The 144,179-nt window shown below is 39.5% G+C and overlaps 1 protein-coding gene across 1 annotated transcript; it reads left to right on the top strand.

Moving 5' to 3' along the window:
* Positions 1 to 85,533: 85,533 nt before the first annotated feature.
* Positions 85,534 to 143,729, top strand: HTR2A (5-hydroxytryptamine receptor 2A). The gene is made up of 4 exons (XM_057708000.1): positions 85,534 to 85,725; positions 86,166 to 86,897; positions 89,930 to 90,130; positions 142,582 to 143,729. Exons 2-4 carry the CDS (start codon positions 86,486 to 86,488, stop codon positions 143,379 to 143,381), a joined length of 1,413 nt encoding a protein of 470 aa, XP_057563983.1. The 5' UTR covers positions 85,534 to 85,725; positions 86,166 to 86,485; the 3' UTR covers positions 143,382 to 143,729.
* The last annotated feature ends 450 nt before the right edge of the window (positions 143,730 to 144,179 follow it).

The following is a 144,179-nucleotide window of genomic DNA, read 5'->3' as shown; positions in this document are numbered from 1 at the left end:
TTAAGCTTTGGACCGCAGGAAGAAGCAGCCAGCCCACTGGCCAGTATTCCTGTGCATCAGGACTGCACTGTGAAAGATGCCTCCAAGTCTGCCCAAGCAACTCTTCATAAGCACCTCCCTCCAGGTAACCATAGGTGATCATTTAAATTAACCACGGCAACCCTGGATACCTGTGTCTCCCAATCGATACCGCAGGACCTTCACCACCTTCAAACACGTGAGATCATCAATCACGTATTTCCAATTAATAATCGTTGTCCCAATGACTAAATTAACCCCTAGATTTGGACATACTGGTTCTTCCACATCCCAGCTCCATTAACTGGTGCAGGTTCTTCAACAGTAAAATGGGAAGAGCACAGTACCATTTTTTGAGGATTAAAACATATGTGAAAATTCCTAGCATAGTGACTTAGTAGCTTAATATATGTGAAATGAAATTTATCTGATGGGTGGCATCAAAACAGTCGTTTGTGGTGGAGAGTACATAGAATGGAAGGGCAACCAGGAACCCCCTTGGACTGGGGTACAAGGAATGCAATAGTAGAGGTTAAAAGAGCATCATCCTGAGGGAGAACACCTTAGCCAGTTCGAGCTGCTATAACAAAAATATCACAGACTGACTGGGATAAACAACAGACATTTCTCACAGTTCTGGGGCTAAAAAGTCCAAGATCAAGGTGCTGGCAGATTTGGTTCCTTTTGAGAAGCCTCTTCCTGGCTTGCAGACAGCCACCTTCTGGCTATACCCTCACATGACCAAAAGGGATAGCCCTTAGGACTCTTCCTCTTTTTATAGGGCACTAATCCCATCATGCAGGCTCTACCCTCATAACCTCATCTAAACCTAACTACCTTCCAAAGACCCCCACCTCCTAATACCATTCCATTGTGGTTAGGGCTTCGGTATATGAATTTTGAGAGGACAAACATGCAGTGCATAACGTGGGAATATGAGAAATATGAGAAACCTCATGTGGAACAGCACAGCTGTTCAGGGAATGAAATAAAAAATAAGCCAGCCTCACACATTGCAGGAGCCCTTGAGAGAATCCATTTTACAGAACAGCACAATGACTGCAGTCAGAGCACCCTGGAGGCGTTGCCACATAGCGGAAACAGGCTGACCCCCTGGAGTCAGATAGAAACGCAAACCCCAGCTCTGCAAGTCACTAGCTTTATGATCATGAGTGATACAGTCTCCTCATCAGCAAATTAGACATTTTAGCAAAGCTGCAAGAGAATTATAAGAGATAATGTATATAAAACATAATGCCTGTCACGGGGCAGATGCTCGATATTTTATTAATATCATAGTTGCGCTTCAGGCACCATGTTAAGTTCTTTACATGCCTTATCCGAGTCTAGGGCAATCCTGTGATGGTTTATTGTCATTGTCATGCCCGTTTTACAGATGAGGAAACTTAGGCTTAGGAGAGTTAAGTGACTTGCCCAAGACATCAGCTGATAAGTGGCTGAATCAGGATTCACACACAGGCAATCTTGCTCTAGAGCTCGCACTAATTAATCTCTATGTCTTCCGTAAAAGGGCAGATATAAGAACCAGAATATATTATCTTGACCTATCAGTTATAACCTGAAATATCAAAAAATGCTTATTCTCTAACCAGTAAAGATGAAAGTATATAAAGCATTTTCAAAAACTTTCTGTCAATACCACATACAATGTAAATATCTCCGGCCCAAAAGGTAGAACCCTCACTTACCTGGGGGACAAAAGGCACTAATCCAAGATGCTTAATGATTGAGGAAGACTAAGAAATACATAAAGAAAAAAGACAATTTTGAGGCACAAGATGACCTCAGAACAGTCCCATAGGGGACAAGCAGACACCTCTGAGCACAGTAAAATTCAATATAGGGGTTTTCTAAACCTAGAGATTTGGCAGAGGATAAAAATGATGCTCCCCAGAGTTTATGACAATTTAAGAACTAGAGTGAATAGGAGCAGACAGATGGGCTGTTTGGAAGCCCAGAGAGGTAGAGCAAACTGTACCAGAATCCCCTCACAGCAAATCAAGCCATTCCTAGGATACAATACTCAGCACAAGGACTGGCTGTCACTTTCACGGCAACTCTCTCTGCCTCCGAGGAGCAATGAGGCTGAGGCTTGCGATGGAACTGCCCTAGGACGAGGAGTAGGTAAATCTCATTCCCAATGGCAACTCTCAGACCAACTAGCGGTGCAACACTGAGCAAGTGGCTATATGTCTTTGCCTTCATGGCCTTGGCAACCTCCAGAGTAGATGATCTCAAGCAGAAGAAAATGTGTGATAATTCAGGTCAGGGTGATTAGCCTGGGTGAATGCATGCTAAAGGCAGGAGCAGCAAAGCAGTGAAATTGAAGCTGTCCCTTTAAACCAGGCTGCGGAAAAATCCTGATAAACTACAAATATTCTAAGGAGGATGACCTTCTTCTGGCTTATGCCTGGAATTAATTTGGAGACTGTAAGACTTTAAATCAATTTTAAATACGTTATGAATTGTCAGATTGGAGGGAAAAAATCAAATGTTTTTGTATGAAAGTTTATTTTAGATCAAGGGGCAGACACTAAGAATATGGGGGTTGAGGGAAACCCTGGAGAAAAAAAGATGCCTTTACCAAAGATACTGGTCTGGGGAAGAAGAGTTGACTGTATGTTATCTCTCTTATTATTTTATTCTTCAGGCAAAGTTCTCCAGGCAAAATTCTCCAATGTACTTGGCAGTATTTTCTATCTCTGACTTTGATGCCTTAATCCCCGGGTTCCTGGTAGTAAGAAGAAGCAAACACTGAACTTGGACTCAGAAAGTTTGTTTCCAATGATGGCTCTACCACATATTAGCCCAGTGAGGTGGACACAGAGATGAGCTTCCCAGCTCGTCAAGGAAGACCTTGAACCCCAGCTGCTGGGAGTAGTGGCAGCAAAGAACCATCAGCTATTAACAGAAGAAATTCACCTCATGGCTCATTTCTGCTAAAACCTTATAATTAATTCCAGTTTATATTGAGATGAAGACAAAGTTCATTTCCAGACCGTAACGTTCCTTACAAGATATGCTGTGTACCCATCCCTTCAGCTGTATCACTAATGATACTATAGCTAACCATCTTCACCTCATGCCTATCTAATGCTCCCTTCTGTCCCAGGACCTTTGCATATGTTGTTCCTTCTTCCTGAAAACTCTTACCACTCTAAGTGGTTTACTATGACTCATCCTTTAGACTTCAGTTGAAGCATTACTTCCTTAAGGATTTTTTTTTTTTTACCTCCCTGACTAGGTCAAATCACTTCATTATAAATATTAGAGTTCTTTGTATCCCTTCCTCATAGCAATCATCATAGTTGCAATTTTACATTTTACGATTTGATACATGTTCTCCACTAGGCTATAAATTCCTTAAGAAAAGAGAAAGAGTTCAATTTTACTTACCATTTATCCCCAGCACCTATTGTAGTGTAGGTATGTAATAAGGACTTGATAAATATTGAATTAATGAACGAATTGAAACACTAGAAATTCCTACACCAACATTTTGGGGATATTTTGATGGTACCTATCAGTGTTACACTAACATCTTGTTCTTTGCCTCTGAGCACACAAAAGATCTAATTTTCCATTCCCCTTTTAGCTGGGTGGTAACATGTAACTAGTTCTGATTAATACGTTATAAATGAGGGATGCATTTAATTGTCAGTGGGTGACCTTTAAGTATTCTTTTCCTTTTGATTTCTGTAGTGATCCTGAAATCACACTTAAATGAACTTTCCTTCGGTCGGGATCCCTGAACGGGAACTGCAGAGAGCAGAGCCTGCTGGTCAGCCTGTGACAGGTGTGTAGCACAAGGGAGGATAAATCATTATTATCTGAGCTGAGACTTCAGGGTTGTTTGTTACAGCAGCATAAACTACCCTGAATGAAAGCAGAAACTGGTACCAGGAATTTGGTGATCCACATTATTCAGTGATAACATTTGACAAAATGATTATCTTTGATAGTTTGGAAAGCTGATAAATATACTTCCTGAACATGTATCTCCAAACTGGTTAGGAATCTGAACAGTAGAACGTGTTCTTAACATCACTGGCTTCCTTTACAGGATGTGTTAGTTTGCCAGGGCTGCCACAACAAACTATCACAAACTGTGTGGCTTAAAAAATAGAAAGATATTGTCTCACTTATGGAGGCTAGAAGTCCAGGATCAAGGTATGACAGGGTTTGTTCCTCCTGAGTATTGAGAGGGAGGATCCTTTTCATGCCTCTGTGCTAGTTTCCGGTGTCTTGTCAAGGAACACCAAAGATTGTCCACTTGTACGTACATTACTCTGAGCTCTGCCTTCATCTTCATGTAGTCTCTATGTCTAAATTTTCCCTTTTTATAAGGACACATGTTGTAGTGTGTTAGAGGTCATCCTAATGAGTTTAACTTGATTACCTCTGTAAAGATGCTATTTCCAAATAAGGTACATTGTGGGGGTGCGGGTACGAGGGGCTCAGGACTTCAGTGTATCCTTTGGGGAGAATACAATTCAACCCTTTACATAGCTGTTACAAGAAAGAGATGAAATCAGGAAATAAGCCACATTGAAAGCAAAAATATTAGGGAATAGAGAGAATTCACAAATGCAGAAACTTCTAAGTTTGGAAGAGACAACCACTTCTCAAGCCTAATGAGTAAGGGAAAAATTTGATAAATGTCTTTAGTAATAAGTGCCAACTAGAACTCCGCACCGTAGCAAGAATTAAACTGAGCTTAGCTGTCTCACCCATAGTTAAAAATCTCTGAACAGACTTAGGTGGCCTCCAGTAAATTGTGAAAGTTGAGAAAAAACGGCTCAGCAAAAAGTAGACTAAAGGAATGTTTCTGTCAAAGAAGCCCAGTAGGTTCATGGAATTCACGATTACACTAAGAGGCATAGGAGTAAGAAACCAGAGCTATATAGCAAATCCAGGAAAAATACCTAGAAAACAATCATCAGTGTGGCTATTAGCACATTTTGGTGATTGGATTAAAATAAGAAAAATCTAAGCTATTGACAGAACTGGATTGCCAAAACAAACCAAGACTATGAAACCTAAAAAGACTCGGGGTTTCAAACATCTACAGCAAAAAAAAAAAAAAAGGGGGGGGGGAGGGGCTGAGAAGGCTCTTCATAGCACAAGAGGATATAACAGCCAATCCCTACTTCCTATGTGAGCAGAAGGGATTATTAGAACAACAAACATCCCCCAGAGGGTGAAGCCAAGGGCTATGGAGGGCAGAAGAGTGGGAGCCCCATCCAGCAAGCCTAGTGAGTAACAGTCTCCATCCCCAAATCTCCACCCAGAGATGATGGCCGTATCCCCACCTCCTGGTGTGGGGACTGCTACGCGTAATTCAGAGATCCTGAGCTTTGAGTTTGATGCCATGAATAAATGGGACTTTGGGGTTGTGATCCTCAGAGAAGGCTGAGTGTACCTGGTATGTGCTTAGAAGAGTAAACCAAATAGTTGATGAACATATGGGCAGCATGTAGCAGTTATCACTGCTGCTCCCTGAAATAGTTATCCGAATAGTCAGTTATTTTTTGGGAAATTGGAAAACTGAATTTCCTGGCTCCCTTTTGTGGAGGTGGGCCATGACACCAATGAGCAAAGATGATGTGGATCATTTCCAGGTTAGAGTATTGAATTGCTAGCATAAGACCCTCTCAAGTTCCTTCCCTGTTTCTTCTGCTGTGCTGATCATGGAAACCCAATGAGTGCTGAGAGGTGCTTTTGAGCCTGAGTTCCTGAATGAGAAGAACAGAGCGGAGCCCCCAATCTAATTAAAGATGAACATGTAGTTTGAGCAAAAACTGTTTTTTTTTTTTGCTCTGAAATGTTAAAATTTGACCATATGATCCAGCAATCATGCTCCTTGATATTTACCCGAATGAGTTGAAAACATACATCCACACAAAAACCTGAACATGAATGTTTGTAACATCTTTAGTCATAACTGCCTAATCTTGGAAGCAACCAATATGTTCTTCAGTAGGTGAATGGATAAACTGTGGTACATTTGGACAATGAAATATTATTCAGCGCTAAAAAGAAATGAGCTAGTAAGCCATGAAAAGACATAAAGGAACCTTAAATGCCCACTGCTAAGTGAAAGAAGCCAATTTGAAAAGGCTACAAACAACTTGACGTTCTGGAAAAGGCAAAACTATGGAGACAGTAATAGATCGGTGGTTGTCAGGCATTTTTGAGGAGGGGGAGGAATGAATAAGTGAGAACCCTGAGTTTTCAGGCAGTTGAAACTACTCTGTATGATACTGTAATGATGGATACATGTCATTATGCACTTGTCAAAACCCACAGGATGTACAACACAAAGAGTGAACCCTAATGGAAACTATGGATTTCAGGTAATAATAAGGCATCAATACTGGCTCATCAGAAAATATTAGAAGTTTATTGTTACTAAAGTCTAACTTTCCCTATCCTAAATATACAGAGTTAATAAAATTGATTAAATAATCTAACAACAACAAAAAGATAATGTATGTGAATTCAGAATAGTCAAAATTCACATATGTAGCATTAGATATTTACTTCAGAAGTGACAGCACTTGAGTAAAAGAAAATAGTAATAAGTAAATCAGTGTAAAATCGATCAGCCTTCCAAAGGTAAAAAGCCTCTCAAAAGCAATATCATCCACATTTAAATAAACTCAAATTAACTGGTCTTAATATATCACAAAAGATGGGCTTAATTAGACCTGATAATTAGAACCTGCTTTCAATAAATTGCAGTGAATCATTTCAACCCTAAACATTTTAATACTCTAGGCCAGCATAGAAGCAAAGTGGACCAACTCTTTAGGAAAAATTTAAAACACTCATTTAAAATGCAGATATCAAAGCTCCATCCTAGACTGATTGAGAATTATTGATTCAGAATCTTTAAGAGGCTTAGGAATCCAAAGTATGCCATGCTGCTCAGGTTTGAGAATCAGTGACCCAGGTCGTGTATAAAATTATAAGCCTCTGTAACAGAAACCCTTCATTTCTAAAGATGCTTAATGAGCACACCGTTGCTTTCACTATTGATCTTAGGCAGATGTGATAACCAGAGTAAAAAGTATACACCTTTTCTAAGGCTCCTTGCTTTCTATAGCCATTGAGCTATAGGGAGAAGCATGATAGCTGTGAAATATACCGGCTCAAAGTAGGACTTCCTAACAGAATGGAGTTCAAACAAAAAGAGAGCTTAAAAATGAATCCCCATTTTTCCTAATGCAAACTTGTGCTAATTCTGAGTCTGAATTCCCCTCCTGCTGCACACATTTCCCATGTGGGATAAATGGTATAACTTGACGTAATGAGCCTTTGCAGTTAGGAAACTGATAGAAAACATAACAAATTGCAATATCTTCCAGTGGTTCTTTTGGGAGAATCCAGCATCATGGTGGAGGCAAAATAGAAACAAAATAGTATAAAGCAAGCCAAACAATTCATGTTTTTTTTTTTCCCTAAGAGTGAAAGAATTTATTTTTCTCAGTGTTTCTTCTGGCTATGATTTTATTCCATAATTGCATGTCTCTGGCTTATAAAATTGAGTGAATCAATCAAAGGTGATTAGATACAGGCATGTTCTGTATCTGGAGAGAGCAAACAACCTCTGCCATTCTTACAAATCTCGGATTCGTGCGCTAGGATAATAGTTGCATGGTCTGAGTCTAGGGAAGTTCAACTCACACGTGTTTTACAAAGCCAACCCAAGGCAGGAGTAGGCTGATTCTCATTTAATGGGATTTGTTCAACCTCTACTGACCTTCCTCTGCTCTATGATATTTAGATTCTCATTCAATATCACTTAATCATTCTCTAGCAGTTCCGTATGTTAGTTTTTCTCACCCAAGTTATTTAATGTAAGCTTTTTGAGAACAGAAACCATATCTAAATGAGGTTAGAGCTCTGAAAACACTTCGTGACTATAAAAAGCAACATAATAACTGCTAGGTATTATCATTTGTACCTTATTCTAAAACAGCATGGAAAATATAATCATTCAAGCTCTATTTAACAAATGATTACATTTCTCACAAGTCTATCAGAAGACTAAAATTAATTTCATACTAATTAAATCCAATCCACAAACTCAATCTCAGTTTCCACCTTTAATCTAGGCTTCACATTTATGATCACCAAGAAAAATGCCATGGGTTACAGAAATGTCATGATTTCACAGTTTCCAAGGGGGAAAAATTAAGATATGACATGATGATAAACTCACTGACAGGTTTCTAAGTTAGCTCTTCGATGTCATTGCTATTCTTTCAAGGGAGAGTAGACTGTGTCAAGATTTTTAAAAATATGAATATTTAATCTAAAATGGTATTACAATGACAATAATCTCAGCACCTGAGAACATCCTCAGTAAATAAACACATTCCAGCTGATTAATAGGTGTGAGGTCAACAGCATGCTCCTTAGCAGGACTTTTCTGACATGGAAGGCACCACCCACAATAGAAAGTTCCTATTACTACACTTGCAGGGTTCTCAAGCCTGAAGACCTTCTTGGGGGTAAATGCACTTGTGTGTCAAACCATCAAATAAAACTGAAAATGCAGAAAAGGTCCCATAGATGTCTTTGGGGTAGAAGTAATGCAGAGGTGTTGTGAGGAGGAGGCTATGAGTCAGGACCTGGATGATGGAAACAAGGTGGACAGAATCTGCCGTAGATCAGCACATTCAAATGGTAGGCAAAACCTGCGGTAGAAACGAGAACTGAACATGCAAGCAAGGAGTGACTATAAGGGAGGGCATCTTGCACAACGCCTAGTGTACAGTATGTGATTGGCGTTTGTTTTTTTTTTTTTTAATGGTGGGTGATCTTACAGTGCATGGGCTCAGAGGCCTTGAATTTCTGCCAAATTCCATGCACGGTCCTTCTGCCCTTGCCCATCACTGTAAGGCACATTCTGACATGCGCTGGTGTGGTAACCCGCAGATGATCAACAATGGATACGAACAAATCACACCCCGAAGAAAATTCAGCACAAGTGAGGGGTTAGATGGCAGCATCCTCTCCTCCAAGGATTCATTTGGTATTCTCTGCAAAAGACCATTCCTGTCGCCAGCACTCACCCAGTGTCACCCAGAGACACAGCCTGATACCCAAGTGCAGTGATACGGCTAAAAGCAGCTCATCACAGCTCTGTTCCCTCCTTCCTTCTGGCCAAATCTGTATCTCAGAGACCACAGAGAGAAGAAAGAGTTTCCTGGGTTTTACAGAAGTGACAAAAAGATCAAAACTTCAGTCTGGGAACAGACCTAAGAAGTTTGGCAACCATATTTACTAAGTCAAAATCAGGGTACAATCTGAAAGGGGAGAAACATATCTGAAACGGACACTGCAATGAAAAGACAAGGAAATCAATCTAGAAGTCAGATAGATTAATTTCCTCATTTTACAGTTGAGGAATCCAGGTTTGGGAACTGCTCCCATGTGTCTTAGCTGGCCGATAGCAGAGCGTGGGACAAGAGTCATATTTCCTGGTACCCAGAGCCAACATCTGTCCGGCCACGCCGCCACTCCTCTGGACAAGGGGTGGTGAACACGCCTGGCCAGGAATGCTCAGGGACCAGGCACACTCTGGTGACACTTCTCCTGTACCTCTCCGTCCCATCTCAAAACCAATCATCCTTCCTCCGTCCCCATCAAAGCAAAGGGAAGAGTGCTTACTTCTAATTTCAGACAGACTCAGCTCCCTTACCTATTTTCCTTACTTATCCGTCCTTACTGTCCCCAAGAAGATATCTTCTATGTTATATAGAAGTGTGTATTTATATGTAAAAATATATTCTACACAGAAAATACATCATGTATGTTATACATAAATATTGTACATAAAGTATATACTGGCAAGTGAAATACACACCCTTGTACACTTCTAATAATGTAAATTTTATCTTTTGCAAAAAATAAAGTATAAAAATAAAGTATAAGTACCTTATGTAAATATAAAGTATATACTGCTGTATATTGTGTATAAAACTCCATATTATATTTCTGTATATAATGTTGTATATTAAAATTCTACGTATTTTAAAAAGCAAAGACTGTTCTAAAACTGAAATCACTAACAACATGAACACCAGTATCACAAGTTATTAAGCTTATCACAGGTTTTCCTAAACCAGGGACATCAAGAAACCTGGTCATATCCAATGTATCAATCTTCAGGCCCCAAACTGAACATGTTTTCATTTTCTTTCCTTTGTTTTCTGGTTTTCCCAGAAACCTGGTACAGACAAGGTAGGAGGAGTGACAGAGATGATCGCTCTTTGATGTTGTGTTCTCACCATATTTTATTGTGGTAAAAAACACAACCTGAAATCTACCCTATTACAATTTAACTGTGTAGCACAGTCTTGTTAACTACACACACATTGTTGTACTACAGATCTCCAGAACTACTTCTTCTTGTGTGACTGAAAGTACATCCACTGAACCCACTGCCCCTCGAACTCCACCCTCACCTCCAGCCCCTGGCATCCACCATTCTACTTTATGGTTCTACAAGTTTGACTCATGTACTTTAGATGCCTCATGTAAGTGGAATCATGTAGTATTTGTCCTTCTGTGACTGTCTTATTTCACTTAGTGTAATGTCCTCAAGGTTCATTCACATTGTGGCACATGATGGGATTTCTTTTGTTTTTAAAAGTTGAATACTACTATTCCATTGTGTATATATGCCAATTTTTTTTTTTTTTTTTACCCACTCACCTATTGACGAACATTTAGGTTGTTTCCACTTCTTGGCTATAATGAACAATGCTGAAATAAACACGGGTGTGTAAATATCTTTTCAAGAGCCTGTTTTCAATTATTTTGGATAAATACCCAGAAGTGGACTGCTGGATCATATGGTAGTTCTAATTTTAATTACTTTTTTTAAGTTTTTGTAAATTAATTTTATTTATTGGCTGTGTTGGATCTTTATGGCTGCGTGCAGGCTTTCTCTAGTTGTGGCAAGTGGGGGCTACTCTTCATTGCAGTGCATGGGCTTCTCGTTGCGGTGGCTTCTCTTGTTGCGGGGCACAGGCTCGAGGCACGTGGGCTTCAGTAGATGTGGCTCAAGGGCTCTAGAGCGCAGGCTCAGTAGTTGTGGCGCATGGGCTTAGTTGCTTCACAGCATGTGGGATCTTCCTGGACCAGGGGTTCAACCTGTCCCCTGCATTGGCAGGTGGATTCTTAACCACTGCACCACCAGGGAAGCCCCCTAATTTTTTGAGGAATCACCATATTGTTTTCCATAGAATCTTCACAATTTTTAATTTCCAAGAACAAGATTGCTCTGCATCCTCTCCAACACTTAGTCTTTTAATGTATGAGAACCATCCTAACAGGCGTGAAGTGGTATCTTGTGGCTTTCATTAGCATTCCCCTGATGATTAGTGATGTGGAGCACCTTTTCACAAACCTTTTGGCCATTCACATGTCTCCTTTGAAGTATCTATTCCGTTTCTTTCTCCATTTTAAAGTTAGGTTATTTGTTTTTTTGCTATTGAGTTATATGAGTTCCTTATTTTGTATATTACCCCTTATGAGATGAGTTGCAAATATTTTCTCCCATTCCACTTGTTGCCTCTTCACTCTTGAACATTTCCTTTGCTGTGTGGAAGCTTTTTAGTTTGATGTACTCCCACTTGTCTATTTTTGCTTTTGTTGCCTGTGCCTTAGGTGTTATTTCTAAGAAATCATTGCAAAGACAATGTTATCAAGATTTTACACCGTTTTCTTGTAGGAGTTTCATAGTTTCAGGACTTATGTTTAAGTCATGTAATTTTTATCCTTCCTTCTCTTTATGTGGTTTATCATGCTGATTTTTTTACGTTGAAAAATTCTTATATTCCAAGGATAAATCCCACTAGTCTTGGTGTATGATCCACTTAATGTACTGTTAAATTTGGTTTGCTAGTATTTTGTTGAGAACTGTTACATCTATGCTCATCTGAGATATTGTCCTGTAGCGTTGAATTTTTGTAGTGTCTTTGTCGCGCTTTGGCGTCAGGGTCATGCTGGCCTCAAAAAGTTAGTTTGGAAGTGTTTCCTCCTCTTCAATTTTTTTGGAAGAGTTTGAGAAGAACTGGCATTAATTATTCTTTAAATTTTTGGAAGAATTCTCCAGTGAAGCCATCTGGTTCTAGGCCTTCCTCATTGGGAGGTGTTTGATTACTGATTCAATCTCTCTGCTAGTTATCCATCTGTTCAGATTTCCCATTTCTTCACGATTCAGTCTTGGTAGGTTGTTTCTAGGAATTTATCCATTTCTTACAGGTTCCATTTGTTGTGGTATAATTGTTTATAGTAGTCTCACAATCCATTTTATTTCCATGACATCAGTTGTGTGTCTCCTCTTTCATCTCTGATTTTATTCATTTGAGTCTTTTTTCTTGGTTAGTCTAGCTAATGGTTTGTCAATTTGTTTATCTTTTTACAAAACCAAGTGTTAAGTTTCACTAATCTTTTCTATTGTTTTTCTATTCTTTTTTTTTTTTTTTCATTTATTTCTGCTCCTATCTTTATCACTTCCTTCCTTCTGCTAAGTTTGGACTTAGTTTGTTGTTTTTCTAGTTCCCTGAAGTGTAAAGTTACGATGTTTGAGATCCACCTTCTGTTTTTAAGGTAGGCATTTATCACTATAAACTTCCCTCTTGTACTGCTTTTGCCACATTCCGCATGCTTTGGTACATTGTGTTTCTGTTCTCCTTTGTCTCAAGATATTTCCTAATTTCCCTTTTGATATTTTATTTGACTCATTAGTTGTCCAAGAGCATACCGTTTAATTTCCACGTATTTGTGAATATTCCAGTTTTCCTCCTGTTATTGATTTCTAGTTTCATTTCATTGTGGTAGGCAAATATACTTGGTATGATTTTAATCTTCTTAAATTTCTTGAGACTTTTTTGACCATATGATCTATCCTGGTGAATGTTCTGTGTGTTTTTAAGAAGGTGTATTCTGTTGCTATTGGGTGGAATGTTATATACGTGTCTGTCTGGCCCATTTGGTGTATAGCATTATTCAAGTCCTCTGTTTCCTTTTTCATCTTCTTCTGGATGTTCTTTCTATTCATTCTTGAAAGTGGGATGTTGAAATTTTTTACTAGTACTATGTCAGTCTCTTTCTCCCTTTAGTTCTGTACGTATTTGCTGTACGTATTTGCGTGCTCTAATGTTGAGTGAATACATACTTATTATACTTGTTATAGCTTTCTGGTGGGTTGACTTATTATGTAAAGTACTTATTTGTCTCTTGTGACAGTTTTGACTTAAAATCTATTTTATCTGATACAGCTATGACGACTACTGCCCTCTTTTGGTTACCATTTGCATGAAATTTTTCTTCCATCCTTTCACGTCTAGCCTATCTATGTATATCCTTAAATCTAAAGTGATTTAGCCCCCACTTTATGCACCCCAATATTCATAGCAGCACTATTTACAATATCCAAGACATGGAAACAACCCGAGTGCGCATCCACAGACTATTGGCTTAAGAAGATGTGAGATATATATATACACACACACATATATATACATATTTATATATATATGTACACGTACACACAATCAAGTATTACTCAGCCATAAAAAAAAATGAAACATTGCCATTTGCAGCAATATGAATGGACCTAGAGAATATTTAGTGAAGTCAAAAACAAATATTATATGATACCACTTATACATGGAATCTAAAAATACTAATGAATCTATATACAAAACAAAGACAGACAGACATAGAAAAGTTATTTATGATTGTCAAAGGGGAAGGCAGGAAGGGAGGGACAAATTAGGAGTAAGGGATTAACAGACAAACACTATCCATAAAATAGATCAGCAACAAGGATTTACTGTATAACACAGGGAATTATATATCTTGTAAAAACCTACAATGTAATATAACCTGAAAAAATAAATGAATCACTTTTTTGTACATCGGAAACTAACACAATATTGTAAATCAACTATACTTCAATTAAAAATATAAATAAAATTTAAAATTAAGTGATTTAGCATACAGTTAAATTTTTTTTGTCTATTCAGTCACTCTCTCTCAATTACAGAATTTATTTACATTTAAAGTAATTACTGATAGGGAGGGTATACTATTGTCATTTTGATAATTGTTTTCTGTCTTTTTGTGTGTGTGTGTTCCCCTTTATCTCTCTTGCTGTCTTCCCTGGTTCTTCACTGATATTTTGGAATGTTGTGCTTTGATCCATTCTTATTTTCTTTTTTGAATATTCTACATTTTCTTTGTGGTTACAATAGGACCTACAATAAAACATCTTTTAGCTATCACAGTCTATTTTAAATTAATTATAAATTAACATCAATCACATACAAAATTATTACTTTTATTCTTCCCAAAACACTTTATGATATTGATGTCACAAATTACATTTTTTATATTATATCCATTAACATATTTTGTAGTGATTTATTTCTATACTTTTGTTTTAACTTCTATGCCAGAAATAAACATGATTTATGCACCACCATTACACAGTATTACAATATTCTGTATTTGCCTATATATTTACTTTTACCAGTGAGCTTTACACTTTTATATGCTCTCATGTTGCTGTCTAGCACTCATTACAACTTGAAGGACTCCCTTTAGCATTTCTTGTAAGACAGGTCTATTGGTGATAAATTCCATCAAGTTTGTTTATCTGCAAAATTATGTCTCCATTTTTGAAAGACGGTTTTAACAAATATAGTATTCTTGGTTGGCATTTTTTTCTCTGTAGCACTCTGAATATGTCATCCCACTCCCTTCTGGCCTGCAAAGCTTCTGCTGAGCAATCTGCATATAGACATATGTGGGCTCCTTTGTAGGTGATGTGTCACTTTTTAAATTGTTTCTTTCAAAATTCTTTGCCTTTGACAATTTAATTACAATGTATCTCACTATGAACTTTTCCGTCTCATTGTAGTTGGGGGTCTGTGGATTTTTTCAATTTGGATATTTATTCCCTTCCCCAGATTTGGACAGTTTTCAGCCATTATTTCTTCTAATAAGCTTTCTGCTCCCCCTCTCTCTTCTCCTTCTGTGATGCTAGAATTTGTGTATTGGTCTGCTTGATAGTGTTCTTAAGTTCCTTAGGCTTCCTTCAATCTTTTAAATTCTTTCTTTTTTGTTCCTGACTGGATAGCTTAAAATGACCTGTCTTGTAGTTTGCTGATTCTTTCTTCTGCTTGATCAAGGCTGTTGTTGAACACCTCTAGTGAATTTTTTTTTAATTCAGCTATTTGTTTCTGCAGCTCTCAAAGTTGTTTTTTTTGTTTTTTAAATATTTTCTGTCTCTTGGCTGATAGTCTTATCTTGTTCATGCCTCATTCTCCAGAGATTATTAAGCATCTTTATGACACTACTTTGTGTTCTGTCAGGAAATTCATATACCTCCATTTCTTTAGAGTTGGTTTCTGGAGATTTATCTTGTCCTTTTGATTTAACCATGTTTTCATCTTTCTTCAGGTACCTTGAAGTTGGGTTGTGATCCACAGATTTGAGGGAAAGAAAGCCAGTTATTATGGACTGGCTTCCTACAGAGAAAGATCTTCACCAAGAAGCCCAGTTAAAGATTTTGGGGGACTCTCAAACCTTTTCTGTGGATGTGTCTTTTACAAAGTTACACATGTAAGTTATGAATTAGAGTGATTTTTCAATTTTTTTTTTTTAGGAGATCATAATCTCTTCCTCTTTCTGGCATCTGTCTGTGGAACTCCAAGTTCTCTGAGGCTGCCACAAGCCACCCAGCTCTCATTTCTCATTCCCCAGGCTTCTATATTATGCCAAGTTCCCATCAGTGCTCCAAGTCAAACAAGACTAAAATCAGTCCCTTAGGCAACCTCTTGAAAATTAAAACACTGGATACATGCTCTACTCTTCTCATTTGCTCCCCCCATTCCCACCAAGGAAGAGTCCAACCAAACCATGTTAGCATCTGTCTGCTGCACCACAGGTCATCTGGAGCAATAGCAAGCTCCCCATCTCTCTTTTGGTCTTAGCGGCCCCCAGGTATCTAAAGTATGCTAGGCCCTATAATGGCTGCTAGACAAATGAGACAGAAACCAGTCCCTCAAGCAGCCCCTAAAATGCTGAAATGTTGAACATATGCTCTATCTCATTTCCTCACCAGGAAGAGTCAGGAAGTTCCAAGTTTTCTCCCATTATTCTGCACTGAGCCAGAGGGAGGGGCTCTGAAAGTGAGTGGATGTCTGCCAAAATATGTGCCTTTGTTCTCAGTGGCCCCCAACCTGGTGCTCTTTCCTTTCAGTGCTTAGAGTCAGGCAACACAGAAACCGGTTCCCCCGGCAGCTTCCCCACCCCCACAACCAAGAGTCTGAACACTGCATGTACACTCCTTTTTCTTTCCCTGCTCCAGGGAAAAGCCAGGTGCTGGGAATTTTCTCTTGATCACACCATGCTGAGTTGAAGGAGGTAGTATAATGAGTGTGTGTAGCTGATTTGATGTTCACCTGGTGTGAAGGAGCCTCTTAACAGGTTTCTGGATTCCTTACAAACAGGAATTGGTCCAACTGGTGTCTGGGGGTAGGGGAGAAAGGTTTGGGGGCTTCCTATTCTACCATCTTTCTAATGTCACTCCTAAATTATGTTCTCCTGATATGTTAAATGACCCTACATCCTTCTCAAACAGTAATTTCTTCACCTCTGAAATGAGAGCCTGTGGAATGATTGTAATGTTCTACAAAACTCCAACATCCTATAAATTTTGAGATTAATGATATAAAAGGAAATTAAGAAGCAGAGGCAAAAAGGAGACAATGAAGAAAGCAGATGGTCTGTTGCAGCATACATTGACAAATATATGTGAGATTTCTAAGTATGACGAACTCACAATATCCAATAAGTCTGCTTAGGATTAAGTGTGCCTCCCCTTTTAAAGTTCCTTTTCAGCTTTTACAAATTTAAATGTCTATTTTGTATTTCAAAACATTAAAAATTAAAAGATGACTTATGGTAAAATAAAATTATTCTCACCTGAAATCTAGCAATCATATGATTAGTAGTAAAAATACTAGTGACAGCTACAATGCTGACCAGCACGATCAGTGCGACAATGGTATGTGTATTTAAATTGAAAATAAGCAATCACAGATGCAAAGTTGTAAATGTTTTCATTATCTTTGGTCCCATTTCTACCGTGCTCACCATTCTAGCAGCTTCTCAGATGGGAGAGCATGTATCTCAAGCTTTCTCTGCTGGAAGCTCAGCAATATGAAACTTCCAGCAGCTACACACATTTCTTCCTCTTTTGTCTTTCCTATTACACACACAGTTGGACCCCTTTTGAAATGACTTAAATAAAGTCCTGCAGTAAATGAATGTTTGTTGACAAATGCAACTATAATACTCAGAGGACTGTTTTTCCTACCATCTAACTGTTCTCAAAGGGAGAAGCCACAGAAGTAATTTATCAGAAAAAAATACACATATCAAGCCAATGAGGAGGAAGTTTGTTCATGCTATCTCTTCAATTTCTTCCTGTATTAGTAGATATGCATAGTAGATATTTCATAACATAGGTATTTCATAACATTTGCAAAATGTGAAGTCTTACATATAAAATGCCTGCAAGTTTTAACAAATGTAGAAATATGAACTAACTTGGCTAAGACCTGAATGGAATGACAAGGAGGAGTCTGTGGCTGAAGGTTCTGGGGGCAAAGCTTTCAGATAGAAAAAGTAGTCTGGGCACACATCTGGAGGCAGGATGAGCTTGATGTGCTTTAAGGAAGGAAACCAGAGAGAGTGGCTGAAGGGGTATCACACGTGAAGGGAGAATGGGAAAAGATGAGATTGTAGGTGTAGACAAGGGCCAGGTCAGGCAGGAGACAGACTTTGGCAAGGAATCTGAATTTTATTCTAAGAGAAGTAGAGAGCCACTTGACCATTTTAAGCAGGTGAGTGATGAAATCTGGTTGGCATGCCAGAAGGCTCACCCCAGCTGTCATGTAGAAAATAGCTTGTGGGCACTGGACATGGGGTGGAGGTGGAAGCTGGTAGACTATCACAGGCATCGAGACAGGAGGTGGGGGCAGCTTAGAACAGGATGGTGGTAGTGGAAGCTGGGAGAGAGGGCAGATTCAGGATAGATTTTGAAGGTGCTGCTGATAGAGACTTGATGCATTAGATCAGGAGATGAAGGGAAGAGAGCAAACAAGAATGGTTCCTAGGCTTTTGGCTTTGGTGGCAAAATACCTATGCTAATAGAATATGGATGTCTGGAACACTGGGTTCAAACTGGAACCGTGGGCTCAAACTTGCAAGACAAACTCTCATAAAGGTCAATTTAAAATTCTGTCGTCCTTAAATTATTATTTTGTCACCCACTGCACGAGGTTGAGAATATTTGATTTAACGCAAGTGTATGTGAAAAAGGTTTTGGAGTTTCCATTGAGTCCACACTTAATAGAACCCCAGACAGCAAGTAACAGAAAACAAGGTTGCTACTATATCCATATGTATGTTTTAAAAGTGTTATAACTCAACAATGTATTATAGGCATTTTGTATGTTATCATCAAGCTTTCATAACCATCATTTTAAAAGTTGCATAATATACTATTGATTAAATACATCAAACCTTATAGCCCCCTATGGAATACACAGGTTATTCCCAGTTGTCCTATCATCTATGAATTATAGTATCACCACGCACATAGTATTTTCAATATTTGGGCTCACTTCCCCTGAGAAAAATCCTGGAGACAGAATTTTTGAGTTATAACCAATTAATAACCAACCACTACACAGTAGTGTAGCCACATTGGTCTATAACATACTGAAATATGTCCACATAAGTTAGGATATAGCCACTGCCCAGCACTTTGAGTGACCCCCTTTCCCCATCATTAGCGCCTCCCTTAGACATATGTACCTTGACATCTCCAGGATCCCAAAATGAAAGGGTCAACACCCGGCTGCATATAGGGGCTCCAGCACTGTGACCAAGGTCCTGATGGGTCACTGGCCACGCATGCATGATTAATTGTTAAATATTGTGACACCCCAGGGTCAGGGGTATTTAAGTCATAACATTTATATAAATTAGCTCAACTTTAACAAGTTAACTAACTTTTATTAATAAATTGGTGCTATAACATTCAAGGAGGAATAACTATTTTACTCAATTCATTCATTGTTCTAGACTCTTCTGGGGCTAAAATTGCCACATGAAGTTGCCCTGGGTATTCCCCAGCCCCCACCCCACCTGTTCTCTCTATGCCACACAGGTGCCCTTTCTTCTTCCCTGAGACATTACAAAACGGTAGAGTCTGTTTCTCTTTTGCCCCTCCTCTCCTCGCCTCCACTTCAGTAATCTTGGTCCCCACAAATAGGTTTTCTTTCCTCTCTCCTGTGTAAGAAAAGATCTATAAATTTTTTATTTGTTGATGGCGCAGTCTATATTTTTATATTTTTGATTTGTGGGTGGTACACAGTCTATATTTTTACTGTTGTCCTAAAGACATTAGGACTTTGAAAGATCATAAAAATAGCACTTTCAGGGCTGGTAAGGGATCAGACAACTCTGAACTCCATGAATAAGCTATTTTTCTCTCTGAAATAAATATTTGAGGATACTTGATCTTGACAAAATAATCATTGTCTTTAGTTTTTTTTAAAATGCATGTAAGCAACTTATGCTGAACATGTTTTTCTAAAAATGTTGAGCCAAAGCAATCCATCAGACAGGGATTATTGCAAACTATGTTAGTCACTACTCAGGTGGCTATAGCAATATACATTCTAAATTTAATGTGCATCCAAGTCGGTTTTGGAGTTTTTCCCACAGCTCCTCTCCTTTCCTTTTAGTTCTACCAGTTAGTTTTGAGAGTCACTCCTAAAGTAACACAGTAAGTATAACACATCATGCAAGTAGACCAGTAAGGGAACAGGTGGACCCGGTTCAGAATAAGTGGGTATTTACTCTTCAGAGAAAACATGTGGAGAAAATCTGAGCTGCTATGAGAAGACTACGCTAGGAAGAATTGTCTTGAAATCCACTAAGGGAAAGTGTCAAAAAAAAAAAAAAAAAGTGAGGGAATGAAAGATGATGCTCTTAGACGGTGAATGGCAGCACCTGGGCCAGCTCCCACTCAACACAATGCTTCCAACTGCGCATCCAATTTAGTTGAGACAGTGCTCCGTAATCAGGCCTCCTGCTTTGGATTTCTATTCTAATGACTATGTCCCGGCCTGCCCAGGAAGACTTCTCCAAACCAATAAAACTCAAAGTGTCTCTATAAGACCAGATTCTTCCATAAAGACCTACTGGAAGAAGTAAGAATCTGGGTGGCATTCTTAGAATGAAATATTCCTTCAGTACTTCCGCTGCCTGACCCAGCACATTGGTATCCTGATTTGACACTTTTAAAGAAAAGGAGGACTTGAGGTGCGTCCAAGTTCTCCCTGTACCTAGGAGGACCCTAAGTCTTATGTCCCAGGCAAGGTACATAGCCTAAATCTCCTGCCTGTTTCTGGCACATTCAGTCCATTGATCCTCTTGCTGCTCTCTCATTGCTACCACTGGGGTCTAAAGGCCATTGATAGGTACTTCAGCTACAGCCACACCACAGCAGCATTCAAAACTAACATATGGCATGTTTCTGTATACCAGGCTATTTCAACGTATGATAGTGGCATCCCACTAGTGGCAAAAGGAACCCAACAGTGGACAAGTGGGCATGGCATTTGATAGACATTTCACACCCTTATTCTAAGAATATTGGCATAACCACCCTGGGGAATGGACATCTAAATACCTGGCTGGAAAAGATTTCTGGACAGAACATGTCAGCATTGTGAATGAACATCTTAGGCAGTAAGGGCATTCAATCCAGCTGTTTCCGACAAGCAAACACGCCCTTCGGAATAACTGCTTGGGTAAGCTCAGAAGGGGAGATGGGGAATGGAATGGAGAGACCAGATCTGTTTATCTGTGATCCCAACAATCTGACAATACCCAGCCACCCCTCTTCTTTTTTCTTTTCCCCTGCTGGCTCTACATCTGGAGGCCTGACTAATTTCGTCTTAGGGTGGCAATTAGATAACAGGGTTTGGGCGACTCCGATGTACTGCTTGAACTCTACCTGGTTTCAGTTATTCAGTAGGACAGATCACAGACCATAAGCAAATTAAGAAGCTGGTTGAATTAGTAAACTCTAAAGCCTCCTTTCTAGTAGCCCACTTGGGAAGTGATGGGGGCACCTTGGGTCATTACAAGTTCTACCGTTGTGCCCCAGGCCCCTTGACGCCTGACCCATCAGGCTGAGCAAAGGGAAGGAGAAGTGGCTTCTAGATGAGGACAAACTCTGTGGCTTTGGAGGGAGAAAAACAACTCTGTCACCTAAGAAAGGAAGACCTTCGATCCTGAGAAGTGTGGGGAGGGAAAAGTGATTAATCCTCTCCTTGTCCTCTAGACCTAGCACCACAACTTGGCAAAGCAATCCTGTGGTTTACCTGAGTCAAGCGGCATCTAAGCCGGCAAGCCAGTCCTCTGCTGGGTTTATGGTCCTTGTACACATGCTGTGGGAACAGGAAAACTCATGCGGGCAAGACCATCCACGAGTTATTTTTCTGTGCTCCACACTATTGTCATGGGCTCCCAGTGTAGACCTCCCTCCCCCATTTATGACAACACATGGACTGTCACAACCTCCTGCAATGTGACTAAGAACAAACGCCTATGTGTCTTCTCAAGCCCAAACAACCTTGAGTTGTGTCACGTATGACAATCAAGTCTGTGACTACTTGCGGACACAGGGCTTAACCAAACGCATGTAATGGTAATCCAAATCAAGTTCAATGACAGATCGTGAACTGGAGTAACCTGTGCCTTCTGGGTGGTATGTTTACACGTGAAGGAGTGGGGGCCATGCAATGTCTGCTATTGGGATGGAGGTTGGTTTTCGGCCCATCTGTCGCCCACTGTAATGACTGGCACTGACATCAGCTTGTTTTCTGTTTGCTATAAAAGATGCTATGCCCTTGGCCCTGTGTCCCTCTCCTGTGGCACAAGCCACTGCACGCTGGGTTCACTGCATTGCCTGTGAGGCTTGGGGGCAAGGAAATTAGTGCTCCTGTGTTGCTACTCTCGCTGTTTGCTGTGCTTTGAATAATAATAATAAATAATGGTCTCATTCAGATCACTGTCTACTTTGATATTATGTAGTTGTTGAAGTTTACTCCATGCTGTTCATTACGGGCCTGGGGCTCTTCCCTGACAATAAATAAATCATTGAATAGAACATAATTATAATAAGCCAATAATGAATGCTACAGAAAACATGAGCCTAATTAAAGAAAATATGAACTACATACTTGACAAGTTTCAAGCAAAGAGAAAACAAGTGAAGCAGGAAAAGAGTGGCAAAGGCCATCCAGGTTGACTAATAAACTTTAGAAAAAGTGGTAAAAATCCCAGTCCTTAAAAGGAAGTTTTTACACCTACATACTTGAAGCAGAAAAAGAGTGGCAAAGGCCATCCAGGTTGACTAACAAATTTTAGAAAAAGTGGTAAAAATCAATAATTGAGAATAATTTGCTTATAAATAAATCCTAACAAACAATAGTAATGAAACCAGTGGTTAAACCGAAAACAGGGCTCTTGGTGAATGTTTTGACTTTAATTTATTCTCATAAAATATCAGCTCAATATGAAGATACCTCATGGACTAATGCAATTTAAGTATTCTGGAAAGATTTTTAAGTATCAGATCAAAAATCGTTCAATTTACAAGAAAACGAAATGAGATGGAAAAACAATAGGTCCACATATTCTATACATTAAAAAGTCCAAGAGTTTGGAACAGCAGTATTGCTATAAATTTAACCAGTTTCACAGAAAAGAAAACTCATCTGTAGTGCTTGCCTATTTCCATGGTGTAAATATCACTGCCATGGCCAATTTCAAGCTATTGACGCACGTCACTGATCAGATTTGGAAAGAGATGGGCACGATTTTCTCCTGTGAACTGGTACAAGCTATCTCTGGCACACGACTGAGTTAGGGGGCAAAGGACAACAGATCATATGAGTTTCAGCCATAAAAATAGCCCCATTAAGCATTTATTGTCTGTGGAAACAGTATAGCTTCGTGGCAAAAAGCTAGACTTTGGTGTTGGATATATTTGGGGAATGAACACTCAGCATTTACTACCGTGTGGTTATATGCACACAAGCTACAGTAGTCCCCCTCATCCACAGTTTTGTTTTTCACAGTTTCCCAGTTACCCAGGGTCAACAACAGTGGGAAAATATTAAATGGAACATTTCAGAAATAAATAATTCATAAGATTGAAATTGTGCACTGTTTGAAGTAGCATGATGAAATCTTGCACTGTCCTGCTCGGTCCCGCTGCGGATGTGAATCATCTGTTTGTCCTCCTTATCCCGCCCATTAGTCACTCGGTAGCCATCTGGTTCTCAGATGGACTGTCTAGGTATCACAGCTCTTGTGCTCAAGTAACAATTATTTTACTTGATAATTGTCTCAAAGCCCGAGAACAGTGAAGCTGGCCACCCACATACGCCAAAGAGAATCTAAGTGCTTCCTATAAGCCAAAATGTGAAAGTTCTCGACTTGAAAAAAAATCCTCTGCCGAGGTTGCTAAGATCAATGGTAAGAACGAATATTCTGTGAAATAGTGAAGAAGGAAAAAAAACTCATGCTGGTTTTGCTGACACACCTCAAACTGCAAAAGTTACGCATCCAGTATGTGACAAGTGCTTAGTTGAGATGGAAAATGCATTAAATTTGTACAATAAGATATTCTGAGAGAAAGATAAAGGCCACATTCACATAACTTATAACAATATATTATAATAAAATTGTTCTATTTTATAATTACTGTTGTTAATCTTACTGGGCCAAATTTAGAAATTAAAATTTATCACAGGTATGTACATAAAGAAACATAGTGTGTGTATATATACACACATGCACACATAAATACACATATATGTACAGATATGTGTACGTATACACACACACGTGTGTACATATATACATGTGTATACACACGTGTGTGTGTGTGTATATAGGGTTCAGTGGTATCTGTGGTTTCAGGCATCCACTGTGGGGAGTCTTAGAATGTACCCCCTGTGGATAAAGGGGGACTATTTTATTTCAATGTATTGATACTTAGATTTACTTTTATACATACACAGTGGGAATAAGAAGACTATCCACTCTATATTATGATAAGAATATAATAATGCATGTAATCACTTGGCACAGGGCCTCGCACACAGTATGAAGAAAAAACTTTACATGCTCATCTATGGTTAAAATACAGCCCAGCTCCTTAATATAATCCACATGGTTCTTTCCAATCCAACTGGAGAACCACAGCCCCCAGCTTTCTTCCCCTTACACTCCCTTATATCCAGTGACCAGCTATAGTTCCCTGAACAGGCTAAGCAAATCCAGACTTTACCTTGGTTTCTGTTATTCCCTCTGCCACTTTCCTCCCTAGTAAGTATTTTCTCATCCTTTAAGTTCCTGCTAAAATCTTTGACTCTTCTGTGAAGCTTTTCTTGACCAGTTCCTCAATCTTCCCTCCTGCAAAATTAATCACTCCTTCCTTCTAATCACTCAATCACTTCCTCATCTTTTTGTTCATACCTTTCATACTTATCACATTGTATCTTAATCATTTGTTTACATATTGAATATCTGTCAACCCAACAATACCTTGCATATCATAATTACTTTGTACATGATTGGCTAGTCCCTTGGAAGTAGGTGAGCAGACTAATCTTTACGTCCCAAGCCCCTAATGTACTGCTTGGCCTAGTGCCTCACAGATTTTTGATGATTTATTGAATGAGTCCAAACAACAACTGTGAAGGTCTGGAATAAGGGAAGAAATCCAAATTGAGTTCCCTTAAGCAAAACTAGTATTTATTAGAGTAATAAATTCACACAGCTCACTATATCCATTGGGGTCTAATGAGAAGATAGAAATCATACCAGTAATTTGAATAAGGACAATATTAATACCAAGAATTGTTAACTGGGTAAAAGGTAGTTAATTACTGAAAGATGTACAAGAAAACTTTAAGGTGTAATAGGGTAGCAACTTCAGAAAGCTTTTGCCACTGTTAGGCTCAAAGAAGTGAATAAGGAACTTAGAAACTTAAAGGAGGGGTCTTCCCCCTGCAAGAGGGAGATTCTGACATTTGAGAAGGAATTGGCTGCTGCAGAAACATGTAGCCACTGATCAAGGTGAAGAAGAAACGGGCTCCAGGCTACTTGCCAGAACCATGGGAGTCAACCCACTGAGCCCTGATCTGCATACCATCATCTTCTTCCTTCTCTCATCTTGCTGCCCTTCCACAGCACCACCTATTGGCAGAGCTTAACATCAAGCCAGTCGGTAAAGGATACATGCAGTCTGCGAAGTCCAGAGCCATTACCAAACAGTGGGACAGAAAAGAATAGGTTTAGGGAAATGAGAAGTAACCAACAGCCAGCACACTCCCCCCAACTGGAGTACGTGCTAATAAAACCAGGACAGCGCCTCAGATCTCAGGTCCTGGGAGCAGAGACTCAACACCATCAGCATCTTGCCTCTCCAGCTCCCATCTTGCTCTTTAAGCTTCCCCCTCATTCCCCCTTTCAGCCATGGATGGACTCTTTCATGAGTCGGATCATGGACACTGCCACCAGCCAGGGCCATACTTTGCAAATCAAGACCCAAGTGGAGACTGAGCATTGGGAGGAAGCCCTCTCTTCAGCTTCATCATAAATAAATTCTGAAGGCGTTTTGACTCGTGGTCCCCCACCCCTGCTGCCTTCTTTAATGAGACTCTGTGACCAAGAGTGTATACAACTCTTGTGCCTTATGTGACACAAGCTCATATCTGTAGGGAGGAAATAATGGGCTATAATTGTAGCTGCCACCAGAAGCACGTGGGGGAAATGAAAGAAGAGCTCCCCCAAAAAATATCCATGACAAATACATCAACAGTACCATTCTTGGCCTCATTTTTCTCTCCTTCAGGCCCTTATTTAAGACCCTGTTACAAAGCCCAGTCTGCAAAGCTACTACCCAGTAAGACGATTTTGCTTCTACACAGCCAACATGCTCACTGTGCCTGATCTCTCCTGCTTCCATTTCAGCATTGACAGAAATAGATGACCAAGGGCTGGTGGTGGACACCATGATCGATCACTATGCGGTTAGTCATAATGCTGGTGTAGTTTCATCACTGCAGCTTCTTTCCTTTTTTAATTGGAGTATAATTGCTTTACAATGTTGTGTTAGTTTCTGCTGTACATGAAGTGAATCAGCTATATGTATACATACAACCCCTCCTTCTTGGACCTCTCTTCCCCATCCCCATCCCACCCATCTAGGTCATCACAGAGCACCTAGCCGAGCTCCCTGTGCTGTACTAGCTATTTTACACACGGTAGTGTATTTATGTCAAACCTCATCTCCCAATTCATCCCAGCCTCCCCTTCCCCCACTATAACCACACATCCGTTCTCTACATCTGCCTTTCTATTCCTGCCTGCTGCAGCTTCTTAATGCAGAGGGAAAAGAATTTGGAAGGCAAGTTAAAGTTTTACATATGTGAGAAGATTGGTTTTAAATTAAAAACCTCCTTTATAGAGAACCAATAATGATTATGACCAAGGGGTTTTTATTCAAGGAGAGGAATATACACTGATATTACCATTACTTCATTTAGTGAGTCCAGTTTATTAATCTCACATCTGATTTAAAAACTTTCAAAATCGTTTTACTGAGCACTGGACATCATAGAAATGTGATTAATTAAATTCCCTTAAACTGTAATTATAGATTTAGTATGGTTGATTCCTTTGAATGTATTAGGCATCTAAAACAGCAAATAATAAAAGTATGATTGCAAAATTATACAACCTTTACATTAAAGCTAGTTATCAAAATGCTAAAAATAAATGTTTAACTTTGTTTCTTATTCTTACCCTTGCTTTGACACACTGCAAGTGCTATTTTTAGATGCTCTTAAGGGCTTTGTTAATCTTACCAGACACAAAGGAAAAAGATCACAGTCACACAAATCAAGTTTGCAGATTCTAGTTGTTGACTAGGAAACTCTGGCTTGGGAACTTCGGTGTGATTGCAATCGCCACAGTGATTCAAACAAGTGACACTGAGCATCATAAACTGAGTCCTTTTATATAACAAATGTTTTAAGGCTCATTTTTTTTAAGTTGGTGCCTCTTCTGAAAACGATGTACTCATAAGCTTTTGGATTTCTTGGTCCCTAATTTTTGGCCTGTCACTTGGATATGTGAACCTAGTCTATCGACATTTTTTAAAGTATATGTTTTCACTAAATTTCTAAAAATTTTAATTACTAGGGCCATCTAGGGTTTAATCTCTATGAATACCTCACCTCTTGAGCTATTAGGCTCAAGAGATTAGGCTATTAGAGATTAGGCTACTTTACCAGAAACAAATTTTCAAAAACTCCATCTTCTTGGCCAACAGGTCTGATTAACTTTTATACATAAGTTGCTGGTTATTTCATATGACTACAAATGCTGATTACTACTTCGTGTTCTTGGTAGAGCTTCTACTTTACACAGCACTTTTCTCCTGCTTACACCGATAGAAATACGTGTGTATGTACATGCATGTCCACACATATTTAGTAGAAGCAAAATACCACACATAGTAATACCCCCTACTGTAAAAAAAATTAAAAATTTTAAAACTATCCAAGTATAGCTGTGCTCCTTTTATATGATAACTAATCCCTGCACACTTAATATTAACCTTTTTTACTTGGGGTATTATAAATTCATGGCTTTTTACAGGTGCTAATTTCTAAGTATTATTGTTATTATTATTTGATGCAAATTTCTAAGTATTATTATTGTTGTTATTATTTGAGTCCTCTTAAGCAGATCTAATCACTATTCTACTGCCCCTTATCTCTTTGAAAGCATTCTTGCTTTCTGACAACAGGACATTCCATATATATCCCAATTTTTTTCCTGCCTTGAAGCAGGAAATCAAATACCTCCAGTAAGACCTAGCCCCTTTTATGTAGAGAACAAAACTGGAAATCAAACAAAATCTGGATATTAAAGGTACACTATAGAAACAATGATGGGCAAAAGATATAAAATGCTGTTGGACATCTTTTTGAAGTGTCTGAACTAGGAAAATGTTTATTTTAAAGTCTGACTTCACATTAATTTTTCTAATGTATTATGTTTTTGTTCCCATTTTTCCTTATTTATTTCATCAGCCACTAGGATTTGCTTCTATACTGACCTAATATTTCAATCGTTCAACAACAATAACAAAAAAACCTTCAAAAGAGTACAAGTTTAAGAGTCTGCATTGCTTATACATCCAGAGAATATTTACATGTAACAAACTAAAAGTAGAGCCTTAAGAGTTTTTTAAGCAAAATATAACTCAGAAGTGAAGAGAATTAGGAAATTGAGTATGTTCATGATTTTGGAAAGTAGGATTACTATAATAGTGGGAAATCCATGTCTTTGGTCCTAGATAGAGAATTACCACTCTTATTCTTTCTTCTTTGAAAAAATGTAGGGTAGTAGAGGTCAGAGGACTAACTGCAGAGAAAAACATGAAATGTTAGCAGAAAACTCAGCCAGTTTCTTGAGTCCATGGCTAATGGTGGTAGATAAACCATTCTTATTCAAAGGAAATTTCTATGTGCTTATACCACAGAAATATTTATTTCAAAACCATCTGTTTGTTGAAAGTAATTCCATGAATGATAATGTAATATTTCATTTTGTATTCTTGAACATAATAAAATTTGATTCAGCGAAGATGGTGTCAATGGCAGCTTAGGCTTTCAATCTTCTTAAATTCTACCATATAAAGCAGACAAGCAGCTAGAAAAGCAAAGAGATGATCAACATCTCTAACAAACTTAGACGACAAAGTATCTTCATACACCTCATAGTATGGGCAGGTATAAACAAACTTTGAATAGCTACAAGACATGCACAACATCTGCACCAGAGGAAGCGTAAGAAAGAACTGGAAATTTCAATGGAAATTTCAGAGGGCCAATCTGAGAACACCAGCTGGAACTGGGTGCATTTTGCATGATCTAGTAGTAGGTAAGGGCGAGGGCCCTTGCAGAAAGTTCTAAAGAGACTGGAGCAGTCTGTGCCGCATGGAATCAAAGCTCCCTCGTAGGACAAAGCCTCACACTGAACATCAAGTGCTAGGAACAAAATCCAATTGAGCAAAACAAGGACAATGGACAAAAAGGAAAGAGGAGGCTCACATAAAAGTTGGACCTGAGAACAGAGCCAGGAGATCTCAGAAAGAAAACCACCATACTTTTGAACACTACACAAAAGAGTAGAAGAGTTAGCTGTAGAGTATACAGTTAGAAAAGTTATCTTGAACAACTCCTTCTAAAAGTTTAACAAAACTAATCTCATATAAAAATAAGCAACAGAAAAGGAGTGAGGTTGATATAAGAAAAAGAAAAAAAGGAAAAAGGAAAAACTAAACAACATAATCTGTAGAACTGAGGTCAACATGATTATACACCAGGAAGCATTTTCTGAGGAATTTCCTAGTGACCGGAAGGGTATGTTGATAATATGGAAGACAATGGGTTTGTAGACTTTTAAAAAATTATATACTTAAAAATAATAAAATAGAGGGATTTGCGCTTCTACATAATTTTAAAGTTCTATCCAGTATTTGGTATTAGTCAGAAAAAAAGAACATTTTCCTTATTTTCTAACCGGAAACACTGAGGCTCACAGAGAATGGACTTTATTGGGATCACACTGCTGAGCTATCAGAATAAAAACATGCCATAATGGCATCCTCGAAAAATATCTGAAAATTATGTTTTTCAAGATGAGCCAAAAACTTTTTAAAATGATAAGACACAATAGATCAACATAAATCTGAAGTAGAGAAACTCAGAAATCAGGTGATGGGGAGAAAAGAATACTAAACTAGAAGGAATAAACATGTAAAAAGAAGTGGACATTAAAGACAGACGGTAAAAGGGAGAAAATTTTTAAAAATCAAAAGGAAGTTAAAGTAACAATGAGAAACAACTACACACCTATTAGAAGGACGAAAATCCCACAGACACCACCAGGTGCTGGTGAGGATGTGGGGCAACAGGAACCCTGACTCACTGTTGGTAGGAATACAAAATGGTACAGCCACTTTGGAAGAGATTTTTACAAAACTAAACATTTCTTACCATATGATTGCAGCAGTTGAACTCTTTAGTATTTACTCAAATGAGTTAAAACCTTAAGTTCATACAAAAATCTGCATGTGGATGTTTACAGCAGCTTTATTCCCAATTGTCTAAACTTGGAAGCAACCTAGATGTGGGTAAGGCAAGTAGATACATCAACTGTGATATACCCAGACAATGACATGTAATTCATCACTAAAAAGAAATGGGCTATAAAGCCACGAAAAGACAGGTAAGAATCTTATAGGCATATTGCTAAGTGCAGTAAGCCAATCTGAAAAGGCTACATACTGTGTAATTGCAACTATATAACAATCTGGCAAAGGCAAAAACACTGAGATGATACAAAGATGGGTGGTTTCTGGGGGTTATGGGGGGAAAAGGCTTGAATACAACACAGAGGATTTTTAGGGCAGTCTCCACTGCCCTAAAAGTGTATTCTGTATGATACGACCCAAGTGGATACATGTCATGGTACATTTGTCAAAACCCATAGAATGTACAACACTGGAGTGAACCATAATGTAAAATTATGGACTTTGGGTGATAATGGTGTGTCAATGTAGGTTTACCGATTGTAACAAATGCATCACTCTGGAGTCCGGTTTTGATGAGGGGGAGAATGTGGGTGGGTGGGGGCGGAGCTGTATGGAACTCTGTCCTTTCTGCTCAGTTTTGCTGTGAACCTAACATTATTCTAAAAAATAAAGTCTATTAAAAAGAGGTATGAAGAAATAGACAAAGGATTTGAGAGAAAGTGACAAATACTGAAAGTAAGCAGAGAAGATTCAATGCAAATGTAAGTGCTCAAAGAAGAAAATCACACTGAGGGAACACAATACAAAAATGTGATTTAATAAAATCAATTTCTTTGATTAAAGATATTTTTCCTTTAATTAAAAACATTAAAACCACATATTGAAACCAAATATGAAAACAAAAGGTGTATCTGAGAAAGTAGAAATTACCAACACCAAGAAAAATTCTAGTAAATTAAGGAAATTTGAGGGAAAAAAAACCCTATTCCAAGCAAAAAGACCATTTTATTTATAAAGGAAAGAAAGCAGATTTTTATCAGACTCTTCCAATAGCAGTGCTTTGTGTTGAAGGAAAATGGGGTAACATTTAAGACATCAAGGAAAGCAAAAGCTAGTCAAGGATTTTATATCCAGTCTAACTTGCAAATATAATGACCACATCAAACTAATATCAGCACTCGAGAGTTCAGTATTTTTCTCATGATCTTCCTGATAAATCTACTAGAGAACAAGTTTCAGATAACTAAATATAACCAGAGAAACACCATCACAAAGATGAGGGGTGAGCATTAAATATACACTTAGCCATAGAACTAGGACTTGATGATGGTTAAAAGAGTGATAATACAGTATTTTATGGCTGTATTCTGACAAAAATATCATGCACCTATTTTTAATGGGGAAGAATAAGCAGATGTACCTAAAAAAATGTTACCTGTTTTTGTACTGGTGATGGTAATACCAGTGTGTACTTCTGAGCCTGTTGTGTAACTAAAGTGAAATAAAGTAAATAAGCAATTATGTGATCTTGTAATTCAATCATCCCATGGCCGTGAGAACCAGAATTCTCGGAAGGAAGAAGGGTCAGATATAAGATAGAAACTATTAAATAGAAACTCCGCAGTCACAAATTTGACTTAAAAGTATCATTTCTCAGCATAGAAATATTTTTATATGTTTTTATTGATGTAGCTTTTTATCCTAACTCCACTGAAAAGGCCTAGAAACAGTGACCAACCCAGCAGCAGTGAGTACCCCTCACACCAGGTTATGGGCTTGAAAAACCATCTTCCACTAAAAGATACCAGGGACTCTTGGGGAATGGCTAATTAGAGGTTTGGAACAGAAAATGCACAAGATGGGCCACAACACATCACCCTACCAGAGAGCAAAGAAGCTGTCAAAGACTGCTAGGGACATATGCAAAGGACTCAGGCGTCAACCTGAGGAGGCCTCCACAGACAAAGAGGACCAATTTGAGATCTAATAAGGATTATAACTACCATGGACTGAAACACAAATGTATTTAAACCCATAAATTCACAATGATATTTGTTAAAGGGGGTAGCCTAATTGTTCAGCCTTGTAAAATCATAGTGAACCAACTCATTACTTCGAAAGTTGTTAACTACTGGGAAAGAAGTACATTTATCCTGTGTAAGTCTAGTTATACTTAAGAATAATCAAATAGTAGACGAGGGTAAGTTTCTTCCTATAGAAGGTTTCAACAGATGGAAAAAGAATGATAGAAGACTGCATCACTTTGCAATCTCAGTGAAGGACTGGATCTGAGCGGTGTGCAGCAATGACATCAACAGCAAAATCACATGCCACCATGAAATAGTCGTGCCAAAAAATTCATATCCAATTAAGCTTCCAGATCCAGATATCAACATACAGGAAACAAAAAGCACAGAGGAATGTGCAAAGCCACATGTTGGGGGTGCAATTAGCGTAACTCAGAGTGAGACTCTACAGATCAAAGATCTGAGTTTGTTCAACACGTTGCAAGGGAAAGGGGTGGCAGCGATAGAAGGAAAACCTGTACATTTAGGAGACCATCAAGGGACTATACTGTATTACATAGGCACTATATATAAAAGAAGGAAGAGAGGGAGGGAGGATGGGAGGGTTCCAGGTGGTACACTTTTGGTGATAAAACAATAAAGCAAAAAAAAAAAAAAAAAAGTGTTTTAAAAGTCAGGACAGTGGTTACTTTTAGAAAAAATGGAAGGGGCTATGAATGGAATGAGGAGTTGCAAACATAAAGGTGCAGGAAGCTTTTAAGGTAACCAACAAAGCTCTATTTCTTCACATGGGTAACTTATAAAAATAGTTGCTTTGATTCATTGTTATACATGTGTTTTATGCAATTCTTTAATTTTACAATAGAGATGGTTTTTAAAAAGTTAAAAAATATTTAAAATACTTTACGTTTCAAGCCTGCCTTTGTTTATTAATATGAATTAATGAGCATGCTTTTAAAATAAGAACTCCTCTTTCTGGAGTTACCATTTTATTGGAAAAGTATATTTACAGCTATATCCATTCTTAGAACAGTGCATAGAGCAGGGACTCAGGAAGTGGTTACAAAGCAAAGTAAAATGTGCCCCCATTAGAATAAGAGATCCGGAAGTTGAAGAGCAAACCAGATATCCATGGAAAGGTAGATAGATCAAACCAATTTTGATTTTGTACAGACCTAAAGAATTTGTGGTATTTTTCTCCACAGAATTGGAAATGCTCGTACGACGGAAGTCAGAGGCAGAGCAGCCATCCTAGCAATACAGATACAACCATGCCAAAAATGGACAATATCCCACAATCAGCCCAAGAATGTACAGTATCTTCCACAGCAGCTGCACAGGGAGTAATTTATATTTTTGAAATGAAGAGTAGCTTTACACTTGGCACAGAAATCCATCGTATTAGCTTTGATTACAAGAAAGCTAACCACTATAGATTAAGAGACTTCCTTCCAAGGAGACATACTATGAGACTTGAGTATGAGCAGGTTTACAGTTATTTCAAGAGATCTGTGAATCCACGTTAGTAAGCAATGCCTATCAGCTGGAAGAATATGTCATCCATAGAAAATGTTCTGACTCTTCAAATGTAAGTAGTTGACTTTATATTTAATAAAATTCAAATCACTTCAAGCACATTATTAAACTGAACTGTAACCTCACATTTAGGAGATTTTCATATATGTTTGATTCAATAAGCTGATTTTCCAACTTTTTATTTTGAAAAGTTTCAAAGCTACAGAGAAGTTGGAAGAACAGCACATGAAGAACCACATGCCCTTTATCTAGATTCACCAATTTGTAACATGACTGGCAATATATTCCCCTTCTCTCTCACTCTCTTGTGTGCTCACCTGTGATGTTTTTTCTATTTTCCTGATCTATGTGTAAGTGAGCTGCAGACTTCACCTCCTCATACCTAAAAACTTCAACATCATCTCCTAAGATTAAAATTAAGGACATTCTCCTATACAACCACAGTGTGACTCTCACATCTTAGCAAGGATTTGCCTTAGGTATGAGAGTATTTGCCTTAGCAAGGATTACTTGGAAAAGACACCAAAAGCACAAGCAAAAAAATTAAAATAAGTGGGACTAGATTTCACTAAAGTTCTGTACAGCAAAGAAAACAAAGAATTGAAAAGGACCTACAGAATGGGAGAAAACACTCACAAACCACATGTGATAAGGGGTTAATATTCAAAAATACAAAAATAACTCAAAACTCAGTAACAAAAAAGCAAATAATCCAATTAAAAAAATAGTCAAAGAAACTGAAGACACTTTCCCAAAGATGACCTACAAATATCCACTAGGTATATGAAAAGATGTTCAACATCACTAATCATCACGGAAATGCAGATCAAAGCCACAATGAAATATCACCTCATACCTGTTAAGATAGCTATTATCAAAAAGACCAGAGGTAACAATTGCTGGTGAGGATGTAGAAAAGGGAGCTCTTGTACTCTGTTGATGAGAATGTAAATTGGTTTAGTCACAGTGGAAAATAGTATGGAAGGGTTCCTCAAAAAATTAAAACTTTAACTACCATATGATCTGGTAATCCCACTCCTGGGTATATATTCAAAAGAATTGAAATCAGTATCTCAGAGAAACATCTGCACTCCCATATTCATTTCAGCATTATTCACAATAGCCAAGATTTGAAAACAACTTGTGTCCATCAATAGATGAATGGATAAAGATGTAGTATGTATTTACACATACAATGGAATATTATTCAGCCATGAGAAAGAAGAAAATCCTCTCAGTGTGACCAACTGGATTGACCTTGAGGGTATCATGCTAAGTGACATAAGTCAGACAAGGAGAAACAAATACTGTATGATCTCACTTATGTAAGGAATCTAAAAAAGCTGAACTCATAAAAACAATAGAAAAACAATAGAATGGTGGTTATCAGGGACTGGAGGTTTGGGGAAATGTGGGAGATGTTTAAAGGTACAAACTTGAAACCAGATCGGGATTCCCATATATACATTACTAATAAGAAAAAAAATACCAAATTATACACTCTAAATATATGCAGTTTATTGTATGTTAATTCTATCTCAATAACAGTTGTTAAAAAAATAAAAAAAATAAAAACAGTAGAATGGTGGTTAGGGACTGGAGGTTTGGGGAAATGTGGGAGATGTTTAAAGGTACAAACTTGAAACCAACAAATTAGTTCTGCAGATCTAATACACAGCATCACACAAGTAGGAACAATGCTGTATTATAAACTTCAAAGTTGCTAAGAGACTAGATCTTGTTCTCATCACTAAAGAAGAAATGATTATGGGACATGATAGAGGTGTTAGCTAATGCTATGATGGGAATATTGTAATACATAAATATATCAAATCAACACATCATATACCTTAAACGCACACAATGTTATATGTCAATTATATCTCAATTTTTAAAAAGTTCAAAACAAAAACAGTAAGTTTTAGAAGGGATGATACTTCAAGACCGTGTGAATTTCCTGTTCCCAACAACCTCAGCCCATTAGTTCAAACATCTATTGATATTACTCTGGCTGGAAGCACCAAGATAGTGATTTTCTAACTTTATTATTCTTTATGTATTTATTTACTAACATATATTATTTTTGCAATCAATAGCTATGAAAACTACTGTAAAGTGAGACTACAAGTCCTCAGTGAGGTTAGAAGCCACCTTATCTAGGCAGACACTAGACATTAGGCTAGAAAGTGTATAAATGTTCCACTTCCCTCACATGACTCACTGCACTACCACACAGGGCAACTATTTTTCCTCTTAGAAGCTCTGTTGATTGACAGCACTGGTGTCTGAATTACTTGCAAAAGATCTTATTATTAGATTTAATAGGGATAAACATAATTTCTTTAAAAAACTAGAACCTCATCATTCCTGACATCTAGTATTAGGATTCTAGAAAGCTGTATGAAATAACTGAAAAAGCAGGCTTTATCCACACCATGAAAACACTAAGCAAATGACTGTACAACCCCTACCTCCGTACATGCTGAGAGCAATGAAATTTTTAATATTTGCTGCTTAATTTATCTTTATTTTCTTTAATTTCTGATATGTTTAACGCAAAGACTACATGAGGCCATGTTGTTAAACTTTTGTACAAGGCATGTTACTCTGTAATTTGTGATTCCCTGGGCTTTTCTTGAAAATTAGCCAGAAATTGCTACAGGTGTAGAATTCTGCAGCTTGAACACTGCATTCGAGAAGAGAGATCAATTTCACTGAGAACATACTATGTAGATCCTTCCATAGGCTCAGATATAAGGGCCTGACCTACTCGTATTCGATGCCAAACCAAGCATTTGGCTCAGCAGTTCATTCCTGCCCCTGAGACGTTCACAAAAGCATCAGCTTAAATAGGGATTTCATCCCTTACAAACGTCTCCACAAAGGTGTATAGCCAGTTATTATTATTGTTAAAAGATTTACTAAACTATTAAATCTGCCTGCATAAATAATGAGGACCTCTCTTTTCTGATCTGGGGTCATCTTTTCCAAGGAGATAGATGGTAGGTATTTAAAATACAGCAGAAATCCAAGATCATTACCATCAATAGGGCATACCAACCTTCTGGATTATGCTGTGATTATTTTTATTGTTGTTTTAATCAAATGTGAAGAATAATAATAGAGTGAATATTTACTCATAGGAAACATTAGTTTATAGGAATTATGAAAAGAAGGTAAATAAAAACCAATAATCCTTGAGCGAAACTGAGCAACGGTTGAAATTTGGGAATGGATCCTGAAGAAAAGCCAACTCCTAAAACAGACATTGCTTTGTACTTTCTCCAGAAAATTAAAACAAACACTATTTTAGTAGTATGCTCTATATATTTTAAGTAGCTTTTCAAGTACGTTTCAAATAGAATTCTTCTACATAAAAATCCACTGTTAACTACTAAGATCACAAAATATGTAGACGTTTGCTTGCAAATAACATTTGTCCTCGAAGTCTATTGCTTAAGTAACTGTAAATAAGTGTCATTCATTCAAGACTCTACCTAACATTCAGCTTGGATTAGCAGAATTCTTACCTGGGGCTTATTTTGCCAAAAGCCTTACTTTTGGTTTCAAGGTTCATAGGATTCGTTGGCAAAATAACCACTCTACACTCAAACAACAATTTAGAGCGAGTTTATTGAATTAACAAAGATTACAGTATACTAAGAAATTAGAGTAAAGACAGAGGTTTATCCATCACCGAATTGGGGAAGCACCTGCATCCAGATCCAAACGGCACTGGGAAGTCCCAAGTGACAGCAATCTGGAGTTCAGTTGGGAAGGGTCCCGGGCAGTGCTTCCCCTCCACCGGTGAGACTTCAGATTGGAGTTCTGGGGGCTTCTGCTTATAATTCCCGGCCATCAGTTTGTGTGTAAAAATGCAGCTCTGGACTTACTTTAACAATGTTGTTGTTTTCATCAAGTGAGTCACAAGATTCTTCAGACCCCAGGGGACTGGCCAGGTCCCCAGGGCTCAAGAAATTCCAAGACCCACCCCCTTTCTTATCATAAGTGCTTTTTGACTTGCCAGCAGCAATTGTTAGGTGTGTAGGCAGGTGTGCAGTCCAGGCAGGGTCATAGGTAGGTCAGAGCCCTGCTTCTGTCTCTGAGGTCTGAACAAGCCTACTTTACTAAATTCCAACAGGGCTACAGATTAGAATTATCCAGAAAGATTTTTAAAAATACATGGGCTTCAACACACCCCCAGACACTCAGATTGACTGGAGATTTACTGGAGTCAGAAGTTCATACTTTAAAACCTCCCCCAAATGATTCTGATGTGTACTGCCATTTGGAACTAGTCACTATAAAGAGTCAACACACATGGGTTCAAGCAACTGTTGCCTAACGTGTTATACAAGCTTGAGAAAGAAACTTACAATCCCGGAACATCCCTTCATTTGTATGAAACTGGGCCACACAGGTATGAAATGTTGTCAAATATATTTCACTTTTTACCATTTTTGTAATTGTCTTAATTCTAAAAATCTGTACACATATTTAATGTTTTTTTTTTCTCCAAAAAGCTATTACTCAAGTCACAGTGAGTCTTACATTGAGTAACACCCTAGGGTGAGGAAATAAGGCTTAGAGCCAATGGCAATGTTCCAGAGTTGATGTTAAATCAATATTCTGTCAGCTAAACAATTGTCTTGACTACGCCTCAGTACCAATCAAGAAGCGTCTTAGAACCTTAAGAAAATTCAGTCTTAAAATTCAAGTCAGCCCATTTGAGTTCCTGAGAACATGAATCTCTATAGGACTGATGCCTAAATTGAGGTAATCAAAATCAATTTACTTTGTACCATCCCAGAATATGACCTTTTTAAAAAAAAAAAAAAAATTACACAGAATTGGTCCTAACCAAAACCTCAAATCTTGAATTTAAGTTCTTACACAAGTTCTGTCTCTCCTCATACCATCTTCAGAAGACATATGTTCTTGCTTCCTTGTCTTAATTGTCTCTTCCAAAATACCCTTTGGGACCATCACACATCAATACTCTTCATCTCCATATATTGAGGAGGAAGACTTTTCTAACAGTAAAACTGGAACATCTGCATTAGGGGCTTCACTCCCACAACGTACCATTAGGGCTTGTTGAATTATAACCTATCTCAGTGTATTAGGCATCTCTAACAAGAATTTTAAACTCTACTTCTCTTCTATCTCCTTTGCATGTGTTATTTTAATGAAGGATGTTAAGTTTTCACGAAGGACAGAATATCACAAAATATAGGCTAGGTAGATGATTCCACAGCAGAAGTGTCTTTTATTCTAGAATTTAATCTCCCTATTAGATATCCATAAGAGCTTCTAGTATAACAAATAAAAAATAAATAAACCACGGGGAAGGGCACGATGGCAGCATAGGAAGACCCTGAGCTCACCTCACCCCATAGACAGACTGAATCTATACCTACATACAGAGTAACTCCTCCTGGAGAAGACCTGAGGGCTGGTTGAAGAGCTACTGCACATAGAGGGACCACGTAGCAACAGGCAGAAAAGACAGACAAGGTATCCATGGGAAATCTCCTCCAACCTGTAGTATGAAGGGATTTAGCTGAGAGGCCTGAGCACCTGGGACATAGCAAAACAAACAAACAAGAAACCCAGCAGTTTAAAGGGCAGCTACACTATAAGGGAAGAAAATTCATTTACTAACCCCAGAGCTTCTGCCACAAGGTTGGGGAACTGCTGGAGCCCTCTCCAGGGCCAAGAGTGCTGAGAAACACCACCAAGTCCCACCAGGACTCCTATCAGCCCGCACATTCTACCCAGTGGTTGTGGAGATTAAATGATATAATTTTGTATGGAAGTATTAAGCTATCCTTTTTACAAGAATTGTTGGTTTCATAATTTCCTCTCTCCTACTCTTCCTTCCTTCATTTCTTCTTTCTATCCTTTTTGTTCTTCTCATTATCAGCTCCACAGAGAAGAGAGTATGGCAAAGCCCATTGCTCCTCAAATGAGAGCTGCTGAAAGCAGAGTTAGAGGGGAGTCCGTTGGACACATCAGCGAGAACCCCTGAATACAGCCTCCTATCAGCTTCCACTACCTGTAAAATCTCAGGCAGAGAGAAGTCTCAGAACCTCTAGGGATGCCCACTTTGTACAAGACTGACCAGACTTTAGTCTGGAATATAAAATTGAAAACTGCAGTTATCTTGACAGATCTCCTTTTGCAATCAAGACGATACATCTCTGCCAATTCTCCTTGGTTCTTGGGATCTTAGCAAATGGTTTCTTTGTGTTCCCATGGTGAAAAATGGAGTTATTGGGATAATACATAGCCTGAGAAACAACCCAGGCAGACCCTCATACACATTTGCTTCTACACTTGAACACTGGCTGAGTTTCTTCGGTCAAAATATACTTCTGATTGATTTGTGTGGCCTGGGGACAAATGTGAAAGAGAATGCTTCTGATTAACCAGGCCTAATATCAGCAATCTTTGCTATGGTACACAATAAATACTGTGCTGACAGGTCTACATGAGTGAGTTAGAGATGTCAGTCTTGCACTATGAAAGCATTATCCTTGCTTGTCATCCTCTTGGATGACACCTGCAGAGACAGCACCACTCAAGTATGCTTATACATCCAGCTCAGATAATGAGCCTATTAACTGTCCCACCCTAAAACCGTCAAAAATCAGCATTGAGCAAAGACTAGGTAATTAAATTTCAACCAAGAACACCAAATAGCTCGAAAGAACAAAGCAAAGTAATGATTAGCAGGAAGAGCATAAGACAGCAACTTAGCTTACAATTCAAGAAGTGAACACAACACTTAAATGCCTAGTAGATGGTAGCATCACAGTTCTTAAATGAATCAGAATAAAATAGCTGGTAACTCTTGAGACTTATCACCTATGCTAGATTTCAACAGTGAAATGATAAGAGAAAACTTTTTATATTTCCTACTAGTGTTCCACATCCCTAGTAAACATCCTTCACTCAGTAAGCATTGCATTCACTATCTAAAACAGAGACTGGCAAACTACAGTCTGCAGGCAAGACACCTGTTTTAAAATAAAGTCTTACTGTAACACAGTCATACCATTCATTTGTATATTGTTTGTGGCTGCTTTTGTGTTATAACAGCAGAGTTGAGTACTGGCAACAGAAATTGTATGACCTATCAGCCTAAAATATTTACTATCTGCCCTTTAAGGGGAAAAAAATGGTCAATTTTTAAATTCTAAGCAAAAGTTTCTGGTTCTGGGTAAGATGAAGTAAACACACTCTTCACTGTCTCTTCGATTCAGTTTTAAAACCTGAACAGAATGCATGAAGAAACTATTGGGAAACTCTGTAAAATAGTAACAGGTAGGTTGCGGTAAACACTGCAGTTCAAAGTAGTACCAAACCAGTGGTAAGTTTGCCATTTTCTCCCCTCTGTTTGCAATCCCCACCATTTGTCCCCATATGCAGATGCAGCTGTGGACATCTGTGGTAGACCAGGATAACTAAAGCCCCATATTTCTGGTCAAAGACTAAAAAGGAAATCTCCAGGAAGCTGGAAAGTACTGAAGAGACTGTAGTGGTGAAGAAGCTTATGAAAGTGACCTCACAAAGTTGTTTATTAATTCTGGGGATCTCCCCTGACCTGTGTACCTATGGATAACATCTTAATTAGAACATAAACGATTTTGAGAACTGAACTAAATGACCACCAACCAGATCCCAGACTGGCCACTGGCTGATGCACACATGGAATACATTAAAATAACACTGCAAAGGCTTTGAAAACTGAGTTGGCATTGGAACTGCAATGCACTGAAGGCAGTTTTAAACTTTCAACCTGAACTTAATCAGGCTACTAAAACCAAAATATCAACATTCACCATAGGATTTCACAAGACACAGAATCTCACAAACTAGTAATCAAAATGGGTCAGATTTAATCCAAAATTATTGGGCATACAAAAAAAAAAACAAAAAAATCCTCCAACCCCATGTCCCATAGGAAAGACAACCCACAGACCTCAACACTGAGATGAGATGGATGTTAGAACTATCTGACAAAGACTTTAAAGCAGCTATTATAAAAATGCTCTAGCAAGCAACTGTGAACACTCTAGAAACAAATGAAAAAATAGAAAGTCTCAGCAAATAAATACATGGATAAAGAAAAAATTTGAAATTTTAGAACTTAAGTATATAATAAAAGAAATCTAGTGTAAAGTCCTAATAGCTGGGGGGAAAAACATGGACTAATAGTTGAAACTCTCCTACCAGCGTCACTAGGATACTTTTCTTTAACAATCTATACAGACATCCCTTCACCAAAATAGAACAATTAAATGGTCTGGGTCTCAAATTCTACAAAAGTTTTCTAAAAACCCACTGTTGCCCTTTTGATCTACCTCTAAGATAAGCTTACTAACCACAAAAACTTTGTTATTTTTACTTTATGATTATAATGTTGGGTTTGCTTGCTTGCTTTGAACAAAACTGCTATCACCAAGCTCAGTTTTTCATCATATGCAACAGTCTTCCAGCAAACACCTGTCAAATATTTTCCACATTTATTGGGACATTTTGTGCCAGTTAGAATGTATCAAAGACAACTGGGTTGTGTCAAGAAGGTAAAGAAGCTAATTAGAAATAGTTTCTATCAAAAAGAATGATGCAATTGATTGGAAAACAATGAATATTTTAAAATCCATGAATTAATAATGTTTAAAGAGATAAAGGGAAAGACCAAAAATAACTCATTGAACATCTTCGGAAGAAACTGGGTCAACAACTCCTTACTCAGATAGCTAGCAATTAGAAATTAAGAGGAAAGAATTAAAGTCATTCTGCCTTAACCTACATGAACTGTATTTCAGGATAACTAAATAGGCTTAGTGATGGAAAACTGTTTTTTTAATCAAAATATTCTAGCTAAATCATGTAGGGAGGAATAACAGATTCAGAAAAATCATTGTTTTGCAGTCCCTAAGTGAAATACTTGAGTCAAGCAACAAATATCAATGGAAAGAAACCATTAAACGATGTGTTGATGGGGTCTTCACAATGGAGGGATCAGGATTTCAAGGTTAAAACAATCAGACATCACTGTCATCTGATGTGATGCAATAGGGAGCACACAGCACCCATTCTGCGAAGTATCATGCCAAAAATGTTGAGCCAGAACCAAACCAAATGTCTAAAGCTAATGTTAATTAAAAAACAACCAACAAAAAAATTACATGACACCATAACTGAAGGAAATAAAATTATTCTAAAATTAGGATCTTCTAGAGTTTTCTGTGGACAAGTCACTGACCAGGCATTGCAACCAATCAAAATGTCATGAAAATGAAAAATAGGAGTGGAGTCAATATAGAAGAAAAAGTCTTAGGAAACATAATGTCCAATGCATAGATCTTGTTGAATTCTGAATTGAAGGAAAATTAAAAGAGACACCTTTCAGGGCTTCTTAGGTGGCGCAGTGGTTGAGAATCCACCTGCTAATGCAGGGGACACGGGTTCTATCCCTGCTCTAGGAAGATCCCATGTGCTGCAGAGCAACTAAGCCCATGTGCCACAACTACTGAGCCTGTGCTTTAGAGCCCATGAGCCACAACTACTGAGCCCATGGGCTGCAACTACTGAAACCCACGTGCCTAGAGCCCGTGCTTCGCAACGAGAGAAGCCACAGCAATGAGGAGCCCGCGCACCACCACAAAGAGTAGCCCCCACTCACCGCAACTGAAAAGAAAGCCCACACATAGCATAAAAGGCTCAACACAGCCAATAAAATAAATAAATTTATAAAAAAAAAAAGAAAAAGAGACATCTTTGCACCTTTAAAACTGGTACTGTATGATACTAAGGAATTAATATTTTATTAAGACAATGACATTGTAGTCATACATAAAGATATCCTTTTTAGGAGTGTACACTGAAGCATGAAGGTATAAAATGACATGATGTCTGATATTTGCCTTATAACACTTCGGGGGGGGGGGTGGAGAGAAAAAGCTATAGATAAAGCAATATGGAAAAAAATCCTGATAACATATCTTGATGCTGAGTGTATGGAAACTCTTACTAGTCTCTCTACTTTTCTGTATGTTTAAAATTTATTTGTTAAAAATATCTTCAACAAAAGCTGCTACTGATGATTCATAAAGATATTCCAAATTCTGTCAGCTAAGTTCTAAAAGCATCTATGAAAAAGAATATAACAAAAGATTTGGGTGCATTCGCACCCTCATTCAAATACATGGTTGTTTTGAAGGAGCAAACCTCTTTGAGTTACAGGTTCTAATGTGTTTTCTTTAAAATGCAGTCACTTTTATCTGTAGTATTAATAAGTCTGTTTACTCTGAGGTAAAATCGTCATATCTCTTAAAAAATATCATACCCCAGATGCTCCATTGATAATGGAAAAGAATGTGAGGTAGAAGAGAGAAGACTGATAACTGGACCTCATAAGCATCCCGCTCACCCAGAGATTTACCTTCTTATTGTTTACAGCTGCTTCAAGGGGGCCTGCCCCTCCTACTTAATATTCTGGCCTAGGTCACAACATAGGACCATTATCTTATATCCTCAAGCAAAACTGAGTTAATACTGAAACATTTACACAAGATTTTAGTTAAAATTGGGGAATAATAAAAAGAAACTGAGCACTAGGAGGAACAGGAAACTATATTAGGGCTACCCAAACAGTGGCCATTGAACCAGAAGCATCAGCATCACTTGGGAGTCTGTTATGAATGCAAATTCATGGACCCCCACCTCAGACTTACTGAGTCAGAATATCTGAGGATAGGGCCCAGGAATCCTTGCTTTAAGATGCTTTGATATGATTCTTTTGTTTTTGTGAGCACAAGTTCAAGAATCACTGAACTTGATAACCTCTAGAGATTCTGATTCAATTGGTTTATGACAATCATCCTCAAAATTGGCAGCATATTCGAATCACCTGGGGAGCTTTTAAAGGTCCTAACACCCAGGCCTTATGACAAACCAATTAAATCAGAAACTCTGGGGTATATGCCAGGCACTCGTAGCTTTTAAAACTCCCCCAAAGAATTCCAGTGTGCAGCCAAACCTGAGAACCATTGGTCTAGAATATGGCATGACCCAGACATCAGTATTTTTGTTTCGTTTTGCTGTGCAGCTTGAAGAGTCTTAGTTCCCCAACCAGGAATTTGAACCCAGGGCCTGGCAGGGAAAGCACCAAGTCCCAACCACTGGATGACCAGAGAATTCCTTGGACATCAGTATTTTTTAAGAGCTCCCAAGATGATACTAAGTGCAGCCTGAGTTGAGTACCAATGAATGATACATTTAAATACAAGATACATCATATTCATTTTCAACAAGGGGTCTTTTAAGTCATCTCACTGTCTGCCTTCACAAATCATGGGTCATTTTCCCCCCTATATTCCAGGAAAAGCCACAAGCATAACTTGATGCTGAAAAATCCAAGGGAATAAGAATGAAGACAGTCATAAATTCCCTCTTCTACCTTTTTGTGTGTGCCTTCCAAGTTCCGATGATTTGCCTTCCACAGATGGGTGATGTCAGGAGTATCACCCTCCTTTTGAGAGACCCCACTTCTTACCTGTAGGGAGGAGAGCTTATTCCAGAGACCTCAATAGAAATTATGTCAGAATCTGCCTCTACACAGTAACTTCAACATTTCAACATGAGACACTAACTTAGTATGTTAGGAAAAACATTTTATGTTATCTACATACATCAGAAATAATGCAAATAAATATTTGAGTGTCCAAGAGTATAGAAGTAATTAAAGATACGTGTGTCCGGCGGCACCGGCGACCCGAGCCGGGCGGAGTGGAGAGCGACGGAGGGGGCGGAGGGAGAGGGAGGCAGAGGGGAGTGAGAGCCGCATTTCCAGTTCCCAACTACGAGCTGCGAGTTTGTAGATGGGGCTGCTCGGCGGCGCCTGCGGCTGAGGAAGAGCAGCGGCAGCGGGCAGAGGGGAGCGACGGCAGCGCGGAGGAAGCCGAGGTGCGAGCCGTTTTTCAGAGGAGAGAAAAGATGGCGGCGAAGTAGAGAGACGTGGAGTGCATCCCTCTCCACAGATGCATTGGGAATGCACGGAAGGACGCAGTAATTCCCACAGAGAACCAGCTCAACACCAGCAGACGGCCTCGGACACCAGAAAGGACTGCGGGGAGCCCGACATAGCCGACTTAACATTCGTATAATCCAATACTTGGACATTAGTCTGAGGCTTGGACAGTCTTCTATAAACACCTCTATCGCCAGGACAAGCAACCCCAAAAGTTTGGACAACCATGAGGAAACAAAGAAACACCATGCAGGCAAAGGAGCAGGAAAAAAACCCACAAGACCAAATAAATGAGGAGGAAATAGGAAAAATGCCTGAAAAAGAATTTAGAGTAATGATAGTAAAAATGATACAAAATCTCGATAACAAAATAGAGAAAGTACAAGAAACAGTTCATAAGAACTCAGAAAAACAAACAGCAATGGATAACAAAATAACCGAAATTAAAAATACTCTAGATGCTATAACCAGCAGAATGACTGAGGCAGAAGAACGAATAAGTGAGTTGGAAGATAGAATGGGGGAAATAACTGCCACAGAGCAGGAAAAAGAAAAAAAAATAAAAAGATTAGAAGACAGCCTCAGAGACTTCAGTGATAACCTTAAACGTACCAACATTCGAATTATAGGCATCCCAGAAGAAGAAAACAAGAAAGGGTCTGAGAAAATATTTGAAGAGGTTATAGTGGAAAACTTCCCCAACATGGGAAAGGAAATAACTAACCAAGTCCAAGAAGCACAGAGAGTCCCATACAGAATAAACCCAAGGAGAAATACACCAAGGCACATATTAATCAAACCAACGACAACTAAACACAAAGAAAAAATATTAAAAGCAGCAAGAGAAAAGCAACAAACAACATATAAGGGAAAACCCATCAGGATAACAGCTGACCTTTCTACAGAAACTCTGCAGGCCAGAAGGGAATGGCAGGATATACTGAAATTCCTGAAAGAGAGAAACCTACAGCCAAGAATACTCTACCCAGCAAGAATCTCATTCAGATTTGAGGGAGAAATCAAAAGCTTTCCAGACAAGCAAAAGTGAAGAGAATTCAGCACCACCAAACCAGCCTTACAACAAGTGCTAAAGGAACTTTTCTAAGGAGGAAACACAAGAAAAGGAAAACACCTACAAATACAAACACAAAACAATTCAGAAAATGGTAATTGGAACACACATGTCAATAATCACTTTAAATGTAAATGGATTAAATGCTCCAACCAAAAGACACAGACTGGCTGAATGGATACAAAAACAAGACCCTTCTATATGCTGCCTACAAGAAACCCACTTCAGACCAAGGGATACATATAGACTGAAAGGAAAGGGATGGAAAAAGATATTCCATGCAAATGGAAGTCAAAAGAAAGCTGGAGTAGCAATACTCATATCAGACAAATTAGACTTGAAAGTAAAGACTATTAAAAGAGACAAGGAAGGACACTACATAATGATCAAGGGATCCATCCAAGAAGAACATATCACAATGGTAAATATCTATGCCCCCAATATAGGAGCACCTCAATACATAAGGCAAATGCTAACAGCTATAAAAGGGGACATCGACAGGAACACAATTATAGTGGGAGACTTGAACACCCCACTTACATCCATGGACAGATCATCCAAACAGAAAATAAAGACACACAAGCTTTAAATGACACATTAGACCATCTCGACTTCATTGATATTTATAGGACATTCCATCCAAAAACGACAGACTACACTTTCTTCTCAAGTGCACACGGAACATTTTCCAGGATAGATCACATCTTGGGTCACAAATCAAATCTCAGCAAATTCAAGAAAATTGAAATCATATCAAGCATCTTCTCAGACCACAATGCCATGAGACTAGATATCAATTACAGGAAAAAAACTGCAAAAAATACAAACACATGGAGGCTAAACAATTCACTCTTAAACAACCAAGGAATCACTACAGAAATCAAAGAGGAAATCAAAAAATATCTAGAAACAAATGACAATGAAAACACAACAACCCAAAACCTATGGGATGCAGCAAAAGCAGTTCTAAGAGGGAAGTTTATAGCAATACAGTCCTACCTTAAGAAACAAGAAAATGATCGAATAAACAACCTAACCTTACACCTCAAACAACTAGAGAAAGAAGAACAAAGAAACCCCAAAGCGAGCAGAAGGAAAGAAATCATAAAGATCAGAGCAGAAATAAATGAAAAAGAAAGGAAAGAAACCATAAGAAAAATAAATAAAACTAAAAGCTGGTTCTTTGAGAAGATTAACAAAATTGATAAACCATTAGCCAGACTCATCAAGAAAAAAAGGGAGAAGATGCAAATCAACAGAATTAGAAATGAAAAAGGAGAAGTCACAACGGACACCTCAGAAATACAAAACATCATGAGAGACTACTACAAGCAACTATATGCCAATCAATTGGATAACCTGGAAGAAATGGATACATTCTTAGAAAAATACAATCTTCCAAGACTGAACCAGGAAGAAATAGAAACCATGAACAGACCAATCACAAGTACAGAAATTGAGGCAGTGATTAAAAATCTCCCAACACACAAAAGCCCAGGACCAGATGGGTTCACAGGTGAATTCTATCAAACATTTCGAGAAGAGTTAACACCTATCCTTCTCAAACTCTTCCAAAATATTGCAGAAGGAGGAACTCTCCCAAACTCATTCTACGAGGCCACCATCACCCTGATACCAAAACCAGGCAAAGATGTCACAAAAAAAGAAAACTACAGACCAATATCACTGATGAATATAGATGCAAAAATCCTCAACAAAATACTAGCTAACAGACTGCAACAGCACATTAAAAAAATCATACACCATGATCAAGTGGGGTTTATCCCTGGGATGCAAGGATTCTTCAATATACGCAAATCAATCAACGTGATACATCATATCAACAAATTGAAGGATAAAAACCATATGATCATTTCAATAGATGCAGAAAAAGATTTTGACAAAGTTCAACATCCATTTATGATAAAAGCTCTCCAGAAAATGGGCATAGAAGGAAATTACCTCAACATAATCAAAGCCATATATGACAAACCAAAAGCCAACATTGTTCTCAATGGAGAAAAACTGGAAGAATTCCCTCTAAGAACAGGAACAAGACAAGGGTGTCCACTCTCACCACTGTTATTCAACATAGTTTTGGAAGTGTTAGCCACAGCAATCAGAGAAGAAAAAGAAATTAAAGGAATCCAAATTGGAAAAGAAGAAGTAAAATTGTCACTCTTTGCAGATGACATGATACTATATATAGAAAACCCTAAAGACTCTACCAGAAAACTGCTAGCACTCATTGATGAGTTTAGTAAAGTAGCAGGATACAAAATTAATGCACAGAAATCCCTTGCATTCCTATACACTAACAACAGAAGAGCAGAAAGAGAAATTAAGGAAACTCTCCCATTCACCATTGCAACCAAAAGAATAAAATACCTAGGAATAAACCTGCCTAAGGAGGCAAAAGATCTGTATGCAGAAAACTTTAAGACATTGATGAAAGAAATCAAAGACGACACAAACAGATGGAGGGACATACCATGTTCCTGGATTGGAAGAATCAACATTGTGAAAATGACTGTACTACCCAAAGCAATTTACAGATTCAATGCAATCCCGATCAAATTACCAATGGCATTTTTCACAGAACTAGAGCAAGAAATCTTACAATTTGTATGGAAACGCAAAAGACCCCGAATAGCCAAAGCAATCTTGAGAAGGAAAAATGGAGTTGGTGGAATCAGGCTTCCTGACTTCAAACTATACTACAAGGCTATAGTGATCAAGACAGTATGGTACTGGCACAAAAATAGAAAGGAAGATCAATGGAGTAGAATAGAGAACTCAGAAGTAAGCCCAAACACATATGGGCACCTTATCTTTGACAAAGGAGGCACGAGTATACAATGGAAAAAAGACAGCCTCTTCAATAAGTGGTGCTGGGAAAATTGGACAGCAACATGTAAAAGAATGAAATTAGAACACTTCCTAACACCATACACAAAAATAAACTCCAAATGGATTAAAGACCTACATGTAAGGCCAGACACTATAAAACTCCTAGAGGAAAACCTAGGCAGAACACTCTTTGACATACATCAAAGCAACATCCTTTTTGACCCACCTCCTAGAATCATGGAAATAAAATCAAGAATAAATGAATGGGACCTCATGAAACTTAAAAGCTTTTGCACAGCAAAAGAAACCATAAACAAGACTAAAAGGCAACCCTCAGAATGGGAAAAAATAATTGCCTATGAAACAACGGACAAAGGATTAACCTCCAAAATATACAAGCAGCTCATGCAGCTTCATACCAAAAAAGCAAATAACCCAATCCACAAATGGGCAGAAGACCTAAATAGACATTTCTCCAAAGAAGACATACAGATGGCCAACAAACACATGAAAAGATGCTCAACATCACTAATCATCAGAGAAATGCAAGTCAAAGCCACAATGAGGTATCACCTCACACCAATCAGAATGGCCATCATCACAAAGTCTGGAAACAACAAATGTTGGAGAGGGTGTGGAGAAAAGGGAACTCTCCTGCACTGTTGGTGGACTGTAAGTTGGTACAGCCACTATGGAAAACAATTTGGAGGTTCCTTAAAAAACTACAAATAGAACTACCATATGATCCGGTAATCCCACTCCTGGGCATATACCCAAAGAAAACCATAATCCCAAAAGAAACTTGTACCATAATGTTTATTGCAGCACTCTTTACAATAGCCAGGACATGGAAGCAACCAAAATGCCCATCAACAAATGAATGGATACAGAAGATGTGGCATATATGTACAATGGAATATTACTCAGCTATAAAAAGGGATGAGATGGAGCTATATGTAATGAGGTGGATAGAACTACAATCTGTCATACAGAGTGAAGTAAGTCAGAAAGAGAAGGACAAATATTGTATGCTAACTCACATATACGGAATCTAAAAATGGTACTGATGAACTCAGTGACAAGAACAAGGAAGCAGATACAGAGAATGGACTGGAGAACTCGAGGTATGGGAGGGGGCGGGGGGTGAAGGGGAAACTGAGATGAAGCGAGAGAGTAGCACAGACATATATGTACTACCAACTGTAAAATAGTCAGTGGGAAGTTGTTGTATAACAAAGGGAGTCCAACTCGAGGATGGAAGATGCCTTAGAGGACTGGGGCAGGGAGGGTGGGGGGGACTCGAGGTGGGGAAGTCAAGGAAGGGAGGGAATACGGGGATATGTGTATAAAAACAGATGATTGAACCTGGTGTACCCCCAAAAAAATAAAAAAATAAAAAAAAAAGAGAAAAAAAAACAAACTTATCAAAATTGGGGAATTTTTGTGTAGCCATTTTAATATTGAAGATGGAAGAAAAAAGCAACATTTTCAGTATATTATGCTTTATTATTTCAGTAAAGGTAAAAACACAACTGAAATGTAAAAAAAAGATTTGTGCAGTGTATGGAGAAGGTGCTATGATTGCTCGAACATGTCAAAACTGGTTTGCAAAGTTTCATGCTGGAGGTTTCTTGCAGGGTGGTGCTCCACAGTTGCGTAGACCAGTTGAAGTTGATAGCGATCAAATCGAGACATTAATTGAGAACAGTCAACGTTATACCACACAGGAGATAACTGATATACTCAAAATATCCAAATCAAGTGTTGAAAATCATTTGTACCAGCTTGGTTATGTTTATCGCTTTTTGTTTGGGTTCCATGTAAGTTAAGAGAAAACTGTCTTGACTGTATTTCCGCATGAGATTCTCTACTTGAATGTAACAAAAACATTCCATTTTTAAAACAAATTGTGACAGGCTATGTAAAGTGGATACTGTACAGTAATGTGGAATGGAAGAGATCATGGGGCAAGCGAAATGAACCACCACGCCCCACACCAAAGGCTGGTCTTCATCCAAAGAAGGTGATGTTGTGTATATGGTGGGATTGGAAGGGAGTCCTCTATTATGAGCTGCTTCTGGAAACCCAAACAATTCCAACAAGTACTGCTCCCAGTTAAACCAACTGAAAGTGGCACTCAACGAAAAGCGTCCAAAATTAGTCAACAGAAAATACATAATCTTCCATCAGGATTACACAAGACCACATGTTTTTTTGATGACTAGGCAAAAATTGTTACAGCTTGGCTGGGAAGTTCCCATTCATGTGCTGTATGCAACAGACATTGCACCTTCAGATTTCCAGTTATTCTTCACAAAAGTCTCTTAATGGAAAAATTTTAATTCCCTGGAAGACTGTAAAAGGCACCTGGAACATTTCTTTGCTCAAAAAGATAAAAAGTTTTGGGAAGATGAAATTATGAAGTTGCCTGAAAAATGGCAGAAGGTAGTGAAACAAAACGTTTATATACATTGTTCAATAAAGTTCTTGGTGAAAATGAAAAAAAAAAAAAAAAGATACGTGTGTCCTATACATATGCATAAACTGCTCTGTGGTTTATACTTAAATGGATTATAAACCCTATGGGAATTAAATACTTTAAATATCAATTCCCAAGTTTTCTGAGAGCTTTAGGTTCTAAAGAACAAATCTATCTCTGACTGATGCCATCCTGAACTACCAGCAGGGAGATACAACCATATAATTAGCTTGTGTTTGAGATTTACCCAGATCTTCAGATCTTCATTTGAACCCAAATCCCCCACTTACTAGCTATGTGATCTTGAACAAGTTATGTCATTTGAACTTTGATCTCATTTATAAAATGGGAAGAATAATAATACCTGTTCTGAATGACCTTTGTGAGAATTTATGTATGTGATACACTGATAAATTGCTTAGCATGTGATTTGTGGTCAACATTGGGTAGCTATTATTGTTTCCAGAATACCTGTGTTGTTTCATGCCTCTATCATTTTGCTACACCATTTCCTCTGCCTGGAATGCCCTTCTCTTTTGTCAACCTGGTTCATTCATTCATCTAGTATTTTTTTGGATACTATGTGCTGGACTTTATTAGACACTGAGAATAAATTAAGCAGACAGTCCATCCTTCAGGTAAAGATAACCCAAAATGACAAATGCTATGAAGGAAGTATAGAATGAAATTCACGTGCACGAAGGAGACTTCTATGGGGTGTCACCACCAAAGAGTGTAGGGATTAAAAGCATGGACTGTGGAGTCACTTCCAACTCTGCAGTTCACTAGCTGGGCAAGTTAATCTCAGACTTTGTGTTTCTGTTTCCATAGTACTTAACACACAATGCTGTTGGGACAATTAAATGCTGTGTGATCAACATAATACCTGGCATATAGCAAGTACTTAAGTCTCAATCTGGTGAAAATCACCTTAAGTGTTACTTACCTTCTTTTCTATGAAACTTCTCCTACTATTAGTGTACCACACATAGTAAAAACACAATAAATGTCTGTTGAAAGAATAAACTCCACATGTACTGCAAATAAATCAGATGCCTGCATCAAGTTATATAAATAGTACTTCCATTTAGTAAGGAAACATTCATTTTGCCATCGAGCTCAAGGTCCTCATTTTAACCTCCATATAATAACTGCTGATATATTCCACTGGCATCCTATCAATAAGTTTCAAAGAGAAGCTAAGTTTTAACATAGAGAGTATATTCTTTGTTTGAAGACAGCCTAAGTAAGTCTATTGGTGAATTAATTTTGCACCTGTCTGTATTATCTTTTAATGTATAAAAGTATATTTATCATGCTTACTTAATTTGATTTTCTATGTATGGGTACTATTATAATTGCCAATTTATGAAGGAATCAATTACAGCTCAGAGTCTAAGTAACATGTCCATATTCGTGGTTACTAAATGGCCCCCAAACATATGTTTCTGAATTTCATGATCTTTCACCTTCTTCCATTACAGCTATACAGCAGAAGACCCTTGTCATATTTAAATCCATCCATTCTTAGTAAATGATTACCAGCATCTCCTAAAAACTCCAGAGCCTACTCTCAGTCTGTCTTTATGTACACAGATGCCAATGCTCTGCTACAACCCAGCCCCTGTATAACTAGATTATGTCTAGCAAATCAGCCTTGACATAATTATAACAAGAATACATAATTCTTAACAGTTATGTGCCAGGCACCATGAAAAACACTTTACAGGCTTTATCTCCTTTAATTCTCTCAACACCTCCATGAGGTAGCCAGTACCACTACCCTATTTCACAGATGAGTAATTTGAAGCTTAGAAAGGTTAATCTAAGTGATGGATTTCAATTTCCACCTTATATTTCCATTGTTTCAAACCTTTAATTTTTAGCCATTTTTTTCGGCCTTCTCAGACTCTGTCCTTGGTTGTGGATATAATAGCATCTTAGCGTTTCTCATTCCCAGTCTTCCCTATTGCTTGGAACTGTAGTTCCCTGCTTCAAGGTTATTGTTCTGTTTGTCATAAATTGCCTGTAAAATTTTTCCTCTGAAAGCATCCCAGACTAGCTTTGAGAATCTGTGTTGAAACTGTCAGCCCCCATTCCTAAAAATGATGTCTGTTAGGGATTTGGCCACAGGTGGCTAAGATATAATTCCTAAGCTATGCCTCATCCTCAGAGCTCCATGAACCAAAAATATATCTTCAAGATGACTGCCAAGCAGATAAACTCACAATACCCAGAAATCGACTTGAATCAAGTCATGATGACCCTTGGGCACCACCTATAAGTTGGATGGAAATTGTAGAGCTATTTCATCACCAGCATCACAGCTGTTGGGGAAATGTGCTATTAGGTATTGAGTGCTGCAGAGGGAGAGTCAGACACATGCGTTACTATGCAAGTTACCACACTGACAAAGTCTCAGAAGAACTTGCAGGCAGGAAATTATGTGTAACCTAACCTCAATAGAGCACAGTTCCTAAGAAAGAGAGACTTTAATGAAGCAGAGAGGAGGAACATAGCAGATACGTCTTGGCTAGTTTTTCATCTGCTGAGACAGGATCACTTAAAGATAGAACTCTTGCTGGGGTTAGTTAGCAAGCAGACAAAGGAACCACTGGCAAGGCTACATGCCATCAAAATCTTCTCAGGAAGAACACAGCCAGGAATAAGTAAGTTCTGAGTTGTGTATGTGCTACTGAATTGTTACTGGAGTATTTAGTCTTGAAGGTAGCACAAATTCTGGGAAATCAGGTAAATTTTTGTAGAGTAGGACATTAGAAACTACATGTGCTCTCAGATCCACAAAAGCCTCCATTTCTCTGGCAAGACACCAAATGACATTTGAAGGATTATGTGGTAACAGTGTCAAGAGTCTCCTTTAAAACAATGAGAGGTACCATGCAGAAAAACAAAACTGGATCTCTATCTTACATCACTCACAAACATTAACTGAAATGGATTGAAGACTTAAACACAATAGTTGAAACTATAAAACTCCTGCAAGAAAACATAGGGGAAAATCTCCATGACATAGGTCTTGGCAATGATTTTTTGGATATAACATTAAAAAACAGAAAGATACAAAGATCAACAAGTGGGACTACATCAAACTAAAAAGCTTCTGAGCAACTAAATAAACCATCAACAAAATGAAAAGGCAGCTTATGAAGTGGGAGAAAATATTTGCAAATCATATATGGATAGGGGTTAATATTCAAAATGTAGAACTCATATGACTCAAAAAATATGATTTTAAAGAGGGCAAAGGAATTAAATGAAATACAACATACAACTAGCCACCAGATATATGAAAAGATACTCAACATCGCTAACCATCAGGGAAATGCAAATCAAAACTGCAATGAGATATCGCCTCACACCTATTAGAAGGGCCATCATCAAAAAGACAAGAGATAATATAACTATTGGCAAGGACATGGGAGAAAGGGAACACTTGTGCACTGTTGATGAGAAGGTAGATTTGTTTAGCCACTGTGGAAAACAACATGGAGGTTCCTCTAACAAACTAGAACTACCACACAATGTAGCAATCCCAGTTTGGGGTATATATATCCAAAGGAAATGAAAACAAGGTATCAAAAAGATATCAGCACTTCCATGTTTATTGCAACATTATTACAATAGCCAAGATATGAAAACAACCTAAGTGTTTGTCAATGGATGAATGGACAAAGAAGATGTAGTACATGTATACACAATGGAATATTATTTAATTCATGAGAAAAAAGGACACCCTGCCATTTCCAACAACATGGAGGGCATTATGCTAAGTGCAAAAAGTCAGACAGAAAGGCAAATACTGTATGATATCACTTATATGTGGAATCTAAAAAAGCTGAACTTATAAAAACAGAGTATAATGGCAGTTACCACGGGTTGGGGAGAGACAATTGGGGAGAGATCGGTCAAAGGGTACAAACTTACAGTTATAAGATGAATAATTCTGTAGATCTAATACCCAGTATTGATTATAGCCAATACTGTATTATATACTTTAAAGTTGCTAAGAGCCTAGATCAACTGTTGTCACCCCAAAAAGAAATAGTAATTATGTGATGTAATGGAGGTGTTAGCTAACAGTGTGTTGATTATATTGCAATATATAAACGTATCAAGTCAATACATTAATCACTCCAAATTTACACCATGTTATATGTCAAGTATATCTCAATAATAAAAGAGAGGTACTTCATATACGGGTTTAATATCCAGAGAATTTTGCAGGAGACCACAAGGAGCACACCTGGTAGAATCGACCACAGCTGAAGCACTCAGAGGAGATGCTATTCCTAGGAAAGCTTATGTGGAAAAACTCAGACTTCAGTGATTGAATTCTTGCTATAAGTGGAGCCAATGAGGAAAAAGGGGAGCACAGAATTGGCTGCCCTCAGGGAATAAAACAAGTAGTATAAGGTCAGCCTTGAAGAAAGAGATGAGATCGAAATGGCTTAGTCCTTTCTAAGTCAAACCCTTGGCAAGTGAGGCCTTCGAACCTGTTGAGCGTCAAGCAGGATGCCAAGCTCCAGAGTCTACTTGCGTTGTGACAGTGCTACCCTTGTTGGTAGCAATCTGCAAAGCTATGACTAACTAGGTACCAATGCCCAGCTCCTTTCAGACAAACTCATGTGGGGCAGATTCTAGATCCATCCTGGGGCTGTCCAGGAAGTTGGGAGGTGGCAATGCCCACCTCCCTGTTTCAGTCGTGATGAGAAGGAATACCCTGGAACAGACAGGAATGAGGTAGTTTTCTTCTTGTGAAAAACACACAAAAGGCAGCCCAGATGGGGATTCTGCCCACCCGCTAATGTGACCAAGTTTGACGTACTATTTACAAATTTCAAAATAATAATCATCTCCAGTCTTTCAAGCTCCTCAAGGCATTGGCTTACCCACAGGGCCACACACCTGCCCAGGTTCTGGCAGGAGAGCTGTACCCAAAGTCAAGAGCACAAACCTTGCTAGCATCTTAACACTACAGGCTGAAGAAAGTCGCCTAATGGAACTCCTTAGATTAGCCCGGCTCAGTGCTGAAGGAACTGGGGGAGGTAGGTGGCAGGGCATAAGGGATGGAGCTGAACTATGCATTTTAGTCAAAGGGAAAATCATGAAAAACCAATAAATATTAGATAGGCACCCCTTTAAACAAATATATCTCCCTTGTTTCCTACTCTGCCTCAAGGGACATGTTGAGGAGCAAGAGATATTTTGGTTGGGGCTCAGGGGGGTAAACAGGCTACGGGAACAGCTGCATTCCTCTGGGTAATGGGGGGATTTTATATAACTGCGAGGGCACCTGCATGGGTGCGCAGACACAAAAGGAAGAGATTTGTTTATTGGGGAATCTTTATTCATTTTTGCTATATGGTGTATCACGGCGTTCTCTCCTCCGATTCCCCCATCCCCAAAAAACACCTTCAGAAAAACTATCCAAAGATGGGGTTTGGGTGCTGTTTGTGGGGGAGGAAGCGGTGAAGGCAGAGCACACGAGCAGCCGCATCCGGGCTTTGTGAGGGCCTCCTGTGGACCAGTAAGAAAATACCGGGCAGGTCACAGGCAGAAGGGAGCTCAGGTTGATGCTGCTTTAAGTCCAGGTGTGTGCACAGATCCGGGGCGGGGGGCCTCCTGAAAGTCTGCTTGCGTGGAACAGCACGGGATCTCAGGAGAAAACATCCTGGGAAAAGTCAGAGGCTATTCTGCTGTGCTGCCTACTGCTGCGTAACAAACTGTGCCCCAAATTCAGGGGCTCAAACCAACTGTTTGAAGCCAGCTCATAATTTTGTGGGTCAGGAATTTGGAGAGGGCCTGTCCGGGCCACTCTTACGCACTGTGATGGTATCACTTTGGATCACAGTGGTAACGGGCTGGTGGTTGGTCTGGATAAAAGATCCAAAATGTCTGTGCTCCCACGCCTGGCACCTTCGGGTGAGGGCTGCGCACCTTCTCCGTGTAGTCTCGGAGTCTCTCCGTAGGCCCTCCAGCAGGGCAGTCTGATTGCGTACGAGTGACCCAGGGTCCCAAAAGGGACCATTTGAAGAGACAAACAGAGACTTAGTGGCCAGGCCTGGAACGAGTGTAGGGTCACTTCCGCATGCTCTGCTGGTCAAGCCATCACAGGCCAGCCACATTCAAGGAAAGAAGATCCGCCTCCCAACGGGGCCATCTTTCATCTGCTACCAGAGAAAACAGGTTTAGTCTAAGGACAGTTAGGTGTCTCCCAGGGAGAAGGATGACTCTGAATACATATAGCGTGTGCTACTCAGACTGCCCTAGCATCTCGCCGGACACACTGATTTTTATCCAGGGGAGGTGCAGAGTAGAACGTCCTCAGGGTGTTTGTAGAAAACTGAGGAGACCAACAGCTCCACTTCAAGATAAAACATAACCCAGGCTGAGGCAGAGTGTCTTGTCCATGTCAGGCATGGGAGAGGCTGGGAGCCACTTGGACCTTGAGCTTCCCTTCTTCACCACAGCCTAAGGCAGGCAGGGGATGGTCAGCCCACACGGCCACCACATTCCCGCACACAGGTCAGGTGTCTGCCAGCCCCAGGGCCACAGAGAGAAGGGGCTGACTTTGTGGGTGGAGAACAGGACAGAGAATGCATTTCTGTTTATACTCTTATGATCCCCCTTTTCTCTTGAGGAAACAAGGGGCCATTGCTTAGAACCCAGTTACCTTGATCTGCTACTGACTATGCAGAAGCAAAGTTGGTCCTCATGTGAGCTTGTACACATTGTATGAACAGAAATAATTCCTAGTGAATAATGTCTTTCTTCCATATTTTGGCATTATTGCCAGTCTGTCTATCCAAATACTGCAGTAAAATGTCATTGGGGATATAGGGTTTCTTGGTGTAGTTGGGAGATTTTCTTTAATTTTCATGAGAATATACCATGGTGGGTTCCCAAGATGAATGTAGGTACCCTCACTAAGCAGACACAGCCTGCTTCCATAATTCCACAGACTCAATTACTTTACATACATCTCAGCATTATGACCAAAATCCAGGCACAGGGCAGCCAGCATGACAGTATCGTTTCTTTTAGAAGTGGGCAGAAATAACAATCTGAGGGGAGGAACTAAAGGGAAAAAAATGTAACCAACATATTTTTTCCACTGATTTACTTTCTTAGTATATCCACCTCTATTACACACACAAACAGAAATTCTATATGACAACCAGAACATTTTTCTCGATTACCATTCTGACCATCTGATAACCTTGGCACTTTTAAAAATATGTCATTTGTTCACTGCATAGTATAATACGAAGTATCGTTAGGACTCTTGCGGATGCAACTGACAGAAACTGAAATCAAACTACCTTAAGCGAAAAGAGGAAATTACTGGCTCGGGAAACTGGCAATTTTAAAGGAGGATCCTCTCAAGCACAGGCAGATCTGGAGGCTTGAGTGATGTTGTTCACACTCTTTTTCTCCACCTCTGGCTCTGCTTGTCTCCATATCTCTTTATATATTTATCCCCTTCTTTCCTAGATGAGCCTTACAGGTTATTCCTGCAAGAGACATTCTGTCTCCTGTGATCTAGATTTAAAACCTGACAAGATTCTAATCCAGTCTTGAATCCCATGTCCCCTCCTAGAGTAAGCACAGTAGTGAGAGACATCGGTGTCCTACAGTCAGCCTGGCTGGGTCCTGCCCACCCCAGAGATCAGCAGGCAGTAAAACAGGTCCATCAGAACCTGGGCTTAAAAGAGAGCCGTTCCCCCACTGAAAGACGGGTCCTGGGCAGACAAAAACACATGTCCACGTCATGGGGTCAATCCTGTGTTTGGCTAAACTGGAAAGCATGTGTTAAAAGAGATGGTAAAAAAAGAAAAGAAAAGAAAAGAAAACACACAAAAAAATCTAACAGTTTACAAGGTATATAAAATATACATATTTTATTCTTTTCCACGCCATTCTAATGTTATTTTGTTGTATGTTATTTTTGTCCTATTCTAAACCCCATCTTCCTCTGCTATATACAGAGTAGGTTTAATGCAGCTATAACTCTCTCTTCTCTGAGCACTTCCAGTGCCCTTGCTAGGGAATCATCACTAACATCATACAAACATACTGCAACCTTTTCCATCCGAAACCAGCGCTCCTCAACCCCTCCTTCTCCGCCAGCTACTGCATGGTTTCTCTGTTCCTCTTTATAGTCCCAAGCTTCTTACCAGGGCCCGCAGAGCCCTACACAATCTGATCATCGCCTGTTTCTCCAACCTCATGTCTCTTCCCTTCATCTCTCATTCTGTTCTCGATCTACGCCAATCATACTTTCATCTCACTGACATCCCTCACACCCTTCTTATCAACAAGGTCATAAAACAATATCTATTTTATAATTCCCAACATCTGATGCTCTCTGGTCATCTTGGAGGACTTTCTCCTATTGGACATCCCAATACTTTTCTGTCCTGACTTTTCTCCTATTTCAGTGGCTGCTCCTGTTTCTCACGGCAGCTAGCCCTCCCCTTCTCTTACTGACTTCTTTTCTCTGGAGTACCTGGAGCTCAGTCATCACCTCCTCTTCATCTCAATTTATTCCTTGGGCAGTTTTTTTTTTTTTTTTTTACCCATCCCATGACTTCAAAGATCACATAAATGCTGAGGACTCCCACATTTATACTCCAGCCCTCATCTCAATTCCAGGCTCACATATTCAGCTGCTTACTTAATATCTACACTGGAGTGTCTCAGAAGCACCTCACCTTAACAAATTGAACATGTGCCCTCCACCCCAAAATATGCTTCTCCCATAATCTTTCGCATGTGAGTAAATGGCAACTCCATCCTAGTTATTTGGGTCAAAAATGTCAGAGTTGTCCTGGACTCCTATCATTCTTTTATACCTCACATTCATGCTATCAGCAAGTCCCACTGGCTCTACCTTCATAATATATTCCACATTCAATGATGCCTTACCACGTCCACCAATACTAGCCGGTTCAAGCCTAGATTATTGCAACAACCTCCATCTGGACTTTCTTCTACTACTCCTGCTTCCTTCAGTCGGTTTTCTACCCCACTGAAAGCATTCTTGTGTTCTTAAGCTCCAAGCTTCTTACCAGGACCTGCACAGCTCTACGGAATCTGGGAGTTGCCTATGTCTCCAACCTCGTGTCCCACCACTCCTCCCCTCACTCCCTCCAGTCTAGCTACACCGGACTTTTGTTGTTCCCCAAATATCCCAAATCAATCACACATCAAGGGTCTTCACGTTTGCTTTTCCTCTGCCTGCAAAGCTCTCTTGCCCCAGTTCTCATCAGAGCTGGATTCTCCTTGTTATTCAGCTCTTAACTCTAGTATAACCTTCTCAGAAAGATCTTTCCTAAGAATACCATCTAAAATACTCCCCACCCTTCACTCTCTATCCTCTAACACTGCACCATTGTTCTTTTGGGCACTCGTCACCTGGCCCCACGTTACATATTAGTGTGTATATGGTGATCTACCTTCCCAAATAGAACGGAAGCTCTGTAAGAGAGAAACACAATTCCACACTATTCACATATGTATACCCAAAATCGAGGGCACTGCCTGGAAAACGGAAGACCCTTAATAAATAGCTAATGAATGAGGAAAATGCCAGAGGCTAAGAAAAATGGAGGTGGAGGGTGGTGGGGGCAGAGGAATTGTCAGGGTGACTGGAACTGGAAAGAGGTTACAGAAAACATTCCTCTGTTCAATTAGAGAGTTTTCATCAGAGACAGAACATCTCTAACCTAATTACATTTGCAGGAATCTAACTGATTTTTAAATACTGTTACAAAGGCACAGCAAACACTGTAGAGAATGTCAAACTCCTGACAGGAAAAAAGACAGTTGAAATTTGTCAGGAATATGTAATGAACATCTTCCAGCAGAGTAGGCTGTGATTAATAGATTGTATTTTAGAACTAATGTATTGAAGTCATGCATATGGAATTTGATAGTTTCAGAGATTTACAGAGATTGTTATTTCTTCCTCATTTATTATTAAAGATTATTAATATCCATGATGTATTTAGTCTAAAGTTTAGCTCTTATAATCTAAAAGAAATATTCAGTCTATCACCTCGTGTTTCTTCATATTCAATTTGTTCATTTATACACAGTTTTCTGACAGCCCAAGTATTGCTAAACTAAGTAGTTGGCATCGCTTCTCAAAAATGGAACACATAAGCAATAAAGTAATAGCTCTTGAAAACCTTAAGAGTCTATACAGCAACCATCTCCCAGAATATCAGCCTATTCAAATTTCCTTTTCAAAGGCTCTGCTTCTACCATGCCAGCTGAGTAGGTAATAAGCCATGGGCCTGCTGACCTTCCTAAAGATAAATAGAAAATAAGTGGACAACTGACCCCAAAACAGCCATGCGGATGGTTTTGCCTATAATTGTGATATGGTCTTCAAAAATCCCAGCAAGAGAAGCTTTGCTTCCAGGAATAAAGAACATATATATTTCTCCCTCTTCTGTCTGCTAAGCATAAATAAAAAACCCCAGATATTATCTATAAAATGAACATAAGATTCTGAAAGGTAGAAACTGGGCTGCAGAATGACTAGGGTCCTTGAGACCCAACAGTGGAACACCACGGTGGTGCATTCCCTGGGTTTTCTTTTAGTCTTATATAATCCAAACCGGGTGCTGGAGAAGACAGCAACCTGGAAACACCAATAGGAATAAACAAGAAACACCTCAACCAGAGCCTCTTTAAGCCAAAGGATCAGGAAAGCAATAGCCTAAGAAGATAGAAAAATTTTAGATAGTAACCACTCTACTTCACATACCACAAAATAAGCTGTGGTCCCAACCAGCAAAAGCTAAGTGAAGAGACTGTACTTCCACCCTAACCAGCCTGTAGTGAGGAACTCTAAGCCAGTGCTAGAGAAGACTGAGTAGGTCTCCAGGACACTTATCCTTACCTTAGTGTCAGTGGAAACCACCCAGGAGCCTGGACTACTACCCACACCTGCAGAAACAAGGTGCCCTCTCTCTCCCCTGATGAGGTGGTATCATAGGAGGCCTAGCTGGAGAGGCAGGATGCTCTCTACTACTTACTAAGAGGCCATCTCTCCCCACAGTAGAGCGTATCCTGGCCTAAAAAACAAACCTCAAGAAATTGTAAAGAATTAAAGTTGGACTTCCTAGGTGGCGCAGTGTTAAAGAATCCGCCTGCCAATGCAGTGGACACGGGTTCGAGCCCTGCTCTGGGAAGATTCCACATGCCTCGGAGCAACTAAGCCCGTGCGCCACAACTATTGAGCCTGTGCTCTAGAGCCCGTGAGCCACAACTATTGAGCCTATGTGCCACAACTATTGAAGCCCATGCACCTAAGGCCCATGCTTCACAAGAGAAGCCACTACAATGAGAAGACCATGCACCACAATGAAGAGTAGCCCCCGCTCACAGCAACTAGAGAAAGCCCGTGTGCAGCAACGAAGACCCAATGCAGCCAATAAATAAATAAAATAAATAAATAAATTTAAAAAGGAATTAAAGTCATACAAAATATATTCTCTGACTACAGTGGATTCAAACGAGAAACAACAAAAAGAAACAAGCAAATCTCTGAACACTTGGAAACTAAACTGCATGCTTCTAAATCATCCATGGGTCAAAGAAGTTTATTGGATATAAGAGGTAATTGAACTTAATTAAAATGAAAAATACCATATATCAAAAATTGTAGGATGCAGTGAAAATAGCTCTGGGAGAGAAACTTACAACATTAAAGGCATGTGTTAGAGAAGTCTCAAGTCAATAAACAAAGCAAAGAAGAACAAAAGAAACCCAATGCAAGGAATGAAGATGAAAGGAAATAAGAAATCAAAGAAAATGGATAGAAAAAAATGGAGATAAATCAATGAAAAAGATGAGCTGGTTCTTTGAAAAGAAAAAAAAACTTCTATCAAGAAAAAAAAGAGAGAGAGAGAAAAGACAAATTACCAACATCAAGGATAAAACCCAGGATATAATTCAAACCTTGTAGATATCAAAGAATAAGGAACTACCATGATTCTACACACATACATTTGACAATTTAGAGGAAATGGATCAATTCCTTGAAAAACACAAATTACTGCAATTCACCCAACAGCAAATAGATACTTTTACAGCCCCATAACTATTAAGTAAATCGAATTCTTTATTCTAAAACTCCTCAAAAAAGAAATCTTAGCCCCAGATATGTTCGCTGCAGAATTATACCCAATGTTTAAATAATTAACATCAATATTATAGAATCTATTCCAGAAAATAGAAGAGGAAAACATTTTCCATATGTAATAAAACTAGTATTACCCCAATACTAAAACCATACAAAAACAGTACAAAAATGAAAAACTATAGATCAATACCCCTCATGAATGTGACACAAAATTCTTAACCAAATAGTAGCAAATATGATCCGCAATATAAAAAGAATTAAACACCATTGCCAAGTGGGGATTATTCCAGGGATGCGAGTGATTTAAAATTAGAAGAAAAAAAACAATGTAATTTACTTTAAAGGCTAAGGAAGGAAAATCAAAAGATCAGACAAACGGATGCAGAAAAGGCATTTGACAAACTTTAATATCCATTCATGATTAAAAACTCTCAAAAAGTTGGAATGGAGAGAAATTTCCTCAGCTTTATAAAGAGCATCTACAAAAGACCTACAGCTAACATACTTCATAGTGAAAAACAGGATTAAGGCAAAGATGTCCACTTCTACCATTCTAACTCGACATAGTGCACATACCCAGTGCAATAAGGCAAGAAACAGAAATAAAAGACATAGAGATTGCATAGGAAGAAATAAAACTGTCACAGTTTGCAAATGACATGATCATCTATGCAGAAACTCCCAATGCATCTCCAAAAATCAATCTTAGGTAAAGAAGTGAGTTTAGCAAGGTCACAGGGTAGAAACTAAAGTTGCAGAAAAATTGTATTTTATATACTACCAGTGAATAAAGGACACCAAGTTTTAAAATGCAGTATCATTTACAATCACTCAAAAAAATATAAAATAATTAGATGTAAATTTAACAAAACATGCACAGGACTTGTATGCTGAAATACAAAACTGATGAAAGAAATCAAAGATCAAAATAGATGGAGAGAATACCATGTTCATGGGCTGGAAGACTCTACATATTAAAGATATCAATTCTCCCCAAATTGATAGGCAAATTGAGTTAATACAATTCCTAACGAAATCCAAGCAAGAATTTTATCAATATAAGCAAAACTATTTATAAGGAAAAGAAAAAGATCTAGAGTAGCTGTAAAAATTTTTGAAAAATAATATGAGAGAAATCACTTTGGTAAATTTCAAGAATTAAGTATTATACATCTATAGCAATCATGACTTGTTGACAGAGGGACTGACATAGATAATGGAATACAATAAAGAATTCAAAATAGTCCCACACAAACATGCTCAACTTTTTTTTTTTCCTTTTTACAAAGGTGCTAAATATTTCCATGAAGGAAATAGCCTTTTCAACAAATAGTACTAGAGCAACTAGGCATCTATAGAGGGAAAAAAAATGAAACTCTAATCTCACAGCCTTACAAAAACTACCCAAAATTACAAATTTAAAATGCAAAACTATGAAAACTTTAGAAAAAGATAGAAAATCTTTGGGGTTTGGGACTCAGTAAAGTGTTTTTAAACTCAACACTAAAATCACAATCCCTGAAAGGACACCTTTATAAATTTGATCTCATTAATATCAAAATTTTTGCTCTGTTAAAGATCTACTAAACATGAAAAGACAGGCTGTGGAGTGAGAGACCGTGAGTGAAACCTAATCTTTATGCTTGTATGCTTACGCTCATCCTTATGCTCTCAATGTGCCCACAAATAAATGTGAAAACTGATTCTGACCCTGTCTTAGAAGAGAAATGATTCCTTTTAAGACATAATCCTCTCAGAAGCATTTTTCTCAGGTTTATTTAAAATAGCAGTTATCCCTCCCTCTCATAAAATCCAGATTTACAAAAATTAGCCATCACTGTTTCAGAACATATTTACTATACACAGCAAGAAGCACTCACCTACCTAGGTATGCATTCACTTAACACAGTTCTGGTCCTCACACTGTTACACATTGAGCTAGATCAAACACAGCTAGTCCTGAAGACCCTCACAGACAATAAAGGCAACACATCTGTAGTGGGTCTGTGAACTGCATCTCAGGATTGTATTAAGACATGAGTAAGTATTCTGGGATGTGAAAAGGTAAGCAGCAAAAATGACTCCATTCAAAGTCAAACTAGTGAGGTTGTACTGATGATTTTGTGTGTAAATCTAATCACATTGACCTATCTCATAGCTTGTTGTATGACAGCTAAAGGTAAGCTGGAGCCTTTAGCAAAGTGTTATGAGCTAGTTCTAAAGAGAAATAAAAAACTCAAACCAAAAAGCGATACAATATTTTAGAAATTAGAGACCTTGTACTATGACACTGAAAGTGCTTTTAAATAGGGAGGTATGAACCAAAAATGCGTTACACTCACACAAGCTGTGAATACCAGAATGGAATTTCGTTATATCTCTGATCATAAGAGAAGTCTGGACTCCAGAAATTTTACCTTCAGGCAACTTGACATTTTAACTCAGCAAATTACAAGCGCATTATCCTGACATTTTCTGTGAGTGGGACAAGCTTCCAGCTTGCTTCTGCTCATGTGCAAATAAGGATTCAAATAGAATAGATATGTTAATAAGATGAGCAATGCTTTCTGAGGGTATCATATGAAGCACCTTCCTTTCTTCAAAGCACCTCATAAAAGTGCCTTGTTATGAAAGCAGATTAACAACTATCATAATTATAATCCTAATTGTTCATTTATTGAGTGCCCATCACATGCCAGGTACTTTACTTGATACTCTCCAGATGTCATCACATTTAATCTTCTCAATAATCCTATAAGGTAGAAAAGGAAATGGAGGCTCAGAATGATTAAACTAGCCTAAGGTCACAAACCAGAATACCATTCTTCCACCAAGAAAAGTCAAATACCTCATGAATGCTTAGAAAAAGGGAGGAGAAAGATGGTGTTTGCCCCTGGGAGGTGAGTATGAGAGGTGGTGGGTGAACAAGTACAACTTCTATTCTTTTTCTATATCTACTGTTTTTTGTTGTTTTTTTTTAAACAGGAGAATGGATTATTTTTATAATAAAAAAAACTATTCCATTCCTTGAGTTGATAAGACACCTGTTGTATGGAAACTTCAAATCCCTTGAGTGCTGTATACACAGAGTAATTACTAGACAGAACTGAATTGGGTGTATTTTATTCTTCTTTCAAAAACAATGAAAGCTAAAAACAGAAAATAATTAGCCAAGTATAAATAATTTGTGATTGTACAATATTTATAAAGTATCACTGATTATAGTGGATGTACAGATACCCCTATATAAAACAGAAAAGGTATCTACAGAAGTTAACTTTGTTCTAACATTAAGAAAACATCAATGATTCTCAACTTCTGTTGCATAAGTGTATTTCTGTGCAGTTTTTGTTTTTGTTTTAATGAAGCAGATTTGGCCCCACTCCAGATGACCTGAATCTAAATTCCTAAGGTAGAATTCAGGCATATGCATTTTGATAAATCTTCATAGATATTTACTGAACGGATCAATGACCGAGAATCCCTACTAAAATTATTCCTTTACAAAAATAATTCAGCAATTCCCCTCTTAAACATATATTCAACAGAAAATACTTATTTACCAAGCACACATTGACTAGACCAATAAAAACAATTCATAATTGCCCCAAACCAGAAACTAGCTGAAAGCCTATTAATAATGTGTAAGTTGTGGTCTTGGCACACAATGAATGCCATACAGCAATCAACAGCTACATCCAACAATAATAAATCTCACAAATACAATGTTGAACAAAAGTTGCCAGATACAAGAAAGTATGTACTGTATAATTCTATCAACATGAAATTTAATAAATGATAAAACTCAGTTTTGCTCTTAAAAGTCAGGATACATTTACCCTTGAAGTAGATAGAGAGTGACTGAAAAGGAAAATAAAGTGGATTTCTTATATGCTGGAACTTTTCTGTTTCTTAACCTGAGTGCTGGACACGTGGGTATATTCATTTTAGGAAAAATTAATCAAGCTTCACGCTTACAATTTGTGAATTTTGCTGCAATATATTATAAAGCAATATAACAAAGGCAAAATAAAACTAAAATGTCCATAGCAAAACAAATAGCAGTTATTAGGCAGTTTAAAACTTAAAAGCCAAGACATAATAAATTTTAAAATATATAGTCAAAGAAAATATGATGTAATAGGAAGAGAGAGAAAAATGGAGACACAGGTTAAGATACCAATATCAGCCCTGGCCTGTGAGATTCAACTCGGGCACATCTCTCGACTTCTGAAGGGCATCTCTTGACTTCTGAAGGCACATCTCTTGACTTCTGAAGTGTCAGACTCTTATTACACCTCTCTTGCAGAGTTGTTGCCAGGATTATATAACACGTATGTAAAGCAGAGTGCTCGGCACATGGTTCCATAAGCATTCATTTCTCTTCCTTGGTTTTAGAACAACGTACGACTGTAAGTTTCATACAAAAGCATCTGCTATTAAACGCAGCAAGAGTACATACCCAGTAGTGTAACTCAACATCAATGTGGGCAAGCATCTACAAAGGAATATTCATGCCAGCTTAGAACTAGACAATGCTAGAGGATTTTTAAATATTTCCAATTTTACATGCTTTTCTGGGGTGGGAAAGCAAAAGGTAGGTGGTGACTAACCTACCAGACGGACAGATACAGGTGTATAATATGCTGTCTGAAAGAATACTGGCTGTGACACACTGTTTTTAACATCTAGGAGCTGTGATCCTGACTCAGTGGGGTGTCACTAAAGTAACTGTCACTGAAGGAAGAAGCGATGATCCAACTCCAGGAGCCAAATTCAAATGCAGCAGGGAAAAAAAAAAAAAAAAAAGACATATCTGAGTATTGAGAGATTTCAAAGAGCATGGCAATCAGCGCTAGCGTGTTTCCACTGAAAAGGCAGGTCCTTATCAGATTGCGCGAGAGCTGGCATATTGTCAGGCATGGCGCATTGACTGCGCAGCTACGGTGTAGGGAGCCTCTGGCCTCACCACTCAGTTCAGCTGGGCTCATCTGGCCTCCAGACAGATGGGATTTGGAGAAGACTGAGAGGAGCAAAGGTTGAAAAGGAAGACAAATAAGTAAGACTTAAAATTACCCAGCATTATTCACACAAAGTAGTGGACAATTCAACAGCCATCTTTAATTGCCTGAATCAAAAAAAAAAAAAAAAATCAAGGATTTAGGCGGAAAATAACACATACATTGTCAACAAAAATCAAACCTAGTAATCAACCATACTGTATGTTTTTAGTGCCTTGCCTGTTGGTTACATTACCGCTCTCCCAGGCAAAAATGATGCCTCCCTCACTGGCTTTGTTTTCAGAAAAGCACATACAGTCAGTATATAATCACTGTAACTTCCAATTACAAAAATGAAAAATATGCCTGGAAATGGAAGCCAAAAAGTAGAATGGGAGAGAGAGGGATGGTTGGGTGAACAAAGTTGTTTTCTGTTCTAAAATCTTCCATGATGTTCCTTAGCCACTAGAGTCAATTGGAAATGGCTCTAAAAGTCACGGATTATGACCATCCCCCAAAATAGATACTAACAAAATTTGGGTGCAGTTATACAGTCATGAAAGATTGCTATATTACATGACAGACTTCTGAATATCGAAAAGGATGGCCAATAGTAAAATAGTAAAATATCATAACTTTGCTCTTTACCTTTAAATCTTTAAAAGTTTAAAGTCTCCCCAAAAGTGAATTGATGGCTTCCAAAAATGTAATCGAGTCTATGGCTAAGAAATAATAGGTCTGTTTGCATGCCAAGTTTTCACATGCCATCTACTGGGGTGACAGATGGGAAATGGAAGTTTCTGGCTTATTCTTAGAGTCACTACAATAGAAAAATTAAATGAGTTGATTGTGATGTGATAAAGAATTAGTTCTTCTGAAGCAGAGACCAGCAGAATTTTTCTGTGATGGGCCAAATGTTAGAATATGTTAGAACATGCAGACCAAATGATTTTTGTCACAACTACTTAACTCTGCTATGGTAGCATAAAAGAAGCCATGGACAATATATAAGTTAATGAGCATGGCTGTCTTCTAATAAAGCTTCATTGAAAAAATGGGCAGCAAGCAGTATTTAGCCTGAGGGCCATAGTTTGATGACCCATGCTCTAAAGAGTATCACTAAGACCACCTTCCTATTGAGTGGAATACACCAAACAACCTTTTAACGGAATCTGGCCAAGAGACAGACAGACACACAGAGACAGGGAGAAACAGAGAGAGACAGATTCAAGAAGAATTTAATCTATACATTAAAAGAGCACACTACGTTTCAAGAAAAAGTGACACAGAACAAGAGAAATACATTTTCTGATAAACTTACTAGATATCACAAGCTCACAACAAATGAAAAGTCCTTTCAGCAGAAAGCTTAAGACTCTTCAAAAGGGGAAATGATCTCACTAAACTCATACTTCTATATAGACATATTCAACCCCCGAAGACGGTAAGACAGTATGTACAATGCCCTCTTACTCACAGTAGCCTAAAGCATGGAAGCAACAGAAATAAATGTCCATTGATAGATGAACAAATAATATGTGATATACACATACAATGGAATATTATTCAGCCTTTAAAAGGAAGGAAATCCTGCCATTTGCGACAACATGAATGGACCTGCAGGACGTTTTGTTAATGAAATAAGCTAAATACAGAAGGACAAATATTAGATGATACCCCTTACATGAGGAATGTAAAACAGTCAAATATTGAAGCAGAAAGTAGGATGGTATTTGACAGGAGCGGAGGAGGAGGGGGAAATGGGGAGGTATTAGTCGAGGTATTAGTCAAAAGGTACAAAGTTTCAGTTACGCAACATGAAAAAGTCCTAGAGATCTGTATTGCACAGTGCTTCTAGTTAACAATTCTGTATTGTATACTTAATTGGCCAAGAGGGTGGATCTTAAGTGTCTTATCATCAAAAAAATGATAAGAGGGCAGGGGGAAGCTTTTGAAGGTGATAGCTATGTTTATGGCACAGGTTATGGTGATGGTTTCGCAGATGTGTACTTATCTCCAAACACATCAAGTTGGCTGTACATATTTAATGTATACTTTTTATATGTCAAATCATATCTGAAAATGGTTATATACACACACACACACAGTGTTCTCAAGGAAAGAAAATGTGACAAGAATTTTAGACTGAAGTGTAAAGATAGAGAAATGTTTTTGAACTATTAAGCACTCAAGGAATATAGTTCCATGACACATTTTTTAAGAACCCACTAGAGAACAACCTTCAATCAACCAAGAGATAACTAGACAGCAATGGCAAAACAGATACTGGTAACCATTCATCCCAGCAAACTGAAGGACTAAGCCTAGAGCAGATGTGAGGATTATGATAACGTTATTAAGCCCCAGAGTTGTTTAGAACTTATATAATTAACAACATTGCAAGGAAAAGTTAGAAAGAAGGTAAGAAGAAATGTGAGCATGCTGATTTTCTCTTCCTTTACAGATATTATGTAACACTGATAAGTAAAGGTGCACATACACTTAGTCTGAAGAATTATAAAGACCTTGATCACAGACACAGCTCTGCACAAGTCCTGTGTGTTAAATTTTCACAGTGCATTAGCAGCTGAAGGATTTTCTCCAAACATATTATAGCCTTCGACTTTTCTTTATGGCAAATCATCTAGAGAAAAGCTCTTGATCTTTCTAGAGAAATTATCTGGAACCAAGTTACTAAAATGCAGTTAAAATGAACATTGATAGAAATGGTAAAAGCGGAGAATCTCCAAATGAGGGATGAAGATACTCCCAGTGGAAGTCAGGGTTTTTAAGTAGCCAAGATTGTGGCTTCCAAAAATTGATAGTTTTGAGGCCTTGAAAGTTTATCCATAAATGAAATTTTTCGTTAAGTATCAATACTTCATAAATATTTATATTCATAGATATCTTCATTAGAATAATTGTTTTATAGTGAGTCAGGTTTTATTAGAGTAACCTAATGGTAGTTCATAAGATGTGAAAATGTTAGCGCTGCCAACTTAAAGAACACTGTGTTAGATGTGGGGAAAATATTAATAAGTTGTTGGTAGAAATATAAATTAGCGTGTTATTTTGGATAGATATTTGGTGATATCTTTGAAATTTAGTACTTTCAACCCTAATACATTATTTACATTGTTTACCAAGAAAAGACTGGTCAAATGAATCATGGTGTATCCTTCAGTAGAATTCTATTGCCTATTTTAATTTATATATATATAATTAAAATTTTAATATATACATATATCACATGTATGCATATTATATATACATCTGTATATCCCATGTATGCACACACTCGTGCAAACACACTTGCGAATGCAAAGAGAGTATCTGAGAGGATATCAAATATGCGCAGTATGATTGGAAGGGAGATCCTCTTCTACATGGTTTTTTTAACGATATGCATGTATTTTAGTCTTTAAAATAAAAATCAATTTTAAGACATATTATCGACTTTTTCATTTGTTTCCATTTGCATTTTTTTAGATTCACAGGATCAAGCAATGTTAGAATTAGAAGGGACCTAAAGAGACAAAGTTAACTCATTCAATGGATGTTTCCTCAAAAAATCCCTGAAATGCAGTTGTCCCATCTCTCCTTTGACCCCTTGATTCTGAGACTTCACAGCCTCCTGGGGCCTCAGTGTTTGCGCTTCTGGCACGAAGATCCCTGGAACCATGTTACCTAACACAGAGGAATGACTTCAGGGGCAAAGGCCACCACGTGAGTATGAATGAAGAGCTGTAGGGACCATTGCGGGATACCAAGGAGCAAGGGGACTCCCTACACAGAAGATAAACTTCTTTTGCAAAAGGACAGGAAGAGGCTTCAACACAGACACTGTGCAGCAGCAAGAAGCAACGGCAGTATTGGACTAATCAGCTGCAATTCTCTCTCCACCTGGAGTTTGAAGCAGGACTGATCTCTTTGTTCTAAGACACCAGAGTCCTTTGTAAATTTGAAGGCATTTCAAAGGGGAGACATTGGACCCCCTGGTTTACGGGTATATAGAAGTATGAGTGATTAATTTTTACAAATCAAATACAAGACCATGTTTTTACTCCATAATTGTGGCACAGGTCTTACTGAATATATTGGTATACAATGTACTGCCTTATCCTGGACAACATATTCGAGCATAATTTGAGATGGAAAATAAAACAGGAAGAGTAATTGTATCTCAGTGTATAGTGTGGCCTTATGAGAAACTAAACTGAAGTAATGCTCTTATCCATTTCAGTAGCTTGTGGGGCCCCATCAGATATTTTATAAAAGGCCTTGAGGAGCTTAACTGCCTGACATCATCAACATCAGGTGAACAGAAGGAACAATAATTTGGCTTTAAAAACCGACCTCATGAAAGTGAAAACTTGCCTTTTCTACTATACTGCTGCAGAAGTCAATACTTCGTATTCAAATTGACTGATCTACAGCTATTGAACCCATTGGAATGGAGGAATCCAATGTATGGTCTACCCATTAAATCCCATCAAAATTCAAAACTTCCTTACTCATCACAAAGGAGAGAGCGCTCCAATATTGATCAAGACCAAGGTCACAATTAGGCCGTAAGTGCTAAAAGATACAGCCTTCATTGAGAGAAACGAAGAGGTTAAAAATCTATTCTGATCAGTGAGCTCTCCTTATTTCCTTTGTAGGTCAGTGTATTTCCTCCCACAGGCTGCTCTTCTCATAGGACTAGTTTGGTAAAATTGACCCAAAAGGTTTGTGTTCCTTCAAAAGTACCTCAACCATTAATGTCCCCATCTGCCACGCCCCCACAGCCTTATGTGGGAACTGGAGTGGAACACAGAGAAAAGGTCTAACAGGCAGCTGGGCATGGCTCTGACCCAACAAACCGAACCCTCACAACCACATGGTCCAGTCTAGTTCACTACATTTCCTAGTTAGGAATAAGAAGTACATTTGCCTGGAATATTCCTTCAGCACATACCATAGACATCTATCTGGGTGTCTGTGCCCACAGTTGGTACTAAAACAAAATTTGGAATCCTGCCCAAATATCCTTTGGAATTCAACCAACAGGCATCTGCAAAATTTTACGTGGGTAATTCTTTGGGACTAGAAAAATACTTTGCCTCACAATAGTTCTGTGCTCTTCTTATAAGAAAGAGGTTATCATCTTGCTCTATAATGAGAATCTAAGTGATAATACACTCATTTTATCAACCCTAGGTCATGCCTGGTAGTAGAGTAGATATTTCAGGAAACAAACTTATACTTTTCGGACAGTGACTGACTGGAGGGCTATTTACCTCCACAGTAAGAATGTACCAAGCGGCCTCCTCAGGACCTGAAATAAGGGCAATGCCTCTTGATGTACCTAAGTGTGACTCAGGCACTCAATCTGGTTGAATAAAAACACATAGAAAAAAATAGATAAGCCAAGTATTACTTTCCACTAACACAGTGGATAGTCATCATTTTACTAGCCTGGGCAAAAATCCTTATTTGGGAAAGGGGTCCATTCCATACAGTCCCAAGGAAGTGGTCAGTCACTTTACCCTGACCTCTCCCCACAGGTATGGGCAGGTGGCAGGTCCCAGACTGCCCAATTCGAGGGCTCCATTCCTCCCAGCCACCATGACTGGTTCAGAAATGGGCACATGACCCATGCAGGTCCAATCAGGGTCTTCTCTGTGTGTCATTAAGGAATGTCACAAAGTGAAATCCTGTTTCATGAGCCGCAATTATGTAAAATTAGAACTATCAACAAGTATTTTTCCCAACTCCATGAAGGAAGCCATGTACAGTAGAAGAGAATCAGGTCAAATGAGAGGAAAACAGATTTCCAAGACAGAAATATAGTCTGCATCTTTTTAGCCACTAGATCCAGCCACACCTGAAGTACCAGTTCCATTCCCGGACTTGTCAATTACCTACGACTCTCCTTTGATGTTTCTTCATCTTGGATTTCTGCCATTTGCCAATAATAATCCTTAATAAGACAACTGCTGTGCCTAAAGAGAACAAGCTATTTTTGTTAACATCTCACCTTGAAGCCAGTGTATCCCAGTCATGGTTAGGACATAAGGTCATCCCTGGCTCTCTTCCTATGAAGTTTAATTAGTTTAAATATTTTAAAATTACTTTATGTTTATAAACATAACATATACATGCTTCAGAAAACTGATAAAATCCAAAATAAACATAAATAAGAAAAAAATCACCATAACTCTTTAGCCCAGATGATCACTGTGAATGCTTTCACTCATTTCCTTTCGGTTTAGGACCATGTATATATTTTGTTTTTTCAAGGATGAGATTATACTCTTTGAAGTTTTTGTCCTGCTCTTACTTAACATGTAACTGCCCACATAATGAAATGCTCTTCAACTGAACGACTTAGAGCTTCACAGTGTTTCATTTGCCTGCTCTCCTCCTTGAAATATTTTCTTCCCTTGGCTTTTAAGACCAAGGGAAGAAAATATTTCTCTGTTTTCCTCCTTCCTCATCACGCCTACACCCCAGTCTCCTTTCCCGGTTCCTCTTCACCTCTAAATGTTGAGGTATCTCTGGATTCAGCTCTCTAACTGCTTCTTTCTCTTCTCATGTGTTTGGGAAATCTCATCCTATCTCATGGCTTTCAATACCATCTATACACTGACAATTTCCTGATTTACACCTGCAGCCTGGACTCTCCACTCTACTCTGGACCCCTATATTCAGCATAATCATTTGTCATAAAACATCTCAAGTGTAACACATCCGAAACTGATCTAATATTCACCCAAAACTTGCTCCCCCCTTGAAATCTTCCCCACTTCAGTGGAGGGCAATTCCATCCTTCCAGTTACTCAGATATAAAACCTCAGTCATCCTGTCACCTCTCTCTTTCTCATATGCCACATCCTGTCTATCCATCAAGCAAGTACTGTTGGCTCTACCTTCAAAATATACACAGAACCTGATGATTTCTCACAAACCCATTACCACTATCCCAGTCCAGGCCACCGTCCTCTCTCCTGAAACCCATATCTTGCTTCCATCCTACCCCCCTATCCATCTCCCATTTCATTCTGTTCTCAGAGCAGCCAGAGTGATCAATTTAAATGTCAGACACAGGTGTAGAAAACAAACATGGATGAGGGAAAGGCAGGGGTGGGATGAATTCGGAGATTGGGATTGACATATACACACTACTATATATAAAATAGATAACTAATGAGAACCTACTGTATAGCACAGGGAACTCTACTCAGTGCTCTGTGGTGACCTAAATGGGAAGGAAATCTAAAAAAGAGGGGATGTAAGTATATGTATAACGGATTCACGTTGCTGCAGAGCAGAAGCTAACACAATTACTGTACAGCAAATATACTCCAATAAAAATTAAGTTAAAAAAAATGTATGTCAGAGCACGCACACTTCCACTCAAATCAAAAGGCTTCCTACTTCACTACGAGCAAATGCCACATCCTTCCTATGACCTGAGGAAGGTTGTCCACACAACTCCCAGCCCACTCAAGCTGCTTCAGCCACTCCGACCTGCTTGCTGTTTCTCACCTACCCCAGTCATGCCCCTCAAGGCCTTTGCTCAGCAAGAAACTTGCCAAACAATCTTCACCCCACTCCCCATGTATCTGCCTGGATCAGTCCCTCTGCTATTTCAAGTCATTGATCAAATACAGCCTTCCCTGACCACCTATTATTACAAATCTGCTCCAATCCCTATTCCCTTCCCATGCTTTTTCTCCATAACATGTTACTTGTAGACACTATATAATTTATAGGCTTCCACCTCACACTCTCAGAACTCACCTTTCTCACCACCACCACATTACTCTTGTACATTTTAACATTTTCGATGAAACTATTGTTTTGTTTTTAATCAAGGTCACCAACCCAGGTTGCCAAATCCAATGGGCTCTTCGATGCCTTCATCTAAATAGACATCTCAAGATAGTAGGCTTCTCAGTTGGCCTCTCTCTTTTTATATTTTTTTTTAATTTTTATTTTATATTGGAGTATTGCTGATAGTTGGCCCTTTTCTTGAGAAACTTTTCTCTGTTAGGTTCTCTTCTGGTTGTCTTACCACTTCTCAAAGGGATTTTTTTTTCCTTCAAACCTGTGAATCCTTCCAACATTTAAGATTTAGAGTATAAATGTTGGCATGCTTGGCCTAGGGTTTCTGTTCCTCTTTGTTATTCCCCTTGCTTTTCAAATTACTGTGATGTAGGTAGAATAATGACACCCAAAGATGTCCATGCCTCAATCCTCTAAACCCATAAATATGTTACCTTAAATAATAAACATGGCTTTGCAGATGTGTTTAAGGCTAAGGGCCTTGAGATGGGGAGATTAGCCTGGATTCTCTAGGTGAGCTCAATGTAATCATACAAATCCTTAAAAGTAGAGACTCTTTCTAAGCTACAGAGAGCCAGAGAGATGACAGCATGAGAAGAAACCAACTTCTAGTTTCTAGCTTTAAAGATGGAGGAAGGGACCACAAAAGCCAGGGAACACAGATGTCCTCTAGAAACTGGAAAATAATATTAGATCTAAGCTCCCCTACACCCACTAACAAGAATGCGGCCCTGCCAACACTTTGATCTTAGCCCAGTGAGACCCATGTTAGACCATTAACATTAAAAAAAAAAAAAAGAAAGAAAAGTAAGAAAATAAATTTGTGTTGTTTTAAGCCACTAAGTTTATGGTAACTTGTTATGGCAGGAATAGAAAACTAACAACTTTTTTTTTTAAGCTCTTTATTGGAATACAATTGCTTTACATTATTGTGCCAGTTTTTGAGGTACAACAAAGTGAATCAGCTGTATTTATACATATATTCCCATATCCCCTCCCTCCCGCAACTCTCTCCCACCCTCCCTCCTATCCCAGCTCTCTAAGTCATCACCCATCATCGAGTTGATCTCCCTGTCCATGCCTCCCTGTGTTATGCCAGTGGCAGAGCCTGCTAATTTTCTCCAAATTTCCATTCTCAGTTTCTTACTTAGTAGTAGAATCCCTGATGTATATCTGGACACAAGGGCAGATGGAATAAAAACTACATTTTTCAGACTCTTCCCCTCCCCTTGGAGCTAGAGTGACCATGTATGTAAGTTTTGACCAATAGGAATAAGCAGAAGTATCACTTGAGGAAAGGGGAAACTTCATCTTTCTCCTTTCTGCTGGCTGGGATGTGGACAAGATGTCTGGAGCTCAAGCATCCATCTTGCTCCACAAAGCTTCCCAGTAGGGATGGCAGAGTAGCTAGACAGAAGCATAAGTCCCTGATGATTATGAAAGCCTTCTGTCAGCCTGGACTGACTCCCTGCACACTTCATTTATGTGAGAAAGGAAAAACCTTCTCTGTTGTTTAATACCCTATTACCCTTGGATCTTTGTCACATGTAGCTAAATTTAATCCTAACTAGGATAATAAAATTAGGATACCATGACAGAATTGATTTTGTTCCTAAAGCCCAGTATTTCCCAGTTCCATAAATGACACTGATTTATCCAGTTGTTCAACCCAATAAAACTAGGAGAGATCCTTGATCTTGGATTCCTGTCCTTGCTCTCTCACCTACCAACCTCCCACTTCCGTCCCCTATTCCCATAAACCAACAAGCCCTAGTGCTTCTATTTCTAAAATGTACTTGTCAACTTCCCCCCATCTCCACTTCAAAGTCCTAGTCCAAGCTATCACCATCTCTCACTTGAGCAACTGTAGTATCTATTAACCAATTCCTCTGCTTTTGTTCCTGTCACCCTCCACCCATTCTCCATATAGCAACCATGGTCATCTTTTTATAACTTAAATTATGGTGTTTCACTCCCTAAAACCCTAGATAGTTTCCCACTGTACTTGGAATATAATTCAGACTATTTATCATGGCCCAGAAAGCCTTACACAATGGCTCACCACCTCTCAGGGTTCATCCCACACCAATCCCCCCACCAGTCCCAACCAGTCCTCAGAACCTCCCCTCCCCCCACCACCACCAAGCCTGGTCCAGCCTCAGGGTCTCTCCACGTGATGCTCCTGCTGAGAGTCTTCTCCCATCTTCTCATCCTCTGACTCAGCTCTGATGCTACCTCCACAGGGGACCCTCTCTGACCCCCTTATAAAGCGTCCCTCATCCGTATCACAACACTAATTCCTTTATAGAACTTAAATGACAAATATATTTACTTTCTCCCCAAACTAAAATACAAACCTCATAAAGGACTCTGATCATCATCTGAGCCCACATATTCTTTCCTCTCTCGTTATGATGGAAGAAACCTTCCACTTGTGTCCCTGACCCAACCCTTTCCGCCAAATGAAGGACAGCACTCCAGCAATCATCTCCTGCCTCTATTGCATTGTCCATTTCCCCCTTTCTACTGGACCATTCCCATCAGCAGAAAACACATGTCACAATTTATCCAACCTTGGAAAAAAAGTCTTTGCCTCCTATCACCCTTCAATTACCACTCCATTATCCTGTGTTTTTTAAAAAAAAATCCTCCAAGTAGTTCTTTATATTCATTACAGCTTCTCCCCATTTTTTTCTTGAACCCACTTAGTTGGACTTTTACTCTAACCATTCCATGGGAATGGTTCCAACTGGGGCCACCAAAGGCTTCCATCTTGACAACTTTGATGGTCATTTCTTAGTTCTCATCATACTCAGACTATCAGGCGCATTTGACCCAGTTGAGCACTCTCTATTCTAGAGAGTCTTCACCTGACTTCCAGGATACCATTCTCTTTCTGCATCCCTCCTTACTCAGTGGTTACTCCTTCTCGATCCACTTAACTGGTGTAGAGGGCACCACCTCCCTGACTGGGAGTAATCCAGGGTTCAGTCCTCAGACCTCCTTCCTTTCATATCCCCATTCAATCTCTGGATGATCTCGCCCAGTTTCAGACCTTAAATACCATCAACATGCCATTGACAGCCAAGTTTATACTTCAGCCCTGTGCTTGGGTGTGCTATCACTAACAGTTCCTTAAGTGAATGAATCAAGGCAGGAATGCTGTCTGTCTTCACAGTGTTACTCGGCTCCTAAAACAGTATCTGAGGCAGCACTTCGTAATTTTATGTTAAATTTACGAATATTGTTAAAACTAGACACCAATGTGGGAAAACTGAAAAGACAGATGACAGTCATTAGCCATTTCCAAGGAGTTGTTTCTTTTCACACATGCCAATGGCATTAACAGAAGGCAATGCAAGACACTGCTTTCCAAGCACGCAGTGGTCAGGTGGTCCGGCTTGTTCCAAACCTCAGAACTGAAACATCCAAAGGAAATGATGGATTACATATCATTCGGGAAATCTGTGAAATTTTTTCTCTCATTCTTAGACCATTAGTAAGATTTGAGTAATAGAAATATCAGGGACATACTGTGAAGGATGAACATAGGATAAACAAATTCTATGCTGCCAATTTAGAACAAAATCAGATACAATTGAGGGGAGGTTAAGGTGGACACTGTCTTAAAAAATAAAGCCTAAAAAGGACAGACAGAAGGATCTAGTCTGTTTCTTTGAATAAAAATAAGTGATTAATACCCCAAACGTCCAGGCCATTTAAGTTTCCCAGACTGCAATCCATTAGAAAAACAACAACAGTTTAGTCACAGCGGTATGAATGAAACTTACAGACATACTCTTAAGCAAACTAAGCAAAATAAGACATACTGTTAAGCAAAATAAGTACACAAAATGAGCATGTACTACATGCTTTCATTTAAGCAAAGGTCCCAAAGGGGCATAAGGGAACTTTCAGAAGTGATGGAAATGGTATATATCTCGATTTGGGTAATGGTTATATGGGTGTATATATTTATCAAAATGCATTGAGTCATTTAAGATCTTAACATTTTAATGAGTGTAAACTATAACTCGATTTAAACAAATAAGTTTCCTGCAGTGAGTGCTCTGGTGACCAGAGGGGGAGTGGGAAAAATAAAAAGCAAAGGCCTTCACCGCAGGATCTCTCAGAGCCTTTTACATGCCTACGTGCACTGTAAATCTCTAAGCAGAGGCTACAGGATGCTGTATGTTCCAGATTCAGTTGTTCAACAAACTTTATTTTTTTCTTACAATATTAACATCTATAAGGCACTAATGTTTCAGAAACCAGTAAATTCAGCCTGTAAAATTTCAAACAATAGCTTTGAATACCACTGCAGTGATAGAAAAAATAAAATCGACATCATTTTTAGTGAATCCCCCAGAATAAACTAGTTGCAAAATGTACCCTTATAAGAAGTTCAATTAAGGACTGGAGTAATTCTGCCCAAAATAATAAATTTCACTTTGGAGTTGTTGACCTCAAATTCCTTCTCGTAATAATTAGGTAGTAAAGCCAGTTGTTTATCGAACTCCAAGTTTGTGTCAAGAAAGCATTCAACGATATAGATAATACTTATCTTTCCGTTCTCTGTATGACATGCAACACACCCAGAGGTGGCATCAATGCACTGCATCACAAGTTGAAAAATAGAAGGCTTCGGTTGGGTTCCCCAGGAACCCTTGGGTATAGATTTACTGGGGAAAGCTTCAGACCAACACCCGCTGGGAAGCAGGACTAGGCAGCGGGAGGAGTTTAACTGCGATGCAGCCACAGGGAAGGTGGGGAGCTCTGGAACCAGGGAGGCCCTTAAGGGTTGCCCAGCCTTGAGGCAAGGGAGCCAGACTTTCATACGCTCACAACAGACTAATCACTGTATGCTGGCTGCCCTAGGGAAGGGGCACAGCTGTGGGCACAGGGGCCTCTTTGAGGGTAATTTTCACAGGGAGGATCAGCTGAGAGCCGTCTACTACCAACACTCCCAGCAGCAGAGTAAGTGAGTGTCTCAGTCCTGACGGGGAAGATGAGGCACACACCAGTGTCCACTACAGCAGCCAATACACACCCCTCTCACCAGGCCCAAAGGGGCTTCTCACCTGCAAGAAACCACTCCAACCAAATCTAATTCTCATGCTGTTAATAGACAAGCTCTGTTTAAGTACCAGGAGTCAAGGACTGAGATTTTGCCCATATTGCTTTGTCCTTGACAAGCATTCACAAAACTGCAATAGAAACTGCAGTTTAGATGGTTACTAAAAAACATTATCTCACAATATTAAACTATATACCAAGAAACTCATTGACGAGCTTTGCCATGACTGGAAACCTAGCTGTTCTTCGGAGAGAATAATGGCCTGAGAATGTCAGCTTTAAGAACTACAACATAGCAATCAGTAAAACAAGATTTAGCAACAAAGAGCTTTAGAGTCACTTTCCAACACTGGATGATTTTTTTCACGTCATATTTTCCTTCGCCTTTTTTCTTTTCTTTTTTTCACCTTCTAAAATTGAAGTATAGTTGATTTATAATGTGTTACTTTCTGGTGTACAGCAAAGTGATCCATATATACACACACACACATTCTTTTTTCATATTCTCTTCCATTATGGTTTATTACAAGATATTGAATATAGTTTCTTATGCTATATAGCAGGACCTTGTCGTTCCCTTTGCTTTTAATAAAATTAATTTAGTATCTCATTGGACAAAATAAGGAGTTAGAGATATCTCCCTGATTCTGCTTTTTAATACATGCTAACAACCAATTCATTTTTCCTTCAAAATGCATCTACCAAGGACATCCCATTAGGGGACATCACGTTTGGTATTGAAGGTACAGAGATGAATAGGAAGTTCACCGTCTAATAAAGACAACAGACATGTAAACAAGTAATTATAAATCATTCATTCATTCAACAAACATATCTAATTACCAGCTATATGCCCTACTGTGAACAACAAAAGCATAGTCTTTGCCCTTACAGGGCTTACATGCAACTTGAGAAGTGTTCAAATAGAAGACTGTAGAAGGTGCTTCAGTCTCTGCCTCCACAGGGAAGGAGCAGCACTGAAAGCTTTCTAACAGTAAGCTCCACAATAACAATAGCAACTAACCTTTACTGAGGGTGTAAGATGTGCCAAGCATATATGTAAACTGATCTAACCTTCAAATCAATCCTCTGAGGTAGGTATTATTATTATCCCCTACTTACAGATGAGGAAATCACAGCACAGAGAGGTTAAGTAGCTTAATCAAGGTCACACAGGTGCTAAGTGGTGGCCTGGGATTCACAGAGGACATAGCATCGGAACTGAGCCTTGAAAGCCGAGTGGGAATTTGCCAAATGGACACAAAGTGGGGGGTGGTAAGAGCATTCCAGACCCAGGGAACTGCAAGTACAAATGCTTAAAAAACCATAAGAAACCGGCAAATTCATCTGCATGTAGGCTGCTGGTGGGAGAGTTACAAGAGTCCAGCCAGGAAAGTGGGAGCAGCAGGGGATGGGCAAAGACCGGAACCACGTGCCCCACAGAGACGGAAGGAATGTAGGCACAAACTGCCAAGGTTTTTAGTAAAATCGATAAGAATATTCATAAGAATTAAGATGGCTAACATTCTTCAAGAGCAGCCGGACATAGGCTAAATATGTCTACCCATTATCTATCACATGTCAGCTTCATTACAATCAAATGTAGCAACTAGATTGTCTGGGGTTCTACTGCTTTAAGTTACAAAGCTGTGGTTCAAAACTAGGAAACTGATCCCAAAGCCTGTGCTCTCTCAGCTGCTGGCTCTAAAATACATGGCTACCACGCGCATCCTCCCCCCCCACCCCACCCCTTATGAGGGAAGCAGACAGGAGGGAAGGCAGTGAGGGGTGAACTCATGTTCCAGCCCAGGAGACAAGGATGCAGCCTTTAACCAAAAAAGCGAGAGCTTGGGGCTGGAGGAGAGATTTGAGAAATATGTACACAAAGGTGGCACTGAAGCCTCGGTCAGATCAGGCAGTGAGAACGAGGGATGTGGGCAACAGCCAGCTGTCTGAAGAGATGGTGATTCCTTAACTAGGTGATGCGTGGAAATAGCAAAAGAGGTGGGCAGGGGAATGGGAGGGGAATAAAAGATGCTAAGATCAACGTCTCTTAGACTAGAGATGGGAGAGTCTGCTGGGCAGCTGGATATGTAGGTTGGGAGCTGAGGAAAATAATCCACCACGAAGGTACAGATTTGGCCAAAACCATGTTGAAGGCATGAGAGGAGGTGAATTTTTCTCAGGGAAATGTAAAGAAGAAGAAGATGGACAGAAACCTAGAAAACCTCAACTATTCAGGAAAGAATCCATTTTCTTTCTGTAAAAATAAGATACACACACATGCACGCACTCTGACGTATCTGCTTTCTTTAAAAATCTGACAAGTGGCTTTCTTAGAAATAAAGCTGGCTGTCCTTAGTGTTACCTCTGGAAAAACCAACTTATTCTGTTCTACACGTGAGGTATTAAATTACTTCCAGGGGTATATTTCTGCTGAAGAAAATAAACTAGTTTAATGATGTATTTAAAAGTAAATAAAGATTGTACTAATAGTTTATCAGCGTTATCACCAAAAATCTACTCTGCCACTCTGAGCCCAAGTCACCGATGTCAGTAGTTCCACTTCAGGCACAAGCCCGGTGGGCTCGGCATGGAAGCACCGGTGCTCCCAGGATATACCATTCTCTGGCTTTATTTACATTCTCTCTTCACCCTTCACCCTAAACAACATCACAGCGGGGCTTACCTGCCTTAGGAATCTGTACAAAAGACGATTTCTCCCGTTTCTCTTTTTTTTTTTTTTTTTTTTTTTAAAACAAAGGAAAACTTCCCACTGTTAATATGTAGCAAAAAGAGAAAGGAAAAAAAAAAAAAAAAAAAGCCCGTCTGGTCCGCCCTCCCTGGCTGATGCTACCTTGCAGTTTATGACACACAGATAGAGGGAGGGTTGACGGAGTGAACGAGGCGGCCGGGGAGCAAGTCCATTCCCGGGAAACCACGAGTCCCCGGGGGCCGGCGGCTCTGCCTGCTCTGTGCCCTGCGACGTCTTCTGTGCGACTTGGAGGGGCTGGGGACGATGTCTCACCGCGCGCCCGGCCCAGGCGAGCCCCGCGGGAGGGAGGGAGGGACCCAGCCAGGCGGGGGCAGAGGGAGCCGCCGCGGACCTTGCGGCGCTGGAACTGGCTCGACTCTCCCAGGCAGTTTTTGAAGTCAGCAAAACAGAAATCGAATTACTATGATGCTGGTGGACGCTCGGGGAGAAGGGGCTTTCTGCTGGCTTCATCACCATGAGAGATGCAGCGAGTCACAGAACCACCAAGTGTGTCTATCGTGTGGACCCTGAAGACCTATGTAAGTGGTCGTGCTCTCCGGCTGCTGTATTTTATTGCTGTGTAATTTTCTGTCTGGCTTGAAAGGCTGCTTGGCCGAAATATCATCATTTCAATGAGAATTTCTCGAGTGGAAAGTTGTCTGCTGATCTCTGCTTAAGACTTTTTCTTTCTTTGATTAAGCCACATAATACAAGCTGAAATTCCTGACGGCAGCCGTGGCGATTCAGCCTAAGACGGACTGAGAACCAGAACCCAAAGTACATCCAATTACTATGGGATTAACCCTGGATGTATTTTTAATTGACTGCCTTAGGGTAGGGTGCCTACAGCCCTACTGTTTTGGATTGCTTGCTATTTCAGTGCTGCTGTGGCTCAACTAGTATGATCAGTATAACCAACCAAATGAGATGGAGCTAAGTGAGATTCCCGGTAGTTACAAAACTTTTCTTTTTTGACCAGGATCACATTTATCTCCCTGATTGCTCAAAACTCAGCAACCTCTCCATCAAAAGTTCATTCTGCTTTTTTGCCCTTGCTTTGGAGAAAACAATGAAATCAGACACAGGATTCTACTGAAACTGTGAAGGAAGGAAACAGAAGCCACCACAGTTCTATTACCTACTATTGTAATAATGGGAGAAAAAAAGCCAACCAAAGGAGCCCAGCACGCATGCCAGCCTCCGTGTGACAGAGCATGGGGACAAAAAGCTGAATGGTGAGCGGAGCCTGTAACTCGTTAGTTTTTCTACACTTCATCTGCTACAGGTTCCGGCTTAGAAATGGATATTCTCTGTGAAGAAAACACTTCTTTGAGCTCAACTACAAACTCCTTAATGCAATTAAATGATGACACAAGGCTCTACAATAATGACTTTAACTCTGGAGATGCTAACACGTCAGATGCATTTAACTGGACAGTGGACTCGGAAAATCGAACCAACCTTTCCTGTGAGGGCTGTCTGTCGCCACCCTGCTTCTCCTTACTTCATCTCCAGGAAAAGAACTGGTCTGCTCTGTTGACAACTGTAGTGATTATTTTAACTATTGCCGGAAACATACTCGTCATCATGGCAGTGTCCCTAGAGAAAAAGCTGCAGAATGCCACCAACTATTTCCTGATGTCACTTGCCATAGCTGATATGCTGCTGGGTTTCCTTGTCATGCCTGTGTCCATGTTAACCATCCTCTATGGTGAGTGGCATTAGCTTCACAGCTGTACCCACACTGGTAACAAAGCATGTGCGTGTCATTAGCAGATGAGTCAGGGCTCACGGGACAAGCTGAGTGCAAGGCTTTGTTTATAGAGGAGGATAGACCATGTTACACTACGCAAATTTTACTCTTAAACTGGGGTCTCCCATTTTAAGAAATCAGACAACCTGTTAGGTGTGATCATTGGAGAGTTTTGTGCTTTGAAACTTGTACATTTCTATGTAGGGAGATAAAGTGTGCTTAAAAACATGTACATTTCATGTAGAATTATATAGGTCCCAATACAGCCATAAAGCAATAATATCTGAACATTCATTCTGAACCCACTTGGTTTTTGCTCCTTTATAGTCCCAACCAAATATTCCAGTCTTCAAGACAGGACAGTTTTATCTTTATTACACTGTTTTCAGCACTTTTAATGGAGTGGTAAAACCTTCCCAATTACCTTGGAACATTTGCAGAGAGAACATTAGTGGTGCAGTGGGTTTAATGCTAAAATATGCAGATTCTTCATTAGAATAAATGAATTACACCAGTTTTAATTGTTCCCTGCCTGGAGAAGCTCATTTGGAAGTGTGCCTTTGAATTACACCCTCAACTTTAAAAATGTATATGCATAAACTCCACCCATCTGGTTTGGAGGAGGGTGGGAAACACATGGGAAGAGATTAATCTTGCTTTCTTCTCAACAGAGTTTGAAAGAGTCAAACCTCTCAGCAAGTCAGCAAACACTGGGACGGCTTCAGCCGGAAGCAGAATGTGATATTCTTTCCAAATTATGAGTAACACAGCCAGATTTCTCTCTTTAAAAGTGGGCAGAGGATGTTCAGACTACTGATACAGGCACGCTAGCAGTCACCCAGAGCTAGAAACGGGTTATGCGCCGTCTTTTAGACGGGAAGTTCTGGCAAGTCTTAAGCGTTTAAAAAAAAAAAAAAAAAATCAACCCAGCCCCGAGGAGGAAGGAGGTGAGCCGTGGAGCGCGGGGTGCGCCGGTTTGCGCAGGGTCAGCTGTGCTCCTTGCAAGGCCAGCCCCCGCTTGACCACTCAATGTCACACCAGGATGATTTCATTTAATTTGCCTGTCATTTCCCAGACATCCTGGAGAGGTTCCTGCTTCCTATGAACCCGCCGTGTTGAAAGCAAACTCCAGGAGGAGGAGATGACTCCCAGAGGGCGCGTCCGGGAACCAAAACCCCAGTGGGAGGGCGAGGGGGGGACCCCCGAGCAGCAGATGGGGGCTGGCACCGGCCAGCCGGGTTAGGAAGCCGAGACCTGCCTGGAGCCTCCGGCTCGGGATGCAACCGCGCCCCCTGGCGGCCGCCCCTCCGCTCACAGCTGGTTCCTGCCCAGAGATGTACCTTTCCCAGGACTGGTCCTCCAGACTCCACAGGGCGGGCGAGGAAATGACCCCTTCCTTATCCCCGCCACGGAAACCCAAACTAGGGCCCTCGGCTGCCTCCTTGCAGAGAAAACTCCTCCCAGGGTCAACATCAGTTCCGACCAGGCAAAGCGTGGCTTCCCCCCCCCCCAGGCACAGCTAAGAAAAGGCTCTCCTTTTAGCTCAAGCTCTCTGCAAATAGGGTGAAAGGTACCAAGTCAGACTTGTATCCTGCACCCTTTACTTTTCTAAACAACGGTGGTGGCATTTTGGTAGAGAGTACATTTGTGAATAGAGAGTTTGTTCAGCTTCGTCTGTCTGGAATGTCATGAAAGGCGGTCTTCATAATTTTCCTTCTCAAGTGCTCATATCTAACACCATTGCTTATACTGTCATCAAATCGAATTAAGATTTATATAACCATTTGATCTCCCTCTAAAACAAACAGGAGGCTGTGTGTCCATAAGGCATAGCCTGCCTTCTTAATATAGCAGGTAACTTCCTGCAGTGCCTCTTAGAAGTAAAGCTGGCTGTCCTTAGTGTTACCTCTGGAAAAACCAACTTATTCTGTTCTATGTGTGAGGTATTGAATTACTTCTAGGGGGCATATTTCTGCTGAAGAAAATAAGCTAGTTGAATGATGCAGTCACTTTAATGTTTGAGGCCCACCTCCACCACCCTCCTGGGCATCAGGACCTGCAGAAAAGCTGTCCAGCTGATTCTGATGTGCAGCTGTGGGTGAGAACCCTAGGCGGCAGTTGCCCAAGTGTGGTCCCTGGACCAGCAGCATCAGTACCAGCTGGAAAATTGTTAGAAATGCAGATCCTCTTGCTCCACTGCACACTGTCACAATCAGAACCCCTGGAGGTGGGTCCAGCACTCCCATTTTAAGAAACCACCTCGGAGATTCTGAGGCTGCTTAAAGTTCAGAGCACCACTGCCTTGAAACAGTTCTCAGAATGACAACACCATGCTTTTCTTCACCACTGTCTTCATTTTCTCCCCATCACCCCCTGCCCCGAGTTCGAGTTTAACCTTCAAAGTATTATTAGGTAATTATTTTTCATTTTCACAAAGAAATTCCCAATCTGGATTTTTAAACTTCTCTTTATTCACATCAGTCACATTTTTGAGAGACTACAAAATGCCATCACTGTGCAAGACTGAGCAGTTGTAATAATGGCTGAGAGATGGCCTGCCCTCAGGGAACCTACAAACTGTGAAAGATATGTGAATAAATAACGACAGTACACTGCAAGAGATGCTTCAATAGAGGAACCCACAGTACATCATAGCTCCTGACCTAAGTCATTAAAAACAAAAAAGAGGTAGATTTTGTAAGGCAGAGGAAACAGAACGAGAGAAACTCTGAAGAGACACAACCAGAGTATACAACCCAGCGGCAGGATTCTAGCCACAAGAAGTTTTCAGACCTTGAGTTCAACCAGTGTAATCTTACTGTAATTAAGTACAGTTGCCATCAGGCTTTTTTGAAATATTGAAAACATCCTGTGTTGCTCTTTGCTATTACCTGTGCCTTTTCCCAAGATGGAAACTGATCGAGCAGGGTAAACGCCACACACCAGAGAAGTTCAAGGTCACTAACTGATGCTAACCTTCTGCATCGCAGGGTACCGGTGGCCTCTGCCTAGCAAGCTCTGTGCTGTCTGGATTTACCTGGATGTGCTGTTCTCCACGGCCTCCATCATGCACCTCTGCGCCATCTCCCTGGACCGCTATGTTGCCATCCAGAACCCCATCCATCACAGCCGATTCAACTCCAGAACTAAGGCATTTCTGAAAATAATTGCTGTTTGGACTATATCAGTAGGTAAGTAGGAACAGCATTTCAGAATCTCACTTGAAACGACAGTTCATTCCCTCTAAGTAGACTTGTTCTGTTTTGTTGCACTGGACCCTGATAACCTGAATGTACTGTTTTGTTTGTTGCAAGATATGTAATAGTTTAACAAATTTTTCTTCGCTAAAATCTGATATGTCACTAGCTGACAACATAAATTTGCACTTCTTTGCACAGATAAGAGCATACACACCAATAGAGCCAAAATCGAGAATAACTCTGCCATGGCCACCTCCAAAAACTTTTCCCATCTCACACTTTCAAAGTCACTAAATTCAAGTTTCTAAATTTCTAAACCTTGAGTTTCCCAGAGACCTCAATGTTTATAATCACTGGACTTGCAGTCAGTATAAGAATGTAGAGCCCCATATTGGAGAATACACAGCTTCTAGGGGATAGAAAGAGGTAGCAGGCACCATAACTCAGAGGGAGAAAGTGAGAACAGAGGATGGTGGTAGGACTTTGTCACAGGGCACCCAGCACCTCTGTAACTCTTCCTCCTCCTGTTATGATGCAACATGCCAGAGGATTTCAACCCACTTCACTTAGGTTGATTACACACCTTTATCTGTGGCTAGTATTGATCTTCTGTCACACACCTAAAAGTCAGGAAAGCCCACGTAGTGGAAGCTAAAGGGACAGCTCCCAGGCAGCTAAGTCAATTGCACCTGGTGCCTTGGCAGGCTTGGTTCATAACCAAAGATTCCCTGGGATTTGTTTTAAAGTTGCCAAGTGGAAACAATGCACCTGCCTATGGCCACATGGGTGCCAATATCTATATGAGAAAGCATGGGATCTGGTGGCAGGCTTGACACCAAGAACTCATGTGAATCTACCTACAGTTTCATATTCATAATGATAAAAATGTAAATTAATAGCAAGCACAATAATAGGATAGCTTGTGTTTTTCAGTTCCTGTTGTTTGCCTTGCTGTTACACGTCATCTGCAGAGCAGGAAACTCCATTTTATAGATGAGGAAACAGGTTCAGAAGGTGAAGTGGCCACTGCAAGACCCCATAGCTAGTAAATTGCGCAGTGAAGCTTGTGCTCGATTATGATGGGAACACGAACAAATTACATTAGTGTGATGTCCAAAATTTTTTTGAAGTTTTAGCTATTTTCGATTTTAAACTTCACATTACAGTCTGAAGTAGACAGAATGGGAGACCTTATTTTGTACCTATTTGAAGGATTGGGGAACCAGAGCAGAGAGACCTATGTGGCTTGCAGGATTGCCTCTCTGACTCGAGTCAGGGCTAGGACTTTGAGCTTCCAGCACCAAACTCTGCTCCTACTGCTGAACGTAATAGGTTCCTTCCTGAGAAACAAATGTTGTTCCCAAAATATGGTTGTAGTTTCTGGGCCTGTGCAACCGTGGACTCATCCTACTAGCATCAAGAGAAAGAAGGACTAGTGGTTCTCAATCCCAGCTGCACATAAAAGCCCTGGGGAACATTCTCATTTCACTGGTCCATGACATGGCCAGGTGACTCTGAGGTGCAGCCAGGGTTGAGGACTGGGATCGCTGCAGAGGGAGATGCAATTAGCAAAACAGAGGCAATAATAACATAAACGAGGCGAACAAAGCTATTGTCAAATTTACTCTAGCTTTACCCCTGGACACCATCCCATTGGTGAGATAGACACTGGAAGAATGACCCAATCTTATACCCTCAGCCACACTGCCACCCCTTTCCCTGTCATTAGTCAAGCTTAATAATAGCACTAGTAGTAATTGCTGTTTCTGAGCAATGACCAGAGACGCAATAGTGTTCAAAGCTCCTTATGGAAAATAAGCTGCAGAAAAATAAGTTGCACAGGATGACATAGCTCATAGCCAAGAGTCACCCTGGAGCAATCCTACCTGAAAGCCTACACCCTTACTACTGCCCAATAAGATAGTCTGCTTCCTGCTCCTTCCAGCCATCACCCCAGGAGGCAGGAAGGCTGGAATGAGTAGCTGTGGGGGTGATGGTCAGGGGTCATCATTCATCCATTTGGCCAAACTTTTATTGCATAGCTATTATGTGCTTGGCACTGAATATACTAAGGTATGCATTTAGAGATCTCTGACCATGTGGTCAGGGAAGGCAGATAAGGAAACATACGAAAAGCTGACCTTACATAGGCTTTATACCACAAGTCTGTTAGATGTATGGCTGAGGAGTTTGTAAAGGTTAAAAAAAAAAAAAAAAAGTTCTAGTGAAGGGGCTTAGCATAAATATTCTCCTGAATGGTTTTTCTAGTGTTTCCATTTCCATTGCTTTTTTTTGTCATTGTACATTTCAATCCTTAGGCTGAAATTTTTGTATATGTTCTAACATGTTTTCCTTTAGCAATGATTAAAGCCTTTTCAGCATCTATTGATATCATTTTTTCCCCCTTCCATTTATTGATGTATTTAGTTTTCTTTACAGATTTGAATATTAAATTGCCCTTGCATGCCTGGAATATATTCGTGAATGAAATTGGATTTCTATGACTTTGTTTGTTGGTTTATTATTTTTATAAGATTTCTTTATGTAGCCTTATTAAATTTGGGAGGTTTCTGATTTTCCCCTAAGGTCCTGAGATACTTAATTAGGAATGTACTTTAAAGGTTGTGTAGAATTTAGTTCCAAATCTTTCTCATCCTGGTGCCTTTTCAAATAGTATCTTCAATTATATCACAAACCTCTTCAAAAATTTTTATTTACATTTTCTACCTTGCTTTGCGTTATTAGCTGCAGACAAAGTTTATCTTTTATATTGATTCTTTTGTCATTATTAACTATAATGCTATTTGTTTTAAAGTTGGGTTAATCTGATATTAGTACTATAGCTATGTCAGTTTTTTTTTTTTAGGTTATTTTCTGAATTTATCTTATTCCATCGTATTACTGTCAAGCTCCTTTCTGACTTAACATAAAATGCATTGCTTGTAAGCATATAAAGTTGTTTTGTTTTTATTTAGTCAATCTGTCTTTTAGTTGCAATATTTAGTTCATTTACATTTAATGTAACCCAGATATATTGGGGTTTAAGTTACAATGTTCTTTTTATTTCTCATTTATTCTATATTCCAGATTCTTTCCATTCTTGCCTTCTTTTGGACTAATCAAGAACTGTTGACTCATTATTCTAAGCTTGGTAGTTATTCCATTCTTTTAAATCCTTTTCGTGATTACAGCATTCATTTTTGACCAAAAAGAGGCTAATACAAATTACTTGTATCACTTCTTAAATGATGCAAAAACCTTAGAATATTTAAGTCAATTTACCCCTGTCTTTTGTATCATTTTTTCTATTTTCTAATTCTATTTATCTTTTTAAAATCCTTACGTCATTGTAAGGGTTCCATTCATTCAGTATTTGTTTTTCCACACACTGACCCTTTCTGCTGCTGTTTATTGCTCTTGTCACATCTGTGATTCTGCCTGAGTTTAGTCCTAATTCCTGAAGTGTCTCTTTTACAACATCACATTGTTTTAAAAATTGTTATAAAAATAACAAAAGCTGAAATAAAACTAACATCTTTACTTCACCTTCATTTTTAAGCATATTTTTGTTCAGTATACAATTCAAATTTGGCACTTATCTTTTTTCAGCAATTTATGGGTGACATTCTAAAGTTCTAGATTATATTGTTTGTTTGTGAGAACTTTGCTGTCAGACTCATCATTGTTCCTTAGAAACTACCATCCCTTACCACCCTTTGCTGCTTTAGGATTTTTTGTCTTTTTATTTTAGCAATTTTACTATGATATGCCTAGATGTGGGTTAGTTTTGGTCTTATCCTACATGGTATTTGTAGTGTTTCTTAAATTTGTAGCTCAGTGCTTTTTGTCAATTGGGGAAAACTCTTGGCCATTATCTTTTCAAATATAGCTTTTCCCCATTCTCTCTCCCTTCCCCCACCCACTTCTTAGACTCTAATTTTTGGTATGGTAGAACTTTTGCCCATGTTTATGACTTTTATTTTTATTTATTTATTTATTTATTATTTTGGGTGGGGGGTACACCAAGTTCAATCATCTGTTCTTATTGTTTATGACTTTTAAATGCTTTTCTACATTTTTTCACCTTTTTTCAATTCTTTGGTCTGGATAATTTTACTGACTTTTCTTCTCCTGGGTTATTAATCCTCTCACCAGCTGTTTCTAGTTTGCTGTTAAACCTATATATTGTATTCTTAATTTGGTATTGCATGTTTAGTTTTAGAATTCCCACTCAATTCTTTTTATAGATTCTGGTTCTCTAGAATAACTCTCCATGTTTTCATCTATTTTCTTAAATATTAATCACAGGTATTTGGGTATCTGAGTTACCTAGGAATTTCTATTTTCTGGGATCTTTTTCCACTTGGTTCTATCAGCTGGTAAGGCTATAATTTTATTAAATACTGACACCGGAAAAAAATATGTGGATATTCTGTTGATGTTCTCATTCTTCAGAGAGGGGTCCTTTAACTTCAGCAGGCAGTTAGAAGAAGTCTCCTAAATCCGGCCAGGGATTAAGCTAGGTTTAAGCTGAGTTTTTGTAAGCACTGGTCTGTTTTCAGTTTGCCCTTACACCTAGTATATATTCCTTCACAACCTCAGATGAAGAGTGAGGTGTTCTCCATTCTCCATCTCTCAACTCCAGTTTTTGTCTCCTCTGCACCATAAGGATGCTGCTCTTTTTTTAATTTTTTTGTTGGAGAATAGTTGATTCGCAATGTTGTGTTAGTTTCTGCTGTACAGCAAAGTGAATCAGTTATACATATACCCACTCTAAGATTCTTTTCCCCTATAGGTCATTACAAAGTATTAAGTAGAGTTCCCTGTGCTATACAGTAGGTCCTTATTAGTTATCTCTTTCATATAGAGTAGAGTGTATATGTCTTTACTCAACTTCCAAATCTGTTCTTCTAACAAGTTGGTAAACACTTTGAAGGGAAAGGAGACTCATACTTTTTCTCTTCCCTTCACTCCAGAATCATAACCCCTGAAACCCTGACTGCTCTGACAGCCCTAACTCCAATTTTTGCTCTCCCAGTTCCCCCTGAGACACGGTTTGGGGCCTTGAATTTTGCTTTGACACTAGTATTCCATACCTCCTCCTTGTTTGAATCTTTCCAGTGTGTCTTTTCTCACCTCTTCTTTTTTATTATCATTGTTCTTTTATTTAATATACATATTTTCACAAGTAACTTACAGATGATTTTTTAAAATAAAATCTGACAGTCTCTGCCTTTTGATAATGAAACTCAGCCTGTCTACATTTACTGTGACAACTGACATAATTGGTTCTACTCCGCCCATTTTACATTCATCATGTATCTTTCTTGTAATAGTTTATTTTCTTCCCTATTTCATCTGTTTGCTGACTTGCACAATGTTTTCTTCATTTCCCTCACCACCTCCCAGTTAGTTTGAATTTCTACTTGGCTTTTCCATTCCTTTCATGATTATAGTCCCATCCCAAATAATCATTACACTAATATTTCTAATCATATGTAAAATAAATAATCCCACTAAATTGTTTTAATTCCTCATTTACCATGAGTTCCAATTCATAGGTTATTCTATAATTTTAAAATAATGTAGTGGCACAATACATCTTTTCTTAAGCAAGTCCAAAAATGCAGAAACCATAAAGACTGATATAGACATAGCTGACTACATGAGAAATAGTACCTTTTACATGGCTAAAATCAATATAAACAAAATCAAGAGCCAAATTTTAATGTCTGTGAATAAAAGACCAAGGGCTGCTATCCTTAACATACAAAGAGCATCCACATTTTGATCAAAAATGAAAAGACAATCAACCCAACAGGGAAATAAGTAAACTATACGAACAGGGAATTCACAGAAATATACATTAAAATGGACAAAGCTCATGAAAAATGCTCAGCCTTTTTAACAGGAAATGTAACTGAAAACAATAATGCAGCACCACTTTTCACCCATCTGATCAGCAACATTAAAATGAGTGAAAACACCCACTACAGTTTTGGATATGGTGCCCTATGTACCCATATTTTGTTTGTGAAAATATGAATTGTTTGTTCTTGGACAATCTATCAAGAGTTATTCAATATTAAAATTTGATCTACCAACCCCACTTGAGAGAATCTGTTCTACAGAAAAACAAAAGTACATGCAAGAATCTATGGCAATTTGAGGAAATAGAAAAGTGGAAAAGCTAGGTCATGGCTGAATATATTATTTTTATCTAAATTATGCTATATTTTGCATCTCAAAAATATTGAGTTGTGGTTATTTGATATTCAGCTGGGGGAATATCTGATGTTAAGTGCAAAAAGCAAGTTTCAGGGTGGATTGCATGGTCTGCTAAGATAATAGCAATAATAAATGGAGATATTTACATATTAGAACTGAGAAACTATTGAAAGACTTCACACTTGTCAAGAAGGTAAAATTACTCAGCCATAAAAAAAAAAAAAAAAACGAAATAATGCCATTTGCAGCAACATAGAGGGACCTAGAGGATCGTCATACTGAGAGAAGTCAGAGAAAGACAAATATCACATAATATTGCTTATATTTGGAAACTAAAAAAAAAAGTGTACAAATGAACTTATCTACAAAACAGAGTTACAATGTAGAAAATAAACTTATGGTTACCAGGGAGTAAGCGGGGGTGGGGGGGGGGGACACATAAATTGGGAGATTGGGATTGACATATACACTACTATATATAAAATAGATAATAAGGACCTACTATCTAGCACAGGGAACTCTACTCAATACACTGTAATGGCCTATATGGGAAAAGAATCTAAAAAAGAGTGGATGTATGTATATGTATGACAGATGCACTCTGCTGTACACCTGAAACTAACACAACGTTGTAAATCAACTGTACTCAATGAAAATTTTTTTTAAAGGTTTATACAACATAACAAAGTTAAAATTAGAAAGAACGGCAGGATTGTTATATTTTCCCTTATATATTTCTGTATAGTTTTGTCACAAATATTATGATGATAAAGAGTTGTAGATGATCAAAAATGAGACAGTTACACCTGTATCTTGGGAGAAAGGGCTCTGTGGAAGAGGTGGCTGACCCTCAAAGTTTGCAAGGATCTAACAGTGGCGAGCTTGGTAAACACATCATGGGTTACTCAAGTTTTCTTGCACTAGGTATTTCTGCAATTGGCCTCTTCTTCCCCCCTCCTTACTGCGAGCAGCTTCGTCATTTGACTTTTGCCAAGGCTTCCATCTAACTCTGAGGAAAATGAACGTAATTACAAATCAATTGCGTTTTCTATTTGAGCTTCTCTGAGTAAAGGAGCAAAGACAGTCAAGATTGAGGCATTAGATTGAGAATGACCCTGAGGGTCTCTGGATTTCATTTTGCCTTCATAAACCCAATTCCCTTGATCAGATGTAACCATGACCTCAACTACAATATATAAAATGAGCAAACATTTTCCTTATGATGATTGCCTTGCTAATGCCATAAGAGGAAAGAAAATAGATGCTATGTATTCCCTGACCATCTTTAGCAGGTAAAAGTATATACCAGATAGAAAACGTGAGAATGACTATTTGCACATTGTCACAACCTGACAAGCAAGCAAAGGCAACAATTTAATTTTTTTCTTGCACTTATTTCATTGCAGAAATATATTTGCAGCTCACGGAATAATTTTGAAGTATCATGAGTGTAAATAAGATTTTTTTTTCCCTTCAAGGCTAAGCATGACTTTGTATTTTATGCATTATGACTTTTATAATAGAAGAGACAAGCTGTGTCTATTTATTCGGTCCTTTGCCTTCACAAATTGGGACACCACGCACAAATTCCTAAACTAAATGCTTAGGTCACTGGGTCCAACCTCATGTTTTCAGGCAGGTCAAAAAAAACTTATCTTCCTAGACAGTGTAGATGAATGAAGCAGCTTTGAGGGACAGTGAAAATGATGTATCTCACTGTAGTTTGTGTTTCTCTGACTATACAGTATTTTGAGCATCTTTTCATGTTTATGAGCAAATTTATATTTTCTATAATTGGCTGCCTATAGGTTTTTTGGGTTTTTGTTTGTAAATTTATTTATTTATTGGCTGCTTTGGGTCTTCATTGTTGCACACAGGCTTTCTCTAGTTGCGGCAAGTGGGAGCTACTCTTCTTTGCGGTGCGCGGGCTCCTCATTGTCGTGGCTTCTCTTGCTGCAGACCATGGGCTCTAGGCTTCAGTAGTTGTGGTGCATGGGCTTAGTTGCTCCGCAGCATGTGGGATCTTCCTGGAGCAGGGATTGAACCCATATCCCCTGCATTGGCAGGCGGATTCTTAACCACTGAGCCACCTAGGAAGCCCGGCCTATAGGTTTTTATGTAGAACTTGGTGGTTATAAGCAAAAAGTCTGCAGCCAAACTATCTGGCTCTGTCCCCTATAAGCTGCATAACCTTGGGCAAGTTACTTAACCTCTCTGCACCCTCGGGTCCAGATCAATAAATGGTAATAACAGGACCTATATTGTGAGGTTGCTTTAATGACTGAATAAATACAGCAATTGTAAGTGTTAAAAGCTTGCAATATCATTTGAACTCCTTTCTGTAAGGTTCTTGGACTTTTCCTAACGTAAAATAGGGAAGGCAGCTTTTTGTCCATGTTGTCACAATTTATCTGTTTTCCCAGTGTGTTGGCACTTGCCATAGCTTATGGCAGTTATTCCATAACTTTTATTTTTATATAATTTATAAATGTTTTCTCCTTTATGGCTTCTGAATTTTGAATCGTTAATAAACTAGCTTTTCCCACTACAAAGTTATAAAAGGAGTTCTTCCATAGTTTCTTCCATTACTTTATGGTTTTGTTTTATACATTTACATTTTTGACCCATTTGGAATTTAACCTGTAATTTAGTTTTATTATTTCTACACAGCTACTTATTATACTACTTATTTCCCCATTGATTTGCCCTGCCACCTTTATCATGTACTCGGTTCTCATTTATATATTTGGGTTTATTTCTGGACTTTATGTTCTATTGCTCAGTCTGCTCGTTCACATACAGCATACTTTTAATTGAGGATATGTAATACGGCCTTTATCATCTCCTAAAGCTAGTATTCTCTCATTCTTTTTCAGACTTTTCCTGACCATTTTCATGTGCTTGAGTTTTTGTTTTTGTTTTTTTTTTTCTCAGAAATCAGCTTCTATCTACTTTCAGAAAAGAAAATTTTATTAAAGCTGCATGTAACTTTGTAAGCCCGTGTTCTAGACCTTTTTGCTGGCATAGCTGTATACTTCTTTCGGTCTTGTTTATTTTTTGTGTTTGTAAGCAGCATCAAATTCTATACGGAATAAAGGGAAAGTATAGAAACAAATATAACTACCTAAAGTTTTGGCACTTAGGTTTTAAAAAACTGTATGCATGTTTAGGTCCAAGAGGAATGATAGTGTGTTGAGTATTCCTATCATACCATATCTTCTGGGGGGAAAAAAGGCTTGGAAAAACATGAAATACATCAGCTGAATAAAATGGGCTCAAAGCCAGATGGTGTTCTGTTGCCCTTTAGAGTGGGGGACATCCCTAACTCCGTCATTAGACACAAACATACCTAAGGACCCCCCCGGGTATTCTCTCCTCTGGGACCTACGCGTTTATGCCCAAGTCCCTTACTGCCAGGAGCCAGCCTAGGAACTGGGTTTCAGAGATTTATCACGCAACCAGGACAGGAAAGGACTTGGGTTACCTGTTCTCTCTTCCACTGCTTGGAGATCACATTGTAGGTGAGCGTCTACCAATATACAAAAGGCAATTTGTGAAGAATTAGTCTAACTCCCCTTTCCCTCAGTTTCTCTATCTTCTAATTTCTCTTCTGGGTGAAGTAAGATCATCTGCCCTCTTCCCCCCATCTTTTTTGCCCCTGCCACAATGCATTAGCACATCAGAGGTCCAGGAAGGAGCTCTGGGTGCTGCCCCAGCCTGCAGGTGAGTAGGGTGGTGTCCAGGAGCAGGGAGGCTCACAGCTGTGGAGAGAGGGGCTGCTGTCCTTCCCTAAGGTGCTGCAGCACCAGAGAGCTACCAAGGGGCCAGCCACGCTGTCACTTCTCTGAAACAAAGCCTCTGCGGGGCCACCACTCAGCCCACCTCTTTCTCTTGACCCATGAGTGCAGCAGTCTGGCCCCTTTCCACACACAGGTGCGGGGAATTTGGGGACATCTCCCCCACCAGACCACATCTTCTCATACTTAGGGATTTAACTTCACAGAAAGACTGTGCTCTTGGAGGACATGTCCTTGGTTGTCCTTCAGGAAACCAGCTCATGAGTAAGAGGAGGTTTAATGGCCCAGGCAGCTCAGAGCCTGCCAGAGTGACAGCTGACTTCTCCCTGCATGGCAGACTCTAGCCATAGCCACGGGACTATGTGCTGAATAAAACAGCACTTGGTAGCATACACTCTCCATGGCCACTGGAAACTGGTGGGGAAAATTAAATGACCTGATGAAGAAGAAGAAATGCTTTATCGTTTGATGATTTGACCTTCATCATAGACTGAGTTTCTTGGCTTTTTGCTGATCATTCTTCCCAGGAGAAGGAGTTAGAGGAGGAGGCACAGGACTGGGACTTTTATTGCTTCTGGCCACTGAAAGCAGAGGACTGGCGTCCACATATTGCCCCCTCCTGCCCTTAGTCTGTGTCGGGAACTCACAAGCTACAGAGGCACATACTTGCTCCAAATCTATCCATCCCTTTCGGGCCCACAGGTAGGAATCTTCACTAAGTCAAGGGCAACAGCAGATCATCTGGACAATTTGTTATCACTCACATCCTTTGTGCCCTCGTACTTGTTCCTTCCATGGCCTAACAAAACCCCAAGCCCGCACAACAAGCCTTTTCTGTTACTGTGCTCTGTAACCAAGAGCTGCTGGAGAAAGTCACACACTGTGAATCAGACGCCACCTGTGGTTTCCAACCTTGCCACAACTCTCATCGCTATCAATCCTTTGCTTTGTCCTTAGTGGATTTTTTTCAAATCTTTTTCCTATTCAAGTCTTATCAACCCTGGGTGCCATTCTCTAAGCAGACGGTCTTATTCCCTTTTGCCCTAAGAAGGGGCCATCAAGCACAATTCCCCTTCTGTTTCTACTCCCATGTTCCAATTCCACTTTCAGTTTTCAGTTCTAAACAGGTATCCCAAGAATACGCAGGTTCTTCTGTACTTTGTCTCTACTTCCTGTCCCTCCCAAAAGAATCTCTGACTTCTCCCCGTCTCCCTCTGATTTATTTTAATCCCCTCTGAAGATTCTACTCGCTCCATTTGTCACCTCTCCTTCACACCTCCAAGCACCATCTGGCTTTGACCTCCCTCCTTTTTACGGTTCTTCTCAAGGTCACCGAAACCTTCCTGAGTCCCAAGCAAATCCAAAAATCTAGTCTATTTTAATAATGTACTCAAGTAATACATGAACACATCCTCAATGTGAGAGAGTCAAACGGCTCCGACTATAGAGCAAATTCGCCCTCCATCCCTCCCTGCTACTCCAGACTAGCACCCACAGGCATCGTGCTGACCTTGAACCTTGCTGTGGCTGTTGAGAGCAAAGCATGAGCAGGAGAGGACAGAGTATTGCCAAGCAAAGCCCCCTCAGTCACCTTCCACTGGTACATCCCTTGACTCTGTGCTTGCATATAAAGCTGTGCCCTCCAGACCCTACTGACCTCTGCTGCAGATTTTGTTTTGGCCCTTTCTTCAACTTCTGCTTCTCTCTAAACCAGCTTCCATCTGTCCGTCTTCCAGAGATTCCTCCATCATTTGTGAAAGACTAACAAGATGACATTTTCATGGGCTGTTATAGTTCATTCTGGGCAATGTGCTTCATCTTTTAATCGTTAAATGGAATTCCAGGAGTCAGGTAGTATAGACACATGGACACATGCTTGGATACTACTACCTTGATCCAAGTTTTATTTATATAGATCATACCTCACCTACTATCCTTTTATGCATTTAATTCTGGGTACTGACATCTCCTCTTCAAAACTGTCTCCTTCCTCAGCATCTTCCCCTCCCTCTCTGATCTGCTGCTTTTGTAGGCTTTTCCTCTCATCCCTTATATGGCAGTGTTCTCTAGAGACCCAGTCTCTAACTTCTCATTTTTCATTCTTCTTGCTTTTGCCGGGTCCTTTCCATTTCCACAGAGTCGGCTATTAGCCGAACACTGAGGAACTAACAAATCTGTCTTCTAGCCCACAGTGCTCCCCAGGGCTTCAGACTCCTGCCTCCAGCTATGTGATGAGGGCTTCTAGCCAGAAGTCCCACAGGAACCTCAGTCTTACCAGATCAAAAGCTGTGCTCATTGTCTGCCATTCTTCCTCCGGAGAGCCCTGTCTTAGAATCTGGCATTAATATCTACTCCGCCACTAGATACCCAGAATTCCTCCCCTTCCTCACCTCCACATCTAAGCAATTGACTAGTCCTTCGGTTTTTACTTGCTACTTGTTTCATACATCAGCCTCCTCGCCTGTCATTCACCCCCATCATCTGTCCTGTGATACTGCACCCATTTCCCTGTCCGCAGGGTTTTGTTGGGCATTCTGTTGTTTGCTGTCATTCTCTACCTTGTTACCAGAGTCCCCATATGAAATAAAGGTTTAACTAAATCACTCTGTTGAAAACCCTTGAATACCTTTGCTGCCGGCAAATTACAGACCTTAAATGATAAACACATGGCCCTGTAAATATGGTCCCTGACCACACCTCTCTCTCATCTCCTACCACACTTTGCCTCACACGTTATTCTCCAGCTACAATAAACTTCCCGTAATTCCCAGGTCATCTCCTTCGTCTTTGCATCTCCTGTCTCAAATGCCTTCTCATCTCCTTGTTTGGCTAATTTCTGCTTTTCTTTTGGCACCACCTCCTCCAGAAAGCCTTCTGAATTTCTCCCTTCTAATTATTACGTACTTTCCCTGCTTTGATTCTTCCGCAACCCGTATATATTATCTTTCCAAATATTATTATCATATGTTTATTCCCTTACTAGATGAGTTCCCAGAGAAAACAAGAAATGAAGAAAACAAAAACATACACTTCATCTTCAGCCCAAGTTATAGGATAGATAACACCTATCCAGGTGTGCATGCAAAAATTAATTTCTAGAGTCTGAGGCTGAAATCATCTTTAAGAAACTTATTTCCTTGTGCACTTGGTTTCAAAAACCGATTTTTTAGATTGCTTTCCCCATACTTTATGAAAGCCTAACCTTTATACAAAAATTACTACTTTTATTTTTCTACATAATACCAACCATGCTGTGGTTTTTATAAATGCCTAGTTAGCAGGGTCTGTAAGAAAGATGAATTTTTTTTCCACCAGATGGTGAGTTTTAGTTTGAGATTATAAGAACTATTTGGACAGTGTGGGGCAATTGTCCCCCTCCTAAGCCCAGTTCTCTCATGTCAGACTCTACATAGCATCTCAGGGTAGTTTTCCATTGGCTGTTTTTTTAAAATAGTTATAAGAAGGGGAATAACGTATCTCTTGGAGGCCTCATGGGTCTCCCAAACAGAATCTCACCACTGCAGCTGGACATCAGTGGGGTCTCCACATTCTACAGTCCAGACATTGGCTTTGCAAGTTCAGATTTTTCCCCTCTTCACCCAGGAATAATCACACTCTGGGAAGCTGACTTAAAGGAGTGAAATTCCAATATGCTGACTTATTTAATACATAGGTAATATATACACATTTTACTGGACCCATTCACCTGCATGGGAACACTCCTTTCTGAAGTAAGGGAGGATCCACAATGGGCCAGAGGCAGTACTAGCATGTAAGGGACACCGTGAGGACTGAACGAATACACGAGCACCTAGCAGAGGGTTTGACGCATACATTTTCAAACTTTTTTTTTTTTTTTAACATGAATCAAAATAGTGACATAAGTACACAGCAAAGAGCTTATAGTCTAACAGAGAAAGAGCTAGCTATAGCAGCAAACAGAATTTGCCATTATAATAAAAATACAAAGAACTCAGCAGAATTGGGGATGAGAGGCTGTATGAAAACAGAGATTTGAGTTGAGCTTTGAAGAAAGGGTAAAAATTGGGGAAATGGAGAATGAGATAGAACTCTCCAGAATGAGAATAATGCAGGTGGAAAGATGTTATGATATAGCTTCATAAACAAAGGAATGAGACATATGAATTTAGACAACCTTTAAAGGATATTTTTATAGCTCTAACACTGATGAATTGGCCTTTTCCACTTCAGGGATATTTGTCTTTAAATAAGCAAGACCAGTCATCTAGAATGAGAACACCTTCCCCCGGGACAGCACTGAAAGGATGCTAAAGATTTCTTAGCTATTGAAATTTTTCACTATTTCATCTCAGTCATCAAAAGAGTCCATTATATATTAATGTTACGGCTCTAAGATTAGCACCTGCTGGCATTAGTCATGTTACAGATGCTTGCTAAGAGAGGCACCTTGGAATCTCAGATGAACAGGGAAATGTGTTTTATCAGAAACACCTTCAAACCTTCTGGAGAGTTGCTTCTAGGAAGATTTCTGCAGATGAAGAGTTTCATCCATTTTATTAGGATCCTTCTTGGTTTTAATTCCAGAAGGTGGCGCTTTTTTGATCTTCATCTGCGTTCCCTTTCCTGCTTAGTGAGAGGTAACAGCCTTTGTTTTGGCCACAGAGTCAGGAAGCATGAAGTATGCTGGTAGTTTAAAATGTCTTCCTAAATTTAGTTTCTAATCTAGCCTCATAGTTTATTAAGGCTTGATTTCAGGAGTTAGGACCGTTGGCTATGGTGGGGTGTAGAGGTGGATAGAACCTTTTTGCTCAATCCCTATTAAAATGTGCCCATGAGAACCTTTATGATAAGTTACTAATGCTCACCATTATCTTAGATTTTTAAAAACATCTTCCAAAAATGAATCAGTTTGTCTCCTACGTTTCTTTATTTTCTATGGGATGGGCTCTTTCTCATATTCCTATTCCTTTTTAACTCCCTAATGAACCACTGTAAAGGTTTATATGGGTGACCTTGTTTACAGGCTGTATTCAAATGGTTAAAACATGACCAAGTTAATGCCCACTGTGTGTTTTATTCAAAGAAACCACCCAGTTTCTACATTTGATATAGAAACTTCGGAAACCACCCAGTTGATATAGAAACCAAAAGTATGTCTACTCAGGGGTTCTCCTTTCTTTGTTTGTTTCTCTAATACAACAGTTAACCCACCTATTGGGTAAGGGCTGTTGCTTGTGAAACTTTTGTCTCATCCCATGAAAGATACTGAAGCCTGTCTGGAAGAAAGCTGATCTTCATTTATTGTCTGTGTTCGGCATACGGGTTATTGGATCTGTTTCTGTTTTAGGCATTGGCTTCTGAACCCCTGGTAGATGCCCAGGATGTAACACAAACCACGTACTTTCGCTACTTAAAGGGAAAAGAGAGATGCCTTTCATGTTTCCCAGCCACCCCAACATCTTCCCATACAAGAGTCTACCAGCTTTCTGTTGTGGCTCCAACCATTCTCTTCAGGCACCCTCATTCTTAGATGTGCATTGAGCCGTCAGGCTTTGGATGGTTGGGATGCAGAGACACCAACCCTGCCCTTCTATCAGTGTGTTTAACAGACATGCTCCCCAGATATACTTGAAGACAGTATCCCTGTTGCTGTGTGTCTCCTAAAGCCACTTATCTGACCCATATAAGATGGGAGAAACATCTGTGGATTTAACCACATACAGGAGTTCAATTATGCTTGTTGATTGAATAAAATGAATGAATGAGAAAACAGAGGCAGGAAAAAGGAAAATAAAAAAGGAGAGAATAGGAAAATAAAGGGAGGAAGAGAAACAGGGTTTCCTAGAAACCCTTGGAGTTTTTGCCTGACAGCAAGTCCTCTCTAACATGTCCTCCTGGGCCCCTTTTGCTTGTGGGGTCTCATCTGGCAAAGGACAGCAAAATAAAAATTTACAAGAACATCTCTATAGTAGCTTCTCTAGTATTTTCAGGTTTAATGTCTGTTTCCATAGAAACAGGTTTGGCAAGGCTGGTCATAGAATCTAAGAATGAGAGACACATGCTATGAAAATTTCATGTTCTAACTTTAAGCAAAAGCTAAAAGTCACACTTTTGTCTTTTCAGTAACTTGGTGCTTTAAACTCGGCAGGAGAGAACCTTATTAATTTAAGAAATGGTTTCATTACATTAATGAGGGTTTCATTTTTGACTGTTTATGTATCTCATACAAGTGAAAGCCATCACAGGAGCAGTTTACAGGACCAGAGAATGTCCTTGGAGGAGTGAAGAGCTTTGGGATTCCGGGGATGGCCTTCAGAACAAATGCCCCACCAGCCACCCTTCCCTCAGTGAATGGTCTTAGCACTTACTCACCTGCCTGTTTTGAGATCTTTTCTTCCTGTTTGGCTAAACCATTTATAAAATCATTAGAGAAAACTGATTGAAAGACTCAAAGATAAAGACTGCAGTGTCACAGTGAACTAGTTCTCTAAGCATCCCTCATAACCATTCTCAGACCAGTTGCTGAAACAACGTGAAGGACACAAAAATAATGATCCATAACTGAAGACCATTTCGCCCTGGGATGGGAACCTATTTCTGTGAAGGATGACTTTTCCATAAGGAAACAATGGAAGTGCGTTAGAATCACAGGGAAGTGCATATTCTTAGGGATATCCTCTCTCCTGGATAATCTGATTCAGTAGAAACCAGGAGGAAGCCCAAGAATTGGTGTGTGCCAAGAGGCACTGCCTGAACTATCAGTTTAGAATTGGGATAGACTTTTTAATGTCTGTTCTCATGGGTTGCCTCACATATGCACTTTTCAAAATTTCAGATAAGTACACTCCATATAACCTTGTTTGCAAGGGACTGATGGTACAGTAGTGGGGCACAGAGCTGTCAACCTATGCGGTAAAACATACTGGGAAAACAAAAGAGAAAAATTACCAAATGGTACGCTTTAAATATATGCAGTTTATCATGTCAATTATATCTCAATAGAAGTTCTTTAAAAATAATAAAACATAAAAGGTATACTGGGCTTTTAACCTCTCGGGCACAGGGAGGGGCTATGTCTTATTGTCTTTGATAACTCATCGCTAGCACAGTAGGCAGTTGATAAATGCTGGCAAAGTTGACCATTAATGAGCCAATCCCGATTTCCTCAAGCAGGTGCATTGGCCTTGAATCTTTATAATGTTATCTTTGACTTAAAATCTAAGCGTAAGAATCATTTTCATTCTAAATTGGTCAAGGTAACACGGCACCTTCACATTTCCAAGAGCACCATATTTTAAAGCTATCACTGCACATCATGAACACCACCAGAATGGAAGAGGGAAAAATAAAAGATACAACTGAAGTAATTTCCCTGGAGCTCTTTTGAAATTATAAGACTTATGTGGGATTTGTCTAGAATTAAATTACATTTTGATAATCCTTTCCGGCTCTATAATTCCATTTTCTACTGTTAGGTCTCAATACCTAAAATTGTCAGCAAGCTGTTGAACAAAGACGCTTTTGTTCTGATACCAAGGGATTCTTTTCGACCTTCAGAATTACACTCAGAACAAGCTGGGTGTCAGGATACAGAGAAAGGCACTGAAGCCTCTTACATCCCTGACCAAGACAGGTGGTGTTATCGCCAGCTCCCTTCCATTTATTTGCCTACCTGGAGAGATTACTAACACTTCGTAATTATCGATATTTTGAAATAGAGTTGGTTTTGGTGAATAAACTAAATCACAGACCCTCTCAACAGAGTAATGCTAAAAAGTCTCTTTTCAGAATGATTTGCTTGTTTTTTCCCCATAAGGGTTGGATGTAGAGCAGATGATTGATCATTTAGCAACCCAATCCGCGGCTCGGCAGCCTGAATTATGCCAGGAAGGGACTGATGGACTAGAAGGGGTTCTCTTTTAATCCAGCTTCAAGTAGGCTTGAATGGATAGTAGTCATAAAAGAAGACAGGGTTTTGTGATTGATTTCCTTTTTGTTTCTTCAGGTCAAAATGGACCTGTTCAATTTATGGGCTTTTAACAGATTTTTCACAAGATATGAAATATGAACCAGGTTACCTTTATATTCTTTAAGAAGCTTTTTCCAAATTAGGCTTCTAGAATGCAGAAAAGCCCAATTACTGATAAGCTGAATAATTCCCACAATGTAAAACATCCTAAAAATTGAAGGACGAGAGAAGGGATGATGGGTTTGGTTAAGTTAGTATAAAGAGCAGGAAGCTAACAACGTTTTGAAGATGCATCTTCCAGAACCAGGCTCCTCTGCCTACAATACATTGTCATGCATGTTCAGCACTGGATATGAGCAGAGGATTAAGACCCAGGCCACCTGGGCTGCTGTCTGACTTTTGTCAGAATACAGGCTGTGTATATGTTTCCTCCCTTGTAAATGAGTTTGCACTACCGAATTCCTAACTCTGTAGTCCTATAGTTGTATAAAAGGAACCCTAAAGTCTTGGCATTAAATGAGAATACTTAGTGAGATCTCAAGGAACACTTAGTTGGAATTTAACTTTTAACACCTCTAAACCACTGATTTAACTCTGCTATCGTTAATCGTAGCCCAATTTAGACATAAGTCTTCAGATTAAAATTGAATGTAATTGACACAGCTCCAGGATAAGGGGAATCTGATTCAAACCACCAACATTACTTTGCACAATAGGTAATTTCTAGAGATATAAAGTAGTGAGCCCACCAATATATTTCACTTTTCCGAAAAAAAAAAAAAAAAAAAAGGAAAGCAACAGCGTTAGAAATATTTTATTCCTAGAACTGTTTGTTTTGACTCCCACATAAAATGTATTTTATCAAAGATATTATACATGCTATTCTATATTCTGATATTTCATATAATATTGTATTAATGTATTTTACTTTTCCATATGGGCTTCATAATTATGATTTTAATGGCTACAAGATATTCCCTCATGTTGATATAATCTATTAGCCATTTTCCCAATTCTGTTTCTAGTTTTGACTAATAAAGTACTGTATTCAAAATAGTAGGTTGGCTTATAATATGATCTTATTTTATCCCTATAGTAGTCCATTTGTCCTTTTAGTTTCACCTGCCCATAATTACCTCAGATAAATTTACTTTGGTCCCAATAATTTTACTTTTTTCAGTTTAAAAAAGCCTTTGACCAATTTAGAAGTTAAATTCTTTGAAAGTCGTAAATAAAAGGCATGTACGTTTAAACAAATTATGTCTAAATAACAAATTTGCCATTTTCAATATACAATTTCGGAGCATTATATTCAGAATCTTATGCAACCATTACCATGATCTGTTTCTAGACCTTATCACCCCAAACAGAATCCCTGACCATTAAGCAATTATTCACCATTCCCTCCTACCCCAATCTACTTTGGATATGAATTTATCCATTCTAGATATTTCATGTAACTGAAAGTTTTTGTCCTTTTTTGTCTGGCTTGTTTCACTTAGCATGTTTTCAAGGTTCATCTATATTATTGCATGTTATTAGAACTCTATTCCTTTTCATAGCTGAATAGTCCACTGCACGTACATTTTGTTTGATTTATCTGTTGGACAGTTGGATTGTTTCCATCTTTCAGCTACTGTGAATAATGCTGTAATGAACACTGGCATACAAGGACCTATTTGAGTCCCATTTTCAATTTTGGGAATTTACTGAGGAATGTAATTGCTAGGTCATATGGCAATTTTATGTTTAGCTTCTGAGGAATTGCCAAACTATTTTCCACAGTAACTGCGCATTTTTTCATCCCCACTAGTAATGTACAAGGGTTCCAATTTCTCTGCATCATCGCCAAAACTTATTTGTTTGTTATAGCCATCCTAGTAGGTGTAAAGTGTTATCTCGTTGTAGCTTTGATTTGTATTTCCCTAATGATTAGTGTTATTTCACATGCTTATTGACCTTTGCATATCGTCTTTGAAAAAATGTCTATTCAAGTCCTTTGCCCATTTAATTAGAATGTTTGAGTCTTAGGAGTTCTTTATATATTCTGGATATTAAACCTTTGTCCAATACAATTTGCAAATATTTTCTCCCATTCTCTGGGTTGTCATTTTACTTTCTTTATAGTATTCTTTAATGCACAAACGTTTAATTTTGATTAAACTTTGATGAAAGTCCAATTTTTTCTTGCATTGCTTGTGCTTTTGGTGTCATCATCATTCTTTTAATCTAGTTTCCCTTTTTATTCCCTTCCAATTCCTTAACGTGACTTTAGAACCTCAAGTATTACTGTTAAATAGTAATCCAACAATAGTTATCCGAGAATAAAAAAGTAAAGACTTGCAAAAAGTGATATCCCTATAATTTCTTATCTAAAAATATTTCGATAAGTACTGAAATTTCTGTGTGGCAATGTTAATAGCTGAGAATAATTTTTCCATCTTTAGAAATGGCAATCTTCCAGTTGTTAGTGAATGTAGATTAATTTAAGTCCTTTTGGAATCTTCAAGGATGAATAGCCACCCTGAACCTCCTTGGAGAAGTGCCTGAAGATAAATAATGTAAATACCGTATGAAGGATAAAATAGGAACTCAATCAAATATAGGGAATTTAAGGTATACCCCTGTGTGCAGTGTCTCTCAAAGAACTAGGTATAATAATTACACAACTTTAAAGGTGCAATTCCCTAATTTAAGGGGGAAAATTCCAATGATAATATTTTAGGGAAGTGTTAGTCTAATTCCTTGAGTAGGAGTTTGCTTTTGGTCATATGCTCAATTCCTCCAAATACATCATCTTCTGAATAGTCTTGTTCTTAGCAATTCCTTCACCCTCAAAGACCTTATATAGATGTTAAATCTCAGTACCAAGCAGTCAGAGTTTTGCCTGCATTTCCAGCCACACAAACACCTTCGGTATTTCCATTCAGCTTGACTCTCTGACCTGGCTCTGGCAGCTTTGCACGTCCAAGAATGCTGAGCTTTCAGATTATTCAAATGTTATGTGCTCCCTGAAGTCTGACTTCTTTAGGCAAAAGACATCCCCATAACTTTAGGGAGATAGGAAAAAAAGATGTTTGAATATGGAAACAGAGTCTCCACTGATGATATGAACTTGTGAATTTAACAGACTAACTAGGTTCCCAGTTGCCAAGGGAAACTATTGAAGAATTGAGCATCTTTGCAGTAGTGCTGAGACAGTTGATGAACTATCTTTTGTATTTCCTACTTCATCTGGGTATTCTGTACTTCAATCAGGACAAAGTTAAAATTTAGACTTTAGGAAATTCTTCAATAATTTGTTTATAAGTTATATCATCAGTTCTACATTCCTTTAACTATTCCCTTGTTCTAACAAAATTGCTAATTCTTTGAAAAAGTACACATGAAGACTGAAGGGTGTAGCTTAGATTTTACTTTACTTGCAAGGAAACAGGTTAGCCTGCCACAGTTTCATGGATGCTGGCAGATGACATGAGACTCTTGGACCAGAGATTCCCGGCAGTAATAACCAGAGGTATCATCATTTTCTTGTGCTGGTTGCCTGATCCCTGTTTCTCACAGGGCGATGCCAAGGGAGCCACAGTAGACTGCATTACAGAAAAGGAACCTGAGTGTAACAAACCCAAATCCTTTATGGTAAGCCGTAAGCAACCTCTCCTTTGCTTCAGATGGATACACTATCTCTATTATCCAAGGCCGTTCACTCTTCAGACATCCTTGGAAAGCTTCTCTAGAGGAATAGCAACTCAAAGTTCCATGAAGAATTGTCTCTACAATGTATTAAAAAAATTGCTTTCACATTTGTACCAGGCTCTGTCATAATGTTGATATAAATTCATAAATAGAAGATTGTAAAATAAGACAGATTCAAATTGAAAATGGCCCTTTCCCTGAGACTGGGAATTTGCTAACATTTGGGGGGTAGCCTTCACTTTCCAGGATGAAGGTCAGCTGTGACCAGCCTGTAGAATAGATGTAGATATATCTGCCAGTTAACTTTATGTCTACTACATGAGTAGCATATAGTAAGCATTTCAAGAATATGCTCTTGTCATTGTTATTAGTTCCAGGCAAGTGTCAACTAGTTTTTAGTTTCCTGTTTTCCTGTTTCTGGACTCAGTTTGGAAAATTCTTCCCAAGATAGGTACATGTTCTATTGCCTCATTTCCTTTAAGCCTTTGCTCAAATGCTTATTTCTTGTGAGGGCTACCCCGATCTCCTCAGAGAGGTTCTCACATTCTCTCCCATCTACTCCCAATCCATTTTACCCATCTTCCTCCTTATTTTTTCTTATTTGCTTCTGTTATGTATTTACTTATGTTTTATCTTAAGCTGGAATGTAAGTTCCATGAGGGGAGGGATTTATAGTCTAGTCCACTGATGAATCTTCAGCCCCAAACACTAGACCAAACACAAGAGTTGGTGCTCAGTAAATTTGTTAAATGAGAACTAGCTCAAGGAGACAAAGTGCCTAGTCAGGATTTCATAATTAACAAGGCAGACTTGGTCAAATGCACGTCTTCTGACTTGAAGTCCATGACTATTTCCACTGTGCAACACTGTCTTTCTTTAGCCTCTCCCTACCCTGAGATCTCTAGGCAGGTCTAGCGTAGCTCTGGAAAAGGAGGGAGAGAAGGGAGAACTGTGAAGCCAGGCTAAGGCTGAAGGACAGGTCAGCTTTACAGGTAAGCAGATCAGAAAGCGGATCACCTGATCCAACTGTATCTGTGTGCCGGCCTCCTGGGTTAATAACACAGATGCGTTTCTCCGAGCCCTGGAAACGTGAACTGTCAGAAGTCTAATCTCTCCAAGTCAGGACTGCTCGTCATAATAAACACTTTATATAGAATTTTAATCTACAAAGCAATTTATAAAACGCTCACAAATGAATCCTCTTAGGATTCCCAGGATGTGGGCAAGATAAAGATAGCAGAACTTGAAAATAATGAAGACAGCAAAAAGGTCTCATGAGATGGCTGGAAGGAGCCCAGAAAGGCTTAACTTGTTCTGAGCACCTACATGTTCCCACTGCTGCCGACAACTTTCAGGAGTGCTTCCAGTCAGTGATAAATGCTGATCGCACTCCACACTTCAGATTTCTCCTCCCCCAGCCCCCAACAGCACAGGGGTGTATATATACACACATATCCATATATGCATAAACTCTAAGTAAATGACCCCAAAATGTTTTTGCCTTGAATCCAATAGTTCTGAGCTATCTGTAAGATAGCCACTAGACATGTCTGTTGCTACTTAAAGGTCCTATCTCCCTTGATGATGGCATTTCAAAGGGTTGGCTCCCTGGTCCTTAAGACATTCCTAGTTGTAAGACTTGCAAGAGGCTTTTCAAAAGATTTGAAGCCCAGAACTAGGGAAAGAATTTACAACTTTACAAAAGAAAATGCTCTAAGAGAAGGGAAGGGAATGTCTCTTCCCCTACTTTTTAATAAGGAGAATTTGTCCTCTTGCTTTTAATTTGTATTTGCCCTTAAATCTATACAAGTAACGTGCTAACTCAAAGTTGTAGAACCATTTATAATGACTTTGACTAATTAATGGGAAGTCAGTCTGAATTAAAGAACCTAATTTACAGATTTTAAAAGAAACTTCTACTCTCAAATGTACATGGTAAAACAGGGTTATACCAAAGAGACTGTCAGTATAGAGGTCTTTGATAGTTTCTTTGAAGTTTAAATCGAAAAGTTGTATAATTCATGATTTAAGTCATTCATGCTGTTGGAAATGACCAACAAGTGCTTAAAAGCATTCTACTCTAAACATTAATATTTACACCAATAACTTGCTTTATTTGTAGAACACATCATGTTATAAGTAGTACCAGTATTTTTCTACATAGTCTGAAATAGTGACGTTCAAATAAAGTATTACAATGAGCCAAGCAAAGAACTTGATTTTCCTTGGCTGTATTGTCTTACTATAGGTCTTTGCCTCCTTTGTTGTGCCATTGAAAATGTTGCATGTAATAATCATATGCTCTCAGCAACTTCTGTTATAACTTAGTAAAACTAACCCACACACTACTTTATTAAAAGGTTGGTTCCAATACTTGAGACGATTCACCATCAAGGAGTCATACCATTATTTACTTCAAGGAAAAGTTAGCTGTGGTCCATGTACTCTGTAGATTTCATTCTCATAAAATGCCTTAATGATAATCAAGTGGTCAGGAAAGTGCCCAGATTTTTTATATACTCGTTAACATGTACACCTGTTAACCCAGGATATTTGTAGATGAATACTCAAATGTTTAAACCACCACAGGTTTGATTCATTATTCAACAGAATTCAGAGGTACCAGCTAGGCAAGTAAAGATCTTTTAATAACTTTTCAATGGCTTCCCATCACCCTTAGGAGTATAATGGGCCTTTGAAATGCTTTTGCTAGGCTTAAATGCTAAGTAAATCGTTCTGCCCTCAGGCACCTGACCATTTCTCCACCCTCACTTCATCTCACTTGCTGCATATCTCCCTTAGGACCTGCCTACTCTTTCCCCAGTTACCTGATCTTTGGCCTCAGGGTTGAAATATTTCTGATCTCACCTACCCTTCACTTCACTTCCTGCTCTTCCTGTAGGTCTTGGCTCCAAGTTTTGTAAAGTGGTGTATTTTACCACCAAAGTTCTTACCAATTAGAGGACACTCTTAGAGTTAACTGACCCAACAGATGTTGTAAGTTGTCGTAAAAAGATTTCATTTAATAGGAGTCACTAACAACTGCACCTCCCAATCATGGGCCAGCCAGTTTTTATTTTCCTATTTCTCTTTCATATTTGCGTAGTTTCTTTTTGGAGGCCTCTATGTCCCTCAGCCACCTTGGATCTATCCCAAAGCAAATTCTACAATACTTTTTTCCCTACTGATTTACCTTGTTTTGCATCTATTTTATTAAACTTGATAGTATAGTTTGTCTTCCCTAGTAATTAATTTGTATAGAGTATCTTATACAGTGCTTACGTCTTTTTAGACTGTGGTACCTACAGAATAGGCCCTTAATGATTGAATACACAGAGGGAAAAATAGTTTTTATCTGGCTTTTTTTTTTTTTTTTAAAGGAGCTACTTGCTGTGAGTCACCTCCTCTAAAGTATAAAATACTTAAATTGATTCATAACTATGCATTGCCTATATACTGTGCACCAACTGCTGGGTTTAAGGACACTTACAGAAGGTACAATAATTTGATTCACTGTAATAGTCAAATCTGACCAGGAACTTATTCCTTGTCATCTGGTTGTCTATTTTGCGGACTTGCACAGAGGTCATTTTGAAGTCCACAGCTAACTTCTTATGTCAGAAATTAGCAGGATCCTGCCCTCCCCCACCACCACCACCCAGGAACTAAAGGACAGGCAACGGCAAAACAATATTTTGTCTTCTAGAGGAGGTGGTCCCCACGTGTATCCAATAGTCCTCATTATCTTGGGCTCTTTGGCAAAACGTTAAGGATAAACACACTGATTTCAGTTGGGTAATTAGTGATCCAGGAAATTTTGACAATAGAGTTTAAGCCAGAGAAGAAATCTCCTACTCAGAGTTGTAAGAGGCGCACAAATGGGCTCTTTCAGCTCTGAAAAGCACCACTTGGAGGGGAAAACAGTAATTCCTCCAAAATAATTCATTCCACCTGCTTTAGTCCCCACAGGACTTCTATTTGAGATAAGGTTTAGTTGATAAGAGCTAATGGGTTCTAAGTTATCACCCTTTCCAGAAATGGGTGCATTCTAAGAGTGCCAGAAAGATCCAGATGCCCAATAGATATAAAGGAATGAATCTGTGATGGGAAAATCTGGGGAAGATGGGAATAAGCATTTGAAAACAGACCTTTCCAGTATCTCCCAAACTATATCACAGGAGCAAGTTTACTACTTGGCCCACAGCTGATTGGGGAGGGGGCGGGGTGGTGGAAGGAGCTGTGTTGGTATTTGTTGCTGGGTCATGTGTCCAGAGGTACTGAAAATTTAATAATGGTTTGGGGGATAAGGTAAGGACATTTTTCACAATCTAAGAGTACGTCAATGAGAAGGAAGCTGCTTAGGAGAAAAATAAAATAAAATCATATCCTTCGGAAGCCCAAACTCCAAGTTTTAGAAATACTAACACTCAATAGGATTTCATCTTATTCTTTTTCTTGCTTCTAAGCTTTTCTCCTCCATTTCACTCTGAACCTGGTTGCTATCTTCATTTCATCATTTCAGTTCACTTTCCTACCAGCTGTTAAGAAATAACTAGGACCTTTTAAAAGCATAAATTCCTATTTTCCCACTCAATTTCTCATTTCTGCGTACAGCAAAAACATCTGGTGAGTCTAATTTTAAGTAATCAACCTTTTCAACATGGTGATTAAAAGAGGTATGCCTGAATCTGCATTCATCTGTAGACATTCTTCCTGGGAGCCATTCATTTTTCATCAAGCTTTCATTACTTCCTTCCATCTCCCTGTGGTCAACCTGCCTGAGTAAGCAGCTCTGTTTCACTCCCATCTCTTGCTTGGCAAATGTAAAACCATTAGCAAATGTTAATAATAGTAACCCATCAGACTTCATTATTTCAGTAATGGAATCTGTCCAGGTCAGCCACCGATAGCTGTTCATGACCACTTTGTTGATAAATAGGGGGTGACTACAACAATATTCATTTCAAGCAAATAAAATGTTCTGATTAAGAATTCATTCTGCCCCATTGGAATCCAATTAAGCCAGCTTCCAGAGAAAGGCTCACTCAGGCTCTCTCCACTTAAGAATATAGTCATAGAGACAACATAGTTTAAGGTGGACTTCTTTCCATAAAGCTCTTCCTTTCTTTGCAAGCAATAGAGCTTTCCTTCATCGAAAAGAAAATAAAAGGAGTTTGCCCTGCAACCCTCCTTTACCACAGACCTCCTCATCTCGGGCCCTAACACAAACCTACACCCACAGACCCTCCCACGCATTTGCCGTAACGGACAACCATGGGTTTGCTGTAATTTGTTTATGGTACCATCGGGGATTTCTTAGTATGGAGGTTACCGTGTATCATATAGCAACATACAGTAGACTTAGACCTCAGCTTAGAAATCCAGCCAGGGTAACAGTCAAAATATTTACTACCCTGTATGACACGGACACTGACCCAGGACTCTATAGTACAGTGAGAGACAAGCATGTAAATAAATTTGAAGCAGATAAAAGTGCTGCGAATGAACAGGACATAGGACCACGATAGTCGTAATGGCAACTATTCAGAGAAGATGTTCAGGAAAGGCTTTTCCGACCATTTTTATTCCAGCTGAAACTTGGAAGCTAGTCCTATTGTAACATCCTGAGGCCTTGAGCAAAGTATTAAAAACCTTTGTGTCTGATTATTGGGGAAAGAAAAATGCCTGCAAATACTAAGTCATAGTAGTAGTTTCCTTTTCCCCCTGCACAGTGAGTCTTGCTGTCTCCTTAGAGAAACGTAGTTTTCCTAGAGTGAAATAATTCCCACGCCTTCATATGGAGAGAAAAGGATAATGGGACATCACCACAAATACTTTACTGCAGAGGAAAGTTATCATTGTTTCCTGTAGTGAACAAAAATTCCGGTGAACTTATGACTTCAGTAGAGTGAAAAACCAAGGGTCATGGTCCATCTATGCTGCTTTTCTCATAGCTCCTCCTTCCCATCACTCATCAAGTGGCCCACCACCAGCCACATCACAACCCTGAGCATCGTTCTTGCCATCTTCCTTGCCTCCCACAGTCCATGGCCATGTCTATTATTTCTGTTGCCTCAATATAACCTGATTTCATCCCTTTTTCTCCATCCCCTCTGCCTCGGCATTCATTTAAAACTATCCTTTCACAGGAATCGTGCTGTGTTGTCTAAAGTGGCCTAACAATCTTATTTCCAGTTCACACTCATGTTAGTGCCCAGTCTAATTTCTCAAGTGCAAGTATAACCAGGTCTCTTCCCTTCCTGGAATCTTACTGGCTCCTTCCTAGCTGCTTGTGCGTAAAACATGACATGGAAGACCCATTAAGAATTGTTCCCTCCCTTTCTACTCCATCTCAATCCCTCTATAATAGGAAAATGCCGCTCCTCACTGCAGTCTGGTCTCTTTCATAAAGATGCTCCCTCCTGGGACTTCCCTGGTGGTACAGTGGTTAAGAATCCGCCTGCCAATGCGGGGGACGTGGGTTCGATCCCTGGTCCGGGAAGATCCCACATGTCACAGAGCAACTAAGCCCGTGCTCCACAACTACTGAGCCTGAGCGCCTAGAGCCGGTGCTTTGCAATCAGAGAAGCTACCGCAATGAGAAGCCCGCACACCACAACGAAGGGTAGCCCCCACTTGCCACAACTAGAGAAAGCCCACATGCAGCAACAAAGACCCAATGCAGCCAAAAATAAATAAAATTACTTAATTTAAAAAAAAGAAAGATGCTCCCTCTCTCTGGAGCATCTTCCCCCTCTTTATCATGACCACTGCTCTTCACCCTTCAAGACTCTGCTCAGCACTCACTTCTTCCTAGAGTCCTCCCCTGGCAGCTGTCTGAGGGGCTTGTCCTGGAGGAATCCTTAGCACCTTCCTTGTTCAGACTCATCTGTTCACCAAGAAGTTCCACATCAAGGTGTCCAAAGCTGACATTAGTTTCTCCCTAAAACTTGTTCTTTTCTAGTTCAGGTGCCACTCTACAAAGCTAAAAACTTTCAGTCTTCATTTTTCTTCCTGTACCCACACTCCAAGTTCTACCAACTCTCAATATCTCATGAATTCCCCCCTTTTCTTTGTCCCCACTGTTGTCTGTCACTTGCTCACCCTATGTACTGCATCAGCCTCTTTACTGATCTAGTTCCCTTCTAATCCATTTTGCACACTGCCAGACCTTTCATCCGATCACGTCCATTCTCTGCCTTAAATCATTTAATGGCTGTCCATTAAATGGCTATCCTCAGGATAAAGTTAAAACTTTTCCAAATGGCTCACAAGGCCTTTCAAGATATGGCACTTGCATACCTCTTCAGGCACATCTCTCTCTGGAGGGTCCTTACCTCATAGTGAATTACTTCCAGTTCTTATTATGTGCTGTGCTTTCTTGTCTCTAGGGAATGTATCCAATTTGCCTGGATAAAGCCTTATTTTTGAGGTCTTCGTTTTTGATCACTTTCTACAGAAAGCTTTCTTGATCAGTCCCCAAATTCAAGTGTCCCTCTGGGCTCCTTGTTGCACCCTGAAACTTCTGCCACCCTAGACTGTATCATCATGTTAGTAATGCCTCCTACTGAACTGTAAACTCTGATGTCAGGACTATTTCAGCCAAGGTTGTATCCTTGGTGCTCAGCATCATACCCAGCTTAGGAGACATTCAAAAATTATTTTCTGCATGAATGATGAGTAATTAGATAATGAAATCCCTTTAACCTAAGTTACAAGCCTTTTCATCAGAAACCCTGATTCCAGGATAAAAGTACTTTAAGAGTGCATACATAAGAACCACCATACTATGAGGGTGAGTCACAACTTATCCACACCCTGGCTGTAGAATTTATTTTAATTAACTTTTGGAAAAGTACATCATTTTTCAACATAACCTCCTTGCTTTCCAATACACTTAGTCCAAATGTCAACAAGCTTTCGTATTCCCTCATTAAAAAATCTTTTAGGCTGAGCCACTATCCACAAATGCACCGCTGTCTTCACTTCATCAGAAGTGAATCTTCGTCCTCGTACAGATGCTTTCAGGGGACCAAACAGGTGAAAGTCTGATGGAGCAAGATCAGGACTATAGGGAGGATGCTTTAACACCTCAAAATGAAATTTTTGCAGAGTGTCAACAGTGTGGGCAGAAGTGTGCAGATGTGCACACCCTCAGACCACAAAAAAATGAATCACTGCATGCTGCTCTTCTTTTGTGCAAACCAGAAGTGGGGCACCCATTTTTGCTCACACCACAGTTACAAATGAACTGATGTAACACATTCACACCTGTCACAGCAGTGCAAGTAGCCTTGAACAGAAAGCACTGATAAGACAGTGCAGCCAACAGAAGTTTTAATATAACTGGAGTGCAGATAATTTGACTCACCTATGTAGATATACCAGGAGTCCCATTTGCCCTAGTATTTTGTACTAAGAGTTGAAGAGGCTCCCCTAGAGAAAGACAAGCTGATCTTACATTTCACAGACTTTAAGGTATATATAAGACTCGTATTCACTTAAACGATCGATATTCCATAAGGTAGAGAGATAGCCGAGCCCCACATGCATTTATAAGACTCATTTCTATTCAGAACTCTGCTGTAATTTTTATCTCTTGAGTTTCATAAGCTCACAGTGAATGAAGTAAGTCTTACATCTTACTTCCTAGCTTTGTTGGAAAAAGGAGATTAAGTAATTAGGTTTATTGAGAATTCACTGGAAAGATAAAGTTGTACCTAGTGTTTGCATTTATTTCGAGTCTTTTCTAAATTGCCTATTAGGTTAATTAGGAAGCCATGAGGGATTACTGTTCTGCTTTATTTAATGAGGGGTTTTTATAGACAAAAACTATTCAAATTGGGTGCTTTTACAAGGAGGATGAGAATCATATTGGCAGGACACAAATGCCTGAACCTTGTTCTTAGCCCACTGTTTAGAGCAGTCAGTTTTCCAAGAGGAAAAGTATAACCAGAGATGAAGCAGGACAAAAGATTGTTTGTTCTCCTTTTGTCCTAAATCCAGTCTCTTATCTTGAATGTCAAGAAATATACCAGCAAAGTAGTAGTCCTAAGTATCAGATGATGGTAGAGAGGAAAGCCATCTGCCCCAGTGCCCAGGGTTGAGACCTTTGGTAACTCTCACTTTTAGAGACTCCACCCACATCTTACATGTGCAAGTTATGTTCAATGTGGCATGTTAATGTAGCTAGCCAGGTCACCTCTGGTAGTTAGATGTTACATGGTATAGACACTGAGATGTTTATTTTGAAAAGGTTGCATATTTTATTTTGGATTTTTTCCAGTTCTTAAAATTTTCATAGACCCTTCAGAACACCAAAAAGTCCCCAACTGCCACCCCACCTCAGACCTTTTAGGGAAAGCCAGCTGTGGGGTTCTGTCCCCAGTCATAGTTTATCTGGCTACATGGAATAAAGAACATCCCAGAAGCTTAAGGAAAAGCCAAAGAAAAAGGTGGCTTAGGATAATTCCCAGCTGGGAGCCCCTTCCCACTCCAGACAGGAAAGTAGTAGAAATGAGAGAGCAGCCCATCCTATCCTAATGAGGTTTATTTAGGGGTCTCACACAAGAAAAATGTTAGGTTGGATCATGAGAAACTGCACATAATCAAAGATGAAGATCAAAGTTGGTTACACAGCAGCCTTTTCATGTTTCGACCTAATCATTCAATGAGTATCCTGGACTTTCATCCACAGCGTCACTTCTCCGGGGAGGCAGAGTGAGGGCCAGGGGTGCATGGGCTTCCTAGGCTGCCATACCAAAACGCCACACACTGGTGACTCAGAAATGTACTGTTTCACCCTTCTGGAGGCTACATGTCCAAAATAAAGGCGTCAGCAGGGTTGGTTCCTTTTGAAGACCGTAGGGGAACGTCTGCTCCACGCCTCTCTCCCAGCCTCATGTGGCTTGCTGACGACCCTTTGCATTCCTTGTCTTGGTACAGATGTACCACCCAATTTCTGCCTTAATCTTCACATGGTGTTATCCCTGTGTCTGTCTCTGCATCCTAATTTCCCAATTCCCCCTTTTTGTAAGGTCACCAGCCATACTGGGTTAGAGCTTATTCTAATGATCTTATTTTAACTTAATCATCAATAAAGACTATTTACAAATAGGGTCACATTCACAGGTACTGGGAATTAGGACTTCAGCATCTTTTCCAGGAATACTCTTCAGCTAAAACCAGCGTGGGGGGGGTGTAATCTATGATCTCTTGACCAAAGGTTCTGATCTGTTTTTCCCTCGAGTATTATCAAACATTATATGATCACATCCCTGAACCTAGGGAGTCTCTGAAGACTTCTGTTATTAGTGACGTACACCATAAAATCCCCGGAAAAATTTCAGCCTAGAAAGAGTTGAAGTCAGGTAGGGCCAGACTTAGAATAGTGATATTTTATCCCAACAGAGGCAGGCAAGCAAGCAAGAAAGCAAACAAGAAAAAAAGAAAAAAGAAAAACAGACCACTAACTGGAAATTCTGACAATAAAAGTCAATTCTAGCAGCTTCTACCTGGAGCCAGTACAAGCCTGAAATGAGCTAAATTTCAAGAGTTCTGTTTTGTGCCCCTCTTGTAGGCTAAAAGAGGAGTCTAATTAACTAAGTTCTAACAAAGTCTAAAAGCAATCCTAACAAAAGAGAGCGCTAAAGGTATGGCTCACAGCACTGAGGAACGCTTAAGCCTCTGATATTTCCAACACTACCTACTAGATGATCTCTTATTCTCAGAACACTGATCCTCCCATCACACATCAGTTAATGTTTCTGTCCTATCCACACAAGTTCAAGTTCAGCTAACATCTGTGAGCATCTCCTAAAAGATGCCGCCAGGCGTCTTGCCACATTCTCTCATTTAATTCTCAACAACTCTGAGGGATAACTTGCTTTGTTAGGTAAGAATCAAATCCCAGACTTGGTACTGGGTCCAAAGTCCTCTCTGAGACCCCCCCACAATGTGATAATGTTCTGAAGAAAAATATACGTGGTGCTGATGACTAAGACCCTTCTGGCTTAGTTCCTCAGGCTGGCTCCCCTTTAGTCTTCCAGGTTGAAAAGTAAAGAAGGGCCTCCAGGTGCTGTTACAAAGGCAAATTCACTGGGACTGCAGACTACTTCTTGGAAGCCTAACAGAAGACGAGAATTGGTGAATCGAAGAACTGGCATGAAAGCTATGAAAAACCTCCAGGAAAACAGAAGGTGATCAGGTCCACACATGGGAAACACATAACCCAGAGAGAAAAAGCACCAAGAGCCACAGACAGGGTAGTTGGCTCCCTCTTAGGGCCACTGCCTTCAGCAGGGACTGCCTGCCTGGTGACCAAGCAAAGCAGAGAAACAGCAACCTTGGCCGGCACCTTCTCCAGCCCACAGGACAGGATAAGGCTGTCGGTCGTGACCTTCGCAGCACATGAGAACCACCTGTGGAGTTTCAAAACCTTCTATCCTAGGCCTCACCTAGGGCTCAGACTATAGGTTCAGTCCATGTGTCAGTATTTTAACGCTCAAAGGTGGTTCCAGTGTGCTCCAAGGTCGAGAACCACCGAATCAGAGCATTGGGAAAGGGGAGGGCAGCCAGCTGGTACCCGAGCTTCCTCTCCAGGCCAAGGGGTAGGGGATGGGTGAGCTAGAGCAGCAGCCCACGCAGCTGCCATAGAGGCATGCAGGAAGGGTGTGGGCAAATGGGGGACCTTTGAGCCCACACTTTAATGCTAGTGGTGCTCTGCCCTAAGGTCCATCCTCTTCCCCAAATAGAATCACCAGGAGGCACACAGGCTGCGTGAGATGTAAAACCCCTTCTCCTGCAGTGATAGCTTATAGCCTCAGGGGAACAAACTCAAGGAAAAAATACTTAGGCCTATGAGAAGCAAATCTATAAAGGAAATAGGAGTAGCTCAACCCTTACCCAATAATTCAGAAGTAACACACCATACAAAGGAACATTTACAGCCACATGAATTGATACAGCAGCAACACTGGATGCAAAAATGACATCAGAATTCTCAAGACCTTCATGAAAAAGAAGACCTTAAACTATTATAGACAAAATAATAAGACTTAACTAGTTAAAAAGATAGAACATGTTCGCGTTGAGACAATTCAACATCATTAATTGCAGAACTCAGATGTTAGTTTTCCCCCAGATTAAACCCACAGTTTCAATTCCAACATCAAAAGGATTTGAGCAACTTAGCAAAACGATTGTAAATGTTTATGGGAGAACAAAAGTCTGTCACATCCATAGCCTCTATGAGGAAGAGGAAGGCCCAAGGCAGAAGGCAGGGGTTCAACCCCCAGTCTCATGCTTACGTCACCCACGTGGCACAGCTGTAAACTGCATTTTAATAGCATAAATAAAGGTGAAAAGCAAGGCTGCTTTTCATAATAATGAACAGTTTTCTTCCTCACCAGGAGATTTAAAAGTTAATATGTGAACCTGGATGGTATCAAACCTCATCACACTTTGATGAATTTGCCTGGTGAATCCCACTCCAAGTGCACAAAGACAAGGCCATTAAAACAGTAGGAGCAGAGAGCTCTGTGTCCAAGCAAAGGCTGTGTTCACAGCCAGGAGAGCCCCCCTGTCGGAGAGTCTCCCCGAATGTGCCTACCCACAACACCACCTAAGTATCAGAGCAAAAACCGGTCCAGGCAACATGTATTCCTTTCCTGTTGCTGCAGTTAACAATTGCCACAAACTTAAGCGACACTTTTGTCAGTTTAAAAAAAACACAAGTTTTACCTTCAAGTCTTGTTAGAAGTCCAAAATGGGTCTCACTGGGCGAAGTCAGGACACCGGCAGGGCTGCGTTCCTTCCAGGGATTCGGGGGAGAAAGTATCACCCTGCCCTCTCCAGCTTCCAGAAGCCGCCAGCCGCCATCTTCAAAGACAGAATCACTCTGACCCACCTTTCGCCTCCCTCTTCCACTTTATGGACGCTTGTGATTACAGTGAGCCCACCTGGCTGATCCAGGATCCCCGCCCTGTTTGAAGGTCAGCTGACTGGCATCCTTAATTTGCATCTGCAAACTTAACTCCCCTTCGCTGTGACGTACAACGTATTCAGGTTCCAGGAGTTAGATGTGAGCATTTCAGGGGATCCTTACTCTGTCCCCCACAAAATGTATCAGTTCAAAAGTTTAGTGGGCTGGAGTTGATTAAACAGTATCTTTGTTACTGTCACAAAGTTTAGAAAAGCAGTGAGCGCATCATCAGGAAGTTCACAGTTTACTTAGCTGGATTTACCACTAGCCCACATGCCCAAAATGTTGTTAAAAGGAGGGTCTCTCTCTCTTTCACTTGCTCTACCATCCTACCCTTGTAAACTGGACCACTGAGCAATTTTTCAGAAGTTCCTGTTTCCGTTGTATGAAAGTTCTCTTTTGTCTACGTGAAAGTATCCTTTTGGTCTGACTTATTTCAAGAATTGCTTCCATTTTAACACGTGTGTAACTGGCAAATTAGCTTCTCCCCAGAAAACTAATGTTTTGTGGTGTGTGTATGTGTGTGCACATGTGTTTTAACCTGAATACACGATTCATCGAAAAGCTCATCTTTTTATCGTCTTCCTTCATTTCCTTAAAACTATCTGGCTCATTAGATTTTTGACTGTTCTTGATGTGTTTTTAAAGTATAAATTGCTTCCACATTCTCAGAAAAGCACTAGGCAGGAGCTATGGAACTATGAACCTGTGATTTTATTAGGAAGCACACACACACACACACACACACACATACACACACAAAATACAGCCTTTTTACCTCTAGGTTCAATGGTCCAGAATCATTTTTGTGGTACAGATTATTGTTTTTCTGACTGGGTATACTTTCCCCTGAAAAATATACATAGTCAGAAAAACATAAACTTTGCATTCATTTTCAGAAGGTTTCTGCTCCACCCCTACCCACGAAATCATCTAAAGGTTAAGTTGGAAGAAAAACATTCAGCATCAGCGCAGGTGCAGGACTGATATCAGCTGGAACCCAGGCAGAGAGAATCAGGAGTGTAAAAAAAAATTGGAGGAAATCGTAGTTTTAAAAATGTTAAAACGTTCATGTTGATGTAAAAATGTCAAATTAAAAAAACTGGGGGATGTGCATTAAAGACTTATAGTAGAAAACTCCTCCTTAACTTTAAGCTCCTAAATGACAGTTTCCATATCATATCTCTTCATTTTTGTGTCTCTCCTATGGGAAGCCATAACTGGCCTTCCCCTGAATAGCATCTAAATGGCTCTCAATGTGGAATTTATAGACAAAAAAAGGAGGCTTGCACTCATCAACGCATTTCATAGCTAGGGTCCAGCGTGACCTTTCAGGATCCAGACCTGATAATGCAGGATGCAGGAGTGATGTGATTGGTTAAGTAGCAGATTTGCTGAAATGCAGTAGTCAGCAACCCCTCGAGCCTGCATACCTGACAGCTGAATGGTGCTGAGGCCACAGAGCAAAGAAACACACACACTCTGGAGCCAAACTGGCTTCATCCCGAAATCCTAGTTCCTCCACTTACTGTGTGACTTGAGGCAAGTTACTTAACCTCTAGGTGCCTCAAATTTTCCATCAGCAAATGGAGATACTAATAGTACCTACCTCACAGGGTTGCTGTGAAAATTAACTGAGCTAATTTGTGTAAAGTGTTTAGGACAGTGCTTGGAACATAGAAAATATCATACAACTATTTGTTACCACTATTTATTATTATTATTGTTGTTGGTGTTGTTGTTATTACCATCCCTACCACCACTGCATAGTGTCCCTAAAGAAGGGTTAGGTTGGGACTTCCCTGGTGGTGCAGTGGTTAAGAATCTGCCTGCCAATGCAGGAGACAAGGGTTCAATCCCTGGTCCCGGGATACCCCACATGCCACAGAGCAACGAAGCCCGCGAGCCACAGCTGCTGAGCCCGCAAGCCTAGAGCCCCTGCTCCACAGCAAGAGAAGCCCACGCACCACAACAAAGAGTAACCCCTGCTCGCCGCAACTAGAGAAAGCCTGCTCGCAGCAACAAAGATCAAATGCAGCCAAATAAATAAATAAAAACAAAAAACAAACAAAAGTACTAGGGAAAAAAGATGGAGGAAATTAAAGTGTTAGGTTGTAAAGATGGAGTATCTTATTAAATGCAGGATATTAGAGAGAGGGTACTTTCTATTGAAATCCCTCATATTTAATAACTTTACCTCATCACCTACAAATACCTACTTGGACTAGAATTTCTAGTGCCCCAAATGACCTATATTTGGGCAACCTCTTGTCCTTACCCCATAACGAAAGTAATGAGAAAGTCTATTATCTAATCATAATTGTTCTCTTCTTTTTATCTCCCAAAGGCCTCTGAATCTGCTTGTTCATTTATTCCACAAATCTTTATTCAGTTTTTAATGCTTAAAGACTATGTGACAGGCACTATCTTAGGAAAAGCCCGTGATTTTTTATGGAGTTCACATTCATGGAAAGAGACAAACAATAAACAAGCAACTAAATAGACCAACCAAAAAAATTCATAGAACAAGTGCTACAAAGAAAACAAATCAGGGAAATGTGCTGCTGAGTGACTCAGGCAGGGTGAGGAAGGGCTGATTTAGGTTACGTTGTCAGGAAGGGGCTCACTAAGGAGAGGGAATTAAAATTGATGCTGAATGATAAGGAGGAGCCATGGGAATATGGAGGACACGTTCCTGGCAGTGGGAACAGCAAGTCCCAAGTCCTAGAAACCAACTGATGGGGTTGAGGGTCAGAAAGAAACCAGTGCAGCTCAAGCAGTTCATCAAGAAGTGATGAGATGAGTGTTAGGAGACGAGGAAGGAGAGGGAGTCAGGGCTGATCACGGAGGGCCTTGCAGCCAAGGTAAGGAGGTGGACGTTATTCTAAGTGCAATGGGTGATCTCAGAAAGGCTTAAGCAAAGGATTACATGGGTAAGAGTGGAAACAGTGAGAGCAGTGGGGAAGCTCTTGCAGTAATCCAGGTGTGAGTCTTAATGGCTTGGAGTACAGAGGTGGCAGTGGAGATAGACAAAGGTAGACAGATTTGGACATTATATATATATTTGGACATTTTCTTTATATATATATATATATATATATGTATAGTATGTCAATGAGTTTTTTGCAAGCAGAGGATAATGAAAAGGACTCAAGTTTTTGAGCTGTGCACCTGGATGGATGGTAGTGTCATTAACTAGGACGGGGAAAGTGGAAAAAACTGGGGGAGGGTGGAGGGATGGAATCCAGTGCTCTCTTGTGGCCATGTAAAGTTAGGGATGCCTATTAGAGACATCCATGTGGAGAGGCCAAGTAGGCAACGATGTTTGTTTATTGTTCATTAAAGAGTTATTTGTGACCTTGAATAGGATACTTGTATTGAAGAGTCCTGAAAGTGAAGTCTAGTTATATCAGTGGCAATGCACAGCCCTTGGTGGGCTTCTGTTTGTTTTCCACTTCTATCTCCTGGTTCTATTCCTACCTTCTCTGTGTAAGATCTCACATAATTTTCATGTGCATCTCAAAGCTCTTTACCAGTCACCATTCTTAATCCCTAAAACTCAAAAAAGTACTAGTTATAAAGTGAAAGTAATGAAAAAGCTAACCACTCTGATGTGGGCAAAGGACCACTAGCCTAGGACCGTGAGGCCAAGGTCCTAACAAAAAGTGAGGTACAGAAGAAAACAAATCAGTCCTAGGCTTGACTCCTAGCTCATTCCTTTACTAACTGAAAAAACCTAGAGCCAATTATAGAATATTTTGGAACCTCGGTTTTCTGCACCTGTAAAATGGGGATAATAATTTCTGCCTCATTTGTGCCTTGTAAGGATGAAGTTTGCTAACATCCGTGAACACTTACACAGTGTTTACATTATGTATGGTGGACATCTGTAAATACAGGGGTTTTTTCCCACTTTTTACTTACTATCTCTCTACCTTGGTTCATCAACTGTAAAAAGAAGATGCTTCACTAGATGATCATTAAGCTTTATTTCAGCTCTTTAAAAACTAACAAATTATCCTCTTGATAACACCTGGGTAAACTTCTTGGTTAAAGCTACTTTTTAACCTAATATTAATGCATCTTTCTGCAAGCTTAGGTCACACTTAGACTAGGGAAGATGCAGCGTTCAGGAGTAGATGTTAGACCAGAGAAATGTCTCTCCCATGTTGCAAAAATTTTATCTCCCTTACATCACTAAAATTTCAGGGTAGGAATAACTTTGTAGAAGTTAGAGTAAGTGAGATCTCATAGAGTAGCAATTTTAGTATCACTTGCCAAAAATACAGTCTAGGAGAAATCAAAACCCAAAGCTCTTCATCTCAGGCTTCCCTAAACTGGATGGGAAGTTTGGAGATCTGGGCCAACCAGACTGATGAAGGATAAAAGAGTGGGAACCTGTAAAGAAGCTCCTAGTATCCTACCCACTCAAAGAGAGAGTGGCTGAGACAGGAGGGCCCTATGGAAGTTCAGCTCAGGTTAGAAAAGGGAGTCAGTCGTTAGGGACTTTGTGTCCCCCTCCTCCAAAGACACTGTCAGAACAAAAGCTTCTCTACCGGTGTGGCAGCAGCATTGATCTGTGTCCACGGGGAGTGCACCTGCAACCCATGCTGAGAAAGACGCTGTTTGATCAGAGGACTTAGGAACCTAGATAAAAGTGTTTGAGGCTTGTGGTAGAAACAATGTCAGTTTATCAGTACGGGGACAGTGACCTTAAAAACAAGGCCCAAGATGAGAAGCCCATAAGTGATGTGAATAAAGAAGAATCCACCCCAAAACATTTTTTAAAGCTCCAAACTTATGCCAAGCTAATTGAATAATGAAAAACTGGTCTGGCCCACAGATCTGTTTTGTTTGGCTTGCACAATGTGTTTTTTTCTTAATTGAACCCAATTGTCCTTAGACACTGCTCAGTTTTCCAGGCACCACTCTCCTGTCCTCTTATACCCCAGCATGTAACCCAGTTATATGACTACACTAGGCTCATAGGCATTCAAGTTCACAGCTCATGGTATGTAATTTCCAGACTGACTTATTTTTAAGTATGAAATACTAGAACATATGCTGACTGCAGGAATGACACAGAAAGAGGACAATCACAGGAGAAAGGAAAAAAGGAAAAGGCCAGAAATTCCAGCATTGCCATCTTTGCAAGAGGCATCTCCCCACCCCCAGTGCAATTAAAAGAGCTGCAAGTTGTGCCACACCTAGGCCGAGTGAAACGGGTACCCGGTATAGTCATAGCTGCCTGTCTCCTTCAGCTTGCCTTTCTATATTTGGGAAATTCCCAAGAGGTGGAACCCAAATTCCCAGGCTTCCTTGTAGCTAAGACATTGGCTCATGGCCTAGGGTCCTCCAAAAAGCAGCAGCCTGGCAAAACCGTGATGTGGAAAAGAGCAAAGTGAACAAATAGGATGTTTTTGCCAGCATGGGGGCAGCTGGGGCATCAGGCTCCCAGTGGTTGCCCGATTGAGTCCCTAGTAAAGAAGTGACATTGACGAGGCAGGAGGCTCTGATGCTCAGTGGACAAAGAAAACAGCAGAAGTTTCCTCACTGGACCAGGTCTGCAATGCAGTTTTACTCCTGGAATTTTATAGCCTGGAGCCCAGTCCTCTCAAGCATTCTTTGAACTACTCAGTAGCATTTTATTAAACTCATTTTCTGCTAAATCAGCCCAATCAACTTCCATTGCTTAAAACCAAAATCCATGACTGATACAACAAGCAATGGCAGAGCTGTCTTTGGGAACCTTTCATTGGGGCTGCCTTGGGAGAAAGCCATTCATGCTAATTATGAACCCCAACACCTGTGAAAGAAGCCCTAGATTTTATCAGGCCGCCCTTGTTCCCACAGAGGAAGTACACAGGAGAAATCACTTTTTCATCCTTTCTCTGTGAATCCTAAAGTGTACTTTCTAAAGTCATATCACACTGCACACCCATTACTCAGTACTCCTGGCAGTTGACTGAACAGTTACCATCCACAGGAGAGGTCATTAAATTTTCACCATTTGCTACTTAGACAGTTGTGGAAAATGACAAAGCTGTGGAGTCTGTGTTCAGCCATTCTGGGAGATGGTCTTGCTCTGCAAGGCCCTTATGGTGAGTGATGAAGTGATTCCCTATTCACCGACCTCTGTGCAAAGGAGGCAAGCAAGACATAGATTTTAAGTGAAGCTACAAGGATGACAGCAAGCTGGTTTTCTTTTCTGTTAGAGCCAAACAAGTGATGTAGGAGGTTTCAGCTACAGCAGGGACTTTCAGACAGAATGAAAGACTCTGCACATTAAGAAAGGCTGTTGAACATTCTTCTCTATTATTTCTGTCTGCTAGACAATTCCGTATTTACTACCAACAGTAGAGCAATTCTCATGTATAGTCCTCATGAGAACCCTTTAATGGGGATACTATTAAATCCCCCATTTTATGGGAGAAAAAGCTCAGACAGGTGAAGTGGCTTGCTTAAGGTCATAGGGGATCCAAACTTGAGTTTTCTGATTAGAAGCTGGTAGCTGTTTCTTCTACATCAGTGGCTTTCAATCTAGGTTCCAGAGATCTATGTGATGCTTTCAGGAAGCCCAGGAGGTCGATACTATTTTAATAATAATAATATCCAAAGTAGAGGAGATCACTATCTCAAAGCAATATCTACAACCCCATGTTCATCACAGCATTATTCACAAGAGCCAAGACGTAGAAACACCTGTGTCCACTGATGAATGGATAAAGAATATATGGTGTATATATATATTTGTGTCCTGCCTTTCGTGACAACATGGATGGACCTCGAAGGCATGAAGCTAAGTGAATAAGTCAGACAGTAGACAGATGCTGTATGATCTCACTTATATGTGGAATCTAAAAATATTGAACTCATACAAACAGAGTAAAATGATGGTTACCAGGGGCTGAGGGATGGGGGAAATGAGAATGCAAACTTTCAGTTCTAAAATGAATACGTTCTGGGCTCTAAGGTACAGCACGGTGACTACAGTTAACAATACTGTATTGTATACCTGAACATTGCTATGAGCGTAGAGCTCTCACATGCTCACTGTAACAACAACAAAATGGGAATCACGTGAAGTAAAGGATGTGTTAACTAACCTTACTGTGGTAAACATTTCGCAAAGCATATGTGTATCAAATCATCACATTGTATTCCTTAAACATACACAATGGTATGTGTCAAATGTATCTCAGTAAAGCTGGGGAAAATAAGGTGTCATTTGCCCTTTTCCATTTCATCCTTTTATGAGGGTGCAGTGGAATTTTCCAGAGGATACGTGGTGTGCGATATAACAGACTGAAGGAGAAGCATGTGAGAATCCAGCTGTCTTCTATTAAGCCAAGTATAAAGGAGATTTTCAAAACTGCAAAACTGTGCCACTCTGCTCACTGTTTGTTTTGTTCTGGAAAACATTATTTTTCATAAAAAATGTTATTTATGTTAATATATAATGGGTTTATTAGTTTTTTTAAAATGGATTAATAAATTATTTTCAGTGTTCTCTGCTTTCATTTCTAATGCAAAAAATATTTATAGATATAACCCACAGAAACAAAACCTCTTTGGAGTCCCCAGTAATTTTTCAATATGTAAAAGTCTTCAGCGCAAAATGTTTGGGAACTGCTGTCCTGCATAAATATCCAGGGTAAATACAGATTTATCGTGATTGCATTATTTTAACAATTTGATGCCAGTGCTAAACCTATGTTTTCTGCGTACATCTCTATGTACTCTTCCTCCCTAGTCTTGATTTGAGTTCATGAATGACAGCTGAAAGCTTTCAAGTGTAGTAATTATAGACTCAAGCACCTTCTTCCTCTCAATTCCTAAAGTACCTAGTTCACTGTATGTTCAGTGAATATTTGATCACTGGATGAATGACTAAATCTGATTGCCGTCACAAAGAGAGAACCTGCTTGATGCCTCTGATAAGCATGTGCGCTTGCTCCTGAGTCCAGCTGCGTGCCAAACACAGCTCAACTCAGCCCTGGCAAGGCCAAGTGTACTGTGGCCCGGGATGTACAGCGATCATATACCTGTCTCCCTGCCTTTGGACCTGACCTCTGTCCAGAGTCTGATCACCCACAAGACCCAGCTTAGCCACCCTGTCTCCTACACAACTCTTTCCCGGAGACACTAACCCACAATGACCAGCACGTTCTGACATCGTGTAGGAGCGTGTATCCACGTCACCTATTTCGCCTCTTAATCTTGTTCTATCCTGCACTGCTGTCTTTCTAAATTACCCGTGTCTATTTTGTTTTCCCTGCAAAATCTTCGGCTTCACAAAGGTTCTCAAGGTCTTCTGTGGTAGCCGCAGAGTCTAACGTAGTGCCAAGTAAATTATAATCACTTTCGTCTTAAAAGTTTACAAAATAAGTCAGACACTTTACCTCACTGTGTTCTCACCACACCCCATAGGTAAATTAGAAGAGGCCTCTTTTCATTATCTCCACCTTACAGAGAGAGGCTTAAAATTAAGCAGCCTAAGGTCACCCAGCTAGTGATGGATGGAGTTAGGATGCAAACCTGTGTCTTGTGATGCCCTGTTCTGTGCTTTCCCCACTATATCGTGCTCTAGTTTCCTAATACATACCTGTTTAATTCACCTGAAAGAGAACTTTGAGAAAAACAACAGCTGTAGATCTAGGTTATGAGTCAGAACAGTCAGGAATAAACCCAGGTCTCCTGGTTCTCCCTCAGGCGCTGCCTTTCACAGCCATCTTTTCCCTTGTGATTTTAGCTGTTAAGGTGGTCAGCACACGTGCTGGTTAATCCTGTACGTAGTTGTCTCAGAAGGTATACAAGTTATCACATAAATATCTGTTTTCCCTCTTTCTGCCCTATGTGGCTAATTGGTAACCTCATTTACTGTATTTTTCAGGCAAAAATGAAGGAGAACATTATGAAATAATCCAGTAAATTCAAGTTGTGCCTATAAAATTTATTATGATTTACATTTATAGCTCCTTATCTTTTCTTCTCATTTATTTGCTCACTAATCCCACAAGCATTAACTAAACCCCAAGTATGAGCAGAGCTGCATTAGATGCTGGAGGGGCCTGCAATAAGTAAAATAAACTATATCCCCGCCATCATCTCATGGTTGAAATGACATTCCTAGAGAAAAATTCTAAGGCACTAGAAGTGTGAGTTAGCTCAGTATAAATTATTTATGGAGGTGATGAAGGATTATAGAGTAAGGAAAAGAGTTCTTATTACCAACAGAAATAATTTGGTGAAAACTTCACACAAGAGATGTCTCGAAAGAATGATGTCATGAGATATGTCTCAAAAGAAATGTGGACTATGGTCTGGGAACATGATCTCCATCTACAGCCTCCAAACCACCCCCAAATCATCATATAGTCAAAGTAAAAACACATGTAGCCACAAGACAAGGTGTCTTGCTCCCCGCACCCAACCAGCTGCCACCCTAGGGTCCTTGCTACAGAGAAATTCTAGAGCCCCCTGTGGCCTGGTAGAGCGTTTCATGGGAGGGGTGGCATCATAAGTGTTCCAGAGCAAAATGGAGAAGTGAGTCCATACCTCCCAGATACTATGTGCGGTACATCTTCCTCCCCCCGTGGTGCTCAGGGCTTTGAGGAACAAGCCAACATGCCGCGGACACCACATTCCTCTCTGACCTGCATCCCAAGCCCTCCTCTGGGTCTCTCTCCTCTAACCGGCTTCTTTCTGAGGCCCATGCCCTCAGGCGTCTCCCCTGCTGTGCATCTCTGTGCCTCTACGCCTTGAACTAGGATTAACAGTGAACCCTCCAAGGTACTACAGGTACACAAAATGGGACCCCTGACTCTAGCAGCAGGACACACTGTGTACTAAGGATGCCACTGGGAGAAGACCTAGTAGGAGCAGGCAGATCTTGGGAGCTCCTCAGACCACACTGTGTGATTAGCTGAAAAGTCAAGCTATGTGTAATACCCTCCTGAATAGTTCAAGATATAACATAAAGAAGAGATCACACTACATGGTTATGTCAAAATTGAGAAGGTTGAATAATGACATTAAGACCAGATCACAGAGACCTTGTAGGATGGGGTGGGCTCCATCGTTGGTAATGGCTTGAGCAGTAGGGACACTGTAGTTCTTCATAATGTAATGTGATAAATGGGGTGCTTTGGGAAGCCATGGATGAGAGAGGCTGGGGGAAGAACTGACTCCCTGTAGGCCTGGGTTATGCGGGCACCTGCTACAAGCTCACTTTCCAGACACTATAACCATTTCTACACACACCTTCTAGACCAGAGTCTGAAATGAGATGTCACGTGTGATTCATTCTCCAAACTTTCAGAAGGAATCACTCCAAAATCTACCCCCTTTTAAACAAATGGAAGAAAGGATATAGTTCTTTAAAATTGAGGTTCAATCATGTGGGGCAGAGATGAAATTTTTGTTTGTTTTTTGTTTGTTTTTTGAAATTTTTTTAAATAAGCTTTGGCTCATAAGCACATTGCTAAATATGCAGTCTAGAAAAGAACACTTTTCCATTGATGGATAGTGTGATATCCGCTTATTACAGATGACAAGTTGAATGGAAGAATTTGAAAAGTTGCTCTGTGGTGAACAAAATGACGCTCTGATAATTTTTTCAAATCCCATCATATCATTTGGATTCTTTTTGGGATTTATGACATATTGTCCAGGGAAGAAGGTGGTGGGTGGACATCACTCTGCCTGGGGTGAGAGACCTGGATGGACTTTCAGGTGTCCCAGTGACAGCTCACAATCCATGTTCGACAAGTCCGAACTCATCTCTACCTTTCAGTGCAAGATCGTCATATTAAAAGCCCAACTTCTGGTAGGAGGCAGGGAGGGATAAATCAGAAGTCTGGGATTAACATATACATGCTACTATATATAAAAGAGATGATCAACAAGGACCTACTGTATAGCACAGGGAACTCTACTCAATATTCTGTAATAACCTACATGGGAAAAGACTCTGAAAAGGAATGGATATATGTACATGTATAATTAAAGCACTTTAGCTGTACACCTGAAACTAACACAACATTGTAAATCAACTATACTCCAATATAAAAGAAAAATTAAATTTAAAAAAGCACAACTTCTGATTGAACTTGGTGTACCCCCAAAAAAATAAATAAATAAATAAAATTAAAAAAAAAAAAAGCACAACTTCTGGACTATGAAACACAATGGGAAAGGAGTGAGCGTCAGAAGAGCAACAGATCGCCTTTCTAGGAAGCAAGGACAGGGAACCAAGGCCACCAGCTTGGGCAGTGCGTGCACGACTGCTTGTACTGCAGGGAGACTTTGAGCATGTCTTCCAAATATCATATATGGACTGGGGCAGAACACAAGGTTTAAAAGCTTTTTGGAGATTTAGTCATAACAGTCAAAGAATTGAAACAAGGACTTGGGGCTTAACATAATAACCTCACTCAATACTTATTTTTTCTCCCAGATAACTCCTGCCCAGGATAGGGGAGGGATAAAGGGTACGTTTCATTTCCTCTCCATCCAGTCTCCACGTTGCTTTGCTGTTTGCTGCGGGAAGTTAGCCTGAGCCCATTGGGAAATTAATAAATTTATTTAATGAAGGCAAAGGGCAGAAGTGTAAAACCTTACTTAATTTGGTTTTATTTCAAAACAAACACGTTTTTACTACACTTTTATCCATCTTGGATTCTCAACACTGGTTGTAGATTAGGATCAGCTGGGGTTTTTTTTGTTTTGATAGTAATGTCCCTGTGGGACCTGAGCATTAGTGTTGTTTAAAATACTAATGTCAAAAAATAAAAAATAAAAATAAAAAATAAAATAAAATACTAATGTCAGAACTTCTGGGAATGGAGCCCAGGCAAATGTAATTTTCAAAAGCTCCCCAGGTAATTCTAATATGCAGCTGAAGTTGAGAATAACTGCTATATAAAAAAGAAACCAGGTGTTGGTTATAAGGATTTCAGTTTTAAAATATCTGTCTGGCCTCAAAAAATAATGTCTCACTGGAGGAAATTTCGACTTTGAGATTAAAGAATGAAAAAGAAAGTATCAAGGTATAGAGAATCATTGGGGGGTGTGTGTGTGTGTGTGTGTGTGTGTGTTCTGTAGTTAGGGCATTGATAAAATTCAGTAGTTATTAACAGCCTTGGGAGGGGAGCAGAAACGTTTCTAATAATCTGATGAAGGCTCTATCCTCTCCAAAACATAGTACATATATGCAAATTTTGCACATTTTAGGACTATCACTGTCTTCCTAAAACCAATGCTAAGGACCTCTGATACAGTTGTAGACTTTTTAACTACCATAAAAGGAACAAATAAGCAGGTAAAAAAAATCAGCCATGAGAACTGAGAAACCTAAGACTGAGTCTTGATTTTGGCCCTAAATTGCTGTGTGAGTCTAAATAGATTACTTAAGCTTTCAGTTTTTCTATAAAATACAACGTTTATCTGCCTATAGGGTAATGTGGATAGTATTTTTACAATTATGTAAAAAAAATCAATTCAGAGTAAATGAATACATGTAAAAGTACTTTGAAACGTTACAATTTATTATTAGAAATATTCAGAATTAATCTAAGAGGAAACATACAATATCTTGGGTAACTGACATGCATATGTTGCTTTCACTGTCATGTATACCTGCCTTGTCAGCAGACCATCAGTTATAAGGAATTCAGCAACTCTTGAGCTAATTTAGAGCTAACCCTGTATTAGAAGGATGGCGAGTCCCAGCCCCAGTTGGCCTATATATTCAATCTCTCTCTCTGCCTGCACTATGACTAGCCTGCAGTGTTCACTTGTGGTGCTTTCTGTCAAACTGCTAGTAAATCCATTCTTATAACTTGAAAAAATTCAGCATGTGTCAAAATGCAAAGAGAAAGTAGTAGTTTCAGGGGAAATGAAACCTATGAACCAAAATTTGATCTTTTTCACAGGAGTCCTGAAGTATTTCTTTCTTTCCCCTCCATCTCCTACCTGACCTGAGGCCCTGTGGATTCCCACTGGTTCCCTATCAGAGGATCTCTCCCTAGTAAATCAACCTTCTTATTTCCCAAGGAAACACTGTCTCAGAAGTACCTTCAGTTCCAAAATATTAAAGTGTAAAAGTCTAGGATTAAGAATAAAGCTTGGGACTTCCCTGGTGGTGCAGTGGTTAAGAGTCCGCCTTCCAGTGCAGGGGACACGAGTTCGATCCCTGGTCAGGCAACTAGATTCCACATGCATGTTGCAACTAAGAGTTCGCATGCCACAACTAAGGAGCACCTGCTGCAACTAAGACCCAGTGCAACCAAAAATAAATAAAATAAATAAAAACTTAAAAAATAAAATAAAAAACAACAAGGACCTCCTGTATAGCACAGGGAACTCTACTCAATATCTTAAAAAAAGAAAAGAATAAAGCTTGCTTTTCACAGCCAGTGCTACCAGGTTAGGGCCATTTACCCTGACTGTGGTAGGATGTTAACCAAAGGTGCAAACTTTATATGCAAAGACTAGACAGGGCTACTAAAAGGAGGCACCAGACAAAGCCTTCATGTTCCTGGGTGTCAATGTTTCCTATTCATTTCATTGTCTTAGTCTTAATAAAAAGAAATAAATATGAACAAGGAGGATCCAGTACTCATACTGAATTTTGATTACTGTTTTCCACTCCTCAGAAAAAGATATTAAACAAAATGCAGAGTCACGTAGCTCAAGCTACTGTCTGTTCATAAAGGAAACTGCTTTATATGCAGAAATTTCAAGTGAGAGGAGATCTCAGGTCTCCAAAAGCAGCTATTATCTAACAAAGCCACAAGAAAATTCATGCACTGGAAATGGCTGGGACCACAATCTTGGCGATCAGCCAGCATCTTCCTCTCTCTTGGTAGGAGCTTGTTTTTGAATTGCTTATTGTATCCACAAAGTCTATCTAAATGTTCTTTGATGTAAAATCCCTCCCCCTGTTTTACAGAGTATTTCTTTAACTGTCTAGTTATTCTTTCCCTAAACCCTTGCTTACCATCTGCTATGAATGAGGTACTGGAAAGAATGGTCTATGAGAGCATATAAGGTATTTTTGTTACACATAGAGAGGAACGGGCCATTCAAAGGCCTCATCAGTTTGATTCTGCCCCTCCAAAGCAAGGTCCCCCTAGTAGATGACCTACCTGTGCCCTCTTGCCCCAGCCGCTTTAAAGTGGCTCTTCGTCCCAGGGAGCTAATGGAAGAACCTCTACTTCAGTGAAGTGGCTCCATCATCCCTTTCCCTCCCTGACCACAGAAGTTGGACCATTCTGGAGGGTGTGTGTGTGTGTGTGTGTTAGAGAGAGAGACAGAGAGGGAGGGAGAAAGAGAGAGAGAGGGTATGTCTTCTCCCCAAACAAGGGCATGTATCTGAATTCCAAATGAGTGAAATTTGGTGTTTTAGGTAATTCTATACTGTGGTTAATCGAGTATTGCCATTTATGTAAATTACCATGTCACAAACAAGTAGGGCAAAAGGCTCTCAAGGTGGTGACTTCCTTTGTATTAATCAGGAAAATTCACACCCAAGAGTTGAATAACAAAATCATACACTTTTTTTTGAACAGTTGATATTTTGTTTATGTGTATCATGACTAATCGTAATGGTTGTAATTCATCACATTAGAAAAGCAATCAACAGTTCTAGCTGTATAAAACTAAAATTGATTGAGACCCCTTGTCACCCTGGCAGAAGATAATAATTACATCATTGTTTATTAACTATAGAGCCAATAGCCAAAAGTTTTTTAAACTTCTTTTGATTTAAGATCTATTATACATTAAAGTCCAGCATACACAGGCAAAGCGAAATAGAACAAAATTAGAGAAAAATCAAGTTAATGTATTTAATTTTAATAATCCTGCAAAGAAAGCTATTTTCATGTTTACCTACCAGTTGTAGAACATCTACTCTGCACTAAGCACTGTCCTAGGCACTCTGTATATTTGATTCATTTTATCCTCACCACATCCACGGAAGCATGTTGGTTGCATCTGTTCTGTTAGTGAATACATTAACAAATATCATGTAGGTCAGTACAGGAAACACCTTTCACAGACAATAGGTTCAAACACTTAGAAAAATAAAACACTCTTCTTAGAAACCCTGTCTTAATTTTTACAATCAAAAGGTTTTGGGGACTTCCCTGGTGATCCAGTGGTACCGAATCCATCTTCCAATGCAGCGGACGTGGATTCGATCCCTGGTCGGGGAACTAAGATCCCATATGCCACAGAGCAACTAAGCCCGCTCAAGCCGCAACTACAGAGCCCACGCACTCTGGAGCCCGTGTGCCCCAACTACCGAGCTTGCGTGCCTCAACTAGAGAGAAGAACCCTCACACCACAACTAAAAAGAAGCCCATGTTCCGCAACGAAAGATCCTGCATTCCTCAACAAAGATCCTGCGTGCCTCAACTAAGACCCCACGCAGCCAAAAAAAAAAAAAAAGAGTTTTTTGAAGGATAAGCAAAACTGATGGGCATCCAGAATCTCAGAGGATGTTCCTCTTGGAGCCACATTTCTTCCATCTCTTCTTGGCCCAAAGAATGTTCCCAGAAACAGGCCAGGGACAGAGAGGAATGAAGGAAGTGACGAGTCATCAACCACACTAAGTGTCCTTAAGAACAGCTCTGATGTCATTTATCTCCACCTTCCAAGAATCCTGGGATGGCCTTGCCCAGACAAGTGACAGATACTGGCAATTCAGCCTGTGAAGAGAATGGTGAATGTCACTGAGGAAGATTTGTGTTTACAGAAATCTTAACATGACCTCAAGCTGCTGTATCCTTCTTGCAAGGATGTACGGTGTGAGGTGACATGAGGTTAGGACAGTCGGATCCATGGTTGGATGGAGATGAACTCTGTTCTGAGTATGCACAAGTTAGATTACAGGTCCTCAAAGGAAGTTTTTCCACGATTAGCAGGAGTCAAGCAAGCAGTTGCTCCCGACTCTGGAAGGAAACTGTGTTCTTCGCTGGATGGTGACCACTTTTTAGACTCTAAGGGGTGGTCAGAAGCAGGGACCGGGACAGTTCTGAAGGAGCTGAAAACGTGGGCAGGAGACAGAAAGAAACTTTTTGCTGACTTTCTCCATGGTGCCCCTGTGGTATCTACCCTTCATGAAGGAAGCAACCTTAAACTAAGTTATATAGAGTATTTGAGTCATGTTTTTCATGTTTCCTCTCCTTTCTCCATCATCTTGACTCTTCCTTGATGACAAACAGATGAGCTCCTGGCCTGAGCAGTCCCAGGCCAGTAGAGGAAGACGCTCGCACGTCCCCCAGACTGCACAATGGTGGTGCTGGCCCGCTGGTCCTAGCATCACGGGGGAGAAATCAGCATGATTAGAGGCCAGCTGTCGCCTTCATTCCCTCTGCTTGCTCCCCTGCCTGAGCCTAACAGCTTTACAGGCTCCCCAAACTTGAGTGACAAAGCAACCGACCAGGGACTCCTGTTCCCATATATTTGTTTCATTATGTACCCAAATCTTGTCTTTATCAATAAGAAAAGCCTGTGGCTGCTTATTCGTTTGTAATCCACCCTTCTGAATGGTCTACTTATAAAAAGATTGTAAACATATATAATGATGTATATGGGACATTGGAAATGTGAACACCAACCCTATATTTAATTTAATGATGTTAAGGAAACATTCAATTTCTTATTTAGGAATGGGAATGGTATTGTGATAATATTAGGATACTTGAATGCATAGCTTTTATGTACACCCATACTAAAGTATTTACAGATTGAATGATATGATGGCTGGGATTTGTTTCAAAATGACATGGGAGCATTGCAGCAAGTGGGGATATGGGTGAAACAAGACTGGCCTTGCGTTGGTCATTGTTGAAGCTGGGTGATAGGTTCATTGTGCTGGATTTTGTTTTGTGTTGTGTTGTTTGTATATGTTACGATTTTTCCATAATAAAAAGTTTCTTTAAAAAAGAATCAAAATTGGTTAAAGTTACTTTAAATTCACATGAAAAAACATATTTTTCAAAAATACTTTAAAATGTGTGCAATTTTATGATTTAATGTTAAGTGGAATAAGAAGCTTTAAAACGGCCCATAAAATATTGCATGCACATATATATTTACATATGCGTGTAAATGGAAAAATAAAACTACACAAAAAGTAAATTATGGTTGCCCCTGACTGGCAAGAATACATGTTATTATTCTTTACTTGCTGTTACTTTTTTGCATTTCCCAAATTTTCTGTAACAAAAATAGATTGTTTTTAATTTTATGAAGTTATTTGTATAAACCATGCTCATGATATGTACGGTGAAAAAAAGAGTTATAGAATTGTACATGAAATAGAATCTAAATTTGTTTTTAAATGTGTGTGCCTGGTGTGTGTGTGTGTATCTAAAATAAAAGTCATCAAATTGTTAATGATGATTATCTCTGGGTGATGGCATCATTGGTCATTTTTATTTTTTCTTTTGTTTCCGTATGTTTCTTCTTATTCAGTTAATAAGTATAACATTATAATCAGAAAAATATAGCGTGAAAAAATTAAAATTAGATTTATTGTATTTCTTTATAAGTAAAGGATTGTCTATATAGGGCAATGTAAATACAAGGAAATATGTACTATATATTTATAAAACAGATAAGTAAGTCTAAGAGAATTTTAATTCTCTTTGAAAGTATATGTTAAGCTTTTAAACAATGCTAATATAAAATCCTTTGAACAGCCACCGTTATGTGGTGGTGCTCCTGCCTTCTTATACTACTTAATAATCATGTTTCATTTTCTGTTCAATTCCAGGTATATCCATGCCAATACCAGTCTTTGGGCTTCAGGATGATTCCAAGGTCTTTAAGGAAGGGAGCTGCTTACTCGCTGATGATAACTTTGTCCTGATTGGCTCTTTCGTGTCCTTTTTCATTCCCTTAACCATCATGGTGATCACCTACTTTCTAACCATCAAGTCACTCCAGAAAGAAGCTACTCTGTGTGTGAGTGATCTTGGAACACGGGCCAAATTAGCTTCTTTCAGTTTCCTGCCTCAGAGTTCCCTGTCTTCAGAAAAGCTCTTCCAGCGTTCCATCCACAGGGAGCCAGGCTCCTATGGCAGGAGGACTATGCAGTCCATCAGCAACGAGCAGAAGGCTTGCAAGGTGCTGGGCATCGTCTTCTTTCTCTTCGTGGTGATGTGGTGCCCCTTCTTCATCACCAACATAATGGCCGTCATCTGCAAAGAGTCCTGCAACGAGGATGTGATCGGAGCCCTGCTCAATGTGTTCGTTTGGATCGGTTACCTCTCCTCAGCAGTCAACCCGCTAGTGTATACACTGTTCAATAAGACCTATAGGTCTGCTTTTTACAGGTATATTCAGTGTCAGTATAAGGAAAATAAAAAACCATTGCAGTTAATTTTAGTGAACACTATCCCAGCCTTGGCCTACAAGTCTAGTCAACTCCAAAGTGGACAAAAAAAGAATTCAAAGAAAGATGACAAGACGACAGATAACGACTGCACTATGGTTGCTCTAGGAAAACAACGTAAAGAAGATGCTCCTACAGACAATGTCAACACAGTGAATGAAAAGGTTAGCTGTGTGTGATGGACTGGTTGCCATGGCAACCATGGAGGGCACACTGAGCAATTTTCCCCCTATCTGGGAGGGGGAAAAAAAAGAAATAAGAAAAGAGAAGAGAAAATAGGGAGATTGGAGAAAATTAGGCCAGTCTGGTGGAACCAACAATATCTGTATGCCTCATTTTATTCTGTCAGTGAAAAGCAGGGTTCGATGCCACAAAACGTGCACTTCAAAACTATTCTGACAGCATTTCAAGCTGTGAGCTTTATGATGTTATTTTTAACATTGTAAATTATGTCTTTAAAGTAATTAGCTTTTATTGTGTAATTACAATGAGGCCATAAATAAATCTAAATTATCTTCTATTTTCAAGTGGACACCTTGCTACTCTGTTGTGAATTGAGAGCATGACTTGGTTCCCTATTGCTGTAAATAAAAATGGCTCTAAATAGTGAAACATTGGTTGAATATAATGGCCTCTCACATAAAGAAAAATTCTCTTTAAAACTTACCATGATACATATTTTGAATGACAACAAAAAAAAAGACACTAAGGACAGTGTTATAAAATATGTATTGCTAAGATACTTAAAAGAAATACTTGACAACTTTTTCATTCCTGCTTTTTCATAGATGCCATTCTGAAACATTCACAAAGTTGCTGGCATTTGCTGCATTTCCAATTAATTCTTCTCAGAAGTGAACAAGATTTTAAGTGTTATTTAGTAACTATTGCTGCTTTCTCTTCTACTACTTGTGCTTTATTCTGAATTTCCAATGTGGTCGTGTTTAGTGTTTGCTCTACTAGGTAAACTATCAAAA

This window comes from Hippopotamus amphibius, chromosome 14 (assembly GCF_030028045.1).
Source record: "Hippopotamus amphibius kiboko isolate mHipAmp2 chromosome 14, mHipAmp2.hap2, whole genome shotgun sequence".
Lineage (NCBI taxonomy): Eukaryota > Metazoa > Chordata > Mammalia > Artiodactyla > Hippopotamidae > Hippopotamus > Hippopotamus amphibius.
The sequence above is the reverse complement of the archived record's forward strand: the minus strand, read 5'-3'. Positions and strand labels throughout refer to the sequence as shown.

What these genes read in the sequence shown, in the direction of transcription:
- HTR2A (XM_057708000.1), top strand. Translation starts at nt 86,486, where the DNA reads ATGGATATTCTCTGTGAAGAAAACACTTCTTTGAGCTCAACTACAAAC. An exon ending in CATGTTAACCATCCTCTATG is followed by an intron (nt 86,898 to 89,929) that starts GTGAGTGGCATT and finishes TCTGCATCGCAG; the next exon opens with GGTACCGGTGGCCTCTGCCT. An exon ending in TGTTTGGACTATATCAGTAG is followed by an intron (nt 90,131 to 142,581) that starts GTAAGTAGGAAC and finishes GTTCAATTCCAG; the next exon opens with GTATATCCATGCCAATACCA.